This window comes from Cyprinus carpio, chromosome A17 (assembly GCF_018340385.1).
Source record: "Cyprinus carpio isolate SPL01 chromosome A17, ASM1834038v1, whole genome shotgun sequence".
In the NCBI taxonomy this organism is placed as follows: Eukaryota; Metazoa; Chordata; class Actinopteri; order Cypriniformes; family Cyprinidae; genus Cyprinus; species Cyprinus carpio.
This window is the reverse complement of record NC_056588.1, coordinates 25020855-25165033: the sequence shown is the minus strand read 5'-3', so window position 1 is coordinate 25165033 and position 144179 is coordinate 25020855. Positions and strand designations below refer to the sequence as shown.

Here is a 144179-nt window from a genome sequence, read left to right as displayed (position 1 = left end):
TCAAGATTTGTGGACAAGTGGAAATATTATAAATTATACTACCACATGACTTTGTTCCCTATGTCTGTCTCTCTTGCAGAGAGTTTCAAAGTAATACCAGACAGTCACAATAATAGTTTAGAGAAAAATATATACATCAAACCCATTCCTGAATATTTTCTCTTGGTCAGCCAGCATTGTAGTGCTGATGTGAAAGTCAGAAACAGAACAGTGTTTTGGTAGAACCAAAGCGTTAAAGGGATACTCCATCCCAAAATGAATTAATAAATAGTGTCAGAATACTCCATCTTTATTTCAGATCAAAGCTAAATACACATAGAAACAGCGCATCCTTGTGGCGCGGATGATACAGAAGAGCGTACGGTGATATGTAGAGACACAGAGGAGACCGTTGACAGAGGAATTATTGAATAAAGTCATTATTTTTGTTTTCTTCGCTTACAAAAAGTTTTCCCGTCGCTTCATATAACCCAGATTGCACGTCTGATGGCAGATGGAGTTTTCTGACGACGACTTTCATACCTTTCCTGGACCTTGACACTGTTATTTATTTGGCAGTCTATGGGACAGTCTCAAGCCTCCAGGTTTTCATCCAAAATATCTTAAATTGTGTTACGAGGACAAACAGAGCTTTTACGGGTTTGAGAAGACATGGGGGTAAGTGATTAATGACAAAATTGTCATTTTGGGGTGGAGTATCCCTTTAAGCCACGACCATATATGAGTAGAAAAAGCAGGATATGATGTCACTCTTTAGAGCTCAAAGTTCACCAAACTTGTTCTTTTGTATGCATTGTAAAAAATAAAAATAAAATTATGATCTACAGAATTCACGTGCATATGAAAGTCTAATGTGACCACCCAGATTTACAGATTTCAGTCAAATAAACCTGCAAATTAGCTTTGCGTGAAGCCAGCATGGGAGAATGTATATAAACATCGACACATTATTTGAAAGGAATGAAAATGGCATCAAACTGAAGTAATTTCATTCATCACCCTTCTACCCTTTTCTATGGTCTGCTTTCTATGCTACCTGTCACTGTGAAGCAATAGTTTAAAGAGAATCTTACTGAGCAAATATATAGTGTCAACATCCTAATTGCTGAGCTGAATAATAACCCGTCCAGTATAATGGCACACAAATCTGAAGGAAACTCTATCTCCCTCTTTGAGTTTTGACATTGTTGCTGCTACAATAATGTAAAAGCCGTGACAAAAGCCGGCATCAAAGAACTAGTTGCAGCAAAAGCTGACTGCGTTATCATCTCGTAGCGCCTCCATCTGGGCCATAAAGTTGCGTTACTGGGGTACTGGGGTTGAATGTGTTGTGTTTACATTGTCCTCTGTAGTACAGGGCATGGGGTTATGTGTTTATATCTTTGTTTCCTCTCTGCGTCTGCTCACACAAAGCAGCTGTCAGTGCTAATGTGTTTTGGACAGCAGAGAGGAGTCAGAGTCTATCCTGGGAACACAATGCACTCCACATTCACTTCTGCTTCCAGTTATGTACTTATAATCTTAGAAGCATGTTAAACGTGCTTTAAAACATTTGTGTGCTTTTAAGAATCACAGCGCTCACTGCATCTCTTTATTGTGTATTTGTAAGTGTATTATGTTTGTTAAAAAATGTACCATGGTAAACACAAATTCCTACTTTTAGTAGCCATAGCTGTTGTTACTGTACAATCTGTCATACTTTTCTGCAAAGCCGGAGTAAAAAAAAAAAATGTTGGTTCCGGTACAAAACATTCATCACATGGCCCTGGTGTGATGGTGTTGAGACCTGCATTGGAACTGGATTACAGGGGGCCCTTAAATTGCTTTCCAGGCCCCCAAACCCGGGACAAAAGGTCCAGTTTTCCCCCTTATCAGTGGCCCTGCTGGTCTGTAAATCTACCTGCCACAATATCAAGGAGTTCCCATGCAAATACTACAGTGATTTAGTGCATTGCTATATTGTTGTCAGGATGATCTGGGTGTTTGTTAAGTTATTGCTAACTGGTCCGAGTCAAAAGACCGGTGTTATTCTGGTGTTTAGATATGCATTTCCCCTCTTTTTGTTAACTTTAGTAACTATGGTATTTTGGTTTGAACTGTGGTCAGTATTTGTAGAAGGTGGGAAGTGTGTTGTGTTGAATTGAAGGCTTCTCCAGAAGTGTTTGGTGATGTCTAAAGTATCCACATGCTAGTACCGCGTGCAGCATGGGCCGCTCCCTGGTCCCTCTCCTGGTGATTGTGCTTCTCCCACTCTCCCCTCCGTCTGCAGCAAGGGACAGGAAGCGGACGAAGGATTTACTGTTAGGTCCTGACTTGCACAAATTCCTGGTGCTTTTTTTCTCCCCTCGGCCCCTTGGCCATACCAAAGGCCTCTAAAACAACAGCCTGTCAGGTTGTGACAGCTGGCTTCAAACAGCTCCTACTGCAGTCATATCTCAAGGTTCCCAGGCGCAGCGATTGGTGTTGCGTGTGTATCTTGGAGGTGCCTTTGAGTGATTGTCTCTGCGAGTAGATGTTAAGGTGTTTTATGTAAGCCTGTGGTGTTGCAGTGTTTGTTGAGATTAAATCTGTCCTGTGATAAAGGGATGTTAAACTCGTGTTTCTCTTTGACATTACACAGTGATTTTTGTGGTATGTGTCTCTCTCTCTTTATGTGCGGTGCATTGGTTAGGCGTGTTCTTAGCGCAGGTGGTCGGCTCTGCTTTCAAGTGCTGGCTGCTTCCCTGTGATTCCTTTTGCAATGATTCCTCTTTCCAGGTGTAGGAGGGCTGGCCTGTCTGAGAGAGGGTTTTGTCTGGGTGCTGTCAACCAAGAAGAGACTATTGATCTTTGCAGCCCACCTCCTGCACCCAGTACTGCCTTAGATGTAGAGGTACACCTCTTCACACTAATAGGATAATTGTTGGCAATCCAAATGAGGTCACGGCTCAAGTGTGGCTCCTTTGGAGTTGGGAGAGATTAGAATTCCACAGAGATTTGATAGACGTGGGAAATGTGCCTACATGTGCATGTATGTGGCTGGCAAAGAGAAGAAGAAGGAGAAAGCATTGTTAAATACACACAGATAGACTAGAAACAGACACCCGGGAGTGGAAACGGTCTGCTGCATTGCCTCTATGGTCTTGTTTACCTCCATCCTGGGTGATCTAATCAGATGGAGAGTGCTAAATATAAGTGGGTCTGCTTTGTAATCCACTCACTCAAGCCACTTTCTGAAGTGACAGAATTTTTATTTTATTTAATGGCTCACACTTTGTGTAGGTCCCCGGTGCTTCTAATGGGAACCAAACCATAGTGTTAATTTTATTAATAAAATATATGATGAAAAATGTTCATTGCCAAGCTTTTTTTCCCATGACTAAAATGAGACAATGACGAGATGACAATAAGGTCAATAAACAATCAATAAACAATAACTGTCACAATATCAACATGCAATATCGTTGGCGTTGACTATAAAAGACAAGACTAAAATGTATTTAAAAAAATAAAAACTACACAAAATCTCTTTTTATTTTCATCGAAAAAAAGGAGACAAAATATTACTGCAGACTGTTGTACACGCCTCTACTACACAAGCTTTCATGTGTCCTTTTTCCAGATATCAAGAGTTCAAATCCGCAAATCAGAGCTTCTCTGTTAAAAAGGATACATTTGCTGCCCGGTGTTTTGCTTAATTTTTGCAATCTGGCAATCATTCACACGCTCGCTCTTCATTACAGAAGTGCCGACGATGATCTGAAAACACCGACAAAGAAGTAAGCAAGGGCCCGTTCTTCGTACATGGATTACTCAGTTAGCTGGGGTTTATTGTTGGCAATTTGACATGGTCCAGGATTGTTGGGGTCTTCGAAGCTCATCCTGGAGTTGCTGTCATAGCAACAGGTTCGTTAGCCCAAACCTGCTCTGGAGCAGCTTATTTCATGTTAAAAGGACTAGTTTTTAAGTGAAGGTGATACTGAAACTCTGTCCTAACCACTGCTATTTTCTTACAAGAGCACCTTGTTAAACCAGGAAAAAAAATATATATATAAATAAAATAATAGTTAAAAAATTATTATAAAATTGTTGAAATGTTGTGCAATTTTATACAAATAGACATAATGGTTTCAGCTACTAACTGAGATATTTATTCGTGAAGGAATAATAAATTTTATTTCTGTCACACGCACATGTACAGTTTGTCTGAGCCGTGCATTAATCTTGACAATATTAAGCTTTTATGTGGGTGGCGAGACCACTTCTCCAATCTCAAAATGCTTTAATGACACATAATTAATATAAACGCTTTCATGTATAGCAAATCTGCTTCAAAATTAAGTGAACTGCTAATTACAATATCTTGACATTGAAAAAATGCTATATCTGCACATACACTCACTGGCCACTTTATTAGGTACACCTGGCTAGTACCGGGTTGGACCCCCTTTTGCCTTCAGAACTGCCTTAATTCTTTGTGTCATAGATTCAACAAGGTGTTGGAAACATTCCTCAGAGATTTTGGTCCATATTGACATGATAGCATCACGCAATTGCTGCAGATTTGTCGGCTGCACATCCATGATGTGAATCTCCCGTTCCACCACATCTCAAAGCTGCTCTATTGGATTGAGATCTGGTGACTGTGGAGTACATTTGAGTAAATGTTCAAGAAACCAGTCTGATATGATCTGAGCTTTGTGACAAGGTGCATTATCCTGCTGGAAGTAGCCATCAGAAGATGAGTACACTGTAGTCATAAAGGATGGACATGACCACCAACAATACTGAGGTAGGCTGTGGCATTTAAACGATGCTCAATTGGTACTAATGACCCTAAGTGTGCCAAGAAAATATCCCCCACACCATTGCACTACCACCAGCAGCCTGAACCGTTGAGACAAGGCAGGATGGAACCATGCTCTCATGTTCTTTACGCCAAATTCTGACTCTACCATCTGAATGTCACAGCAGAAATCCAGACTCATCAGACCAGGCAACATTTTTCCAATCTTCTATTGTCCAATTTTGGTGAGCCTGTGTGAATTTTAGCCTGTTTCCTGTTCTTAGCTGACAGGAGCGGCACCCGGTGTGGTCTTCTGCTGCTGTAGCCCATCTGCTTCAGGGTTCGATGTGTTGTGCGTTCAGAGATAGTATTCTGCATACCTTGGTTGTAACGAGTGGTTGTTTGAGTTACTGTTGCCTTTTTATCATCTCTAACCAGTCTGCCCATTCTCCTCTGACCTCTGACATCAAAAAGGTATTTTTGTCCACACAACTGCCGCTCACTGGATATTTTCTCTTTTTCAGACCATTCTCTGTAAACCCTAGAGATGGTTGTGTGTGAAAATCCCAGTAGATCAGCAGTTTTTGAAATACTCAGATCAGCCCGTCTGGCACCAACAACCATTCCACGTTCAAAGTCACTTTCTTCCGCATTCTGATGCTCAGTTTGAACTTCAGCAAGTTGTCTTCACCACATCTAGATGCCTAAATGCATTGAGTTGCTGCCATGTGATTGGCTGATTAGCAATTTGTGTTACCAAGCAATTGAACAGGTGTACCTAATAAAGTGGCTGGCGAGTGTACTAGAAATTATAAAAAAATAATTGGTAATGATTGGGTAATGATTCGGTTAAAAGTTTTGTTTATCTTTTTGTTTTTTTATGTCATTTTGCTCACTTGGTTGTTTCCTTGATCATAAATATATGATGTCATTACATTGCTGTTTTGCCACCAGCCAATCACTGCATTGCTGATCATGGTTTCAAGTATCATATATCTGCCCTTTCCAATGAACATGACAACACAGAGTAATCTCAAAACAACTTAATCCAGATGTTTTAATCTAATCCATTAACTTGTTTGAAGAAGCAAATTATCCAAAGATCATTTATCACGATTAAAGGATTGGGTGTCTTTTCATCTTAAATGAAAGTGTCCTTCAGCCAGTCTGTGTTCTGTTGTGAGATCTTGACTATTTTCTGCAGTTGTGGTTGCTGAATAAATGAACTTACTCAACTGCTGTTGTTTTAATAGAGAAACATTATTGCAATTTGGAATTATTGGAATTGCTTTTAGGAATTTTACTGTTAAAATATGTTTTGTTTGTTTTTACCAGTTTTTATAATGTAGACAGAGAGAGTGCATATTTAAGTCTTCGATATTAATTCATATACAGTATTAAATAGCCTATAATAAATCAGTACACTAGATGAGATCAAATAATCTATTCTATTGATTTGTGCTTATTGGTGGAAATGTAAGTCTAAGTGTACGTTTCTCGAATGACAACAATAATTGCGATTATAATTTTGTGCAAAAAATATGTATATATTTTTTATCAGTTCAACCATTATACAGCATGTCGAAAATATTTCATTGACTAAAACTAGACTAAAATGCTCAGACATTTAGTCGACTGAAATGTGACTTAACAAAATCAAGACTAGGTTGATTAGGTTTGATAATTATTATAATGTATATTTGGTACATTTGTAAGACTAATTTAAAAATGGCTGATAAAATTAACACTACCAGACTAAAAAAAAACTTATGTGCACCCTGTAGTACATGGAAACCTTTTGTTTCAATCTGAATAAAATATTGCTGGTTCTATTTATCAAATAGTAAAAATTAACCTTCCCATGCCCAAAACTTGGCATATGTGGATGAAAGTCCAAAGCAAAGCCTGGTGGGACAGCAGCTGTCCTGCACCACTTCACTGACAATGAATGGATGAAGAATATTAGAATGACATGACTGTCATTTAGCTCGTCATCACACTATCTCTGTCATTGCACATGTCCAGAACTTCCCAGTTCCAGTTCTCAAACCATTGTTTACATGGCCACAGAGCCCCGCACATGACATGCAAGAAAAAATAAATAAATCGTGTGCACAATTTACTAATTCCTTCCCTCGATTTATAAATTGTGTGCACGAATTAGCAAATAGAGGGAAGAATTAGTAAATCGTGCACACAATTTATAAATCGAGGGAAGGAAATAGTGATTCGTGCACACGATTTAGCCTACTAATTTTTTTTCCTGCATGCCATGAGTGGGGCTCCGTACATGTCCTGTCAAATGAATTAGAAAAGGTTTAATACAATCATTCCGATTGACATGGCTACATGTGACTTTTTTTAATCCTACTGTGCTACAAGTCTGATTACAAATGGATTATTAGGATCCATGTAAATACATCTACTGTTTCTAGTTAACAATGCAGCCAACAGGCAGATATATAGTTGCCAAAAGTTTTAGATCAAACCTTACACCACAGCATAATCACTATGAGATCAGCTATTTCATTGTAAGGATTTGTGAATCATTTTCTGAGATTTGAAAACTAAATTTAATCCCTGATGAAAGAAAAAAAAGGCAGTAACCTGTGGACAATACTTTGAGAAACTGTATTAATATTTCACAGAGACAATACAGTGCATTTGTGTTGTCTATAGGAACCTCTGAATGTACATCTATGTTTCTTGTTTTAAAACTTTCAGTGTTCTCTGTCTGTTATGTTAGTACACAGAAGAATTCAGTTAATATCTTGAATAGTGTTTGCATCTGATATTGTTCTAACATCAACACAGGAGATCACAGAACAGCACAGCAGAAAAAAAATGACTCTCAATGTCCTGCCAACTTTAGAGCATTGATATTTTCCCCCTTTAATATGTTTAATGTCAGAGTTGTTTTGTACTCAGCATGTGGGCTTCTTTTGAAGAAAGTTGTGTAGTTTTGAGACCGCATAAAAACTATTTCCTGTTGTTGTAATTATGCCATTCCATCACCAATTAGCTGCAGCTGGGAACAGGTATATCAGCCTCTACTGCAGGACACAGATATAACCATATAAATACAAAAGCTTTAGTGTACGGGAAATCTCTTTTACTATACAGGTCATTTAAAATGAGCAACTATACTGAATACTATTCTGTTGACTTTCACTTTGCTTGTAAAATGACATGGAGGTGCACGGTGTCTATATTGCACATAATCTGTACATCTCTATGCAAACATTTGAAGGGATTCTACCAATTCCAAGACAAATGTCAGGATTGGTTCAAACAAGTCTGGTCACTTTGGATGGGCTTGAACAAAGAGAGTATCAGAGCACTTTACAGCAATGTGGTGCTAAAGGTTAAGAGCTGAGAGAACAGGAGCTTTCTTCCCTCTGCCAGCCAGTTTAATCTACTTCCCTGAACTTACCACAGTGCTCAACAGGAGCATCCTGTGAATCAATTTCAGCATATCATGGCCAAGGCGTCTGGGTCCTTGAAATATAAAGGAATGCACATGAAGACAGATGGACAGAGAAATAGAGCGAAAGAGAGAGAGGGAGGATCAAAGTCAGTGCAAGAGTATATTTCATTAGATGTGATTAAATCAGGAGAGCGTTAGGCTGGAGCGTCCATATAAAATCAAATATGCATGTCTGGTTGACCTTGTAGGACCCAAAAGCATATCTGAATGAAGATAGGGTCACATGATGGCAATAATACCTGACAATTTTCCACTGTAAGTGGGAGTAAAAATAACAGTGTGGAAATGCTGTGGCTAGACTGGTGACTATAGTTAGCGGTTTGAGTACTGCTTCCGAATGCATTAACTTTAGAAACCTTTTAGGAAAATCTGAGGCATAAATGTTATGTGACATGACTGTAAATTAATCATAAGGATCCTGTTGATATGCTAAGATGTTTAATTTTCAAATGACCTGACTTCCTGCTGGTCATTCTTCTATAGTTAGGATGCTTAACCATCCTAATCTAACAATCAGAAGAAACCTTCTAGATTACAATGCCAGCTGCACAGACATGCCCTATAGTGACCATGCAAAAGACACTAGCTACAGCCTATAAATGCCCTAGCGGCAACCAGTAAGAATACCTTAACAATACCCTAGCAACCATACAGAACAACCTAGCAACCACCTAACCATGTCCTAGCAACCAGCCAGAACACACTAGTTTGTCTTACTAAACTCGTAGAGATGTTTGAATTTGTTGTGGATGGCCCTGCTGTGTATGAGTATGAATGCTTGCAATGGGCAGTACCTGCGCTTCTATAATTTAGTCTACAGAGTACCAGCAGTTTTTTCTTGTGTAACATTGTTTTTTAGAGTCTCTGTATGTATGTGTATAACAGCGACAATGACATTGCACTGTGACAGCACGTGACATCACTCTAGAGCAACCTTGAGTTCAAAAAGGCACCTAGAGTACACGTCATCAGCACTTTTGTCTGAAGGAGACATTACCAGGTATACCCAAAACATGGCAGCGAGACACAGCGTCTCGTTCCCCTTCTCAGGGAACCATGGTTACATGCCTAACCTGAGATGTTCCTTTATCGAATGGGAACTCTGTGTCCAAAGACTCTTTGAGGAATGAGTACCCACTACGCTATGCTGAGGGAATAACTGCCTAAGCAGTTAGACAAGCATAAAGAAGGCTCACTCAGGTCAACACAGAGCTGTCAGTGACACTATACCCTAAGGCCACAATCATACCTAGCCGAGGCAAGTGCTTGCCTCAAGGGCAGAGCCCAAGGTCCGGTAACACCAGTCTACCTGACAGGCATCACCTTAAAGGGAACATTGGCAAGGAGAAACCAGAGTTCCCTCACCATGTCACTACACTATAGGGGGTTAAGAATCAACCCCTGAGGACCCCAGGAGATCTGAAAGGCCTACTCAACCCTGCCCGACTCAAAGTCAGCAACACTGATCTACATTAGATCGGGCCCGAAGCGGGTCCAATCCAAGACAGTTTACCAAGGTGAACATCTGGTATCACCATCTCTGGCTGTAGCTCAGGTGAGTAAAGGCCTCAACAGAATGACTCTCTAAACTTGAGGAGATCAACCCTACTCAACCATGAAGACAGTTTATCAGGGCAGCCTGATAACAGCAGAATGACTCTCGAGAGAGAGGAGGCCAGACCTACTCAACAATACAGAGACTCTTATCAATGCGGCCTCACAGAGGGTCTCAGTGGAGCTCAGGCGAGCGGAGATGGGATAGGAAGGAGAAGGGATTTATTATTTTTTCCCTTTGGCGTGGGGCAGATTTGTGCTGCCCACACACTTGGCTTCAATAACCTCCCCCAAATCCTTCCTCTGCCTGTACTCCGCAGACCCAGATAGCCCAGGGTCCCCCAAGGTTTTGGGCGCAGACCCAGGACAGCACAGTATTAATTTCTGGTAAGCTGCAGACCGTGCCCTTGCCCCTCTGAATTTATTAACCAGTGCCTCAACTAATGTACCAATTAATTCAGAGGGTGAGAGTGGTCAAGAAGAAAGTGTTTCTCTTTCTCCCCAATATCAGCCAGACTGATCCACAGATGACTCTCTGTGGCCACCATTGCACAACCAATAGCGGCAATTGTTTGTTTAGTGGCTCAGAGAACAAGATCTGTGGTGCAGCACAGCTCAGTAACTGCCTCAGGGGACAGGCCATTGCCATCATCCAGGTCCTTAAGCAGATTGGCCTGGTAGGCCTGCAACACTGCCATCGTGTGCAGAGCACCACATGCCTGACCCGCAGCCACATACACCCTGCCATTCAATTTTGATGTCTTTCTAAAAGGTCTTGATGTCAGGGTTGAAATTTTCAACATCGATGTCTCTCCCATGCATATTCACTCTCTCATAATCTGTCCACATTCATGTAATTGGTGCAGTGGAAAAGATGAAATATGTATTCTTCCAAGACCTTTCCACCTCAGTTTGCAGGTCTGTTAGAAAGGGAAGACTCACTGGAATTGGGAGGTCGTGGCCAGACAAGAAATGTTCGTCTAATCTGCCACGAGCGGTCTGTGGCTTTTCACGCTTCCTGCTCTCTGTTGCATGGGCCATAACCTCCAACAATTCACTGTATGCGGGGCAGGCAGGCTGAGAAGGCTCCATTAATACATCTTCACCCTCAACAGACACATCCTGCTCCTTTTGGCTGGAAACCAAAAAAGCACAATCTGCTGGATCAGATGATCCTAAAGAAAGAACATCTGCATCCAGCAGATCACATGTGTCGACAGCAGAAGAAAGAGAAAGAGAGCATTTTCATTTAAAAGCTCTCGCAATCTGCACATTCCACTCCCTCTTGAACAGAATGCACATGGTCCTCTCAGAGACAAAAAACGCACATCTTATGTGTATCATCTAATGTCAAAAAAACGCAGACATGAGGGAACACACTTCCTGAAGTGCTTGTCAACGGATTCCATAGTAATCGCCTTCCCATGCTTCAAAACAAATGGTCTCCTGAAGACAAAAAAGCTGATGATGTGTACTCTAGATGCCCTTTTGTACTCATGGTCACTCTAGAGTGACGTCACAGGCTGTCGCAGGCCAATGTCACTGTCGCTGTTATACACATACATAGTTCCAATAAGGGAACTACATAGCCACTGTCTGGTTTCAGTTTTTCAACAATGAAATGGCTAAACAAAGCTGAACAATTACGAGTATAATTCTTTCCTGTATAAATGGACAGAAGAATTTGCATTTGGGGACAAATCTGGATCTGTGGTTTATGTCATTTTGTGTGCATTGTCAGATGTGAAGAAACTCACCTTGCTGGATTTGCCTCAAAAAATTATACAAGTAGTGTTTTACTTACACACTTTATTTTGTATTGATTCACCATTTCATTAAAGGAACAGTCCCCTTTTTTTTGGAAATAGACTCATTCTCCAACTCCCCAAGAGTTAATAAATTGAGTTTTACCGTTTTTGAATCCATTCAGCCGATCTCTGGGCCTGGGGATAGCACTTTTAGCATTGCTTAGCATATATCATTGAATCCTATTAGACCGGTACCATCGCGTTCAAAAATGACCAAAGAGTTTCGATATTTTTCTTATTTAAGACTTTGTGTACTAAGACCAGCGGAAAATGAAAAGTTGCGATTTCTAGGCAGATATGATTAGGAACTATACTTCAGTTCCAGCGTAATAATCAAGGGACTGTGCTGCCGTAACTATTTTCAGGCGAGTCAGGACGAGGACGTGGATTTAGTTGGTGATGACAAGGAAAGTGTGAGTACTGAGTCATCCCAGCCCACCAACCCCGCATATGGGGAGATGTTGGAGGTTATGGCCCATGCTGCTAAGAGATTGGAATTGGTTTGGGCGCGTGAGAAACAGAAGCCTGCCCGTAGTCTCTAGACGAGCGGTTTCTGTTGGGCCATGACCGCCCTTCCCCCAGGATCCTTCAATCTTCCCCGATGTTCATTCAGAGCTTGAGAGATCGTGGTGAGGACTGCATTCAGCTCAGCTTCACATCAAGATGACTATGCTAATGTTGATGGTCTAGCTGAGCATGGATATGTGAGGATGCCACCTGTGGAAGAAACGTTTGCTGGCTAGCTCTCCCAGTGTGAGTCATCCTCTTTGAAGGCTCCTGTCCTGCCATCCAGACTACTTTAAACAACTTCACAGTTGAATGGCAGGGCGTATGTGGCAGCAGGTCAGGCCAGGGGGGCTTTACATACTATGGCTGTGTTACAAGCCTACCAGGTGGACATGATGAAAGATCTAGATGAAGGTAAGGGTTTGTCCCCTGAGGCTGTGGAGGAGCTGCACTGCACCACGGATCTTGCTCCCTATGCCACCTAGCAAACCACTGCCGCCATTGGCAGGGTGATGGTGGCAATGGTGGCTACAGAGCGTCATCTGTGGTTAAATCTAGTGGACATTGGGAGGAAGGAGAAGAACTTTCTCCTTGATGCTCCGCTCTTTCCTTCTGGGCTTTTTTGCACATCCATTGAGGCGGTGGTTGAAAAGGTTTAGGTAGGTGAGGGCACAGTCTGCAGCCTTTAAGAGGTACATCCCTAGCCAAACTAGCTCATCTCCCAAAACCTCTGAGGGGGCTGGTCCATCTTGATCTGAGGATCGCAGACAGGACCAGCATGGCCACTTCTGCTACTCCCCCTTCCAGGAGTAGAGCACGTAGGAGGTGTGATGCTAAGGAGATTAGAGGGTATCTCTGAAAGGTGACTGAGAAGAAGCATGCTAGCCAGCGCTCTGTTACTAACTCCCCTTAGTGCTGGCTGTCGCCCCCTTCCTTCCTTTTTAGTGGGTTTTGTGTATCTCACGAACCACCTACTGATGGTCCAGTTCTCATAGTCAGTGTTGCTTCAGCTGGGTAAAAATAGTGAGCTTGACTCTTTCTCTCGAGTGGTTTAAGTTAAGCTCTTGCACGCTGCGGTTCGGTCCTGCAGTCACCTTTTTCAGTTGAGCTTGGGATTGTAGGGGGCATGGGAGATTAAAGTTTCTGATCAGTTATCTACAGATTGCAGCTAGATTCTCCTCCCCAATATTTTGAGTTTTAAGTAGGGTTCCTTTTTCCGTTCTCTGATCTAGGTTGGGCTGCCTCCCAGGCTCCCTATTTGGGAGTTTTTTGTCAAAGATGTACCAATTGAGGCTGTTTTTTTTTTTATAAGACACCCTCCCTTTTATTGTGAGCTTTCCTATCAATTTTTAATAGCAGGGTTGGGCTTCCTCCTTGTTTAGGGCTTTAAGTAGGCAGCCCCCCTGAGGTTCACTTTTTGCCTTGCATAGTGGTGCCTCCCCTGTATTAGAAAGTATTAAATAGGCTAATCATTTATAGCAGCCTTATCAGAGGTTAGTAGCTGTCTGAGAATAGTTCCCTTTGATGAGTTGTCCTTCCTATCCCTTGCTTGGGTTGTCTCCCCTGTTAGGGTTTAAAGTTGATGGCCCATTACCTGGGCATCATTGGCTGCCCCCTTAATCGGTGTATGTTTGCCACTATTTTTTGGTGCTGTCTCACCAGGTGGTCAGGCATGCACCAGGGCATGGCACAGTGGGTATTTCGATCCCCAAAGTGTCCCCTAAGGGAACATCTTCGGTGACACATGTAACCATGGTTCCCCAAGTGGGAATGAGACACTGCATGCCCTTGCTAATCAACCGATAGTTTTTAAAAATGTTTTTGCATTTTTAAACTAAGGCTACATCCACACGAAGCCAGAGCTTTACCTATCTGATCATTTTTTGCCTCGTTCTAAAAAAAATAAAAAATCTGTAAACACAGTGTTGTCTCAATAAATATCTGCATATACAAAAAACCACTAAAACCAACTCAAAAAGATGTAGTATACATGTCAGACCAGTATGTGTTGCTGTAATTCTGCCACAGAGATAAACTAAAAAACCTTGTGTGCTTGTTGTTTTTGCTGTTACTTGTTGTAGCGGGTGATAACATTATTGTTTCACAAAATATATGGATTGGCTGTACACATGAAATGCAAGATTGTCGTTTTCAGATTTATCCACTCTGAGACCCGATTTAAAAAAAATAGTGGTTTCAGGCTCCCAAAATGCTGTATCCGTCTGGACAAAACACCGATACAATACAACATTTTTACATATACAGCTAAATGTGTCTCTGTGTGTATGGGGCCTAAAATTAAAATAGTGCTTTACCAGTGCTTGAAGTGGAAAAAAAGAAAGGCCGGTACTCACCCAAAATTAATTAATTGATTAATTCATTCATTCATTCCTTAATTTAATTATTTATTTATATTAAATAAATAAGTACTTTTTAATAATTCACAGTGTATGTATGTATAGTGCCACAATCAATCAATAATTAAATAAAAGTTTTCAATACAAATTAGCACAAGTCAAGCTGCGATACCAAACAGGACCACAGGGAGATGCCAAAGACCACTAATCACCTGCCTTTACTACTATACGGATCTATTCAGAACTGCTAAATCTCTGACCACCGCATAATCAGCGTTCAGTATAAAACACTCTTGCTTTTAAGCCAAATACAAGCTGAAAATAATAATTTTACTGACATCTGGACATAAGTCACTATTCTCTTCTCTGACGTCTGAGGCTGAGACTACTATTCTCTCTGCAATTGCTAATGAAATCAGCCGTGTTTTATCTGCATTAGCGCTGTTTGGACTTACTGATTGAATTAGTTTACTGGATCCTTGGACCTTCAGGAGTTTAAAATAATGTGATCGCAAAAGCCTGCTTCTTTTCATTCTAAGATATTATTTTCATTAAAAGTACTGATTCAAATTAGCAATCAATAATTAATTATAATTCTGCTACTCTGCATGCCTCCCCCGACATGTTCTCGCACCCCACACACTCCGCTTGCATTCATTCACGTGATTGGTCGAGATGAGAGGTGATCCTGCCTGGGTAGTGGGATTTATATAGTGTCCTTTCTAATCATATATGGGATCATATAATCACCAAGACCCTAGCTCTTTTACTCTGAGCACAAAATAGTGCAGGTACTCTAAAGGCCAAAATATAAGTGCCGGTACTTTCTTACCAGTGCATACCGGCCCACTTCAAGCACTGTGCTTTACTATTAAAATAAAAACAGTACTGAACTTTGTAAATGAATAAAATTATTAAAATAAAATATTAAGCAACTTGTTGAAAAATTTAAATGAACACATTCTAGATGGCCACCTTTAAATATCTACACAGACCACAGCATTGAAATTACATATGGATAATGTATGTATACTCTCACACTTTAATCATTAGTAATGATTTGAAAACATGCACTATAGTATACTCTATACATACCATTTTTTTTTCTGTTTTAAATCAGCATCTGAAGTGTCCCGCTCTGTGCAGCATGCAGTGTCACTTGTCAAAACAAACAGCACATGGTTTCAGTGATAGCTGAATAGTTCAGCAGATAGTTCCAGCAATCAACTATAGGTGCCAATTGATCGGCAAAAATGATGCATCGCTCATACTCTACTTCCGGGTGCCCCAATAATGAGTCACGGGCTGTGTGGCCCAATGGGACTGGAGTGTTTTCACACGTGCTTCAGACACCAGTCATGCTGATGGCATTCCCCCAAAGAGTCCCCTACGGGATGCAGTGTCTCCTTCCCTCTTGGGGAACAATGGTTACATCATGCATAACCCGAGACGTTGTGCTGCTTCATATTTTTGTGTGGAAACTGTAATGCTTTAATGAATAGAAATCTTTCATAAAATTATAAATGTCTTTGCTGTCAGTTTTGACCAATTTATTGTGTCCTTGCTGAATGTTTTTTTTTTAAACTTGCCAATAAACTTTTGAATAGAAATCACAATTTTCACAAATATATTAAGCAGCAAAAACTGAAATTGCATTTTTTAAACCAATTATTTACGTGCTCCTATTTAAACATTTTACAAGCTGTTGAATGCCAGGGGTGCTTTTTTCCATGATGAAACCTGTCTTGTCAGTTTCAATTGGTAAAGGAGGAAGCTGATCATTGTCAGATGAGTGTGTGGTGATGAGAGATGGTAATGTCAGACGCATTGTAGTATACAGGGGTCAAAAGGGTCTCCAGACAGACCCCTGTCCTCACCTACCTCTCTCACAATGTTTTCAGAAGGTTACTTTTCAGACCTTGTATAGAAGTTTAGTGGGAAACCCAACCCAGCAATAACCATACACAAAGCCATCAGGGGACATGTGGTCACCAGACCTGCAGACCCCACACCCCTCCCCTCACCTCCCCTGAAAAAAAAGAGGAAATATACATGGATTCCTCTTAACTTGGACCCATGTGTGTGTGTGTGTGTGTGTGTATGTGAATGCTTGAAGAGGCCCAGGACAGCCATTGATGATCGTTCAAACTGTCTAGAAAACAGCATAAATTTATTTCATAGCAACATAACACTGGCTGTTGTATCCATAAGAGAAAGTGCCCCAGATGGAGATTACTGAGCAGAAACACAGCTCTGTTGCTGTTCTGTGTTGTGCATTATGATCCAAACTCTCTCGTACTGTGCTGCCCTCATGTGGTCAACCACAATGCTGCTGACCTAAAAAATAATAATAACTGGGCATTTTGAACATTTAGAGAACTTTCAGATGTAATATTTTCCTAATAGGAACATTAGCAAAAGATTCTAGAACATATTATTGTTAGCTTGGTGAATGAGATTTTCCAAGTATGAAAGAGGACTTGATCTGCTTCATGGGCTTATTACACACTAAGAAGGGCACGTTCACTGACCCACAGGTGCTGGAAGCAGAGAGGCAGTGGGGGAGCAACAGAGGCCAGATACAAAGGACACATCAAAGCTCACAGAAGCGGTGATTCCAGCATTCGCTGTAAGGACACTGTAGATGAGAAATTATAACAAAGTGATCAGTGAGATCGGCAAACACCTGCTTGTTTTGACTAGTCTCTCAAAAGGCCATTCACACAGAGAGAGAATGAACAAACCCTCACAGAATGACTCATGAGACATGAAGAGGGACTTATTGCTGAAATCTTTATTCTGTTAAACCCAGACCATATCTAGAGACCAGAATATCACAGAGCCATGATGGTGGACTTTTTTGACATGGACAAAAAGTAGAATGGCCGTCCGCCATCTAAAAAAAAAAAAACACATCCAGGACACCTTAGCAAACCAATGCCCAGCCAAACACCCACAATGGGGTTTGCACACCTTTGTGAAAAAGAAGTGTGCTTAAATAGACTGATATGCACTTGTAGTGTACTTTGAATCTTAAAGTGTATTTTTAAGAAACTGTACTTGAAGATGATATAATATTAATAAAACAACAGGCCAATTAAAAAGAGAAACTTTCATGACTCTTTCAAGTGTTTCTTAACACACTTAAAGGGATATTCCACCCCAAAATGAAAATGTTGTCATTAATCACTTACCCCCATGTCGTTCCAAACCCGTAAAGCTCCGTTCGTCTTCGGAAAACAATTTAAGATATTTTGGATGAAAACCTGGAGACTTGAGACTGTCCCATAGACTGCCAAATAAATAACAGCGACAAGGTCCATAAAAGATATGAAAGTCATGGTCAGAATACTCCATCTACCATCAGACGTGCAATCTGGGTTATATGAAGCAACGGGAACACTTTTTGTAAGTGAAGAAAACAAAAATAACGACTTTATTCAACAATTCCTTTGTCAACAGTCTCCTCTGTGTCTCTCCATATCACCGTATGCTCTTCTGTGTCATCCGCACCACAAGGATGCGCTGTTTTATTTCAAATCAAAGCTAAATACATGTAGAAACAGCACATCCTTGTGGCGCGAATGACATAGAAGAGCATACACAGCATACGTTATATGGAGAGACACAGAGGTACAAAAAGTGTTCCCGTCGCTTCATATAACCAAGATTGCATGTCTGATGGCAGATGGAGTATTCTGACCACAAATTTCATACCTTTTATGGACCTTCACACTGTCATTTAAATTTTAAATGATTATGTTTTAGTCTTAGTACATTTATTTTGATGTGTTGACTAACGTAATTACTTTAACTTGTAACTTAATTGCAAATGTATTTAAATATATAACATACAAGTTTCAGTAGAAATGCCATTATAGTATATTTTCAACCATAAATGCTTGTCAATACAGTGAAAGTCATACAGGTTTGTAACTTCATGAGGGTGAATGAATGATGACAGAATTTTTATTTCTCAGTGAATTATCCCTTTAAATTAATGGAACCTTAGTAAACTGTTGTTATTATTAGGGGCCGATTGTTCAGTTTATTATTATTATTATTATTATTATTATTATTATTCTCCAAAATGAATCGTGGTTTTAAGGCCCTTAACATGCTTAAAAACTCATGAAACTTTGCAGACATGCCAGAATTGACATGATATAGGTCTCAGAAGTGGGTGTGGCATAAATGGCTCGATAGTGCCACCTATAAACATTCAACGGAGTGTGCATCGAGCTATGTTTCATGTACATGTATGAAAATTGGTACACACATGCAACACAACAATACCTACGAAAAAGTCTCTTGGAGCAAAATCTGAAACCCAACAGCAAGTCCAGTATTTTTAATTTTCTCAGCAAATTTTGTGTCATTTTTCCATTTTCAGGTGTTGTATTTTAACTCATCTTAGAGATTTAATCAGATTAACACAAAATTTAATGTAATCTAATTCCCTTTACGATGTTAAATTGCGACGATCTAGTGTTTTCGTTAAAGGGTGTGTCCGTGGCGGCGTGACAAAGTTCAATGATTGCCATGATAATAGAAGCTGTTATAACTCAGCTAACAATGTCCAATCTGCAAACTTCACACATTCGATAAGAGTCCAGGCCTGAACACATCTAAAGGCCAATATTCAGTTATAATCATAGCGCCACCTGTTGGAAATAGGACACGTCATGCTTTATACTAACTCAAACATACCATGTTCAATCTGCACCAAACTTCATGTTTGATAAAAAAAGGACTGTTCTGAAGACATCTACATTCCAGTGTTTAGTTATAGACATAGCGCCACCAGCTGGCAGCAGGAAGTTTGGCACATATAAATTACTTTGACATATTTCTTCTATATTTGCCTCTTTAAATGCATATTGCTCTCCGTTCCCTGTTTCCTGAAGCCACCGGTTGGCGGTGAGCCCGGGTGCGAGGGCCCTTTCATCACTGCTTGCAGCTTTAATTATATCTTATTTTTCAACTGCAATTTTTGAAAAGGCACATTTCAAGTCACAACTATGTTAAACTATCATTTCCTGTTTATATTGTCTTTCATGAGTGGTGATGGCATTGATTTGGGAAAGTTTAGAGCTGCACACACTGCCTGGAACTTTTCAAATAATGTCTGACAAGCCCAACACCCACCCAAAACATGCTTCTCTTACAGTCTGTAGTGATGGGGCGTCCTGGTTGATGGGAAGTTTGAAAAAAATAATAATAATAATAAAAAATCTCATGCATGCTCTACACATGTCAGCAAAGTCTGATTAAGTAACTGTTTTATTTTACATATAAAAATATTTTATATAAAAAATAGTTAAATAACAAAAAATAATCGTTTATTAAATTAGTTAAAATAATTAATAATAATTAATACAAAATCTGTTTTTTTAAGTTATTTTGTATATCTATGAATATTTTTTTTATGTTTTAGTAAGGTCAGCAGCTCCCACCCTAAAAATAATTTCAAACTGCAGTGATGCAATCCATTTTTATTTCCATGATCATCATCTGCAATCTATATCTGTCAGCTTTTAATGCAGTATTTATTTTAAAGAATTTATAAGTTTTAAAAAGTTGTAACACTGCTGGAAAAAGTTCCACTGTGACGTGTCCTGTTCACACATGACCTCTAAATGGACAAATGGTGTTAAAGGGATAGTTCACCCTAAAATTTGCTGTTAATTTTCTCACTCTCAGACCATCCAAGATGTAGGTGACTTTTATCTTCAGTAGAATAGTAAATACTTGATCTGAAACCATGGTCCTTCCTGGTTCTTAAAATATCAATGAGAGTAAAAAACAAACAAAAAACATATCAGACAACAAATGAATACCCGTGGTTCCTGATGTCTTATGAAGAGAAAGGATTCGAATGTGCAAGAAACGGAACATGATTTACAACATTATTACCTGTAATCCAATATTAACTGTCCGGTTCCTGAACGAATCATTCATTTGAACCAGTTCATCAAATCTGACAGAAGCGTCTGATACAGTTCGTAGCTCGAGCAGCACAGACCTACAAGTTACTCAATCAAAACTCACGTTCAGACTCCTGACAGTCACTCAGACTGGAAATGAGCCGAAACAGTGGTGTATCTGATCCTGTGATGAATGAACTGATTCAGAGCTCCTGTTCCTTCAGCAGTCACTGAACTGAGGAAACAGCTTGACTCAGACCAACGAGCTGCTGCATGCATGAGCCGAGAGCTTGAAGGAAGGGACCAAATGAAAAATTCATGAAAAAGTCCTGCTGTATAAACATACTTACTCTAAACTTTTAATTACAAGCACTTAATATAAGGCATGACACCTGTGCATGTCACCCTCATGTTACAGATCATGTTTTCAGAATTTTCCAAAGCATACTGTATTATATAACAGCTTGGACCTTTCATGATGTGAACATCTGTAGCGCTCCACCCTGTTTACATTGTCTTTCATCGCGCAATGATGTTTTCTCTCATGAAACCCACTATTCACTTTTATTCAGTAGAGATCGACAGTTTTCTATGACAAGATTTTACTGTTAAAGGAAATACATACATAAAGTTAATTTTTGTTGTGTTTTTGTAACTTAAAAACAAAAAAAACAAAAACAAAATGGAATATATCAAAGTTATTAACAAATGTTTTTCCAGTAATGTAAATACAATGTTAGCACAAAAACTCTTTTTACACATCATTCATGGAATTTTTTTCTTCTAAAGCATTTTAGTATGACATTCATGCAACTTTTTATTTTATTTTAATGTTACTCCCTTTTGAAGAACATTCAAAAGTAACGTTCATTGTTTACAGAATGATCAAACGGAATGTTCTCTTAATATTCTTATAACCAACAAATTTTTTTTAAAAAAAACATTTTTAAAAATTTCATTTCTGAACATTCAGAAATAATGCTTTCATAATTTAGAAAAACATTGTTCGAGCATATTTTTGTTAGCTGGGTTAACTATTAACTACATTTACACAATGACGTATCAATTTTACAGACAGGAACGCAAGATATTTTGGCAACTTAATATCTGGAGCCCGAAGGGTTAAAATATCTGCTGGCATCTGTAACTGCATGAGGAGCTTGTAATAGAAGTGAGGACGAGCGAGTGCACACTAGAGAGGGGCAGACGGGCAGCGACTCCAAGCCAAGTGTTCACAACAGAACATTCGGGCTTTCCGTGCGGACTCAATGATGCTGTCCAGAGCGTGCTGCATTCCTGTGAAATATGAAATCCCCTGCTAGACCCCGAGCGCCGACAGACCACCTGCAAGCACAGCATGTGGAGAGCAGCAGATCCGATGTCAACACACATAAAATGGCACTTACATAAACACACTATGTATATTAAAGAGTTTTATTTCCTACGAGGCAAATGCTCTTGACACATGTCATAAACAGAAAGATTCTACATGAATTTCACATATTCACAAACGCTCCCTTCTTCCATTCGCAGACTCATACCAGATGTGCTCTAAAACACCAGACATTTATTGTAAATCAATTAGTGTAACCTAATGCAGCTTTTGGGGATTAAAATAAACAAAAGCAATGTGTTTAGCTTTATTTGACTCATCTATTAGCAGAAGCTGCCCCACTTTTGTTGCTGTAATAATAGTGTATGTGTATAAACATCGCAGGCAGTCTGATAACAGCTGTACATTTGTGGACAGTTGAACTCAAGTCAGTCTCACAGACCATGTAAACAGCAGAAGCAGACACATCTATTTTGTTCTCTGCATGGAAGCCACAAGATCCACAAGCCCTCCGGATTGTGGTGTGACAGAATACAAATCACAGCAGAGGACATACGAGCTGAAACCCACAGGCGTATCTTTAGCTTCCCTGGAAACAGGGCTGAAAGAACAATGGTGTTCAGGGGCCTGCTGGGGTTACACATCACAAGGGCCCCTTCACATTCCCACATGAGCCCGAGTTGTTAAAACGTGTTGCTGTTTTTGCAAAGTATGCTTCATGACAGCAGCACCCAAGGAACGAAACGGTCGAGAGCAGGGGCCCGATGCTGGAGAGACACTTCCACGTTAATACTGAGGCCCCAAAACATCCTCAGACAGGTTCAGACCTGGTCAGAGCAACTGAAAAAGACTAAAAAAGATCAAATACTTTTAATTAATGAAGGGTTTAAGGTCAGTAGCAAGACAGCAGCGGCATCTTGTGGACATTTTTGTAATTACCTCAGTAATGCAACATAAATCTGTGCCAATAATAATAATAATAATAACTAATTCTTTTTTTTTTTCTTTTCACCTGGAGACACTTATGTGACTGTATAAAGCACAGCATCCTCATGGTTTAAATAATGCATTGTTAATAAAATTCACATGTAGACATGAAAACACAAATTGAGAAGTTTTTTTTTTCTTGTTATGGAAAAAGCAGCCTATGGCTCATCAATTTTCATAGAAATTACAGGGTTAATATTTAAGGATCCTGCATGGCAAACCAAAAGTTTAAGGTTCAGCCACTATTAGATTTAAAAAAATAAATAAAAATAAATAAAATAAAATCACCCACATGTTGGAGAAACTTATTTAATTAGTCACTTATTGCACTTATTAATAACATATTATAAGCTCTAAATACAATTACACTAAATAAATGAATTATTTGAATTATTAATATTGATTTTTATTTATTTATTTTAATTATTAATATGCCATTATGTGGGATACTATCTATCTATCTATCTATCTATCTATCTATCTATCTATCTATCTATCTATCTATCTATCTATCTATCTATCTATCTATCTATCTATCTATTTTTTAAACTACAGTTCTTTGTATCTTAATACGAAATATATTTGTATTATTTTAGAATAAATGACATTTCACCAAAGACATTTCACTCCAAACCATCCAAATCCAGAGCGTGTTTAGCCTCATGAGCGTTCACGAGTACGTGCGCGCTCCAAACAGCTCACCTGGTTGCGTAACAAGCGCGCGCTGCGCTCACACGTGCCTGTTTACGCACCACGTTTCCTGTGATGTAAGGTCGTACATCCCGCACTTGTCAGTGTGCCAGCAGGTCAGTGTGTTTCCCAGCCGCCGTCAGACTGACTGGAATAGCGCACAGACTTATGTTTCTATTTGTGACACGGACTCGTTTATGGATAAACAGCGCGGAAGAGCGTGATTCGGTGAACGGACGCGCTCCGGTTCTTTTTCAAGGTACGGCAGACGGCAGGTTCGCTCAAGTAGTGCAGGAATCACGCAGCCATTGAAACCGGTTTACTCGTCTTTGCCTAGCTCAACAACAGCTGAATAACATGCCAAAAAGTCGTTTAATGTGCATTTAAAAGTGGTAAGTTGTGTTTGCGCTCGTCTTGTTGCGTTATGACGTCATACCAGCAGGTATAGGACTCCAGGCTGGTGTAACAGTGTAACAGAGGTGATAAATTACAGTGACAGGTTGAGGGTCGGGTCCGATTTGTTTTGATATGACGTCATGGCCCTTGTTGCATGACCTCACAGAGGTCAGTTCCGGGAGGAATGAGTTATGAGCAGTCTTACTAAGAAGACACTGTTTATTAACAATCCTGGCAATAAGCTGTCTTTTGGTAATAGAGATCTGAACGATGCCTTCATCAGCCTCTACGACGAGTCCATCAGGAGAGGGATGTACGCAGACACGGACAGACACCCGTCACCACGGGACAGAATGACACTGAGACTCGGGAACCATGAGGATCCTGCCTCGGACGTCCGTCTGGACCCGCGCACATCTCCTGTCACCGGCTACCTCCAAACCAGCAGAACAGAAGACCGCACAAACCCTGCCGCAGACGTCTACCACGGTACGGAGCGTCTGCTCGGCATCCGGAGAGCGCCCTGGTCCAGCGCTGCCAGACACCGATTCGAGCTGATCACCGAGCTGGGACCCGAGGAGGTCCGGTGGTTTTACAGAGAGGACAAAAAGACATGGAAGCCCTTCATGGGACACGACTCTCTCAGGATAGAGATCATGTATCGCAGGTTAAACCAGGAAAGGAGCCGCGGCGGAGAGGAGATCCCTGATGGTCTTGATGGAGGTCAGTCGCCGCTGGAGACCAGCGCTGACACCGCTGTAGAAGCAGTGTGTGTCCGAGGAGGACTCTATGAAGTGGATGTGAGGAATAAAGAGTGCTATCCAGTGTACTGGAATCGTAAGTATGGCTCACATTCATTCATGTAGTGCTTTATACAATACAGATTCTTTCAAAGCAGCTTGCAAATTCAATTTCAGCTGTAAAGCAGAAGAAGAGGCACAATTCAGTTCATTTTTTGTTCTCATCTGATAGTATCAGAGCAGTTGAATCAATAATATTACTGATTATTAATAGTTTTTAAAACCCAAGTCTTGACTTTTAGTCCTGATTCAACAAATTACTGAATAAAGCACCCCACAGTCTTTTATTTCTTTACTGAATTAGAGTCATCTGACAGGATGCGTTCAGTAATCTTGTGCTTAAGTCTTATTGCGTTCCTTGGGTTTACTGACGAAAGATCAGTTTTAGTTTGTTAAATTATGCAAACGTCCCAAAATCGGTTAACAGAACTGTGTTTTGTCTGATACTGCATCAACTGAGTCTTCTGTAAGCCTGGGAGGTTGAAAGAAGTGACGAAGTGATGATAAAAACTGGATAATCTCAGTTACGTGTGTTTCAGTGCTCAGACTTCATTTGAGCTTTATCCCTACTTCGCGTGGACTTCATCTCACCAGCAACATCGTCCAGTTACATCACAGACACTGGGATGGAGACGTTCTCTTATAAGACTGATATCTCTTGAAACCAAACAATCCAAAGACTGAACAACAATAAAAAGCACACAAGAACAAGAAACATAAATAAAATGATAAGAAATGTAATAAAAATTAATAAATGGTTAAATGATATATAATAAATTATTTTTTAATTAAATATCACATTTAAATGATTGTAAATTATTACAAAAAATAGTAATGAAATAATGAAATAAAACAGCACTGCTGTATGGTTGCTCTCTTGAAGCTATACTTTTACATTTACATTTATGCATTTTAGCAGACGCTTTTATCCAAAGCGACTTACAGTGCATTCAGGCTAACATTTCTTACCTATACACACAAGGGTTGCTGTTGAGAATCTTTAGATCCTTCCAAGCTTGTACGTAACATGCGCATCATTCCAAGAAAAGTACCTTCCCTGTCCACTGAATTATTAACGCTCTTTGGTGTCTGTGCCACTTGCAGTTTTGTTCACGTCAGGTTTAAAGTAAAACCTCTGTCTTTTTTTTCTAAACAACATTTTATTGGGAATTTTCAACATTGCAAACCATTTTATCCACATAAATAGAATAAATCATACCTGTATTTGCTCCACATCTGAAATATAGATTTAAACAACTCTATTTTATAACAAATAATAAAAAAAGAAAAATGTACATTTTATCTATTTTAAAATATCATGTTATTACGTAACTATATGCACTATATTAACTGAATGAAATAAATTAACTGGCTGAAATGAAATTGCCCAATTTTTTACAAGAGATATTCAGTGCATAATGTTTAGTTTTTTACATAATAATGAACTGTAATAGCATCTCCGGTGAATACGATGTCTCTTTGATTAGTTGAGCAGTGTGTAAAAGCTGGTACCTGAAACTAATCTGGATTTGGATTTACTCAGAAATTACTAGAAAAAAATTACTCATAAATAATTACAAAAAACAATTGTAATTAAGTGAATTAAACTTTAAATGTAGAAGTAGAAAGAGTTTTTTTCTTGCAAAGCATACTTCAATAATCTTTGTTTTATTTACAGCTTCAAAACTATTTTTTTTTGTTTGTTTTTTTGTTACAGTGTGTACAATTTATTCAAGTTTAATACATATGTTTCTTACACTTGATTGCTGAATGATTTAGGTCTTTCCTACTTTTATTCTGTGTTCTGTACTGTTCGATTAGCACTTTGTTTTGTGTTCTCTGTCTTGTAGAACAGGATCGTATCCCTGTCATGAGAGGCCAGTGGTTCATTGATGGCACATGGACGCCTGTAGAGGAGGATGAGAGCGACCTCATTGAGAAAGAACACCTGGCGTGTTTCCGAGGACAACAGATACAGGACGCTTTTGAGACTGACACGCTGGCCAAGACTGTGGACAGAAAAGATGGTGAGAGACTAGCACATCATTTGGTTGTTCTACACTGTAGGTTCATTGTAAAGAGAGAGTATTGCTCCTGTATGTGAGACTGTAGGTTAGTTTAGAAGTGTTGGGAAACAAATGACGAGTCCATCAGAAAAGGTGTTGTTCCTGACAAGGCCACACCTGCCCTCTTTGCTGATACCTGTTGAGAAATGGCTTTGTGTATGTCAGCGTGCACTTCTTGCGTGACTGAAATGCTATTCAATACATTTTTAAAACAACAATAACTTAATCTGGCAAGACTGACACAAATTAAGGCTAGAAAGCATAAAACTATAGTGCGTTTGTCACATTGTACAGTGGCAGTTGTTTAGCTCTAAAATCTTTCATGTAAAATAAAGTATTATTTAAAAAAATAAGCTAATTGATGAATTTATATTAATTATGCATTTTAAAAAAATCTGCCCATTGTTTCAAAAGCCACTTGTGATGGCATAAAGTCCTGAATCGGTTTATTTGAATGTTTTATAATGATGTCTATGACATCATCTATAGTGATGTATGTAAGATATTATGCATAAAATTCTGGGTTGAGCATTGACTAGATGGCAGTACACAGAAAACACTGATTTTTTGTTGTTGTTTTGAATTAACATTTTTGTAATTTTACTTGAAAATTGAATAAGAGCAGTGATGGAAACTAAAAACAGAGTTAAGTTAAATATGCAACCCATAAGTGAATGTTCATAATGGCAATTCAGAGCAACAGTTGAAAAATTTTGGGTCTTATTTTATATATATATATATATGCAATTTTATTTTAGGTTTTTTTTTTATAGGATAATGGAGTTTAGACAGTAAAACAGGGAGGAATGGAATCCGATCACCACCATGTCTTTATAGATTTTCAATGAAACTAAAGTCTAAAATAAAGGAGAATTTGCACAAACTGTATAGACTGCTGGAGACAGAAGGCCATGTCATGACAGCTGAAGAGAGGATTTTGATGCTGAGGATGTCCTCAGATTACGCTTTTACAAAAAGCAAAAATCTGTTAATGAGCCAATGAGCCAATGTGATTCATCTCACTTTGAGATGTTAAAACAGGGTCTATAGCTAAGTAAATTTCTCCTTGCTGTTAAACTACACTACGTTTTCACTCTGTTGTAGGGAACTTTGAGTCCTCTTAAGGTGCTGAATGTAGGTCAGACAAAATTACACCCAGTGTGTATTTAAACACTGAGTTACATGAATGCTGAATGAATATCTCCCACTGGGTTCTAACTTTTAATCACAAGTAAAGGTTCATTAGATCAAATATAACACTTTCTTGTGCAGAAAATCTTGTCTTATCTACTCTAGTCATTCAGTCCAAATCTTGTCATCTGCACTTTCTTAGTTTTTGTCCTATCATGATAGCAGATTCTATTGAATAAGCAATTCTGTTGAATAATTGACGATGGAGTCCCACAGGGTTCTGTACTGGGACCTACGTTTGTCTTAGTCTTAAATCATTCGGCTGTAGCTTCTTTTATTTTCAGAACATTTAAAAAGCAGTTTGATGCTGAGCATCATACTTTTCATTACACATGACAGATTTGAGTGTGGCTCAGTGTTCAAAAGAGTGAAAGTGTTTACAATCTTAAAGTCAGATATGCCAGTAGCTTACTTATAATTGACTTTGCATGTTAAACTGAGATGTGTTTAAAGAATTATGCAAAACATTTGTTATTATATGCTACAAATCATGTGTTTCAGATATTGTAGTGTAAACATTTATTTTACAAATGCAAACTTTTCCCCAATTAATATAATAAATGGGATAAAAAAGTTTTAAAGGTCTGCTGAAAACGGGGAATGAGTGCTTTGGTGTATTGAAAAGGGAGAGAAAAGTTCTGCATTGGTTTATGTGTAAGAAATAAAGGGAGAGAAGGAGAATAAATAATACAGCCTCACAAAGGAGCGATTGCTCTCTGTAAATTCCCTTGTGCAGGAGCTGTACAATATCAGCAATTTTTCTGCTGTTTTCTTATGGAAGTATTGGAGATATTCTCCTAGCCATTTATTGCACTGCATATTTAGCAGTTCTCTGCAGTTACTTGTTAAATCTTATTTATGCATAATGAACTAACAGTGCTTTGTCTTAATCTAGTTTTGGCAATGCACAATACGTACATAATCACAATATGATCAAATTTCATGTAATAAAGCAATATTCTTGTGCTTGTAAACATGGTCAGTGAATGATCAAAGCATCAAAACCACAGCTCCCTTAAACACTGGATTAATAAAAGACCAATTATATTATTTGGATTTAATGTATGAGTTTATTGTGATTTTAAATGGCAGAGTAATTATGTGTTTTCACTGTGTCTTTGCTATTGCAACATTATTGGTTAACACATGAAATAAGAAATGTGTCCTGGGTCTTATCATATGCTTTACATTGAAATCCTTAAAAAAGACCCTTATGAGCATGTGAGAAGCATTATTTTCATGTGTTACTTACACAGGTCTAGTAGATGTTATTGCCTTTTCTGCTTAAGTCTGCTGCTGAGATAACACATTTTAATGGCATTACTTGTATTTTGAGTAGAATGTTATAAAGTACAATGCAGTCTCATAATGCTGTGGGTTTTTATTAAAACTAAAGCTTCGTGTTACAGTGATATAGAGACATAGATAAGTGTCAATGCCAATAACGTGACCATACTGTTTTTTGGTTTGTTAGTTCTTTCCCATTTCCCCCCATTCTACCTCGCCTTTCTATTCAAATGGAGTGGATATCAGACGAGTGCTAAAAGTCACAAGCGAAAGCGATGCCAAGGTACTACAACCCTCCATTTTTATACTCCTTGTAGATGCAGATTCTGTTTTTCCGCCTTTGCTCATTAGAGCCCTCGCATTAGCTTTATACCCAGATTCACAAAAGTCTTAAGTGTTGTTCTTTTTGGCCCTCATGTTCCACTTAACCTTTTTTCCTGCTGTTTTTTCCTCATTAAGCTACTGTATTAAGAATCTGATGTATCCAAAAAGCCTAAAGCAGTGTTTCAGATACATGCATTGTGTCTCATGTTGAAGTTTATTTAATCACTGACCTGTTCTTTGAGTTGTGCCTAGTTGTGCACTGAAATTTGGTGTAGGATTGACTGATTGAAACCAATTTCACTTACTGTAGAAAGTTCATGTAAATTTCACAAATAATTACAAAAAACAGCAAGTGACACCTTGAATTGAATGTAAGACTGAAATTGTAATTATGTGTCTTGCTGGAAGTACGGAGCAGACACGGGATACTCTAGAATAGTCTTTATTGACAAAACGCAGGGGGAAATCCAACATGGGAACTAAACACCAAATAGTAGACCGGACGAAGAACTAAGGAACAGACAGGAACTAATATAAACAGGATAATTAAACACAGGTGAGCGTTTAGTAATCAATTAACTAAACAAGGACAGGAAAATGACCAAATATGGAAAACCAGGAACTAAAACAGGGGTAAAACAAGTCCAAAACACTGACAGAAATAGTATTTTCTTGTAGAATGCTTTATTTACAACTTAAAGTAAGTATTTTATGTTATTTCTAACTGATAAAAGCCAAGGCCAATAGTTCACAAACGTAGTCATCTTTTAATCAAAATATGATCGAAACTTTGTTATATGCCTTATTTTTACTAGACACTATTAATTACTAAGATAATTTGTAGACTGTTGCTAGTGTAACAGGATACGGCCATAAATTTAATGCATTATGGTATTACTGGCTCATATTCTAATATCTGGTGTATATTCTGTTTCTTCTAATAATCTATATATATGCTCATATTTTAAATTTTAACATTCGTACAGAAATATATTTTGTGTAAAATTTCCTATATTCAGTAATTTGCTACTTCTGGATAAATTGATGATAAACATTACAGACGTCCAGCAACATGTTAATTTACAGACATGCATCCTAACATGCCGTCATTTTAGAGCAAGATATAAACTGTCAGTCATGGGTGCTCTCTATGTCGTCGTCTTCTTTTTTTTTAAAGCAAATAAATAATTTGATGTGAATCAAAAGTCATGTGACTGAAAATGTGTCACCAAAATGATACGCTACAGTAACCTCTCAACTGCCTGATACGCTGTCCTTCCCAAACACGAGGGATCTGCTGCTACTTTTGTGCAGACATGAGATTCGTAAAAGTGTTTTGTTTGCGTGATCTAAGCTGCGAGTCGTTTATTACATTGAACAGAAGAGCCACGGTAGCTTCCTTTGTGCCTGCAACTTCCATTTCCATGGTATTGTGCACGTTTCTCTGAAAATGACTATTTTGTTCTCTTGACAAATGCTGCTTTATCCACAAATAGTTTTTGAGATATTCTGTTAAATTCACAGCCATGGCTAGAGTGAGGCATATCCTTCAAAATACATCCAGAAAACCAAGTGCCTGTTGCCACTCAAAAATCCTGACAGGCTGTTTTCTGACACAAGTCCTGTTATCCTCAGTCGGCCTCGTAATCCCTCCAGATTAAGTTGGTCCTGCTCTAATACTCCACTACTCCATTTATGATAAACATGTAATGCAACATATTCTGTTTTGAGGTTGCTTATCTATCAAATATCATCCATTCTACAGATTCACGAGGCCCTCGATAGCCATTTAAGAATATCCTGTCATTTATTGGGGCCCCTGAGTACCTTTAGTTTGGCTCCTAGCACCGTAATGGGCTTAGGTTTTGTATGTAGGTCAATAGAGTAGTGCTGAGTTTTCTCTGAGAAACAGTGAGTTTTCAAACTCAAATACTCTTGTACTAGTGTCATGCAACGCCCAGTGAGTAAACCAATTATTAGATCAATCTTTGGCCATTTTTAGATTTTCATTATACACATTGCTTTTGCCCATTGTTTGCATTTATAAAACAGCCTTGTTCTCTCCAATCAATAAGATGGTGCTAGGATGGTTAATATTTTGATGTTAAGTTCAAAAATTGATCTTTTGTCACCTTGTTATTGTAGATTACGAAATACAATCTTGAAGATCCTATTTAGAGCTGGGATTGGAGGATTGATAATTGTGTCTATCAGATTTTATCACCCCGCTGTCCTCTGAATGTCCTCACTTACACAGATAAGACTTGACACTGGACTGTAGAAATCACTGCAGTTAAAGAGAACAGAACCTGTCAGTCATCAGTCTGTTCTTATCCAGATCCATCACTGCACGGGACTTTCCGTCAGTGTTTGAGTTCTGTGATTTGGCATGATGCTCTAGGCCTGCGGTCCATTTGTTTGCTTTTCTATGGTGAGCTGCCTTAGACACCTGTGAAAAAGAGCAGCTCTGAGTACAGACAAGCCTTATTTTGAATTATTCACCCATCATAGTGCACACATCTTAAAACCGGATGAATTTAGAAATGTGCAAAATTACCAGTAAATCACTAAGTTTATGGTCTTAAACTTACAATTGAAGTCTAAGGAGAAAAGCATTGCAGTGTTAAAATACACACATTTTTGTAAGTATAGCTACAAGAGGGTCATTCAGTGTTAACTCAACCAAAATTTGAAAGAAAGCCAACATATTAAATTACATGAGGATCACACTTCAGTTTAGGGACAGATTCTCACTATTAACTAACTATTAACTACGACTTATTTGTTGCTTATTAATAGTCAGTAAGGTAGTTATTATTAAGTTTAGGTATGGGGTAGAGATTAAGGGATCTAAAATATGATCATTAATAATATGTGCTTAATAATTACTAATAAATGCCAATATGCTAGCTAATAAACAACTAGTTAATAGTGAGATGAAGTGTTACTGACACGAGTAATGATGGAGTAATCAAAATGAGATTTAGGGTGACTTTAGGAAGATGGCAACATCCTTTTTTTCTTTTTACACAGAGATTGGTTGGTGTATTTTAAAAAACGGTTGACTATAGAAATCCTTGTTGCATTATATGCCGATGGTGAGTTAAAAAATGGGAAAAAGCACTTTCTGCATTCTTTTCAAGTCTGTAACTCAAAAAAATATTAAAGACATCTTAATATCCAGAGATGTGGAGATCTCATTGTGGCTCCGTGAGTAAATCGTTCAGTTGTAAACATATTCAAATGTGGGTCACTTTGCATACAGCTAATATATATTTTTTTGTTTGTTGTTTTTTTTTTTTTTTTTTTTTTTCATTTTAAAGATGAATGTCTGAGGACAATTGCATAAATATTATTTTTTCAGAGTTTGCATATGTATCAGCTGTAGGCAAAGTGACCAACATTTGGTTTTCGACCATTGACAATGGGTAAAATTCCACAATGAGTTACAGGAACATAATGCAAAGCTGTAGGGAAAGTGACCCAAATTTGGTTTTTGACCACTGAAAACTATTTACACATGAAGCCACAGTGAGATCCCCATTATCAGAACTGAATCACATAGGGCCTTACAAATAATAAAAAAATGACAAAAGAAAGGGTTGTTAAGAACCACATTTTCAATGGATTTTAAGATATCTTGTAATACTTCTTCAATTACAGGTAAGAAAACATTTGGGGAAAAATGCAAAAAGGGCCACCAGTGGAATATAATGCAACAATGATTGCTAAAGTCAACAGATTTTACTAACAAACCTATCAGTCTCTGCCTAAGAATAAAATAATGTCAAACAAGAATGCTGGAATTTTTAATGCTGTTAAAGTCATTTATTTCCCCTCTCTGTAATTTGACTCCAAGTAATTTAATTGCAATTTATACCAAATAATTAATATAAGCATTTTAACAAAAATACAAGTGTACATTTAAACCATCCATAATTTATTTTTATAAGCGAAGTGAACTATCAAACAAATAGAAGGATGATTTTTTGTAATCAATAGAAACTTCATACATACATACATACACATATATATACGTATATATATACAGTACAGGTCAAAAGTTTGGAAACATTACTATTTTTAATGTTTTTGAAAGTTTCTTCTGCTCATCAAGCCTGCATTTATTTGATCAAAAATACAGAAAAAACAGTAATATTGTGAAATATTATTACAACTTAAAATAATAGTTTTTCTATTTGAATATACTTTAAAAAATAATTTATTCCTGTGATGCAAAGCTGAATTTTCAGCATCATTACTCCAGCTTTCAGTGTCATATGTAACATCCAGTCTATCACATGATCATTTAGAAATCATTCTAATATTCTGATTTATTATGAGTGTTGGAAACAGTTCTGCTGTCTAATATATTTGATGAATAAAAGGTTCATAAAAAAGAACTGCATTTATTCAAAATAATAAAAACAAATTCTAATAATATATATTCTAATAATATATTTTCTTTACTATCACTTTTTATCAATTTTAACACATCCTTGCTGAATAAAAGTATTGATTTTATTTAAAAAAAAAAAGAAAAAAAAAACCCCAAATTACTGACCAGTAGTGTATATTGTTATTACAAAATATTTATATTTTAAAAACATAGCTTCTTTTTTTTCTTTTTTTTTTTTTTTCTTTTTATTCATCAAAGTATCCTAAAAAAAGTATCACATGTTCTGAAAAAATATTAAGCAGCAGAACTGTTTCCAACTTTGATAATGAATCATCATATTAGAATGATTTCTAAAGGATCATGTGATAATGATCCTAAAAATTCAGCTTTGCATCACAGAAATAAATGATAATTTAAAGTATAATAAAATTTAAAAACAATTATTTTAAATTGTAATAATATATCACAATATTACTGTTTTTTTCTGTATTTTTGATCAAATAAATGCAGGCTTGATGAGCAGAAGAAACTTCTTTCAAAAACATTAAAAATAGTAATGTTTCTAAACTTTTGACCTGTGCTGTATATATATAATATACTTGGAGTGGACACTGCTATTGATATTCTGTGCATGTGTGGGACGCAGGGCTGCTCTTAACATCAGGTGAATATTTGCTGATTTGATCCTCTAGTCAGATTCATTTCTCTGTTCATATCTCTGTGTAAGAGAGAATAACAGATGGCTTTTCAGTGTGCTCTCTTTATGGGATACTTTACTGCCTAATCACTGTCATTCACTGATTAAAAAACAGACGCGACTGTGCACTGAAAAGACACTTTCTGCTTCCTGTAGTTTCATGGCTTCCTATAGTAACGTGAAAAGTGATGTGTGTTAATGCATAGCCATGTCTGTGAATGAAATGAGTGTTGTCTGCTTTCCTAAATGTTGTCCACATATCACCGTCCAGCCCTTCACAGTCTGCAGCTGAGCCGCAATCATGTGGACTGGTACAGCGTGGATGAGGTGTATCTGTATAGTGACGCCACCACGTCTAAGATCGCACGCACTGTCACGCAGAAGCTGGGCTTCTCTAAAGGTGAGTGGAGGTCTTTTTGTCTTCAGTCGCAGAGAAATTAAGTTTTTTTTTTGAAGGAAACATTCCAGGACTTTTCCAGCTGGATTACGCACTGCATGAAGTCCAGCGAGTGCAATTTGTGGTTAAAAAGTATATACATTTTTATTTTTTCATTTTTTTATTAAAACGACCAATCGTTTCGCTAGATAAGACCCTTAGTTTTCAGCTGGGATTGTGCAGAGGCCTTTGAAGATGCACTTAAACGGCAATTTGGACATTCAGCCCATTGGTCCTCATTGAAGTCCATTATATGGAGAAAAGTCCTGGAATGTTTTTCTCAATAACCTTTCTTTGCAACTGAAGACAGAAAGACATAAACATCTTGGATGACATATTCTGGAACTGAACGAATCCTTCAGTTTTATTTTAGTTATATTTATAGTAGTGGTAACACTTTAGTTTAGGGACCAGATCTCACTATTAACTAGCTGCTTATTAACATGCATATTACTAGTATACTGTCTGTTTATTAGTATTTCTGAAGCACATATTAATGTCTTATTCTGCATGATCATATTTTGGATCCATTAATCTCTACCCCATCCCTAAACTTAACTACTGCTTTACTAACTATTAATAAGCATCAAAGTAGGAGTTTATTGAGACAAAGTCATAGTTAACAGTTAGTTCACAGTGAGAATTGGTCCCTAAACTAAAGTGTGACCAAAAAAGTTTTATATTTACATTTTTTTTACCCTTTTTTTTCAAGTAACACAAGTAACAATGTTTATGGTTTTAGTTAACTAGAATAACTCCGTTAATCCTCTACAGTATTAGTTAACATTAGTGATGCATTAACTAACAACGAGCAAAGCTTTTGTTACAGTATTTGTAAATGTTTGGTAAATGTACAACATTTGATTTGAACAATATAGTAGTAAATGTTTAAATTAACATCAACTAAGATCAATAAAAAACTTTAGAAGTGTTTTTAATCAAGTGTTTTAAAACGGTAAGTTCATGTTAACAAGATGAACCTGCAAATGTAGCCAAGGTAGGATGTTTTTGTGTCTGTAATATTTTTATAGTGTTGCAATCTTTTCATAAAAAGCAGTAGAGGTACAAGAGCCCATGTTATATTATGAATATGGTCACAGCTGCGGAGGTCTGTATTAGGACTGTATTAATGAAACCGCTGTGGTTGTGCTCAGCCTCCAGCAGTGGCACCAGACTGCACCGCGGCTTCGTGGAAGAGGCCTCGCTGGACGATAAACCCCCTCAGACCACACACATTGTGTTTGTGGTCCACGGCATTGGACAGAAGATGGACAAGGATCGTATCATCAAAAACACTGGCATGTGAGTCCTCAGGAGTGCTGTTAGTGCTAATGCTTATTATTATTATTATTATGCAAGTAAAGAATGTGTTACGTGTGCCAAATACAGAATCCCATGGACCAAACATATAACATAAAAGTAAGAAACACAGGCGAAGTAAAGAAAGTGGCAATATTTAAATGTTCCAAATGTGTTGGTGCTGATGCTCATGCAAATTAAGAATGTATTTAGATGAATCACTCATGTCTCATGTTCGGGATGCTCTCAAACTGATTTTCATTTTCATCTACTGGAGAAGATCTGAAAGGGTGCTTGTGGTGTTGAAAAATCATGTTTTTATTCAGCACATCGTGTTCTGATGTTTGTATCAGAATCAGAAAGAGCTTTATTGCCAAGTGTGTTCACACACACAGGGAATTCGTCTTGGTGTCAGGAGCTTCCAGTACAGAAAGTACAAACATAGCGCAGACATACATATAGTTTAAGGTAATAAAACACTAATAATAAAGAGAATAGACAATAAGTTATAATTAACAATATAGTAATAAAATATAGAGAAAAAGGAAATGTCAGAAATGTGAATGTGCATATGAGTTGTTTACAGATGTACAGTCGTGAGGTGTGTTATGTGTTGTTCAGGTGGGATAAGGTCTGGGGAAAAGCTGTTCTTGTGTCTGGACGTTTTGGCGCGCAGTGCTCTGTAGCGCTGGCGAGAGGTCAGAAGATCACAGAGGGAGTGTGCTGGGTGTGAGGGGTCCGTAGTGATTTAACCAGCTCTTTTCCTCACTCTGGAGATGTAAAGTTCTTGAAGGGTGGGCAGGGGGCACCAATACTCCTCTCCGCAGTCCTGACTGTCTGCTGTAGTCTCTTGATGTCTGATTTGGTAGCTGAACCAAACCAAACAGTTATAGATGAACACAGGACAGACTCGATGATGGCGGAGTAGAACTGTTTCAGCAGCTCCTGTGTCAGGTTGAACTTCCTCAGCTGGCGAAGGAAGTACAGCCACTGCTGGGCCTTTTTCAAAATAGCTACTTTTTAGTTGTTAAAAAAAAGGTGCACTTGTTCAAAACAGTTGCGTTCGATCCTTTGCTGGCTGTGCTGATTTAAATCTAGCGGTTCTGTTGTGTCTCGTGTTGCAAGTTCAGTGCCGCAGGTAGTGATGATTCTCTCCGGCCAATCCGTGGTCAGCAGAGTTTGCACGTCACGTTTTGGAAACGGTACGGTTCACTTGAAACCTCAACCGAGGTGGTACTAAAAAAAGTACCAGGTGCTGTACCCAGTGGAAAACCCCCCAAAAGTGAACCGTACTGAACCGTACCATGCAGTGGAAAAGCGCCAAATGTGAATGTCCCACTTCAGGTCCTGAGAGATTGCGGTGCCCAGGAACCTGTATGACAGGTCAGGCATGATGGTATTGAAGGCCGAACCGAAATCCACAAATAGGATCCTTGCGTAATTCCCAGGTCTGTCGAGGTGTTGCAGGACGCAAATTGTAGAGGATCCAGCAAGGGTCCAGTGATGTCCTTCAGGTAGGCCAGGACCAGTCTTTCACATGACTTGACGACAGGTCTGTAGTCATTAAGTCCAGTGATTTTTGGTTGTTTTGGGAACGGGATGATTGTGGAGCGTTTGAAGCAGCAGGGAACTTCACACAGCTCCGGTGATCTGTTGAGGATCGGTGTACAGTTGGTCAGCGCAGAGCTTTAGACAGACAGGTGAAACACCATCTGGGCCTGAAGCTGTCTTAGTCTTCTGCAAAGGAAATGCGTTGTCTGGGAAATGAACCCGGGTCAGCTGCTCGGAAGGCAGCTCTGCTCACCGCTGTCCCACCGACGCAGGCGGTTATTTCTAGCTACTATTAAGACTTATTTAAAATGTGAATAAAATATTAGAATCCAATCAAATATGAAAGTGCGCACATCTAGCCGGCCAAAAGCTCAATGTAAGTGCTCAACCACAAAAATATTTAAAACAGCAAAATCAAAGTTGGCATACCACAGCTCCAAAAGTAGAAAAATATTTAATTATGTTCTCTCCACAGGTGACGCTTCGAGCCTAACGTTGTCTGATGAACGGCTTTTAGGCTCAAAGTGTCACCTGTGGAGAGAACATAATAAACATTTTTCTACTTTTGGAGCTGTGGTGTGCCAACTTCAGTGATTTTCCTGAATACAATTTTACTAAAAATCTGAAGCATATAACATTTACATTACATTTAACATATCATTTTGTGACAGAAAATATAAGCAAGTAATTATTAAAATTCCCAAACAGACTAAAATCATTATTTCTTTGTTTGTTTTTATTTATTTATTTTTTAAACAACCTCTACTTTCTGTATGGACAATATTTTTTTTTTAGTGTTGCTTTAAAGGATAAATATTTATATTTCTGTTTTTCCTGAAGTTTAATATATAAATATATATATACTGAACTTTCAGGAAAGAGAGAAATGAAGCATTATAAAATGTCAGTTTTTATAGAATAAAGAAAAAATTCTTTTTAAGCAATAAAAATGGTACATCTGTGTTAGAGACATTCAAGTGATCATCTCTGACTAATATCAAAGAGGAAAAGTGGCTATTAAATATGTATATAAAAAAAAAATAAACAAAACCAAATGGCATGTGTGTCTCATGAACTAGTGAGGTATCTGTATCAGCAAGTACCAGAAAAGAAAGTATCATTATTTATGGTCTCCAGATTGTATGCATCCCAATTTACAGTCACAGGCACAATAGACTAATAATGCATCTTTATTGATCTCACTTTGAAAAGAAACTGTGACATTAACTTTAACTATTAGGATAATAGCATCCTCAAATAATCTTTATACCAGAAAAATCATATTTCAGTTTTATTTTAGAATGATGTACTATTATTGTATGAATTAGTTATTTTGAAAATAATATTAGGGTTTTTTTATATATATATTTTCAATTTTAATTTTTGTTGTAGTAATTGTATGTGCTTTTATCTTTACTTTTTTATTGCTTTTTATTAATCATAAAAAACATAACATCTAAATAGCAGGGAAATTGAAGGAAATGCACAAAAACATTTTTTTTAATTAGTTTTCATTTTAATATTTCTGCCTAGCTTTAATTTATTTTTTATTGCAGTTTAGTAATTTATATGATTTATAACGTACGTCATTCCACTTCATCTCCGAGGCAATTTCAAATTTGTGTTTGTTTTTAAGTTTAAGTCTTTCATCTAACATTTCTGTTCTATTTTACTTCAGCTCTAATTCTAATGAACTAAAATGGTTTGAATCATTTTTGTTTTAGTGAACAGTAACATCAGTTATTAAATAATACTGAAAGTGTGCACATTGTGAAGGGTGTTGTGATTTTCTGTCGTGTGTTCAGGCTGCGGGAAGCTGTGAGGAAGATGGAGGAGAAGCACTTTGCTGAGCAGACAGAGGAACATGTGGAGTTCCTGCCGGTCGAGTGGCGCTCTAAACTGGCTTTAGACGGCGGTAAGAGTTCACTCTCCAAACAGCTGCTCTTATCACACACTCTATGCTTTTACCTTTTGTTCACAAGCACACACATGCTGTTTTAGCGGAGAGCATGGCAGGAGAATATAACACAGGCCATGCACTCATTCATCATCTTTCATCCCTCTATCAGCTGTGCAAACCAAACCACACACAGGCATTAACATTAATGATGAAACGATGATTGAAGAAATACACGAGCTGTTTAATCAGACTGTGAATGCATATTTTGAGAGCGGTGTCCTCTTCGCATGCAGACACAGTGGAGTCAATCACACCGGATAAAGTGAGAGGCCTGAGAGATTTACTCAACAGCAGCGCCATGGACATCATGTACTACACCAGCCCTCTCTACAGAGACGAGGTGACCCATGTTCATTATCAACTTTGTGTCAGTATTTCCTCACCCTCACGTCGTTCCAGTCTTGTATGGAAATTCAGAATTATGCTCATGCTGTTCTTTTCCACACAATTAAGGCATTTACAGTAGTAACTAGAGGTTGTCAAGCACTATTAAGTTGCTCACATAAAGCTATGAAACTTTTAAGGTGCACTTATGGTATTTTTTGGAGCTTGACAGCCTCTGGTTACTGTATACTTTTATTGTACGGAAAAGAGCAGCGTCAGCATGTTGCAAACCATCTCCTTTTGTGTTTTGCTGAAGAACGAAAGTCACATTAGTTTGGAACGACCTGTAGTTGATTTTTAATGACAGCATGTTTATTTTGGGGGGAATTAAACTAACATTCTTTAAAAAAAAAAAAAACATTTTTTAAAAGACATCTTTTATGCCCACCAAGGCTGTGTTTATTTAATAAAAAATACAGTAAAATCAGCAATATAGTAAAATATTATTTTAGTTTAAAAAAACTGTTTTCTATGTGAATATATATTAAACTGTAATTTATTTCTGTGATGCGCAGCTGTATTTTCAGCATCATTACTCCAGTCTTCAGTGTCACATGATCTTCAGAAATCATTCTAATATGATGATTTGCTGCTCAAGAAACAATTCTGATTATTATCAGTGTTGAAAACAGTTGTGCTGCACAATATTTTTGTGGAGACTGTGATGCATTTTATTTTTCAGGATACTTTGATGTTTAAAATGTACAAAAGAATAACATTTGTTTGATTTTGAAATCTTTTGTAACATTATAAAAGCCTTTACCATCACTTTTAATCAATTTAATGCTTAAAGCAAGCATTGATTTTAATCTTACTGACTCCAGACTTTCAAACAGTGCTATATATCTACCTATAAAGCTGACGAATGAAGTATTTAGTTTAAATATACTCTGTTGTTCATCCTTCCAGATCACTAAAGGTTTGACGCAGGAGCTGAACCGCCTCTATTCTCTCTTCTGCTCACGAAACCCTCAGTTTGAGAGCAGCGGCGGCAAAGTGTCCATCATCTCCCACTCGCTGGGCTGCGTGATCACCTTTGATATCATGACAGGCTGGGATCCTGTGCGCTTCTGTCTGCAAGAACACCAGGATCAGCTGGAGGGAGAAGATTTGCACTGGACCACTAATGACGAGCGCCACCTGCTGGAGGACGTGCAACTAGCCAGACGGAGGTAAGCAGCTGCGTAGTAATGTCTGAGCACTGGCACAGCGAGTTTAGCATTCAACAAGCACCACTCATTCTTCAGAAAAAACATAAATCTTGTATCTTGTAATGAATCTGTGACAGGTTACGAGATCTGCAAGATCAGCTTCAGGGCCTGAAGGCATCAAAACCTGCACCCTTCCCTACATTACAGTTTAAGGTGATGTAGTGACATGAGAGGAATAGTTCACCCAAAAAAGCTGAAAATGTGTTCACCCTTAGGCCATTCAAGATTAGGATGAGTTTGTTTCTTCATCAGGTTTGTAGAAATGTAGCACTGCATCAGTGTCTCAGCAATGGATGCTCTGTAGTGAATGGGTGCCGTCAGAATGAGAGTCCAAACAGCTGATAAAAACATCACAATAATCCACAAGTAATCCACAGCACTCCAGTGCATCAGTTAACATCTGGAGAAGACAAAAGCTGAAACACATCCAGCATTAAGATGTTTTTAAATATAAACCATTGCTCCGGGCTAAAATACGAGTTCATAATCCACAATTACACTTCTTCCAGTGAAAAGGTAATCTGGTCTGAATCAGGAGAGAAATCTGAACAGATCAAGCAGCGTTTACAAGCAAAAACAGTTCAAAACAAATATGTGTGTGGATTTTGAAGTGAGAGACAACGGGAGATGGGTTTTTTCACTGAAGGAAGCATTATTGTGGATTATGAACTCATATTTTAGCCATAAGCCACGGTTTGAATTTAAAAACATCTTAATGCTGGATTTGTTTCATCTTTTGTCTTCTCCAGATGTTAACTGATGGACTGGAGTGCTGTGTATTACTTGTGGATTATTGTGATGTTTTTATCAGCTGTTTGGACTCTCATTCTGACGGCACCCATTCACTGCAGAGCATCCATTGATGAGACATTGATGCAATGTTACATTTCTCCAACTCTGATGAAGAAACAAACTCATCTTCTTCTCATATGACCTGAGGCTGAGGAGATTTCAGCAAATTTTCATTTTTGGGTCAACTATTCCTTTTAATGCTGTGATCAACTCTCTCATACAAATAACACATCTGTATCTCCATATAATAAAGCTGACTAATTGAACTGCAGGTGGAGAACTTCTTCTGCATGGGTTCTCCTCTGGCTGTGTTTCTGGCTTTGAGAGGCATCCGGCCCGGAAACACCGGCGACCAGGACCACATCATGCCCAAATCCATCTGCCGGCGCCTCTTCAACATCTTCCACCCGACAGATCCCGTGGTAAGACCACGTCACCGCATCTCAGTCTGTCCCCTTCTAGTGCATTTTTTGTAATATGCATTTCATTGTCTGACAGGCCTATCGACTGGAGCCTCTCGTTTTAAAGCACTACAGCAATATCGCACCTGTGCAAATACACTGGTGAGTCTTGATATGTTATTGTACAGTACTAATCAGAAACATTCATTTGCATGCTTCCCTGGTTGAGAATCATTGCTTTAAAGGATACAGTGGCCAGAATGTGAATTTCAATGAATTGTTTTGAAGGTGTAACACCATCAGCCCCACCCCGTACGATGAGATCAGACCCACATATCTGAACACGAGTAAGAGCGCAGCGTCCGACACGGAGAACGGCTCCAGCCCCTGCAGCTCACCTGTACTGACCAGGACACACTACGGAGAGTCCATCACCAGCCTGGGCAAGGCCAGCATTCTGGGTACAGCGGACTCAATATTATACTATAAAAACATACTGTAACTTTCAGAACTCATAAGAACTTCTCCAGCCCATAAAGAGCTTTTAATGGTCAGATTGCTGTCTGCTAATCTGTAACCTCGTGTTTGCGCAGGCGCCGCTAGTATCGGGAAGGGCATCGGCGGGATTTTATTCTCTCATTTCTCTCGATCGCCCAGCCTGCCGTCAGCCGTGGATTCTGGGATGGGTGACAGTGAGGACAGCCAAAGCACTTTTACATTTTCAGCCATGTCTCCATCCTCTTCCTCCTCTTTATTCGATGCAGCAGGTGTGTACAACCAGCACTTGTGTTCTCTTAAAGCTGTGAAATGAACTCGTTTTATTCATTAAGGCTGATCCCGATTGACAGTATAGACATTTATAATCTTACAAAAATGCTGTTCTTCTGAACTTCCTGTTCATCAAAGAATCCTGAAGAATAAAACGCATCACGGTTTCCACAGAAATATTGTGCAGCACAACTGTTTTCATCATTCATAATAATCAGAAATGTTTCTTGAGCAGCAAGTCATCATATTAGAATGATTTCAGAAGATCATGTGACACTGAAGACTGGAGTAATGATGCTGAAAATACAGCTGCGCATCACAGAAATAAATTACAGTTTAATGTAGATTCACACAGAAAACAGCTGTTTTACAATTGCAATAATATTTCACAATATTACTGCATTTTTGATTAAATAAATGATTTGTTATTTTTTTTTGTAAAATTAATTCAAAATATTAATTAAATTTTGTTTTATATTTAGTTGTTTAATTCATGTTAGTTTTTATTTATTTTTGTTTATTTAATTGTGATTGGCTGTTGTGTGTGACACAGTTGAGATGGAGCACCGCATCGACTACGAGCTTCGGGAGGGTTTGGTGGAGAGCCGCTATTGGTCAGCTGTGACCTCACACACGGCCTACTGGACGTCCCATGACGTCGCCCTGTTCCTCCTGACCTTCATATACAAGCAACAGAGCACAGTCCAGACAGAAAACACCAGTCCCATGTAGCACAGACAGCACTTTCCACAATCAAGACTGTTGTCGTCCTGTCCGCTCTGGGTCTCTAGGACACTTCAAAGAACACTTGATGCCTCTGAGTTTCCTAAGCCTTCCCAGACGGACAGAGACTATGCAAAACCTGCAGCTCCCAACCTCATTATTGAGAAAACCTAATATTTTTGATATACTGTAAGAAGTCCAAAGAATGCACCTGAGAATATGCAGCAGACATGCACAGTTTAGGACCATGCAGAGCTAAGGGTCAAATAGAGTTCTTTATTTAGTCAGCAGCACATAATTATGGAGGATTGTTTCCACCATGGAATAAAAAATGAGGTAATTCCGGGTTTTTATCTCACAATTGTGAGTTTAATGTATACAGTATATCACTAATGCAAGTTATAAACTTTTACATCTTTACAGTTTACATCTCACGATTCCGATTTGTTTTTTTTTTGCGAGTTGTGAGATGTAAATTCAGAATTGCAATAAAGTCACAATTACCTTTTTTATTTTTATTCTGTGGTGGAAACACGCTTTCATAGACAATAAACCCCTGATAACGGCTGGCACTTGTTTAAATATGTGCGTGAGAGATTGTTTTTGAAATTTTTGTTTTGACTTGAAGGAACAATGTCTGTTTAATGCAATAAGAAGCACAACTAATTGTATATTGTTCAAAAAAAGAAAAAAAAATGTTTATGCGGAAGGGTACTTGAGGGTTCTTTGTTATGCCCTCACAACTACATTGTGATGTGGTTTGACCTTATTTATTTATGTTACTGATGCAGCACACATGATTATGAATCATGATGGACAGATAATAAAACTTGCTGAAGCCAGAGTTTATAGCCAAACCCGTCCCAGAGTTTGTGAGCAGGTTGGTGTTGATTACAGAGAATCTTATTAAACCTGCTCAGACCATGTCAAAGTCACATTTCACCACCCAAACATTTTTTTTTTTTTTTTACATAATTTTCATGATTGCATATTCTTTAATCCTTCCAGACGGATTTTTTATAATGAGAATATGGAATAAATGCTTACTTTTCATGAAACTAATCTCCCAATGCAATTAATAAACAAACAAAGCAAATGAGAATTTTGATCTTATGAATTAATAAACAAACAAAGCTTTTGATATTTTTTGTCTTATGTGACTTTCTTGCTGGGTAGATGAGGGTTTTGTTATTTTTTGTTTTTATTGTATAGATGAATTTATTTTTTTTGAGCAATTTTTTCTTTGTTATTTCTTTTGTTTTGTTTTGTTGCTTGGATGTGTTCTGGACATGTTCTTGACAGATTTTTGCAAGATTCACTTCACTACAGTTGTAGCATTTATATGTGCCACGAATAACAACACTAATAAACGTAGAGGTCAGCTGACGGGAAATCTGATATTTAGGCTAGAATAGGTTCAGATGTGACCGGCTCAAGACTGTTGTGTCATGTATTTTGATGTTCCTGTTCCTTCAGCCACTACTTCTTGACACGCAGCGCTGTTGATTGAAGATTTATATGTCCTTGTACTGTAGGTCACGTTTACTGAAATGTGTCGATGCTACTAATACTGATGTTCAAGTCATCTGGTCACCTTCTGAAACTTAAATTGGTTGTCTGATTAGATTCATTTAGAATGAGTTCTCATGTATATGTATTGTATTTTTTTTTTTACCCATTACTCTAGACCCGTTTCCCAACTTTTTTGTCTTGTATATCCCGCAGGCCCATCAGTAAAGCTTTATCAACACAAATGTTTCCCTGTTAACTCATGATACACTGGATCTCAGTTAGCTCTACTGTTAATACATTAAACTGCATTGATTCTCTTAACGAGTCACCCGAGTGTGTTTGTCTATTACACACAGTGCACGAGGCGATCAGAGAGAACCTTCCTCAGAATAAAGACTCCATGTGTTTATTTATAAATCAAATACGGGGTGTTCAACAAGGTTTGCAGTCTTGTGTGGGGCAGAAAAACGGGTTTCAGTGAGAATTGGACATTGGAGAGCTGTCAGTGTTTAAAGTCAACAACATTCACACAAACACAAGCTCTTTGTTTCTGTTTAGAGGTTTATCAGCAAACGAATAACAGCAAAGTCTTGCCAGGTTCCTCAAATAGCATTATAATAACCTATAATTATCTATATATTTATTATGTTTATCTAGACAAGCAAACATATAGATGATTTCATTAAAGGGGAGGAAGCGTTATTATGGATTATGGACTCAAATTTTGATCAGAAGCAATTGTTTGAGGTTAAAAATATCTTCACGAGACATTAACTGATGGATTGAAGTGCTGTGGATTATTGTGATGTTTTATCAGCTGTTTGGACTCTCATTCTGACGGCACCCATTCACTGCAAGAAACAAACTCATCTGCATCTTGGATGTCCTGAGGGTGAGAACCTTTTCAGCAGATTTTCATTTTTGGGTGAACTGATCCTTTAAGGGTTTGTAAATCAAAGAAATCAATATCTTTAAACCTGAAGTGCAAACACAGTTTGTCTGTTTTGGGTACAAAGTTTATTCACTTATTAGTTCATAGCGTGAGCAACATTGTTCTGTGTTTGAACCTCACGGCTCTTTTCAGTGGTCTAATATAAAAATACAGTGGGTTAATGTCAAAAAATATGTGGAATAAGAACAAATACAGATCACTTGGAAATAATCTCAATGCAATGCTGGTGAATAATGAGTTGAAACACACATGAGCTTAGGTGTATATTCTGCTGCAGTACATGCTATATTATATCCCATATGACTGTGTTTAATAACAACATTCATCTAACTCCTGCATAATTGTCTTATATGCAGTTTTAGAGCTCATTGTTTGAGAGACATGTGAGTTTGGCCACCAGATGGCAACCCTCATCTGACCGTTCCCATGCTCCAGATGTGTCCACACAGCTACCAGGAGATCTGCATTGACTTTGCATAAGCTTAGAGGGAGTACATTAGACAATATTTGTTCTGTTTATGTCTTGAGATACAATCATTGTTATATTTCAACGACTAAAAAAAAAAAAAAAAAAAAAAAAAAAGTGCATTTCATATAAAAGGAAAAGATATTTTTTTTGTTTTTTTTTTGGTTAGTTAGATGGATCTTTGATAAATAATGTTCTCGGCATTACAAGAGCACACTTAAGGAACAGTTTCAGAGTAAAAGTGACTCATTTATGTTCTCATGTGTGTAACAGTTCCCGTCACAGCTCACACATATACAGAAGCTCCTCTTCTCGTGAAGCTCTTCTCATCCGCTTCATTCCCCTGCTCTGCATCACGGCCTGTTGTTTACACGGTAATTAAAACACGGCCTAAAAAGGCAATGCCTCCCCGGCCAGACACAGAGGAGGAGGTCAGAGAGAGAGAGAGAGAGAGAGAGAGAGGTTATAAATTCTTGTGATGCAATCCACGACTCGAGCACAAATTCCTGCTCCGGAGTTCACGAGAAGCTGGATTTGAGCTCTGTTTGAAATATTCAAATGCATTTTATAGAAGAGTCATCCATATATATATATATATATATATATATATATATTTCACATCCAAAAGCATGTAGGTTTTATGTCAGATAAACAGCTGCAAAATACCTTATAATATCACATCATATTAACTGACTTCACATATGATAGTGAAGAATAAATAAATAAATAAAACCTGTAGTAAACCTGAAATCAAAAGAGCAGGGAAGGCTAGATAGATGGCTACTAGAAAGTGTATATTTAACTCATAAAAGAACTTATAGTCAGCCATACAGGTAACTAACTCATAACACTGTATTACCATAAAAGGCAGCTGCTACAGTAATATTCCAGATGGCCTGCTAACTCTTGGATTTACTCCCACTGAAATGCTTTGAAACACTAATTCGACAATTGTGTGTTGTGTTTATTACTGTTAAATGATGGTTATCAGTGATCACAATCGTTTAGACACAATTAACCCATTCAGAACAACTGTTTGGTGATTTCAGAGAAAAGTTAACTGATGTTAGTATTCACGAGAAACACTTCACAAACGAGAAAGTGAACTGATGACGAGAAAAAGCAGAATACTTTACAAAAATAGAAGGAATAATGAATTTAATTTTATAATTTCAAACATTATGGGAACGTTAAACATTCTGCAACAAGTAGTGACGTTTAAAAATGTTTGGTGGACGTCCAATTAAAACGTTTCAGAAAAAAAAAAAAAAACATGTAAAAATAATGTTTTTTGTGCTTTTAAGAACGAACACCATTGAAGACCATCACTGGAACGACGTTTGTGCGTGATGTTTTTATTTACTTTAATTTGCATTTTATTTGTTAGAATTTCAGACATTTATATTATAATGTTCTCGACGATACAGGAGCACTTTCTAAAACAGAAAGAAAAATAAACAAAGTGTTTTCGGGGGTACTTTATAAATTTGTAAGAAAGATAGAAAAATTGTGTTTTTGTGTTTAAAGATTTAATAGTTAAATATTTAAAAATACCTTACGGTATCGGAGGGGGGAGGAGAGGAGAGAGAAGCGCGAGAGACCTTACGTTGAGTATTGATAAGAGAGACACGTCATGAGAGAGTAGAGAGTGAGAATGCTGGAGAGTGATGATAGGACGGGGAGCGAGCAAGAGCGCGAGGGACGAGATCTGAGAGGCGAGAGAGAGAGAGAGAGAGAGAGAGAGAGAGAGACGGAGGGACGTTATCTGAGGGCGGGAGGAGAGAGAGAGAGAGAGACACAGACACACACACACACACACACAGAGAGAGAGAGACACACAGAGCGGCCGCTGGTGGACTCCATTAACGCAAACCCCTTCAGGAGCTCCGCCGCTGGACTTTGGCGATTTTTCCTCGTTCGGGAACCTTCCTCATGATAGGATTAAATACGCGGTCGAAGGACAGAGAACGCGTCGCCTGTTGAAGTTCTGGGGACTGAAGTCGTGTTTCGCGGATTTGTTTGGCCGTGTTAGTGAAGGTTAGTGAACGCTATGATTTCAGGATTGATCTGGCGTACGTTACCCCGCCACTCTGAATAAAAAACCTCACTGTTGCGCTCTTCAAACCCGACTGCTTACTTCAACTCGAAAGCCTACGCTCCTATTCGAGCGGAAAGCCAGCAAACCGTAACTTTCTCAGTGTTTTCGAGGTCTTTTCTCTCATTCTGTCTGTGTTCAGTTGGAGCGGCGCTGCTGACGTCACCGGAGCCCTAGCTCGAGTCTGACCGTTAGTTGCTGGAGCTAACGTTACAGGTTTAATTTCACTAAACTAAAACCATTATAACCTCCAGTGTGACGTTTTATTATACGATTCATTAAATCAGGCGGCTGGTGCGATTTAACTAACGTTACTTAAGCATTTAGTTCAGCACAGACTTCTGGAAATAATATAAACTCCATTCAGTTTAAATGCGCTTTATTGGCATTTACCGTTTTTAATGTATAATATCTCATATTTAATAACTCTAATGCAATTTTCCCAGTCCTAAAGAGTTTGTGTTTTGTTGCACATCTACTTGCACATTTTTTTTTTTTCTTTCATTGATAAAGTGTTGTGTCTGTGTACACTGCCATTGGCTCAGAAAGTAGTGTGCTGTAGGGTGCATCATAAGTGCTCACTGCAAAATGTTGTCTAGGTGGAAAGCTAACTAGATTTTGAGATCCAGCACTCTTAAGAGCATTTGGTGTGAGCTAAGTTAGTTGGTGCATATTTGATAGTCTTGTATTTTAGTGTTTGTCATGTTTTTTGCTGTCTTAGTTCTGGTTGGTTCTGTTTTATATGTTGTTCCATTGGAAAGCACTTTGGTCAACATGAGTTGTTTTTAAATGTGCTGTACAAATAAACAAACACACACATCTGTGTCTCAGTCTGAAGAGCTTTGATTGAGGCTGTAGGCCACTAGTTGCTGAAGTTGACCGATCTTAATGGTCTTTGACGCTGTTTCTATAGGATGGCGTTGGACGGGATCCGGATGCCGGATGGCTGCTATGCGGATGGGACCTGGGAGCTGAAGATGCATGTCACGGACCTCAACAGGGACGTGTCTCTCAGAGTCACCGGGGAAATCCACATCGGCGGTGTGATGCTCAAACTCGTGGAGAAGCTCGGTGCGTGTGTACAGTTCCACCCTTCAGGATGAGTTTGTGGTTTCATTGACTCACGGTCGGCTTACACACGACTGTTCGCTGGAAACTGAATTATAATACAGATTCGACTATAATTCATCATACACTGAATTCAGAATTAGTGATTCCTGCTGCTCTGTAGCAGGTATTCTTACATTAATAATAATAATAATAATAATAATAAACCAGTAGACCACAGTTTAATTGGTTTACATTTGCTAAATTTGAGAGCATAAGCATTGACTGAGTCATAATAGCAAAAGTGGTCAAACCTAACCAACAGACTTACCAATGACCAGTGCTTATTTTTTGTAACATTGTGAATTTTCCATAAATATTGCAGTGGTTAGTCATCATTAAAGTGTATCGTTAAGGCGCATTCACACCGAGGATGTTAACTGCAACTTCAGTGTTATAATATTTGTTCTGGTTCTGTGGAAATAGTGGAGTTGACGCAGTTTTTTGACACACTCTAGAAACATTGTCAGCCAATCGGAAACCTCCCGACTTTAAAGAGCTCCAACATTTGAACCGTTAAAACTTCATCTTGCACATATAGGCTAATAAACACAACATAAGTTGATGTGGATGCTAAAATAGTTATTTTCTCGGTGTGAACAGGCCATCATCAGTTGGTTTTATCAGCCGGTTAATGCAATGGTTGATTGATAATTATTCCCTTGCATTTTCAAATGAGTGTTTCTGTGTCAGAGATTGAGACCAATTTATTGTGGTTAGAAAACGATGGTTTGGGATGATATTAAATGTAGCATAGTCTGCTTCCTCGCTGTTTCCTCACAGTTCATCCTTGTTGTTTAGAGCTACAGAACAAATCAGCCTTTGTTTCCGTGCTCGTCCCACTCCATGAAGATGGGGTCATATGAAAGAAGAAGATGGAGAACACATGTGTTCTGATTCTCGCTTGTGAAGGGCTTGCTGTACTGTATTAGCAGCTACAGTTTTCTGGATGTGTTTGGTTTAGCACTTAATCAGCTCTGGCACCTGTTGTTTTCTTCTTTGCTGGTGAATGTGGCACACCAGGACCTCCTGCGGCTCTACCTTCATCTTAGTGCAACAATGTAAAAAAAAAAAAACAGCTTTGTTTGAGGGTAGATGTGTGTGAGAAAACTCATTCAGGATCTAGTTACCCGTGATCATGCATTAACCCTGTAAACTCTTCAGGAATGTGTAGTGGTGCTATGGGAGAGAGCTTGTGCTAGTTTAAAGCACATGTTAGCTATTAACCCCTCAGAGAGAGAGACTTTCAAACAGCATTTCTTCATGAACGCTGCTGGAGGAGTCCTGTGTGGAGCAAAACAAAAATGTTGTCGTACTCCCCTGTGCTTCGTTACTGTCTTTTGGTGTTTAGAAATATCGTGTATTGGCTCATTAAACAAACAGCGGCACAGCTCTCGCAATGCCTAATACTAAATATAGATAATATGCATTATAAGACACATTAAAAGATATATACAAAACCAGTCCCAGAACCAGAGTTCGCTGTGCTGTTGGTCATCAGAATCTTCTTTGTACTATGATTAGGCCCACATGAAATCTGTGCAGTACATAGAATTAGAAAAGCTATGATTCACAAATTCCTACTCATCCTTCACCCCCCGTGTGTTTCTTTATTATATATTTCGCCTTCAGCTGCCATTAGGAGTACTGTACTCTTTGCTCTGTTTACCTCTCTGCTCGCTTTTGACTCTTTTCAAAATGGGTTTCAGACTCCATTTCATATTTGATTCTCTGAATTAAACATTTGCATTTTGCATTTACATTTATTCATTTAGCAGACTCTTGTATGTGACTTACAATTGAGGAATACAACAAGCGATTCATCTTAGAGGCAGATAAACACAGGAAGTGCTCGTAATACAACATTTCAGACATCGTTCAGATTAGTTCAAGATCGAACAGGAAGGGATTAAGGAAAGAGTAAGGGAAAAAAATTATGATGCAACTAAATATTGAGCTGTCGCTTGAAAATTGTCAGGGATTCAGCATTCCGGAGGGGGGTGGGAAGATCGTTCCACCAGCCGGGAACGGTGAACGAGAATGTTCTGGAAAGTGATTGTGTGCCTCTCTGTGATGGTACCATGAGACGTCGCTCAGTTGTACATCTCAGGCTTCTGGAGATTTATAAGTGTGCGTGGAAGTAGGATGTGCTGAGCCTGTGGCTATTCTATATGCAAGCATCAATGACTTGAACTTTATGCAAGCCACAACCGCTAGCCACTGCAGGGAGATAAAGAGAGGTGTGACGTGGGCCCTTTTGGGCTCGATGCAGCCAAGTTGTGATGCTGCATTCTGAATCATTTTTAGAGGTTTGATTGTTGCAACAGTCCAGCCTAGAAATGACAAGGGCCTGGGCGAGAAGTTGTGCAGTGTGCTCCGTTAGGAAGGGCCTGATCTTTCTGATGTTGTGCAATGCAAACCTGCATGATTGTGTGGTTTTTGCAATGTGGTCTTTGAAAGTTGGTCATCAAAGATCACACCAAGATTTCTGAACATATATGCAAAGTAAAGGTTCAGTAAAAATTTTTTTTTTTTTTTTTTTTTTTTTTTTTTCTGACTTTTATTTCACAAGTCAGGCTTTAAGTCCACATGAAATCAAAATGAATTTATTATTTTTTTTTAGTGTTAGTATCAATATGTTATCTATAAGGCACTGTGCTCCAAACCAGTGACAAAATTCGCATTCAGAAGATACAAGCATTCAAAGCTTGCAGTTCAGCAAAAAAACGGCTCAGGGTTTTTTTTTTTTTTTTTTTTTGACGTCACATCATACTTCATCATCAAATCTTCTGACCAATTAAATGCTCTCTAGAATCTGAAGAGCCTGCCAACTGCAACAATAAATGGACTCTGAAGCTGTGGTGAGAAAAAAAATTGAGACGTCAAAAAATCGTTGAGGCGTTTTGCCGAACTGAAGCTCACGTCAAAAAATCCTTCTGAATGCGAATTTTGTCACTGTTTTGGAGCACAGTGCCTTATAGATAACCTTAAGACTAACATATTGATACTAACACTAAAAAGAAATCTTGTTGTGATCTTTGATGACTAACTGACTTACAAAGACCACATTGCAAAAACCGCTCTTGTAGTATTTCCTGTATAGCGAATGGCTCGTAGTGCACAATGTAGGCGACAGGGAACGATTCAGACAGTGTAAATAAGGTTTCGATTGGTGCAAATAAGATCTGGGTTCACATTGTTTCACGCAAACCGCAGCAGAGGTTTGAGAGACCAGAGACGCAATCGCACGGAGCAGATCATATGCGTGAGTCGGCATATATTACAAACTTTTACAACTACACAGCCTCTGCATGATTATGACCACTATTTTGTTTTACTAAGAGTTTCATATTGAATCTAGGGGGTAATCTGTTAGACTGTGGCTGTCAAATGCGGCTTTACCGTGTAGCTCAGCGGCTCTGGTCCGAGCAGATATAAATAAAACGCTATTGGCTATTTTTAAAAGGGGCGGGGCTGCTAGATATGTCCCGCCCTCTCTTCCTGTTTCAGTTGAAATTACGTCACCATATAGAATAATGCTGCATGTTTCAAGGCACTTCAGGGGACCTCTAACAGGGTTAAACAGATCAGCGGTACCCCAGGTTCTTGGATGCTCTGAGCTCTCTGGATGCCAAATACCATACAGATAATGTGCACATGTTCATTTTCTCTTTTGACATACTGTGGGATCTAAGTAACGGATAGTGTGAAACCACCATCATGTTGTGGGAGTTGTTACATGACATGGTGTTAACAGACTCAATAAGACTATTGCAATTTAAAATGAGCTGTGTGTTTTTCTCTTGAGCTGTTTGTCACAAATCTTATATGAATCTATCCCTTCATCCTGCTGTAATGTGGTGCATATTTAAGAACAGGCGCTTCTAAATTGTTCTCAAGTGACCACCGTCACATGTTATCATGAGCTCTGTGATTGGTGGAAGGGGGTCAAATTACTCTTCTTTTGTGACTTTCATTTTGCTCTTGTGATCACTGTGAGCTCGACCTGTCTGTCCTGCTTTATGAAGACAAAGATGCCATACACCTCTGGTGTGCATGACCTTTCTGTTTCATGAAATCCATTCTGTTCCCTTGACATGATATGCCTGTCCTCCTTTATAAAGTACTGAATTCTGTTGTTTGGTCTTTGCTGTACTTTGGAACTAAGAGTGTATATGTGATCCTCAGTCGAACCATCTCTCATACTGGCCTTTGAAATGAAATGTTGCTGTTTAGTAATAGCAACACGTTCTTTTTAAAGTAACACAATTGATTATATTTTGTAGAACAAAATTCCACTCTGTCCAGTTCATTTGTGCAGCTTTTCAGACTCTCCAAATGTACTCCGATCATCTCCGGATCGCTTATGTGCAACAAATTCACTTCTTAATAACCCTAGGTGTTCATTTCAAACAAGTTAACTGAACTTCCTTGATGATTTTGACGCCAAAATAAGCCGATAATTAAGAGTCCTGAGCACAGCTTGACCAACTAACATTTTGTCATTTTTCGTCTTACGGTGGTATTTTATTATTTTTTTTTTTGTTTTTCTAATATTTTAGGGAAAGTAAACCAAGCTAGCACCATATCTTTCTTGGTAAATCTAAACAATAGTGAGCAGAGACTCGTAATAAAAGACTGACTTCTCTTATGTTCACACTGGGCTTTGATTCAGTAAACTCTTAAAAATAAAGGTTCTTCATCATTGGCATCGATGGTTCCATGAAGAAACTTTAACATCCATGGAACCTTTCAATTCCACAAAAGGTTCTTTAGATGATTAAAATGTTCAATATATTCACTCATGTTCATTTCGTTTCCGTCCTGTACGTCGAAAGGCTTTGGATGTTCTAATGGAATAAATCGAAATGCCAGGAAAGCACTCTCTTATTGATTATAACACTCATTTCCTAAAGCAGCAATTCAGCAAATTCTGTTTAATAATTGATGATCAGGGGCCTTGACGGCTTTTATATTTGCCACTGACCCAAAATCTTATACCTCACTTTGAAGTTGATTTGATTCCGCTGGGACTGTACCTGTTGCTCTGCCTCCTTTTAACTCCATGTGTGCTACAGATAAGAGAGTTGAGTGTCATTATTGAGTCTGATAACTGCATGTCTGTTGTTATTCTTTAATGTTTATTTTAGCTTTCAAGGTTTAAAACAGTATTTTTACTGTTTTAGGTAGTTCTCATAACAACACTAAGGATTTTTTTTCCTACTGGCCCGGTTGGGCTAGTGGTTAATTTTTACTTGCCCTGCCAATATTTTTACCGGTTCTGCCACAAAAATAAATAAATTCGCTCATCGTGAATAGTTAGTTTGCTCTGCCTGCTACAGTATTTTCTCTTCTTTGTGTCCATCTTCAGTGTCTCTGGCCTCCGTTAACCGATGTTAACACACTGTAATATTACCACACAAATGATATTTTGAAAAACGATTGCAGTGCAATTTGTGTGCAAGTCCAGAACAGAAATCAGTTACAGGTGTCATGACATTTTTCCCTTGATCTTTTGACATAGAGGAGGTCTTTGTATGCTTTATGCATCCTGCAAGTTTCATAACATAAAATGTCCTCATCCAGGGCTCCAGACTAACATTTGAGAGCAGTGGCACCAGCGCCACTCGGCTGCGTTGTTCGCCAGTAACGGTAAACCACTGGGGGGTATTCAGTATGGCAAAATAAAGATCATTTAATCATAAAATTAGTATTGTTTTGCATTAATAAGTGCAGTTACTAATAACACTTCATGTTCATTTCTTATTTATTGTTTATACAGATTTGACAGTAAAGCACCAAGCTTGAGTTAAGATGCATACAAAATTAACTTTTATTAACAACAGTAATGACACGACACAGACAACAGTAACAGGTGCAAAATCTACTTTTTATATACAGAAAATGTATATATTCATTTATTGTTAAATTTTTTTTTATTTTTTAATATATTTTTTGTATTTTGTATTTATCTGTAATTGGTTAAAAATCTACTTTTTATATGTAAATATTTAAAATATTTTTTAGTGTTTATGTTTAACATTCCTTAAAAGTAAAAAAAAAAAAAAATTTTGAGAGTTTATGCTTAAACGATAATAAATTTGTATTTGTTGTTTGTAATTAACATAAAATAATAAAATGTATAAAATGTCAAAAAAAAATTACTAAATTATTGACTAAAATTGTGTAAATGTGTACAAATGAATACACATAAATAAATTTAAAATTAGTTAAAATTAGAAAAAATTATAATAGTATCTCGTAATAGTACATTGTGTGCGCTCTAGGCATTTAGAGAATGCAAAGTCATGTTTGAGAGACTGAATATAGTACAGTCCCCTCCTCAAAAGGCAGGGCCTTCATTCCTTTCCCTTTCGCAGCACTGTTTAAATCATTATATTTCTAGTAAGTGGAGACATTATAAATGAAGCAGGGCACATTTTGTACAGACTCTGTGGCAAACGCTGCGAGTCTATAACAGTGTAAGAATCTGCGGTGTGTCATAATGTGAGTGCTGGCCAAGAGAAACCCTGCCCTCTTAAGGCAGTGAAGAAACACACACGCGCTCCCTCACTACTGGCGAAGGGAGCGTGTATTATTAGAATGTGAAACAGAAACCCTAAAAAGTAAGCCAGCTCAAAGTGACATCACTGGGAAGGTCAAGAACAGACTTTTATGTGAGGCCTCTTGACCAAACCGTCATTTGTTCCAGACGCTTGGTTCGTCATGAAGGGGGAAAATGATGATCCGGACTCTCCGCTGTAGGTGGGGTTTAATGCACGTCGAGCCCAGTTTTGTGACGTGGGGGTCTTCTGGCAAACAGGAAATGACATACAACGATTGGCTTGTTCCCTGGATGTTGCCGTCTTCCTGATAGTTTCTGCTGCTGCTTACAGATTCTTTTACAGTTTTCATACTTAATTGTTTTGTCATAAATTACTTTTACTTTCTTTTTTAAAAAAAATCAGGCATTTATTATTATTCAGGGAGCATTAACTGACTACAATTCAGTATGAAGTAGTAAAGTTTTATTTTTTTCCTTGCTGTGAGTAAAATCTAGCTAAAAGATAATTATTGTAAAGTAAACAATTCTTCTGTCCTGTCCTGTCCTAATATAATCAGCTACAGCGAGAGGAATGTGGAGACTGCAAGGAAATGCTCATGATTTATCAGAGGATGCTTCGTTTCCTCTGTCATTTTCTCCCCTTTCCTTCCTCGAGTCAAGAGATTTGTGGATGCTTTGGCCTGCTCTCCTACGACCGCGCAGATTTCTGAAAACATTCTGTGCTGACGAGAATCCTGAAATTGTCAAACAAATAATCACAATTAGCTTGTCTAAAAAAGAAGAAGAAGAAAAAAGAATATAAAGGGGTCCACATAAGTCATGCGCAACCAAAATAAAAAATCTGTTCAGATCGCTCTTTTGGTCTTGTCACTCAGCCCTGTTGCCAACTTTGATCCATTATAGTGAATTTTAGCAAATGACGATGATGTTAATGTTAAAGGAACTGGCAGATTCATTTATTTACGTGATTATTTTTCTTGTTTGTTTAAGCTGAGTACAGCGTTTGTATTTGCACAGCTCTGCTGGTCTTCAAGGCTCTGTAATTGTCTAATCTATGATACAGGAAGTAGTTACTCTAAGAAGCAGCCCTACCCAGCACAGAGCTTTCCTGTTGCTTGATCAAATCTAGCTGTGATTTAGCGTTTTAGACTGGCTTGCTTACACTGAAGCCTTCTGGGAAGGCAAACGCCTTTACGTCTGCTTTCAAGAAGCTTGATAATCAAAAGATTTCAGCGTCACGTATGGAAATATACATTATTTATGGGGCTTTTAGTATTCTACAAATAATATTTGTCAAAGGCTGCTTTAAGTAAGTGGCTTAATTATTTGTGATTTTTAATTATGCAGGAGAAATAGGATTGCTGGCAGTCATTATTAGTGTATGTGAATATTTCTAATGAATGTTGATGTAATAATATGGAGCATTTTTCTTGATTCTTACTTTGCTTCTACTGTTCTGCACTTGTGCTGAACTGAAGTGATTGACAGGTTCAGTGATTTAAACAGGAAGTGCCCGTTAATTGCTTTCTGTGTGTTGCGAAACTCTGCAAAGAAGGGAGATGTACTGACGTTTATGAAAGAAACACAAAGCACTTTGCTGTACACTATCTGGATATGTAATTTACATTAAAATATGACAAGCAGTCGCCCCTCCCATAAAGTATTTTAATGTAAAATGTTAATGAACATTAAAAATCAAGGGAAACAAAAGATTTGATGTAGTTAGTCATGCAGCCCTAATTGAAACCAAAATAAATTACGTTTTTTGTTTTTTTTTATTACTGTTTTAGACTATTTGCTTTTAAATATCAATAAAATTATCATTGCGTACCATTATAGTTGTTATGCCTTGAAAACCTAACCTTTTTTTGTCCTGATGTTAGCAATCTCTGCTGAATTTTAAGTAGGGTAGCATTATCTTGCTGATAAATAAGGTGTTTTTTTTTTTTTTTTACTCAAAATAATTATTTTTTTTTTTTTTTGTGATCATTTCAGTAAAACTGTTTATAAAATTTGTAGCATTTACATTTATAGCTGTGAATAGCACATTACACATTTTATATATATATATATATATATATATATATATAGGCAAAGCAAGTAGAAATCTGACACACATACTGGCTCTTCATGACCAGCACAAAAGCCCTTACTGTTGAGTCCTGCTTCACAGTATTTTACATTCAAAGAGAGCACTCACTGTTGATTCAATTGTAGTGTATTGTGCCGTTCACAAATGCAGTTTAATGTCATTAATGAAAAAAAGAAACAGTGTGACACCGTTATTGATTAGCACAGGACGTGCATTTGAGATTTGCTGGGCGTTTTCTTCTTCTTTCTGGTCCAGCCTCACACGTGTCTGTGTGTTCATGGGTCTCTCTGCAGTACTGGAGGTCTCCGGCTCTGTTGAATGCGTCCTATTACTCAGCATGGATTCGTTTTGTTCCAGCATTACGTCATCCGCTGGCAGGCTGTGTTTTTAGCCAAGAATTGCAATTGGCTGGCAACTAATTAAATTACAGCGCTCTGTTTAGGCTGTTTGATGGATGGTCAATGAACGGCCGTTCTTCCAGCGCTCCATCTGATGGCGGGGCGGGACTGGGGCGGGACGGCCAATGACAGTCCAGCTGAGGAGCCAATTCTCTGGGGATCCTCTGGAAAGAGAGACACACTGTGTGTCTATGAGCGTGTTTATTCCATAGCTCGGGCACGGTGTTTTAATGACTCGTGTGGATGTCGGTCAAAGATGAAATCATACTATTCCTAAAAATGGACTGGCATTATTTAATTTAAATTCATCCGGGATGTTTGGCACAAGCGTGGCCGGATGCTGTTTAGGGCGAGTCCACACGCTGCTGACAAATGTCAAGAACAAAATCACTCGCTGACTGCTCCACCCATAAAGAGATCCATCTGCATCTGCCTTTATTCTCTTTCCAACACAGGAAGGAAGGACTAAGAACAGTATTTAACACATTTAATATATATATATAGATTTTACGAGCAGTAGCAAAAATCTATGTATTGCCTTTATTTAAACACATTTAAACACAAACTCCTAGTAATAAAATGACACACAAACCAATTTCATTGAATGTATATGTACTGAATAAACTTGAATCTGAAATACTGGATTTTTTGATCTGTATGGGTTTGTTCCGTAAGGACATACAGTATTTTATTTACGCAGGTCTTCAAAAAGATCTTAAAGTTTTAACTTTGAAAATTCAGCAGATACCTGTTATTGTGGCTTATTTTGTAAATTGAGGCTACTGTCTTGAATAAAATGGTTATGTGCATTTAAAAAACAAACAAAAACAAAACTTGACATTACGCAGTTTCATATGTTTGTCCTTTGAACTAGTAATTTACATGAAAAATAGTTGTCTGAAAAGTTTTTTTTTGTGTGTGTAAATGGTTTATTTAGAAGCGATATTAAAAAGTGTTTATCAGCGTGTAACACCTTAATGATTCCACTTAAATTAGCATTGAAACACAGTGATGATTAAAAAGTTTATTTTTTGCCAATCAAAGGGAAATTAAAATGAAATCATGGAAGAATTATTGTGTGACTACACCTTAAAGTTTTAATGATTTTAGTAGCATTACGTATGTTCTATTGAACATTGTATTAGATTTCTTGCACAATGTGTTAAAGTTAAACCAAACTTTTATTTTGACGGGTTTAAATGGATACTTGTAAATTTCTGTGTGTATATGATATGACGGTAGTTTTACTCAAATTAAATGGTAAAATGATCATGAAGTACTCTCAGAGCAGTTCTGGACATGTTGTTCATGTATTTATGTCCTCATTTATTTTTATCTTCACTCACTTTGGCCTAAATATCTTCCATTGTTTTGTATTTTGTTAGCTTGTAAGGCTTTTATTTTTTTAAATGGGGAAGTTAGTTTGGCTGCACTGCTCAGACAACTTGCAAAACAGTAAAACTCAACAAGATAAAGAATCGTGATAAAATCATGAATCGTGATTTTCCTGAAAGAAAGCAAAAAAAATCACCCATAGTTCAGATCATGGAAAAAAGTAAGATGCATGCATATAGTTAATGAAAGTGAAATATTTGCATCTGTTTGAGTTTTATAGGAATCGTTTTTTTGTGTCGTGTTTTTTATTTTATTATTATTATTTGACATTTTCAGTCAGTGGAGAATGCAAGAAAAACATGTCCTTGACAGAATTCATACAGTATTCTCAGAAACAACTCTACTACTTATGAACTTGTATGTTTGTGAATTAATTCAATCAACAGTTTTATTTTTGAACATTAGGTGTGCATTATTATTATTAATATAATTGAATCCTATGCCATATTCTCCCAGAATAATATAAAAACGATAGAAAATTTGGATTACATGAGAGCATTTAGAGTTGTAGACAAGTTTTCTAATGCATGGATTAGTGTGCTTGAGTCAGTGTTGTGTGACCACATTATTAAAAATGGCTAAATATAAATATTTAAAATGTATTACTTTGAAACTCTGCAAACTAATTATAATAATAATAATAAAAAAAAGTTTATTTATCTGTACATTTATAACGTTCCTTTTTACGGAGCCCTCCACATTAAATCTGAGGGAGAAAAGTTTTATGAATTAGGAAATCGTTGAGCACATTTTATTAATTTGTTTCTTAGCGTTAGAATAAAGGCATGTTTTACTAATTCTTTCCCATCTATAATTTGGGGAGAACTGGGAAAGTCAATATCTGTTTTGTTTTTTTGTTGTTGTTTTTTTGTTGTTTTTTTTGGAAAGAGTTTGCAACAGTTTGTAATCTGGATGATCTGGATTCAGTGAAGTGTTGAACAGTTTTTTTATTTTTTATAGGCGGTTTATTCCATCTGGTGAGGTGGTGAAAGTTTATTTAATTTTTAAAGGTGGAGTAAGTGATTTCTGGTACCCAATGTTGATATTTCAAATCACCAAAAACACGCCCCTACCCCAAAAGGGTCTCGCCCCTATTTTGATAGCTCCGCCCCACACATCCGTACGCAACGATTATGGCGGAATCTGCTGTATTAAACACATTATCTTACTTTTCGGACACACTTTGGGAGCTGACGCTTGAAACAGACAGTGGAAGAGGTTTAGACGCTCCGGGCTTATAGTGTCTTTATCATAGCTGAAGGGAACAACAATACGATTGCAGAAGAACAAACAAGTGAACATGGCACACGAGCATAATCAAGCAAAAGCCAGCATACATTAGTTCTGTGAAGCAAAGCCAATGCTACTCACCTATCCAGAAGAAAAAAAAAGACATACCCCATCTTTAAAGTGCACGTTTTCTGCTCCATGCACCTTACTGGCTTCCAGGCCTCTTTCTGTGGATCTATGATGCATCCTCAGGATTCATCTACAAAGTTCTTGAAGGCTGTTGGCTTGTAAATATTGTCGTGGTTCGTCAGAGATGTTTGTAGACTGTCAGTGTTGTGTTTTATATTGTGTTATGTTGTGATGGAGATGGTTGGCTAGTGAACGAGACGCGGTGATTGATATGGGATCAGTGTGTCTTTTTGTTGGATATGGAGGAGAAAAACTGAGTCAGTGCGTCTTTGTCTGTAGATAAATGGTCACGACAATGACATACGTGGAGTCCCAGAGAAGATCGGAGGGATGTTTTGAGAACTTTTTGCAGGGAAGAATGTTTCCTAGTGTTTAATCCCAAAGCTTAAAATCCCTCAGAAGATGAAAGTCCTGGACCTACAGAAAACATGGTCGTATAAAACCGTACCAAGAGTTCAAACCAGTTCTTTCTTGTAGAGTTTGGTTGGGAAGAGAGATTGAGGTGACCCACTTTCACAGTCACACACATATAATGCGGGGAAACTGGATAGTGGTCTGCTGAGGGGGAAGCGGTTTCCTTTGTCTGCTCACATGCATACCTGTGTCCTGACATCAGTGATGGAGAGACGCCACTGGTCCAGCTCACATTCATTCAAGCCCCAGGATAGTTTGATTGGTTCATTATTCATGTCACAAACTCAATGAAAAAGTGAAGCCAGTCGAGAGCGACACACTCCTCAGTCACTTCTCACGTCAGCTTTTCATGCTGCTTGTCAGAGTATGACGAGGCTGGTGAGTGGCCACAGCGGCTGGTATTAGTGTCTTTTAGTGTTGTCAAAAATATGATTTTTTGATGCATAATGATACTGCAATGTTTGTGCTCTCATAGTCTCTCTTCTTTCTGACAGCAAGTTCACACACACACACACACACCCCACTGTGCATGTATTGTAATTATATAAGTATATAGTCTGTTGTTCTGCGTGTTTCAGAGTGAAGCGTGTCATTGGATTCTTGCACGCAGGCAGCTTGTGTTTTCAGAGTGGCCCGGTTCACAGAAAATAAAAGTATCTCAATGACACTTATTTAACACTGGTTTCTATGATAGCAGGTTTACTGTTATTTAGTATGAATTTGATAATAATTTTCTAGTTTTAAAGTTTTAGTAATGTTGTTTTTGTCACTTTTATTTTTGTGTGTGTGTGTCCATATAAGCCTAGCTTTTATTAAATTTAATTTCAGTTTTTGTTATTTTAGTACTTCAATGTAAAAAAGCAAACAAACAAAAAAAATCTTTCCTGGGCAACTAGATGGATAAAAAAAGTTTTTTTTTGTTTTTATATTTTGATTTAGATAGTGTTTTTTTTTTTTTTTTTTTTTTTTTTTTAGTTAAGTTTATTATAGTAACCCTGATAGTAACTTTGAGCTTCCCTGCAAATTTTCCACCAACGGGGTTTTGAGAGATTAACTCTTTCAACTGAAGAAATGAAGTCATATTTATTGTAATTCTTCTCTAAAGTAAAATAATATAGTTGTAAAATATATATATGTATTTTTTTACAGTGGAGTTATATTAAAATAGTAGTATATTTCTGATTTATAATAATAATAATGTGATTATTATTATTATTATTATTATCATCATTATTATTATTTATATACTGTTAAAATTTTACCCCATGGTATTGAAAATCCATATTTTTCAAGGTATTGTATCAAAGTTAGAAATTCCAGTTCCACTGGACTTTCATTATTATTTTTATCATTTTTATTGGACTTTCACACATACAGAGCCCAGTATATCTCCTGGTTATTATGAATTGCCGTCCACATCCTGTGTTGTTTGTGTGCAGCTGCTAGAGGAAAAGCAGGTTTAGAGTATCAGACTCAGGTTACAGTGTGGATGTGGAACAAAGAGCGAGGCTTGACCCTGACCTCCTTACTCACACATAAAAAACACTTCTCAGCGTTTACCTCCAACCGCTCCTATTTTCGGCCCGTGTGCTCGAGCCTCCCGATGAATGCTTGGCCTCTTGCTTTCATCCAGACCAGAACGCAGCCCTCCAGTTTGGCAAGATTGTCTTTCACACACACAGACACATTGTGTTTCCCTCCAGCTGACCTTGTTTTCAGCTCCATCGCAGCCAAATTAGACGCCAGCTTTAGCTCGGTTCAGTCGGTTGCTTTTCATCCCTCCCTTTCCCAGTGTTTGTCGATGTGATTCCTAACCTTGTCGTATGTGTCTTCATGCAGATGTGAAGAAGGACTGGTCAGATCACGCGCTGTGGTGGGAGAAGAAGAAGACCTGGCTGCTAAAGACGCACTGGACGCTGGATAAATACGGCATTCAGGCCGACGCCAGGCTGCTCTTCACGCCGCAGCACAAGCTGTTACGCCTGCAGCTGCCCAACATGAAGCACATGAGGGTGAAGGTCAACTTCTCTGACCGCGTCTTCAAGGCCGTGTCTGACATCTGCAAAACCTTCAGTGAGTGCTGCTGCCTTCCCTAAAATATTGCTCCGCTTTTACATAACTCCATTAGCCTAACTCGATCTCCCCGCTGGTCGTGAAGAACAATAAGTCAGGATAATTGTGTTATTTTGCTATACATTAGAGTGCATTCAGCCTTCAGTGCTGAGAACAGATGTAGGCTTTGGTAGAGAGATGGTGCTAAATCAGAATACAGCGACCGTTTAAAGGCCCCCTTAAAATAGACTGAAAAAAACACAATTGTTTTCATGTGCTGATGTATTTCATATTGACCAATCCAAGGGCACATGCTTTTTAAAAAGCCAATAGCCTTTAGTTTTGTCACACCCCAGCTAATGCAAGCCTATTAAAAACTATATATTGTATTTTTTTTTGAAGCCAATAGCCTTTAGTTTTGTCAAGCTAATGCTAGTGTATTAATATTAAAAACTATATATATATATAAAAAAAATGCATTATGCATTGATAAACATTTAAAGCACTAGTGTGCCATGTTGTAGTAACTAGTGGTCATTTCATATGTGTTTTTAATGGCTGATGTGGATAATCTAAGAGTCGGATGATTGATATAATGCCACTATATATGATTTCAGGCAGTTTAACGCTAATAAAAACAACATTGCTGCAATATACTTAGTACTTAGTTTCACATAATATTTATTTAAATCACTTTAAATTATTTTGAAAATTAAACATTTTGGTAAAAAAAAAATATTTAAACTTGATATATACTTGATATATATTCACACAGGGTTCGTACGGTCATGAAAAACCTGGAAAAGTCATGGAAATTTAAAACAGCATTTTCCAGGCCTGGAAAAGTTTTGGAAAAAATAAACCCAGAAGGTTTTGGGAAAGTCATGGGAATCTATTTCTCAAATCTCTGTATAATAGAATTGAGTTTAATCAGGTCCTGAATTTCAATGCAGGATTGCGCATATATTGCATACTTTGCGTAATATTACTCATTCCCGCAGCTTTCAGGTTTAAAACGAGGGGAATTCCTGCACACATTTATTCAGTATAGCATGTAGGTTAGATGAGTAAATAAATCCACACAAGCTGTTAGATTAAATCAGTCATATGAAAACAGCATGAGTGATTCAGCTGTACCTCGTCTTCTCTCTTTCACTCAAAGTGGCTTCACATCTCGTCTGCACTACCAGAGCTGCTGCACGCTGCGATACGAGACTTTCACTCACGTTTCGGGACAGTTGACAGAACTGTCACGTGCCTAATCAGGTTTCCAAAGCGAAATTCTGAGTTTCTGAGGTTCTGAGTTTAACTGATAATATTGTTTATATAAATGACAATATTCAGTGATGTGATATGTTCTCTGGAGTAACGTCTGTCGCAGTTGTAGCTTGCATTTATTATTAAAACAAATAGAAAACAAACAAATAGCATTAATAGTCATTTATTATCATGCTATGATAAATTTGAACAGATTTTTATTCTTATCATAAAATAATAGAACATTAGGTCATGAATATTGTCTTAAAAGTCATGAAAATGTATTGGTGTACGAACCCTGTATGTGTGTAGTTTTATTAGTAGTGATGATGTTTTGGTGTACGAACAGTCGAATCAGTCCAAAAATACGTCATGACGAGGAAAAAAAACATATATAAGTCGCACTGGACTATAAGTCGCACTTATTTAGAACCAGGAACCGAGAGAAAATATTACCGTCTACAGCCGCGAGAGGGCGCTCTATGCTCCTCAGTGCTCCTGTCACCTATCAGATCGGAGCATATTTTACCATATTCTACAGTTTGTAATCTGCAGAACAGGATTTTCTTTTTGGGGGCATTTTGTTTGCATTCAGTCTTTCTCAGTTGTCTTTAAGTTAATATTTCAGTTAACAGTTTTCAGTTGTTTTCAGTTAATGTTTTCAGGGGTATGCTACAGGAGCACTGAGCAGCATAGAGCACCCTCTCACGGCTGTAGACGGTAATGTTTTATCTTGGTTCATTTCTCTTGGTTCATGTCCAATTAATTTTGATAAATAAGTCGCACCTGACTATAAGTCACAGGACCAGCCAAAACTATGAAAAAAAAGTGCGACTTATAGTCCGGAAAATACGATAGAACATTAGGTCATGAATATTGTCTTAAAAGTCATGAAAATGTATTGGTGTACGAACCCTGTATGTGATTCAATTTGATTCAATATTGAATAATTTGGATACATATCAGGTACAGTACATGCCAAAATTTCTTTAAGGGGAAAAAAAAATATCTCAACTAATGCTGTAAAATATACGTGAGAGTCATCTGGTAGCTACTACATTATAATATTAAAGGCTAAAATTGACTGATTTGTAGTACAGCTGTTAAAATTAGGGTTACGGTTAAAATTTATTATTTAAATTAATAAAGTTACAATTACACAATATTTCTACTTCATTTTTTATTTTTTAAATAAACATTTAAATGGTGGCTGTCATAAACTTTTGATAGATTTATTCAAACAAATATTACACATTGAAGAACAGTAAAAATTATAATGTAGCCTATATGTTATATGGTGCATATATTTAGCAAAATGCCCCTCTCTACAGTTTATATTTCTGGCTGATTAATGAGTTTTTTTCTGAGGTAGATGTGACGTTGTGTGACATTGTTTACAATATATATATATATATATATATTATATATATATATATATTATATATATATATATATATATATATATATATATATATATATATATATATATATATATATATATATATACACATACATATCTATGGTTTACAATAGGGGTGGAAGAAAAAAATTTATCCATCGATGCATCGCGATTCTGAGAATTTCAGAATCTATTCTGAGCTTCAAGGCTTAAAGTTCTCCGGCACCGTGCCAGATCTCTGGTGTGCAGCGTTTGGCTGCAGAAAAAAAGAATCCTACAATTAAAACAAAAAAAAATTGTTGATATCCTTTTGAGTTTGCCTGCCAATGGTATAAGAGAAGCACATCTACTAACATTACACAACAACTAATGGCACTTTTCCACTGCATGGTACGGTTCAGTACGGTTCACTTTTGGGGGGGTTTCCACTGGGTACAAGACCTGGTACTTTTTTTTAGTACCACCTCGGTTGAGGTTCCAAGCGAGCCGTACCGTTAGCAAACCGTAAGGTGTAAATTCTGCTGATCACGGATTGGCCGGAGAGAATCGTCACTACCTGCGGCACTGAACTTGTGACACAAAAACAACAGAACCGCTAGATTTAAATCAGCACAGCTACCGAAGGATCGAATGCAACTGTTTTGAACCGGCACACCTTTTTTTTTAACAACCAAAAAGTAGCTGTTTCGTTGTTGAAGTACATATGTTCCTCTCGTTGATAGCCGAGAAGTGGATCCAGCGAGAGCTTGATGGGGTGACACGGAATGAAAAAGTTTTTCAGGAGTCGCGGCAGTAGAGGCGGTGCAACTATTACGACATGTGAATAATCCCACCCACTCTAAGGCGATATTAAACTGCAGAGGAAATGCAAACCGAGCCATACTGAGCCGTGCCGAGCCGAGTCGTACCACGCAGTGGAAAAGTGCCATAACATTACTAGTCAATCAGAATGTTTTGCTCTTATAAACACGAGACCCGCTTAATAGTATCGCAGCCCTGATGAATGGAGAGACATGTTGAAAAAGTTGCAAGACGAAACGGTCAAAGATGTCCATCTAGCGCATATTTACATAGAAAAACTAATTAAAACCGGTGGAGCTTTGTAAACAGCTCAGAGTAATCATGTCATCTCCATAAGAACGATATGATTGCCAGAACATATTTACCGGGATTTTTGAAAAGGTCCTGTTCACACATGATCTCTTAATGATAACTTACCGGTAATTTGTGAAAGGCGCTAAACTCTTCCTCTGCATATGCTGTGAATTTGAAATGCTTAACGTTCATCTGGGAAAACAGTGCGCATTATCTCACTAGATATGTGACGTAAATGGTTTAGAAAACTTTGCCAACACAGCAGAATACACCAACCTATTTCTAAATATTCCATTTATTGTACATCACGATTTCAAAATAAAAGTTTCTGAGTTTTCATGTGGGCCAAATATTAATATTTAATGGATTTGAACATTGTTTAATCACACCCCTAGTGTCGATAAGCGGGTGATATAGCTCATAATTTTCCAAGTGTATGATACAGCTTTCATTCTTCAGGTCAACCATGCATTCATGAAAAAGAAAATCAGTTTGAATAAGGAAGGCAGTAACTTTGCAATAGTATCCATTCAAAAATTGAAAGTTGTCACAGTCATTGCATGCTTTGCATGTGCTGCCCACCATGGAAGAGCTGCTTTTGCGGTTTGCTGTTTAACATATATTAAGGGGCAATCCGTCTGCTCTGTTTTTGATTGTTGGTCTGTGTACACATGCATCAGATGGATATCGTTTTTTTGCTGTTACCTCTTGTTTTATTTACAGCATCTCCAGCCATGCAATTCTCTTCATAAGATGCACACAAGTTGTCGGTTTCATTTCTGTTGTGCTCTTGCGTTATCTGTGCATGGACCTAATGCAGAATTTGGCTCAAATAGTACATAATGGTACATGATGATGCCAATGATATTTACTACTGTGCATCATTGTACTGCCATCTGAAAAATGTTGTGGCACTGCTGTTATTTTTAGGATCAGGGATGGTGATGAAACCGTAAACCCGGTATACAGGTAACTAATAACTGAGTTTTTTAAAGGTGCACTTGACCACATTTCTTGCTTTTTGGTCTTTTTGACTGCTCTTTATTATTTAAGCACACTGATCTGTATTTCGTAGCATAGATAAGACCCAGCATGCCCTTGAACTGCTCCAAATCCTGTTTCATAAACAGTTCTTATCGGTGTAACTGGCTGATGGTAACTTTTGTTGTGTCCATATATAGAAAACAAGGCCTTATGAGCACTTACAGGTTGAATCCTCTCCCTGTCAATATCTGCAAAAAAGTCTTTCAACCAAAAAAGATGACCTCCTCTCTCAAATTGATTTGAATTGATCCTGACTCTCTCTCTAACTCACAAACACAAAAATAGCATGAAATGTTGGTGTTTGCATTTATTATTTATGTGAATACTTCAGTTGGTCTATAGGATTTAGTTTTGAACGTGACCAATAATTGTGGCCCTCCTGTTTTCATTCACTTTAGACACGACTAGGGCTGTGTTCAGTGCATTGATACGACGATGTATCAGCACAAACTACTTGATGATATGGGTATCGATACTGCAACATGCACAGCAGTTGGACCGCGCTGAATTTGAATACAAGAACAGCGTTTAAAACGGAGTGGAAAAGTGCAAGTTTTCTAAAAAATAATGAATAGAGTGTTATATATATATATATATATAGGCTACGGCAATTAATCTGGCCGCAGAGGAACACAACCTGGGTTGCCTGATATAAAGAGACCGAAAATCCCCCGAAACAGAATGCTTCTAATTTAGATTTGTTAAACGTAGAGAGTGTATTAATTTGGGAAATGATAACCTACCAGTAGGAATCTAACGATTACCCGTGAGCTGGTTGAAAATCGATTTAAATGTGAGACGATTCAAATCGGTTGAGATGCTAAACAAATCGCGATTCAGTTAGGGGTAGTTTATATGAATGTATGTCCGAGGGGAGTTTACTGTCTTTAGAAACGTTAGAAGGTATTTTTTCTTTTCATCTTGCCTCTTTATAATGCATATTAAAGTTCATAAGTGTAGCGCTGCTTTGTTTACACCTGAAAACAAGGAAGCGCTTTAAGCGCCACCTGCTGGCAGAGAGTGAATCTGCGTCTCGTTCAGCTCGTCTGCCGTTTCTGTTACATGCTGATATTTTTTTTTTATGTATAGTTTCACAAAACTATAAAAGTCAAACCATTCTGTTTTTGCTTCATATTTTGAAATTATACAATGCAATTTAGATATAAAAAAACTGCTCATGTTGCATGTATGCAGCATCTCTGTTTGGATCATGATTAAAATGCAGTGGTTGCCTCTAATTTTAAATGGAAAAAGCACAGACAAAGCCTTATTTTGTTTATGTGAAGTGATTTATTTATTCGTGTTACTTATTTATTTGATTTGGGGCTTGTTTTAAAATTTCAATTTAGTTTTATTATTTACGTTAAATTTTAATTTTGTCATTTAGCAGACACTTTTATCCAAAGAGACTTGCAAATGAGGACAATAGAAGCAATAAAAACCAACAAAAGAGCAATAATATGCAAGTGCTATATTAGTATATTATTATTATAGTGTTATATTTCAATTTCGCCAAGAAACATGCAGCATTTTTATTCCAAGCAATAATAAAAGGACACATTTAATTTATAATTTGTCTTAAATCTAATTTTGTTAAAAAAAAAATCGTGAATCGAATCGAGGAATTTTTATTCCAAGCAATAATAAAAGGACACATTTCTACCTACCAGCAATGTAAAGATGATTGTGCAACGCGTGCATTATTATTTATGGGCTGAAAAACACAAGATGCAAACCATCAGAATATTGTACCCTGTGCTATTTTCTATACTGTGGTACAGTTATTGAGGCCCTTCATAATGCAGAGGTCGACTGCCTGCTCTGCCTAAAGTTAGCAATGGGCCCTATTGTATGCAGTGTTTAATAAACAGCTGTTTAACTAAATTCTTCTGAGGTGAAATTTAGTGCTGTCCCGTATCATGGCATCTCTTTTGAGATGCGTATCGTATCGTGACTTTGCTGGCGATACAAGCAAAATCATAATACGATTCTGAAGTGAAATAAAGTAGCGCTGTAAGATAATATTTATATGAATGAATTTGAATGAATTAACGAGAGAGAGAAGCAGAGAGAATTGGCGAGCGGGTATCTTAATAATAAAGCTTATCACCTCATAGCTGATAAATTCAGTGTAGCTTTTAGTAACGAAGCTGTTGTATTTATAAAATTCACGGGGCAAATTTGTCTTAAATATAATTTTGTTAAAAAAAAAATCGTGAATCGGGCACATTCATACCCATTAAAGTGTAAATCTTTATGGGAAAACGTGTCGACCCTTGCATTGTGGTGGTGGCTTGGAGTTCTGAGGGGAATCGGATGTGTGTGTTTAGACGTAGAGCAGATGTCTAGATATTAGGTATGTGTCTGATTAAATAACACATTTAGAAGTGGCTCAGATCTCGTGCAGATTTCTGTGTTTACACGTGTGCACCAAATTCTGATCTGTCAGATTTGTGCCAGTTTAAATGCAGCCATAATGAAGTTAGTTCTGAGAAAAGCTCCAGCGTCATTTGTTTGCAGTTGACACTTGATTTTGATGTTTTGTTATCAGATATTTTTAAGTGTCCAGATACTTTCGGGGACCGCTGTATGTCTTGTAGAGCGTGCAGAGTAGTTTGAGGAAGGGATGAGAGACAGGAAGTTTACAACAGTCCAACTGGCAGCAGCTGCAGACAGCCTGTGAGACAATGATTATCCAGCTCACATATGCTGTCTCTCAACGTCTCAGCTGCCGGAGAAATTGGGAGTTTCTTCTTCATTAGCTGAAATCACATGGACATGGTCATGCAGCCAGAGTTTGCCAGACATTATTCCTCCACAGAAGAGGCCATGTGCTCAGGAATTCCACTTTTAAATGAATCCCAATCACAGATGAACAGAAATGATTAATGTGTGGAGCCCACATGATATTAACATGCCTTATTAAGATATACCGGTTTATTGGTCCTTTTTTGATTTGGAGTGACTGTCAGGTGTCTGAAAGTGAGTTTTGATTGAGTAACTTGTAGATCTGTGCTGCTTGAGCCACAAACTATTTCAGACGCTTCTGTCTGATTTGGTGAACTGGTTCATTCAGTAAAAGAACGATTCGTTCAAACTGGACATCACTCTGGACCAGGCTCTGGATTACAGGTAATAATGTTGTAAGTAATGTTCAGTTTCTTGCACAGACCAATCTTTTCGTTTTATAATACCTTAATATGTCATCAGGAGCTACAGATATTAATTTTGTGTTGCCTGATATGCTTTTTTTGACTCTCAAAGTGACGGTAGCCAATGACTTGCATTCTATGAATCACCAAGGACCACGACTCTCAAAGTGACGGTAGCCAATGACTTGCATTCTATGGAAGAGAACAAAATTGCCTACATCTTGGATGATCTGAGGACGAGTAAATTAACAGCAAATACTCATTTCTCTGTGAACTATTTGTTAAAGTATCCATTGATGCAATAGTAAGTCTTGGCAGCCTACATTCATCATGACCAGGGTGAACATTTGGAGAATCCAGTTATAGAAATTTTTTGGTGTTTTGTGAATAGTGTTTGCCATGAAGTAGTCACCATCCACCAGGTGAAAAAATGGGGGAAAAAACTAACAATAATACTGATAGGATGATGATGATAGAAAATAATGATAATAATACGAATTCCAATAATAAGAACAGTTCTTGTAAAGTGTCCATAAATATTATTATATTTTGCTATGTGCGTCATTTTAAATAACGTGTAGGGTTAAGCCTGTGTTATACTTTCCGCATGAGCAATCCGGACACGTGCATGTGAACAAAACAATTGCCCAGAATTATTGCACTTCTGGCTGTCTTTATATTGTTTTATCAATGGATTGTACAGGTTCGAGTAGCAACAAGCTTCTACACACAGCCTGCACCTGTGGCAATTGGTGCATTCTATGAATCACCAAGGACCACATCAAGCACCGCAGTCACAAAAAAATGGGAGGCACGCGGATGTCCACTCAAGGCCTCTGCACCCACTCTCCGATGACGATTTTTACATCACGCATACAATGGGGACACTAGCGGACACGTGGACGCGGAAAGTACAACACAGGCTTAAGGATTAATGAGATGCTGGAATCATGAATATTAATCAGGTTATGTGTGTTCGCTCAAACTGATTCGCTGAAATCAATACAGGGACGTTAATAGGTGAGCACCAGCCAATGAGATTGTCGTTTGCACATTAGTTCCTCCCACTACTGGAAAACCTGGCAGTTCTTAAAAGCTGAAAAAAATCAAAAGGAACGCTGTTTGACAAGTAAGAGAGAATATTGTTTACATGTAGCGTGTCAATTCTGCATATATGACTCTCTCGCCCTCTTTGCTCTCATCAAAGTGACGGTAAGTCGTGCACCCTTAAACTAGAGTTCACGGTACGTCAAAGCTGCACTGCGCATCTATTGAGATGAACTGAAAAATTGCACACATGGCTCGATGGAGAGAGAAACTCTGAAGAGCTGAATGTTCGATGAGTGAAAATATATCTTTACTAAACTTACACTTAGCCTCCAACTCACACACTGGCAAGTAAAATCTGAGAATTTATTTGTCATTGGCTAATATTAGACATCATTAAGTCGCCCAGAATGAAGATTTAGTCGCATAAGCGAGTGATTTACTCACAATGTAGAGGGTTGCCTAGAGCGAGTGGACTGCGTTTCTCCAGAGCACTTTGCCTAACATAAGAACTGCCCATCAAAGAAGTAAAATGAGAAATGTGTGGTTTCTCAGTCAGAGCGTTCTCTACGAGTTTCTTGTGAGTTACGGCTGATTGATTTGGGAGCGTTTGCTCAAACATCTTCTGTTTGTTGATTGGAATTTCAGAGGAGGTACTCGCTCACTCCCAGCACTCCAGTGACCTGCTACAGTTCGCTCACATATGGCTGTAAAAGGGCAGACTCGGAGAGAGAGAGAACTGCCATCTGGTAGTTCTTAAAACCTCTGGAATGCTTTTGCTTTAGTAACACAACTAAACAAGCCATTCCTGCCAAGCCATGAAGCCCCTCCCCAACACACTCCGTCACACTCGTTTCCTCCAGGGCTGTGGAAAATCCAGGGAGTGCGAGTCGTCCAGCCATAATCCTTTAAGTAGTGCAGAATCAAACTGCAAGAAATTCAATAAAAAGTCATTTAATGCCAAAACTGTCAAAAACAATTACTGGCAGTTATTTTAAAATATGCTTTATTCTGGATGCAAAGTCTCTCTTTTTTCAAGTCTGTCTTTCATCATGTACTTATTGGACTTGTCTTCTCAAGGGTTCTTTAGATCGCTGGTCTGCTTTAGACATCTGATGTCACTGTTTAGGGCCCTCTGATTTCCAAAATGTGGAAATCTAGTCATAAAAATGGAATTTACAGTAGAACATGCTTTGTCATTGAATTCAACTCATGCGAAAAGAAAAGAAATGCTTAGGCTACATTTTCAATTATGCATTAATTTCACTGTTTTTGATAATACATTTGTATTAAAGGGATACTCCATCACAAAATGAAAATGTTGTCATTATTCACTTACCCCCATGTCGTTCCAAACCCGTAAAAGCTTAGTTCGTCTTCATAACACAATTTAAGATATTTTGGATGAAAACCGGTAGGCTTGAGACTGTCCCATAGACTGCCAAATAAATAACAGTGTCAAGCTCCAGGAAAGTATGAAAAGCATCGTCAGAATAGTCCATCTGCCATCAGTGATTCAACCGTAACATTATGAAGCCACGAGAATACTCTTTGTACATGAAGAAAACAAAAATAACGACTTTATTCAACAATTCCTCTCCTCTATGTCTCTCCAAAGCAGCATAGAGCCATTTTGACACATCTGTGTATTTACGCTTTGGTTTGAATGAAAACAGCGCATCGGCACAGCGCTGCTGGCACAGAAGAACGTATGACGCTTGCGTACAGCTCAGATTTGCCAAAATGGCGCTACGCTGATTTAGTCGTTATTTTTGTTTTCTTCGTGTACAAAAAGTATTGTCGTGGCAGAAATGTACGGTAACATTCAGTTAATGACGTAATCAAAAAGTCGATGAACCCTATTACCAGCAGTGATTATATGTTGCAATCAAACTTGTAGCAAAATTTGGAAGTTTATTTTGTTGGTCCTCTGAGGGGTTTGCATCATCTCTTCTCAGGTGTTCGGTCATCTCAGGTCTTTGTAAGGGTTGGATCCAGACTCAAACTTGTGTAATTCCTAGTTACCATGGGATTTCAATCTTGGGCAGAAACAGAGAAACAAATAGAGACATAATTAGCGCAGCTGCTTCCAACCAAAGCAAAAATGATTTGTTCAACCCAAGCTAAGGAATATTAATGTGCATTTGATCAGATGTAACTGCAGTACAAGAATATGAGATACATTATTTGAATGCTTGGCCAACCCCGAACGTTATCAGGAAGGCTATTCCAGAGTTTGGGAGCCAAATGCAAAAAGCATTCTACATTCATTCTACCTCCTTTAGTGGACTTTGCTATCCTAGATACTACCAAAATCCAGAGTTTTGTGACCTTAGGAAGCATGATGGATTGTAGCTTGGTAAAAGACTAGTTAGGTACGCAGGAGCTAACCCATTAAGGGCCTTGTAGGTGAGTATTAATATTTTGTAACTGATACCGAACTTAATAGGTAGCCAGTGCGGAGACTGTAAAATTGGGGTAATATGATCATATTTTCTCGACCTGGTAAGGACTCTAGCCGCTGCATTTTGGACTACCTGTAACTTGTTTATTGAGGATGCAGGACAACCACCTAGCAGTGCATTACAATAGTCCAGTCTAGAGGTCATGAATGCATGAACTAGCTTTTCTGCATCAGAAACAAGTAATGTTTCGTAGCTTGGCAATGTTTCTAAGATGGAAGAATGTTGTTTTTGTAACATGGGAAATATGATTTTCAAAAGACAAGTTGCAGTCTAATATAACACTCTGATTTTTGACTGTAGAGGAAGTAACAGTGCGTCCGTCTAGTTGCAAATTGTAATCCAAGAGATTCTGTGTACTGCTTTTTGGTCCAATAAGTAATATCTCTGTCTTATCCGAATTCAATAGGAAAAAATTATTGGTCATCCAATCTTTTACATGTTTTAAAGTGCCCCTATTATGGGTAATGAAAGGTTCATATTTTGGTTTTGGGAGTCCCCAACAACAGGTTGACATGCATGCAAGGTCAAAAAACACTTTCATATAACGCAACTTATATAATGAAACTATCTGTAATTTTCATAAATAAATAAATAAATAAATATAAAAAATATATATATACTTTTTGCTCGTCTTGTCTAGCACTGCGATGTGCACTTATACTCTGTGTACAACAGTTCAAGACAGGGTGTCTTAAAACTCCCAACACTTTCTCCTCCAACTTCAAAATCGTCCTACATCGTTGTTTAAATTTATTTGTTTTTTTGGAAAGAGTGTTTGACCATCCTTGCAAGTTCACTTTGTAAACACTGGGTCGGTTCTTCTGCAGCGATTTCGGATGGTTTTGGAGTTGGAGGAGAAAATGAGTTGGGAGTTTTTGGACATACCCTAACTGTACCCTAACGGATTTCCCCTCACAGTGCAGAGCACAGTGTTGTCTCCACAGGAATCCGCTACTGTGTTTGAGGCAGGAGAGGTTCCAGTTTTCCTGGGTCTGCGTGCACAAGAAGTGGGCGGGCATAAATATGCTAATGTTTCAGTTTGACGTCCCCTTGAAACAGCTAAAGAGTCATTTTAAAAACGACTCATTTTCATGACTCGGAGTCGACTCTTTCTTTTGAAAGATAATAACTTTATACACGGTGCACTTTTAGATTTAAAACTTTGCAGGATGTTTTCATTCACTTAGAGCTGTGTTACACACTGCATGAAAGGTAATTTTCAAAAATACATAATAGATGCACTTTAAACACTCTGTTATCTTAGATAATTTAGAAGTTTCATCTGGTCTTGTTGAGATATATTGTTGAGTATCATTATCATAACAATGGAAACTAATTCTGTATTTTCTAATTATATTACCAAGGGGTAACATGTATATTGGAAATAGGAGAGGACCTAGGACAGATCCTTGTGGCACTCCATACTTTACTGGTGATAATTGAGATTAAATAAACAAAGTGGTAGCGATCAGACAGGAAGGATCTAAACCTTCATAAAGCCTGTCCTTGAATACCTATATAGTTTTGTATTCGATCTATGAGTATATCATGATCTATAGTGTTGAACGCAGCACTAAGATTAAGATAAATTTTCTCACAGTTATATTTATTTATTTTTAACAAAATAAGATAAGACCAATTGTAAATGAAAAGATGACCTTTTAGTATTGCTTGGACAAAATGCTGAACATTTATTTGTGAAATTGAAATATGAAATTAAAAAAAAAAAAACAAATCAAATAACACATAAATAACACAAATAAAATAAATATTTCCATTCAGTTAGAGGCAACTACTGGATCATTTAATCATGATCCAAACAAAGATGCTACATACATGCTGCACAAGCAGTTTTTAATCTAAATTAGATAGTATAATTTCGAAATTCGAAATCAAAAACATAATGGTCTTTGTGAAATTATGGTACATAAAACATCTGAACGAGACAAAAACAGCAGATGGGCTGAATGAGATGCAGATTTACTCTCTGACAGCAGGTGGCGCTTCTGGAGCAGTAGCGATACAGCATTTCCTTGGTTACCGCTGTAAACAAAGCAGCGCTGCACTTGACCCTATTGATAAATGCTGCTTTAATATAAAGAGGGAAGATGAAATTAAAATATCATCTAAACTTTTCTAAAGGCAGTCAGTTGCCCTCAGACATACATTCATTATAAACTCCTACTCCCAACTATATCGTGATTCATTTAATATCTCAACCGATTTTAATGGTCACATATTTGCATCGATTTTCAACCGGCTTGCGGTGAATTGTTACATCCCTAGTGCTTGCACATGCAGAACTTTTAAATTTTTGAATTAATACTATGTGGAACATGTCCTCTAGTAGCGAAACATGGGATCTCAGATATCCTGATATGAGTCTAAAGAATGAACGTGCTCAGCCCTGTAAGCATGAAATAATGGCCACTATTGGGGGAATTATTGCTGATTGCAAGCATTCAGAAAAGAGAATAAATCAGATGATTAAGCCAGCTTGTTTTAAAAATATACAGTAGATATGTATGAATTATAATGTGCCCATTTTCAATAAGGCTTATTGAGACTTGCATGTGTGTCTGTTTCTAAGTCTTGTGAAGAGACGTCTTGTGATGATCCTGACCAGTAATTCCCTCTTTTTTTACAGACATCCGGCATCCTGAGGAGCTCTCCTTACTCCGCAAGCCCCGCGACCCCAAGAAGAAGAAGAAAAAGCTGGAGGAGGCAGAGGAGGAGGCGCTGGAGCTGGAAGGACCTCTGCTCACTCCTGGATCAGGTACGTCTCCGATCACCGTGTGTCTATGACTGTAAAGAAGTGCTCTGAGAATGCACTGGTCTCTCTGTCACGTCATTAAATACTCAAACTATCTATAAGGTCCACTTTATGAAATGGTAGTTTTGATCAAAAACCTAGTGAGCTGCATACATGAGTCATGGAACATAAGTCATTGGTTTTCAGTCCTGGTCCTGAGGTCCAGCTGCACTGCACATGTTCTGTGTCTCCCTTATTTAACACACCAGATTCAGATCATTATATTGTTTGGAAAGAGCTCCATGAACTGCACTTTATGGAAGCCTGTTTCCGCCACTGAATAAATATTTTTTTTTTAAAAAGGTTATTGAGGCTCCTTATCTCACAATTCTGACTTTTTTTCTCACAATTGTGGGATAAAAGCTTTCAGTTCTAAAAAAAAAAAAAAAAAAAAAAAACTCGCAATTGAGAGAAAAAAGTCAGAATTGGGAGTTTATATCTCGCAGTTCTGACTTTATTTCTCAGAATTGCAAGTTTACATCTCACAATTCTGAGAAAAAAAGTCAGAATTGTGAGATAAAAAGTCGCAATTACCTTTTTTTTTCTGACTTTATTTTTATCAGTTGAAGTCAAACGATCACTCGAAACAGTTTAAATCCCAGTGCATTTTGAATCACACTGGGAGAATTGTGAGATAAAAAGTCGCAATTACCTTTTTTTAATTTTTTTTTATTCAGTGGCGGAAACGGGCCTCCATTGAAATAAGTGTCTGATTTTTTATTCCTTATTAAATCATAAATCCACTATTTCAGTCATAAATTCTGAGTGTCAGTCCTTATTTTCCACATTGCTGTTATCATGTGGCACTAAAGATGTGCTAATGTAAAATGTCCAGTGCTCTGGGTCCACTAGACAGGATTGAAAAAGTTATAAGTGCCCAAGCAACTCAACCCAATTGATTTTAATAGAGTTTGACATAACGTAATAGTACTCCTCTCTTCAACAAACTTGAGGAATCATTCATATCCATCACACAAATCATGCAGGTAGGGTTAAACGATGTTAGTTCGAATCACAAACCCAAGTATGAGCAGTAGTGATGGGTGACTTGCACAACTTTGATTGTCGTGCCACATCGCGTTGCTTATTTGCAACGTAGACTGTGTTTGATGGTTTGGAATCCAAAATGGTACGCGTGTGGTTGAAGAGCAGGAAAACAAAAGGCTTGTTATGTTGAAACAGTGCTGAAATGAGAAATGTGTGGGTTGAGAGCAGCGTCTCATTTGCAGTAGGAGCATGAATGGTTCAGATTCCTCACATATTTGGTCACGCTGCCATTTTGAAACAGAGCGACCGAAACATCACCGAGCGCCCCCACACATGATGCGCTAAAATCCACTTAAGATGCACAGAGGACAGACTCCATCTCCTCAGGTCGACGTGAATAGGGTCTATTGTCCCAGGGCCCCTGTGCGATGCGTCCCCCATGCAAACTCAACACGCAGGCCAAAACACTGGTGCAGCATGATTGAGTCTGGGATCTGTTCTCAACTTGTTCCTTCATCACGACCATTTAACCTCATGATGACCCTCATTAAAATAGGGCAGGACTCCCGATGTTTAGTGGCCATAAAGACATGGTTTTTACTGCACAAAGGCTCTTTTAGGAAGGAGAATTTGGAACGGGAGCCGCCATGAGCCGCTTTGGCCCACAACGGGAAATGAGCCGAAGACCTGCCGCTTGATCCCCTCTCAGAAGGATTTCAGTTCGAGTCGCCGTGATAAGAATCGCTTTGATAGCAACATGAGCCCCACCCATAAGTACTGTTGTTCCTTTCCCTTCCTCTACAGATCTTCAAACAAATCAATCTGCTCTGGAAGTAGAGCTCTTTCCTCCTCTGTTCTGTTTCTGGACTTTCAAATGCACATTTAAGCATTTAGCAGATGCTTTTATCCAAAGCAACTTGCAGGAAAGGAACAAAAGCAATATTTGTAATAGATAAGGCCTTGTTTATTAGACAGCTAGACTAGGAAGTAAACTAGAAAAGAGAAGAAACACAATTTATTAACATTTTATGTATGTATTTATTTAATGTTAAGTCAACAGATTTTGATCTTGACATTTCAAATAGAAAATAAATGTATTTACTTTAAGGTGGGTGAACTAAATTTTCTAGAGGTTATCTGCCTCCTTTCACAGACAAAAAAAGGAAAAGGGGTTTTCTGCCTCATTTAAAAGAAAAAAAAAGTTTATTTTATGTGTGATTTAGTGATTTAGACTAATTTTTGTTTTTTTTTTGTATGTTTATCTGTGGGTAAAAAAAAAAAAAAAAAAGTTTATTTTATGTGGTTTATGTGGTTAATTAAGGATATGTATGAACGTCCTGTGTCTGTCTACCTTGTCAAGGGAACTTGTCCTTTTTTGATATATTATTATCTTTTTGAAACTGTGGTTACTTCTGAGGTCTTGTCTCATTTTGCATGTTAACGCTTTCCTTTTCTTCCAAGCTGTTAATCTCTTTAATCTATCCTTTCATTCCCCATCTTTCTCTCTGTTTTTTCTTTTCTACATTTCCTCCCATTCCTCAGCCTCTGAGATACTATACATTGGACCAGTAAAAGGTAAGGCTCACTGTTTTTCTGGCTTTCTGCATTGCTTCCTTCATCTCCTCTCGCCGCAGCTGGAGCAGTCACCTGACCACTGCTGACCCTGAGCTATCCCTGGCTCTGGTCACCTGACTCTCTGCTTCAGCTGATGAGGGTCACAAGATGAGCTTTGCCCAAACACTGCATTCCCTTACATTCCCTTATCAGTTGTTTTGCTTTGTCCTGAAATCAGTATAAGATTAGAGACTGAAAGGTCATGTCAAGGAGCTACCCAGCAAATACTGATTATAATTATTATGTTTTTGGAGCTCATCATAACTGGTTATACAAACAAGCAGGCTTACAAAAAAATATTATTAATATTAAGATGCATATGCACATGATGGAGGGCATTTCTGTGCACAAAAAAAATGAGTTACTTTACTTTGGTATGTGACATATAAAAGACCTTGAACTTTTAATGCAGTTTGATCAGGAGTATTCCTACTACAAGCACAAAAGTCTTATTTCATTGGTTCAGTTGGAAGGAAGAAAGAAAAACCAGTGCTTGCAATGCAGGAAAAGAGTAGCGGTGAAGTCAAATAATAGCCAAATAAACAGAGAGACCAATAACCAATGTCAAATGCAGAATGCAAATAAATGCAGGAAAAAACTCTCAGTATGGAAATCAGAAATAGATGCACACCTAAGCCTAATATTAATACCCCTGCAGCCGTTTTCATTGCTGCTGAATCTCTAATGACACAGAAAAGAAATTATATTTTATCTGAGTTGTGAGCTTGCAATCTGAATCGAATGTGACAAATTTAATTGCCATCAAATAATGGCAAAATGTCTGTTTTGTCCTGCGGGCTGCACACAAAAACAAGCATACAGAGTGATCAGTGTAGTCCGATCTACAAGCAAATTACTATAATTATGCATTTATTATTTTTATTTATATTTAACTCATTCGTTTAATGAATTATTCCAAAAATCTGTCAAATTTAAGGAATTCCAGTCTTTTGCCAGCTCAGCCGGGTGAATCTGGGAGGTTATCTGGCCTGTTTCCACAAACATACGAGCATTCTTTGTACATTCAGCTAAAGCCAACAGATATATTGAGTGTTTAGACTCACTTTAAATCCTTTTAGTCCCCCCCCCCCCCCCAATTAAAGCTTTCTGACTTTTAGGTTTTAGGGTCAGATTGTAACTAGTATTTTTGGCTGCCATATCTATGGTGAATGAGAGTGACGGGTGAGCACCAGACTAGCAACCAGCACAGGAACCATGTAGGTGGGAAAACAGGCATTAATGCTTTGCTGAATCGTTCAGAACAGTTACTGTATCAACATCTGACTCACTCCTGAAATCAGGCCAGGTTTAAGAAGCAACAATCACGGAGTTTTAGTGCAACAAACTTTAAAGGGATAGCTTCCGTCCTTTTATTGAAAGTCCGTTCCACCGAAACATTGATGCTTAAAAAAGTGAATTACAAAATGTAAAAGTAATCCATATAAATTAAACTGTTAATCCAAGTCTTCTGAGGACATAATGATTGCTTTGCTTGATGAACAGATTTAACGAGCGCACATTTGCTTGGCGTACGAGAACATACCTCATTGGTGCTTGCAGAAGTTCAGAAGACTTGGGTTAAACCATTCTATCCATAAGGATTTCTTTTAGAAAGTCTTCGACATTTTTAAAACATCAAAGGTTTGGTTGTGTGGACTTTTAATGGAGGGTCAGAAATCTCTAAAGTTTCAGTAATATCTTCATTTGTGTTTCAAAGATGAACGAATGCTTATGGGTTTGGAATGACTTAAAGTTGAAGAAATTATGACAGAATTAAAATTTTTGAGTGAAGTAACCCTTTAACATTTAAATATTTTAAGTTTAAAGTTTATAAAAGCAAAAATAGCATCCGTAGGGTTGAAATGATCTACAAAACAGTCTGAATAGAGTAAGTTTGAGACAAATTAATTACTGAAAATTAAAAAATAAGAGGCCTTGTAAGCATTGTCATTGTTTAATCGATTAGTAAAACAGTGAACACTCACACCACACTCACTATCAATTATTTTATGCGTGCCTCCAGACACGAGTCTGAGCTGAAGCGTCAGTGTGATGTGTGTTTGTGGATTAGGATTCATCTGAACATTCCCGAGTCGAGTAAACATCCAAACGCAGTTCCCTGATGGGAGTGGAAACCCCTCTGAGTTTCTGAGAAGGGCTGCGAGTCTTTTCTCATGACCTCTGCCACCCCACAAGCACTTCCTGTCCCTCTACATGACTGAGGCCTCACACTGCCACATGAGTGGTTTTGCTTCTGTGTTTTACTCACTCTGTGATTGGTTTGCTTGAGTGGTTAGAGAAGAATGTGTAGTGTAACTGTGATTTGTCTGATTTATGACAGTAGATAAACAAGTTTAAGCAGTTGCCAGATGATAGTTGCATATTTGCACAGCTAGCAGAAGTTTATTTCTGCATTGCATTATTGCTCACTCAGCCTGGTTTTAGTGGTAATGTTTAAGGAAGGGCATTTTGAGAGGGCTATTTGGAATATATCTTAAAGGGTTAGTTGGGACGGAGATTTAAGTTATGTCGTTATTGTTTTAACCTTTTTTCGTTCCAAACCCGTAAGACCTCCGTTCATTTTCAGAACACAGTTTAAGATATTTTAGATTTAGTCCGAGAGCTTTCTGTCCCTCCATTGAGAATGTATGTACGGTATACTGTCCACGTCCAGAAAGGTAATAAAAACATCTTCAAAGTAGTCCATGTGACATCAGAGGGTCAGTTAGAATTTTTTGAAGCATCGAAAATACATTTTGGTCCAAAAATCGCAAAAACTACGACTTTATTCAGCATTGATTTCTCTCCCGGGTCTGTTATGAGCGCGTTCACAACACTTGATCCACAGCACATCCGGTTCGCGAACGAATCACTCGATGTAACCGGATCTTCTTGAACCAGTTCACCAAATCGAACTGAATCGTTTGAAATGGTTGGCGTCTACAATAAGCATTAATACACAAATGACTGTTAACTTTTTTAACATGGCTGACACTCCCTCTGAGTTCAAATAAACCAGTATCCCGGAGTAATTCATTTACTCAAACAGTACACTGACTGAACCGAGCCAGATAACGAACGAAACATTGACTCGTTCTCGAGTCAAGAACCGGTTGCATCGGTTTTCGGATCACCGGTAGTGATGGGAAGTTCTGTTCTTTTCTGCGAACCGGTTCTTTCGGACAGTTCGATTCAATAAACCGGTTGAAGAAAACGGTTCACCAGTTCTTTGCGCTCGACGTAATGACTTCATTGGCGATGATTGCCCTTGATTCAAGCCTTCGGTTTACCCGCGCTCATAACATTAGCACAGAATCAGTTCAGAATCAATCACCAAAAGAACCAGTTCAGTTCAGACGCGCTGTGTGTCGGTCTGAATCACGCATGCGCAGTATCATCAGCTCCTCGGTTCTTGAACCGGACGCGTCCGACAGAAACGGTTCTTGACTCGAGAAGGAGTCAATGTTTCGTTCGTTATCTGGCTCGGCTCGTGTTCATCTTCAGTTCTCTCTTCACAGCAGTTCAGTCAGTGTACTGTTTGAGTAAATGAATTACTCCGGGATATTGGTTTATTTGAACTCAGAGGGAGTGTCAGCCATGTTAAAAAAGTTAACAGTCATTTGTGGATTAATGCTTATTGTAGACGCCAACCGTTTCAAACGATTCAGTTCGATTTGGTGAACTGGTTCAAGAAGATCCGGTTACATCGAGTGATTCGTTCGTGAACCGGATATCACTAAACTGCAGTGCTGTGAACGCGCTCACAACAGACCCGGAAGAGAAGAGAACGCTGAATAAAGTCGTAGTTTTTGATATTTTTGGACCAAAATGTATTTTCGATGCTTCAAAAAATTCTAACTGATCCTCTGATGTCACATGGACTACTTTGATGATATTTTTTTATTACCTTTCTGGACGTGGACAGTATACCGTACATACATTCTCAATGGAGGGACTGAAAGCTCTCGGACTAAATCTAAAATATCTTAAACTGTGTTCTGAAGATGAACGGAGGTCTCACGGGTTTGGAACGACATGAGGGTGAGTCATTAATGACATAATTTTAATATTTGGGTGAACTAACCCTTTAAATATAACATTTTTCACTTCAAGTTCTTCACTTTTTTTATGCAATGCATTCTTTTATTTTTTTAAGAAATACAGATGTTTTACTAAGGTTTACAGCTTAGATGGCAATTTTGCTGTCTTTGGTGATTTAACTTTGATATTCCAAGTATTTTGTAATATTTACAAACTTTTTCTTGCATATTTTTAATGATCATGTGCACTAAAAAATGGTATTAACAGTTTTCACTCAGAAATTGCAAGTAAATTTCACAATTAATTATAAGGAAACGTAACATTGAGTTACACATGAAAGTAGGAAACCTGATGTAGTATTTTTTGTAGAACATACTCCAGCAGTCTTTGTCTCGTTTACAGCTAAGAAAAATGTGTACTTATATAAAGTGTACTTCGATTATATGTAGACTGATAAATATTATACAGTAAGTTACTAGAGGCTTAAGTGTGACTGCTTTAGCTGTGATTATATTCACAATATAGCACAGCCTCTCATAACTATTATAAAAGTTTGCTAACTTTATAAGCATATATTAAAGACACTTACACTCATCAAAGCTTTCTTTTATTGATCTAGTTCATTAAATGTCATCCTTTCACTAGATCTAGTCGTCTAAATGAAGGTTATAGTTGGTCTCTGTGGGTGTTGTGCCATGACAAACTGGAGAACAGCTGATACTGTAACTGTACAGTATTAATTAACATCTAGGTGTCTCCATTTAATAATAATCAAATGGACCTGTGCAATTTGAGGTCCGTATGCGGATGGGGATAATTGCTGCAGTTGTCCTGTAGGCATTGACTGGAGTGTTTAAAGAATGACGCTGCACTAATGGACTGAATGTGTTAATGGTGAGTGATGATAACAGCTGTAGCGCTCCTGATTCACCGGGTTCATAGAGTTCATGCTGCTGTTTGTGCTCTTGCAGAGTTGAAGTCTGTGTTTTCTGCATGCTGCCTCCATCAGAAATGTGCAGTCATGTGAATGAGTGATTGTGTGAACCGCAGTCTCGTGTGATTTTCAGTCCCTGGGTTTGGTGCACACTACACATATCTGGCTAGGAGTGGGCGGCATGACAAAATCTTGTCACCTTGTTAACAAGTTGTTTTTGCAGATCATTTAGCCAAATTCAAATAATTTGTTAAAAAAAAAAATGTAGAAAACATCTGTTTATTCTTGTGTAATATTATAATCTTACATTTTGTATCTTTTTATTTAGAATTTAATGGAATTAAATACGATTATTAATGGAAAAAATACGATTATTCATATTTTATTATACATCAGTGCACAGACATTATAAAGCACAACACTCAAAACAACTATAAGTATAGCTGCACAACTGACTGTTATTAATTTATAAATTGACCTTTTTTATATAATATACATTTGATGTTTTGTCTTGAATTATCTTGGAATAAATTACATTACATTAAATTACATTAAAACATTAACGTTGCTATATGAGTGTTTGTATTACAAAGGCATATTTGACATATTTCTCTTCAGACCAACATAATCTCAATACCCCCCAATCTCTTTTGTAAAGTCATAGAAACAATATTGTGGATTTATTTATTTATTTATTTATTGCTATTGGAGCAAATTGGGAATGCAGAAATTATGAAAAATGATTTTATTCCAGAAGTTCACCAAACTGTGACGAATTCAGTTTCTAAAAACCGCTGAAATTTGATAAAGGTCTAAAGTTATTTTGGAAAATTTCATATTTTCATAATATTTTTATTTAAAAAAAACAATAATATTTTATTATATATATATATATATATATATATATATATATATATATATATATATATATATATATATATATTATTGTTTTTTTTATAGTTTAATTGAAGAAAACCAAAAAATATGACATTATAATGAACCTAAATTGAAAAAATTTTTTTTTAAATAGAATTCAAAATGGCAAGCTGCTGTTAACAGTACAGTATATGCATACGTCTGACTGTTGATTTCTTTATAAATACGCCAGTTTGCTCTTTTGCTTGATTAGCACAGACACCCTACAGTTACACCGTGTCAGTCTCTACTGGACGAAACATTAAATAACCGTCGTTCCGCCCAGTCCTCCATCAGGCTTGTCGTGTGAAGGGGTTTGACGGCTGTTTTGGGTGGTTACTGACGGATGTCTCTCATTTCAGGAAGCATCTACTCTAGTCCTGGACTTTACAGCAAGACCATGACACCTACCTATGACTCTCGGGACGGCAGCCCCCTGTCCCCCACCTCAGCGTGGTTTGGAGACAGTCCTCTGTCAGAAGGCAATCCCAGCATCCTCGCTGTCAGCCAGCCCATCACCTCACCAGACATTCTGGTCAAGATGTACAAGCCACAGTCCCTCCTGGACAAGGCCAAGATCAACCAGGGGTAAGCTGGGACAGATCTGCTGTGTGAAGACTCTGTGATTCACGAAGGCTTGCGCTTATATTCCTCTGAATGTCTTTGTGAGTGGCTGGACTCCTCCAGATCTCTGATGGAGCAGGATGTGAAGGAGAACGAGGTTCTTCTGCTCCGGTTCAAGTACCACAGCTTCTTTGACCTCAACCCAAAGGTCCGTGTGTTTTGCACCTCAGCACTTATAATCATATATACATGATGCCGAATAGGATATTTCACAATCAATGATTATGATTAATATTATGAAAGAGTCAAACCCAAATCCATTTCAGAGCGTTTATTTTAAAGAACATAGGCTAGGTTTTTAAATTGCTTTTAATAATATTTTAACATATTACTCACCATGAAAATAGGCAAGAAAACTGGCCTGGCATTAAAACGCCAACTAACCAACTTTAGCACGTATGCACTGCCATTCAAAAGTTTGGGATCAGTGTTTTTAAAGAAGTCTGCATTTATTTGATCAAAAATACAGAAGGAAAAAAACAGTAATATTGTGAAATATTATTGCAATTTAAAATAAAGGTTTTCTATTTTAATAAACTTTAAAATATCATTTATTTCTGTGATTATTCCAGTTTTCAGTGTCACATGATCCTTCAGAAATCATTCTGATATGCTGATTTATTATCAGTGTTGTTTTGCTACTTAATATTTTTGAAACCTGCAATAGTTTTTTTTTTTTTGGGGGGGGGGGTTCTTTGATGAATAAAAAGTTAAAAAGAACAGTGTCTATTCAAAATATAAATATTTTCTAATAAACACTTTACTATCACTTTTTATTAATTTATCACATCCTTGCTGTATAAAAGTATTAATTTCTTTCAAAAAAAAAAAAAACTTTTGAATGGTAGTGTATATTGTTACAAAAGATGTCTATTTTAAATAAATGCTGTTCTTTTTAACTTTTTATTCATCAAATAATCCTGAAAAAAGTTTATTGAAGTCTCACAGTGACACGCCCCTCAGAGCAAAGCGTTCAAATCAGAGGCTAAATTCAGGGTAGAAAATAACCATTTATATCTACATTATGACCATTTTAATGGAAAAAAAAAAAAAAAACATACTAAGATTATAAGTGCACTTTAAGAAACATTATAAAATATAGCATTTCATGACGCATTTAATGTTGTTAGTTATATATAATCAGGTTTCGATGTGTGATTATAGTGGGATCTACACACTCATTTTGTCAGGCCGGTGTGATGAAAGTGGTGTCGTGGTGTCATGTTTTTAACCCTCTCCTGACCCCTGCAGTATGATGCCATCAGGGTGAACCAGCTGTATGAGCAGGCCAAGTGGGCCATCCTGCTGGAGGAGATCGAATGCACCGAGGAGGAGATGATGATGTTCGCCGCCCTGCAGGTACGTGCGCGTCCCAACCACGGCAGCATTTATGTGAGCACTCGGTCTGTTAGGATTGCTGTGTAAGCCCGTCGTTTGACAGTGTGCAGTCTTCACTCGGGTCCTCTGACCCTGTTAATGAATTGGATGGGCTCCGTGCCTGACTGCGTAGCATCTGCAGCATGCAAACGTTTGACTGCGGTGTTTGTTTTCACTGGACCTTTGGCCAGCGATGACCCTGCTATTTCAGACCCTCATAAATGTTGAGTGACAACACCTCAGGACGCCTCACTGTCTTCACATCATGTAAATATAGAGCGGCGTCTGTTCGAGGGAGGTGGGACATGGGAGACCACCCGGAGTCTCAGCCTGAGGAGGTGTGGGTTGCTCCAGCAGGGATTTGTGGAGGTGTATCAGTGGTGTCGACTTTCTCTGTTTACGTACAGCGAGTTTAAATTAGTCAGGTCTGTCCCTCCCCATCCGTCCGCGCCGCGTTCAGTCAGAGGATATGAGTCTGGCTCTGAACGTGTCTCTGGGTAGAAGAGCTCAGCGCCCTCAAACATCAGCAGCTCTAAGTTTAGCCAGCATTATAGCGAAGCTGTTAACCACTGAGAGAAATCAGTGTCATTCACCTACTAACTCCTCTGAGCAGAGAGATGGTGACATGAGAAAGCGGAGCTGTAATCAGCGTACAGTTAAATATGCTTCTGTAGTCCAGCTGTTCACTGTAGCACCACGGGGATCGCTTGACAGCTCATTTTAATTAGTAGAATGAGGACACAGGTTTCAAACTCATACATAAACAGTATTATAGTTAATTAAAACCATACTTTACAAAAATAAATAAATTGCTAGTATCATTTAAATAAATGTTATAGGGAACATTTCTCCTTTTTTGGTGTACTACAATAATTTGATGTCTTGAAAGAACTAAAACTGAAATATAAAATGAATTTATAAATATATATATATATATATATATGTGTGTGTGTGTGTGTGTGTGTGTGTAGAGAATAATCATTTAATAATAATAATAAAAATGACAAATCAAACAGCAAAATAACTAAAAAGTTTAACTGAAATTAAAATGAAATTAAAAATATTTTATTTTGAATTAAAAACCCATTAAAAAAAAAAAAAAATACTATAGTAGTTTTTCAGTGATGCTAAAATAGCACTGATACAGAAAATGATCTTAAAATGGTGTTTGTTCATCCCGGGAGGTCAAAGTAAATATTGCATTAGCTTTTTAATTTTTCCTTTATTTTGTAAGATTTTTGCATTTTTTTTACTGCATGTGTAAATACCATTTAAAGCCAATTACAAAGGTTAAATAATTGTTAAATTTCACAAATGCATAAAAGTTTAAAACCTAAAAGCCACATTTAACATGATCATTTGCATTTACCAATTCAGTTTTATTTAACTGGGAAAATCATCTAGTAACAGTGTAGCTTGCAAAATGTGGAGCAGTACCGCGTATTTGTCCATCTCAGGAGGTCAAAGTAAATATTTGATTAGTTTTGTAAGAGTTTTGCAGCCCTGAAATTTAGGACATGGGTGAAAGGCTAAATAAATGTTACGTTTCACAAATACAAACAAGTTCTACAAACACTTAGTGACATTTACAAATTCAGCTAGATGTTGGTAAGGGTTAAGTATTACAATAAGTAATTTACGATATTAATATGATGAATTAATAAATGGCAACGCCGTGTTTATTGTGATTGTGTTTATTTGCAGTACCACATCAACAAGCTGTCCATCATGTCTTCAGAGAATCACATGAACAACAGTGAGAAGGAGATCGATGAGGTCGATGCGGCTCTGTCAGATCTGGAGATCACTCTGGAGGGAGGAAAGACCTCCAACACGCTGGTACTGCAACACATGCAATAATAATTCTTACTACTTCCTGTCCAGCTACACACACCTGTAGGCCTTTAACACACTCTGCATTCAGAAAGCGGATGCTTCATATATTAGCATGAAATAACTTCCTCTGTAGCCTGTGTCAGTGCAGTGCCTATAGCATGGGATGGTTATGATTTATTGACATACAGTTCATCACTTCAGATACTTCATCTGAACACACGACCAGGTATGATGAAACAAATGTTATTCTGATGCATAATTCATCATTCATGCCTGCTGTATGTGTATGTGCAGTACTTGAGTCTGTTTTTTTTTTTTTTTATTAAAATGCAAGGATGTAATACAAACAACATCATATTAAAGAGCATAAGAATTAGACAACATTATGCATCACATAAAACATTGTTTAAATTAAAAATATTATTCACATTGCTTGCATGCACTTACTTTAATTTTCACTAAATCTCAAGTTAAGTATTACAAATTGAAGTCATTCAAATAGAATTATTATTCAGAAATACCTGTTTTGATTATTTTAAATAATTGCAATGATCTGATAGCATCACATTGCGGGCAAAATTGGATATTAATCATAATAAACATGCTACAGTTAAAATGAAAATCATATAATAAAAATGAAATCAAAACTGATTTTCTGAGTCTTCTTCTGGCTGTAATCATGAGCAGTGTGCAGCTGTTATGCAGACTGTGACAGTAAAGACATCATTATACCAAAAGCTGTGTAACTTTATTAATACGCTTTGTGTTCTCAGGGTGACATCACATCCATTCCTGAACTGGCCGACTATGTGAAAGTCTTCAAGTGAGTTGAAGGATTGAAATATTATGTTGAGCCTTAATTAGTGTAAGGCAAATAAATAAATAAAACAAAGCTAAAACATATATATATATATGTTGTGTGCCATCTATATATGTGTGTATATATATATAATATCTATATATATATATATATATTAGGGCTGTCAATTTAACACTTAAATCAATTGGTTATGAAAAAATGACACGATTAAAATATTTGATCGCAATTAACGCACCTGCCCCACACTCACCCCAGACTAATGAAGGTCATCTGATATTTCACAAAGGTGATGAACATGATGCAGGACAATAACTCACAGTGTTATGTAGCCTTTAGAATTCAGTTATTAGCCCCAAAAATTCAAGATGAATTTGCCCCCGTTTGAGTTTTTGTCCCATATTTATAGCATGTGATACTGATTTTATACAACAGTTCAGTAGTTAACTTAATATTGTGTTATATTTTAGACAAAAAATCTCTCTTTTGATAATTTTGCCAACAGAAATATTACCTATAAAGCCACATCAGAACTGTTTTGCGTCTCCGAGCAACACAGCAGTTTTATTTCTGAATGAATTTGTTTCGAAGGAATTGGTGAACCAATGATTCAGTGGCCTGTTCATAAAGAGAGCCATTTAGTTCATTCCTGAACGAATCAGCTGTTTGAATGAATCGAATGAATGACTCAAAGACTTACTCCATGAAGACATCTACTGCCACCTACTGACAGATTCTTATTTAGAGAAAAAATATTTCCATATTAATCAAAAATATTAAAATAGTTATTTTAGTGATAGCTTATTAAAATAATTGGATGTGTTAACATTTATTTATAAGTGTAATTTTTTATTGTTTGTTTTATTTTTTTATAGTTTGTTTGGTTATTTTCTTTTTAGTATCTTTTGGGGGTAATTTCTTAGCCAAATTTGATGTGTGAATAATTTGCGATTAATCTCATTGTGTAATTAATTAGATTCAGAATTTTAATGACTTGCCTGCCCTAATATATATGTATATAGACTGTCTGTATATTAGTCTATTTAAAGTGTAAATGTTTTCATTTCCACAACACTAGTGACAGCAAAATTTATTTAAAATCAAATCAATTTAATGTAATTAATTGGCTCAGCCAGTGGTGATAATTCTTGCCTGAGGTTTCAGTAGGAAGTGGTAGAAGTGCTAGTTGTACAGTAATTACACACTGCAACTTATTATAATGTGCTTGTATTCTGCTGTATTGAATATTGAAAGAGTGGACGTCACAGAGCTGATCAGCAGCAGAGAGTCATGTCCCTTTGATGTTGTCTAACTTTCACTTGCACCTCAGACCAAAGAAACTCACTCTGAAGGGATACAAGCAGTACTGGTGCACGTTCAAGGACATCACAATCTCCTGCTACAAGAGCCGCGAGGAGGCCCACCTCATGCCGGCGCACCAGATGAACCTGAGAGGTGACCGCTCGCCACAGACACTGTTTGTTTACCACATCAGCGCTGCATCTCATCTGCTGTTTCTCCACAGGCTGTGAAGTCACACCAGATGTGAACATTTCCGGTCAGAAATTCAACATCAAGTTGCTAATTCCTGTAGCAGATGGTATGAATGAGATCTGGCTGCGGTGTGATACTGTGAGTGAGCAATAAATCAACTCACGTCTTCATTTGTCTTTACATGTTACTTGATTTGCAACTTCGAAAGTAATTATACAAACTCATCAGAGTTAAATAAAACTGAAACTATTAAAGAAACTGCATCTCAGTGATAGTAAATGAACACTGGCACTCAGAGGGTCAAACTCTTTCCCTGTCCTTCAGGAGAAGCAGTACGCTCAGTGGATGGCAGCTTGCCGCTTGGCCTCCAAAGGGAAGACGATGGCAGACAGCTCCTACAGCTTAGAGGTCCAGAACATCCTGTCCTTCCTGAAGATGCAGCACATGAATCCTGATCCTCAGATCATAGAGCCCATCACCACCGACATCAACCCTGAGTGTCTGGTGTCTCCACGATACCTGAAGAAGTACAAGAACAAGCAGGTAAACGAGAATACACACTGACGCCAGAGAGCTGCAGACAGCCAGGGAGAGACCTATGCAGCAATACATAGTCATAAACAGCAATATTTTACATGTTTTTTGTTTTGTTTTCTACTAATACATGTGTAAGCATATACAGTACTCAATAAGTAAAGTCAAGAAATTGTTAAAGCAGAGTCATGGGGGGAAGAGATTTGTGGAAATCAAAACATTATTGCTGTTTTTGCTACAGATGTTTAAATCAGGTTTAGATATCTCTCGTTATGCTGAAACTGACCTACTTGGTCTTTAGCTTCATTGGCGAATAAAAAGCACATTAAAATTATAATGTTCTTGATGCTAAATTTATATTGAGGAAAAAATATTTTTAAATATACATGATCTATTTTTATATGGATTTCTGTACGTTTCAACCATGAATCGCTTAAATCCATGTAAAAATACACTGCATTTTCAAATAAAATGCAGTTAAAATACATGTATTTCATGCATGGATTGCTTGTAACAGCACTGCATGGCACCACCGCGGCCCTTTGTGTCTCAGCCAGGGGCCGAAATTAACACACATGTGAGTGAAACTCTCTGTCGTGCAGTTGCTTTCTAAGTGAAGCGCAGCACTGTGTTCATTTACACGAGAGCTGCTCACGATCTGATGTGTTCAGCATCTCAAAGCGGCTCGTTTCACAGTAAAGGCTGCTCCACGTGAGCTCCATCTTTGCATTCGCTGTAAGTTTGGTTTGCTTTTAATTATAAAATTATTTGGTTTGCCAAAAACACTTCCAGATTTGTAGCGAAAATTGTTTATAAATATATAATTTTATTATTGTAACGTCACTCATGTGTATTATTATTATTATTATTATTATTAATTTCAGTTTGCTGTACAATAGCAATAACAATGTTTTTTATTGATTAAAAAATTCTTTATTTATATATATATATATATATATATATATATATATATATATATATATTATTATTATTATTATTATTATTATTATTATTATTATTATTATTATAATTTTTTATGTTTTTAATAATAGTTATATTGAAGGGCAAAAAAATGGTTTTCCTTTATTTCCTTAGCTGATCACATGCCTACATACTAAATAAAGATCAAATATTAAATACATATCACATTTTAAATAGTCACCAAGTCCTGCTCGGTTAATGGAAATAGTAAGAAAAAAACATTTACAAAAATGTGAAAAACTAAATCATCTTTTTCTAGCACTAAGACACTCATCATGTTAAGGATATGCAGAGTGTCCAGTGAAATATCTGAGAACAGTGTAGTTTTTGATTGAAAACGAGAGTAAAGTGAAAGTATGAAGGGAGGGCGAGTGTGTGGGAGTGGACAGACGGCTCCTGTGTGCTGCTGCTGCTGCTGCTGGTGTCGTCTTACAGTGACCCTGGACTCAGTCCAGCTCCTGTGATGCTGGGGGATGGTGGGCTTCCTGTCCTCACGTCTCACTCGCTCCCCCAGCAGCTTATCCCTGGGACAGACTTTGAGGAATTGGGGTGGGGTCTTCAGAAATAGGCGGGAAAAAATACAGGAAACAAGCCGTGCCTGTGAATGTGGAGAGGCAGTCCGGGAAGAAGACAACAGTTTGTTTGTGAGAGCGATCAGAGTTCAGATGATTTCTGAACGTGTTCATCCCTGTGTTACAAGCTCAATTTAATTTCTTCAGAGGCTTCCTTAGGGATTTTATTCCCAGAGGACGTGGGTCAGAAAGCACTGAACTTGTGAAACCAGGATAGATGACCTTCTCACTTAACTTCCAGACTGGACGGGATCAGGAAGGCGGATGTTGTCATCCAAATGATGGGGAATTTCAGAGCTCTCTAGTGTTGTTGGGTTTTAAGTGTGTGTGGCGCCACCTTGTGGAGTCAAGGGTGTATAGTTAGGAGTGTGATGATAAACTACAGCTTAGCCATGAACTTTGAAACCATGTTATATGTTTAAAATCCTACACTTTCTAGAAATGTACTGATTTGTGCTCAGTACAAAAGATGACATTAAAGAGTATTTCTTATTTATTTTATTTGGAGCTTAATGGACAAACCATGAGATATAAAAATATAAAAAACAGCTAGATGACCGCAGATTTGGATGTTGTTTGACCAAGCCTTGTCTGAAAGTTTATAATAATTTTTGAAAGCTTCAAGTTTAAAAGTCAAAGACAGACAGACCAATAAAAACTACTTCAGACCCCATTAAAGTCCTCTACTGGTAGTTGATTGCCATTGTTAACATGTTGCTGGCATGTTAGATTTTGTTAGCATGCATTAAAATATTTTTGTGTTGCATAGTTTTAAGCATTGCTTGCATGTTTTACACATTTTAGCTTGTTTCCAACAGGTTTCAGCACTTGGCTGGCATGATTTATGTTGCATATTTATTTTTTGCATATTTAGCATATATGATTTAACATGTTCCTAGCATGTTTTAGCACATTTTTGACAAGTTTTAGCATGATTTAGCAAGCTTTTACAATAATAGCATACAATAACTCTTTTCTATAAGAGGTATTGTATGAAGGTTTTAACCCCTCATTGAAAGTTAATGGAAATGTGGACCGGTTTGGAAGTCTGATACTGGAATTCTGAAAGTCAGATCCGTTAGAAAAGATAGAGAATACAGAGTAGGAACATCCTGAAGGTCTGTGCCAAGTTTGGGGCTCATCGCTTAAAAACTGTAGGATTAGTGAGAAATTTAGTCTCAGAAGAATAATAAGGTTAGTAGGCTGGCTGTTAGGTGTTTTAAATGAGTCAGTCTGACTTCGGTGCTGAAGCAGCTTCCACTGGATTGTGACCCCAGTGCAGCGTGTTCCTCCGATCTGTCCTGTCCAGCTGATCCTCGCGGTCCTCCCCTGCTGTGTACTCACACACGCACCCTGCCCTTTTCTCTCACTGTACATTAACGGTTGTTTTGATTATGTTATTCTGCCTGTTTGCTGCTTTATTCATTTATTTGCTTTTCCCTTGTTTCCTCTCCGTGTTCCTCTCGCTGTTTCCACCCTCCTCAGCCAGGCTTTGTCAGGGACTTGGTAAGTCACTCGTTTGAGAGCTGGTTAATGTCCGTGACTCACTAACACTGGTGCTGTGTCTTACTCCAGAGATCCTCCCATTAACCACTTCACCATTTATAGCTGTAGCTCACATATCAACTGATTAAACATTTAAGATCATGTGTTGAGTCACTGGGGTCTCCTCCAGGACAGCTATCTGCTGAATAATGTTAAAAGTCAAATTATGTGTAAGTTCTCATGTGGTGGATAATTTTAGAAATATCCAAATGAATATAGAAGGAGCTCGTAGTCTCATGACCTTGAGGCTTTTAATGTCATTTTAAACTGTAAATCTGTCAGCCCAGTCATTTTTATAAGCATGATGATATTATTATCATTTACAATTTTTTTTATTTTTTTTTTTATAATAATTTAGATGAGACAATGCAGTTTTCTGCCGAGCCCCTAAAAGGACATGGTGATGATAGAAAATTTTTTTGTGTTCTCTCACAAAACTTTGACGTTCCCCTGTGAAATTTTGAATTTGTTTGCAAACTTTAGGCACTCCCCAGATGAACTTTGTGTTCGCCTGAAAAACTTTTGTGGTGGAAAAAATGAGGAGTGAAATAAAACTATTTCATTGCAAAGGTGAATGGAATAGCTAGAGTTTACTAGAGAGCGGCACTACGAGAGAACATAAAGTTTCTTGGGGCGAATGCAACAGTTTTGTACGAGTACGCAAATGTTTTTTGAGAGAACGTAAAGTTTCTTGTGCAAATGCAATAATTTTTTAAGGGAATGCACAGTAGTTTGCGAAACAACTCAAAGTTTCTCAGGAGGACGCAGTACTTTTGTGAGCAAATGCTAAAGCATTAAAACATTTGTTTTCCATTGATATGTCCTCTTAGGGGCTCTGTAGTTTCTACTATAATCAACACATGTGTCTAATAGGATGTTAAAATCTTATGGAAACCGTTTCTTTGATAAACGGCGTGTGTTTCATTGGCTGACCCTTTCAGGAAGTTTATAGCGTGTCACCCGATCCGCTCTGTAGGAGACTCCAGTGACGTCACTCGTTTTCTTCTGGCGTGAAATGTTTCATGTTCTGGGGAACGGGGACTAAACGACGGTAGCTGCCATCGCAGTGGCTTCTGTCAGTGTATGTTATGCCGCATGTGTAACGGATCGTAAGGGATGCTTGAGCGAGAGCAGCGTCTCGTGTGTTCACTGTGATATTTGTGGTGATTGAATACAGCATATCATGTTGATGTTTCTGGTGTCACGTTCTTCTCTGGGGTCGTTTCCTGATGACATTCATCCATGTGTCTTCTGCTTAAGTTATGATGGCTTACAGCACTTGTGTATTAATGTTCACATATGCATTGTTCTCAGATTTCGGCTCGTATTCTGGAAGCCCATCAGAACGTGGCACAGATGAGCCTCATTGAGGCCAAGATGCGCTTCATACAGGCCTGGCAGTCCTTGCCAGAGTTTGGAATGACCCATTTTCTTGCCAAGTGAGTGTCTAAACCTGACGTTTCTGTCTCTCTGATATCTTGATTAAATGTTTGTGTGCCAATAAAACACTTGTGCTTTTTACAGTTCACAGTTCATTCCTGTTTTAACATCATTTCAGGGTTCCTACGGGGTTTGGAAAAGTATGGAATTTGACCCTCAATTTGAAACTAACAAATTGATTTTTTTTAATTTAATTTTTTTTTTTTTTTTACAGTACCAGTATTTCTTATAAACCCTTGAACTTGGCAAATTTTATGCCATCGGCCCATTTCGTGTCATGGTTTTTGTGCCGCCACAGAGGATGTGTTAAATTGTACATTAGGCCTTGATATTAGAGGTACTACCATAAGAAAAGACAAATTTTGAGCAAGTAGATTTCTATTAATTCATCTGCATCCATGCTCTCGTTTTATTCATAGTAAGATGGTAGTGATGCACAAAGGAAATAGGTTATATAAAACTAGAAATTGTCATGTGTAAGCATGCAAAAAATTCCCTTGCAAAAAAACTTTATTATTATTATTTTTTTTGTATGTTAATGTCACTTACAGAAAACTAATGCACTGCAAAAAATTATTTCCTCTGTATTTTTGTCTTGTTTTCTAGTATAAATATCTAAACATATTTGAATCAAGATGCATTTACCTGACAAGTAAAATGATTTAAGACATTAAGTCTTGTTTTCTAAAAGAAAAATGTAAAAATTTGGTTAGTTTTTGCTTAAAACAAGCAAAAATATCTGCCAATGGGTAAGAAAAATCATCTTAATTCAGAGGCTAAACAAGATTATTTTTCTTGCTCCATTGGCAGATATTTTTGCTTCTTTTAAGGAAAAACTAACAAAATTCATCTTGATTCAAGAATGTTTAGATATTTATACTAGAAAACAAGACAAAAACACTAAGTATCACTTTTTGCAGTGTGGAAATAAAAAACCCTGAGAAAATTAAAATATTTACAGACAACTGTACTATATACCACATACAATGCTGAAAATAATGCTCTGTGAACCATTTATGTTAAATATGGTCTGAAAATCACACTGTTATGTTGTTCCAAACCCATACGACTTTGTTTCTTCTGTGGTGTCATTATTATTACCCTCCGAGTGAGCTGTTAATTGCAGAAACATCAAGTCAGTGAGTTAAACTCAAGAACCAGATCAAGCAATTCTTTGTAAATTTGTTCACAATTCTCATGCACTTGCCAAGTAGAGTTAGGTCAAGATGTTCACTGAATAACAACTTTGGAAGGTTTATCAAGAATTTAAGTGCAAAAGTCATATGGGCTACATTATTTACACTGGCTACATAATTTGTCGTGTTGTGCACCATGAAAGAAATTCATACAAGTTTGTAACGACACGAGGGAGAGTAAATGACATCATTTACATGTCAGGGTGAACTGTCCCTTTAAGAAGTCATTTCCTCTCATTGCACTCGGATAAACTCCGAGCCTGTCTGTTTCTGTCCTTCTGTTGGTAATTGTTACATTTCTTCAACTAGGTTCCAGGGGGGCAAGAAAGACGAGCTGATTGGCATCACCTACAACAGACTGATCCGTATGGACGCCGGCACAGGAGACGCCATCAAGACCTGGCGCTTCAGCAACATGAAGCAGTGGAACGTCAACTGGGAGATCAAGATGGTGAGATGCTCTGTTTTTTTGGATGTTGTTGATTGTTGCTATGAACGAGGCTCCATGTTAACAGTTTCATCAGTTAAATGGCCTGGGAACATAATTAAGGCCATGTGTAACTATGGCTTACGCTTGTTCTGATTGCAGAAGCTCAAATAATACTGTGTTTACATAAGCACCACAGTAATACAGAGAGCCACATGATGAATCTGAGTTCATCGTAAGTGGTCTGTCCACAGGGTCATAAACACAAAACACCATCAGGATAGCACAAGATAATACAATAATGCACTTCACAGAAAATATAGAGATAGACAGAATCAAGATTATTTAAATAAAATGTGATAATCATAACATAAAATATTCATGTGATGAGTTGAGTTGTCATGTCATAAGAAAGGGAGAAAAATAAGGATAAAAAAAAATAATAATATAGTTGGATATAATTCTACTTTGAGCACACGGCCCTCACTCAAGTTTGAATTTTGGCGTTTTATAATTAATGTTTGGGCCACTTCTGCTATTAAGTGAAAAAAATCCCTTATGGATTATTGGCCTGATATATGAAATGATAGTCTGCGTTTTTGAAATATATGTATGTATTTTTTTCTGTTAAATATCATATTTGATACATTAGGATTTATGCCACATATAGTCTGATACAGTGAGAATATGAAGGAAAAAACTGCTCAATTTTATTCAGAGATTCAAACTGAGCAAAAATATGCAATTTAGTGCAGATGCTGATATATTAATATAATGAAATTCTGCTTCTAGCTATATAACAGTAGAGCAGATACTCACATAAAGTGATCTAAATATCAGTCTGTGCTCTATATCTGCAGTAATGTGTCTCAGTAAGATGAGATGTAAATGATCCAAACATATAATGCAGTGATTGAGAGATGAAGAAATAAAGGCTCCTCAGAAGATGTGAGATGTTCTGGAGGCTTGTGAAGATCATTCCTCCGCTGAGGAACAGTGAAAGTAAAGCTTCTGGAAACAAACGCTCCTCAAAAGATCCTGATGATCAGATTTGAGACTCTAAAACCATGATTGATGGAGAATCAAGTAAAGTCCAGTAAGAGTTCATCTGGAGATATTACTGCAGTTATTCTGACCTTTACTTGATCAAAATCAGTCAAGATCTGACACCAGAAGCAGCAGCTGAAGCAATTACACTAAAATAGCTTTTACTGGATAAAAAACTCTAAACTATCAGAGACAGAAGACACGGAGCAGACTGAGTGTGAAACAGGTTTAACAGCAGAGTGTGATCCTGTTGTTGATCATTTAGAGGCGTGTAGACTTTATAGGTTTAATATCTAAAGATCAACACACATCTCCTCGAGCTCTCTTCAGCATCTGCTCTGCTCTCACGGCAGGTGACGGTGGAGTTCGCGGACGAGCCCAGTCTGGCCTTCATCTGTGCCGAGGTGGACTGCAAAGTGGTGCACGAGTTCATCGGCGGCTACATCTTCCTGTCCACGCGCGCCAAGGACCAGAACGAGTCTCTAGACGAGGAGATGTTCTACAAGCTGACCAGCGGCTGGATCTGAGCGCCGCAGCACTCACTCTGATTCTGTCACACTTCTTCTTCTTCTTCTTTATCTCTTTTTAACCACTCCATCGTGGCCGCATCATAATTGTTTGAAAATATATTTTTTTTAATTCTGTTTCTGCGCATGAACGCGTTCATAACACTAGCAGAAGTGCCGACCGAGGACATTCTCTGCTTCCCTCCAGAAGCGTTTTGAGAGTTTGAGATGAAGCACTAGTAGCTGACCGCTATATATGACCTGTATCTATGACCTTTGACCCCTCAATAGAAATACGCCAGCTTGTGCACCGCAGAAATGCCAGTTATTTATTTGTCACTAATTTACGTCTCGTCTCTCCGGGTAGCTGTCGAATGTGCGGTGCTCGTTTGTGCCTGTTAATCTAATGATAACTGTCACATTAAAGTGACGTGATAGAGACGCTAGAAGGAAATGTTACACTAGCTTTAACGCTGCTGCTTCTGAACGTTATAGTAGATGACGCTACCCTTCAGCTCGGCCGTCTTTGGTCAAAAGCCCAGTCAGTTTGGTCCTTTCTAAGCACTTGGAAGATAAGCTGTCGCTTGAAGGTTCGTGTCTGTTCAAGTCAACACTACATATTTTTGTACACTATGAAGGAAGAGTCGTCCACTTTTTTTGTAGCAACATAGAAGAACGTTTATGAATCTGTGGCTCCACAGTCTGCTTTCCCATTGTAGGAAGTTTCTTTTTATTATGAAGTCTGTTATTTTATTCATATCATGCTTTATTGTGAACCAGTATAGTATTATTCAAAAGCGTGTCTTTAATACGCACTAGCGATGGGTCACAAACCATGCAACTTCCCCTTTTATTCTTTCCAAAATGAAGGATCGCTAAATGAAGTATTAGACTTTTTTTGTATCTAATGTAAAAAAAAAAACAGGTTTAAAAAAAAAAAAAAAAACAACCTTGTACATTATTTTGTTGCTGCTTTTTTCTGTCATTTTTTGGAAGTTTATTTTTTCCAGAAGAGAGGGGAAAAAAGCCATTTTTTTGACATGTATGGATCGGTGCCTGACGATCTTAAGGACTTTTAGAAATATATACAAGTGCATATGAAGAAGTCTGGAGCTGCCGGCTGGAATAAAATCATGTAGATTATGGCATTCGTTATATCTCTGATGAGAAGGAGCTTCTGGTGGTTTTATTTAGTTTTTGCTGCCTTAACTGATGAATATTCACACTCGTTTGATTGTGCTGCAGGAGCGTGTGTCATACACAGCAGAAGCACTCTTTCTGTGCATCACTTCTCGTCAGTATTGTCTCCTGATCTCTCTCCATATGAAGGTGGTTTCGGAGCCAGAAATGAAGATTATTATTTTTGTTTTCTCAGATGCCAGCAGTGCGTTGCATGGCCTGCTGTTTTAAGATTGTAAAAATGCCATTTACCTGACAAATAAATAAATAAATAAAATCATTTTTATTTAACGTCACTGTTCAGCATGCCTTTATTTCGTGTGGTTTTCTCATCATTCAGGCTGTAGTGTCCCGCCTCCTCCACAAGAGAGCAGTCTTCAACAAAGTTTGCAATCAGCTTAAAACTCAAATAAGTGTCTTAACTCAAATTTGGAGCAGGTTTACTGTCAGCAGTAGCTTGCACTTGCAGATGCAACAGTAGCTACGTTGTAAATGAAAACATATCTGCTTCACAAATCTGGGTTTTGAACTATTATTAAGACCGTTTGGTAACAGCATATTAAATGAATAGAAAATAAAACGGCTCATCAAATATTTAGTTTGATTTACTACAGTAGAAAAGCAACATGCTCTTGGTGTGCTAGCTGTTTAATCATTTATTTGAGAGTTTTAATTGCTGTTTTTGGCAGTCACTGGGTGTTTTCTCTAACACCTGTCTTATCATATTGTGGGTGTGGATGGTTTCTGTATGACTTAAGGTTATAGAAAACTATAAGTGTGCTTCAACAAGCCATCATCAGCTCCGCAGCTATTGTTTGACTGATGTCTCAGATGATTGTCATTTTAATTTGGTGTGTGATAATTTTACTCTGTTTTTGAATGACTATAAATATGGCAAAACAAACAAGTTCATCGTCTTGGTCTTCTGTGACAGAGCTTCGGCCAAAGAGCTCGTCTGATCTGGAGATACTTGTGTATTTCAAGAAAAAAAAAAAAAGGTAAAATCTATAAAAAGCCTGTATATAATAATTATAATATACAATAAATGTACAGTAAGGAAAACAACTTCAGAATTGTCTTTTTTTTTTAAATAGTATTGTAAAGAAATTCATAGATTCATAGCTACCATTTATATTCATCTACAAAATGAAAATGATTGCATCTGTTTTACTCTGTAGCTGGTTTATGTCACAATGTGGAGGAAATGTGTGTTATGTATAACGCTGCGTCTGTGTTTATGGATCTATTGATACCGTATGGTTCATTAAGGATTATAGCAGGTGTTAAAATCTATAAACCATGAAAAAGGCATAAACACTTTTAGCTGGGTATTACTCTAGCCATGATCTCACACATCTGCTTCCACGTGTAGACAATTAATAAAAGACACAAGTGATCAATTGAACATTATTTATCAGTAATGTCAGTATTGCTGAATCAGGAGTTTATTGCTGTATGAATGCAGGCAGATTTCAAGTGTTATTAAAAGGAAATATTTGCTATACAATGAAGATTATTTAATAAACCATAAATATTACTGCATTAAATATTAATATGGACCATTTGAGATTGATTAAACCCACACACCAAAAGCCCACACAGTCGATGTCAGCCATTAAGTCAAACTCAAACGTACATCATAATGAAATCCTGAAAACAAAAAAGAAATACAGCAGAATATGTAAAGGGCTTGTGGAGGTAGCCTAAATAAACTGAAATCACAGTAAAGATTACAGTGGGGCTCGAAAGTTTGGGCACCCCTTGCAGAATCTGTGAACGTGAATAATTTTCAAAAAATTGAAAAATTACATCCCTTGTTTGTTCTGAACAGTTAAACTGAGAACTGTTCTTCAGAAAAATCTTTAAGGTCCTGCAGATTCTTCAGTTTTCCAGCATCTTTGCATATTTGAACCCTTTCCAGCAGTGACTGTATGATTTTGAGATACATCTTTTCACACTTAGGACAACTGAGGCACTCAAACACAACTATTATAAAAGGTTCAAACATTCACTGATGCTCCAGAAGGAAACAAGATACATTAAGAGCCGGGGTGTGAAAACTTTTGAACACGATGAAGATGGCCACACACAGTATTAAGAACCAAGGGTTCCCAAACTTTTGAATGGGGTTTATTACAGTCACTGCTGGAAAGATCAAATTTCAGAATAGGACGAATTTTTTTTTGTCTTGTGGACTAAATGTAAACATCTTTTATGTACAATATCTTACTCAGGAGAGTACTAAATAAAAAAAATAACATGCATTTAGTATGATCTCTCTTATTTTTTGAAAATTATTCACATTTTCACAGATTCTGCAAGGGGTGCCCAAACTTTTGAGCCCAACTGTAGCTAGTTCTAGAAAGAAAAATACTTGATAATTTTTCTTCCAGTAGCTTTGATAAAATGGAAGAATGGTTGATGTGAGAGAATAGAAAGTGAGCAAAATAGAATGCCATTATTTTACTTTTACTGTTTGCTGTTATGCTAGGTCTGTTGTCAAGACAGACTTTTGCCCCAGTTTCACAGACAAGGCTTAAACTTAGTCCCAGACTAAACTGTAAGTCTGAGCTGTTTCATCTGAAGGAAACTTGCACTGATTGATCTTTAAATATATCAGTGCCCTAGTTTTGTCTCAAGATGCACACCAGTAATGCTTTTTCTAAGGAACATTTATAAAAGATACTTTTATAAAAGGTCCTGATTGAACTATGACCTAAACCTGGCTTAGTCTGTGAAACCAGGCCTTCATGTTTGACACGACTCATGTTATTTATATAACATATCTGACTTACTAAAAAAAAAAAAGTACAATTTCCATTACTTTTCCTTGCATGGAAATTAACATTTCCACATAACACTCTTGGTTTTCCATGATAGTTTTCTCCCCAAACGTCTTTACTTTTCGTGGAAATGCCACTACTGTGAGCTTTTAAGGAAGTAAAGTGTGTGTGTGTGTGTGTGTGTGTGTTTAATGCCAGTCCAGTAAGAACTGCAGCGTCTGATCCACGTCACTCACACACACTCGCAGTCCAGCAGCTGGTGTGTGCTGTCGAGGCAGTGCGCACTACAGAGTGAACACTGATCAGCGCGGATACAGAGTGACAGCAGAAGCGCGCGGGCTCAAGCTTTGTCCGTGTGCAGATGGAAAGAGCCGCAGCTCGGACGCGCGAGAGAGAATAACGCTGAACACACAGTGAAAGGTAAGAACAGCAGACCTGCTAGTGATGTATTTGATCTGTAGTGAGGGGGAGGAACACTTGTAAGTCTTGTGAAGATCTTCTGAAACTCTAAGTAGCAAGTAAGTTTTATTTTTTCCTCTGTGAGTGTTCATTGTGACCGAACGCGAACTCGTTCAGTTGAAACGAACACGAGGCGCTTTATTGTGTGTCTGGCGACAAACACCGAGCGACGCTCTTCCAGTTAGTTTCTCTTGAAAGAACCGAGACTGGAGCGATACTACTGATACTAGCAGCTGTTAACCAGCACTCACACTCTGCTACTGAGATAAACACCGCAGAAGAGTGTTTGCAGAGAAACAACAAACTTCTCATCAAACACTGACTTGGGCTTCGTTTCGAAATCTTGTCAGCTGTCTTTCTAGACAGCATCACTGGAGAAGCAGAACCTCAGGAAGCAGAACACGTTTTCACAACATCGTGACTTAGATGCGGTTAGATTACATCACAAGATTGAAAACTAGAAACCATACTTATAATAATAATAATAATTTAACCCCAAAATAAATAAAATAAAATAAAACAATGAAATGCAATTTACATTTTTACAAAATTTTAGACTAATTAATTTATATTACTTATAAAATGAAGTTTTTTTTTCTTTTCTTTTTTTAACTCATGCAATGAATAGTGCATTTGAAATGTTTCAAATAATGCTTACTGAATCTTAGTAGCCTCACATGACCAGTCAAATGCTTCTCACTTACTCTTGTTATTGACCACATTTGCTTGTGGAAGGAGTTCATCATTGCTGACTGTGAATAAATAACAGAAGACATTTAGCACCACGCTGCATTAACGGTGCTAAGTGTCAGTGTAGGACGACTGTCATGTACCATATAGCCAGCGCTACTTAAACCATAAAGTACTGAGCAACAACAATTGACAACAATTTTACTGACCAATTCTAAGGACAACGTGTTTTTTTTTAATTACAGATGCATCCTCAAAATTATAAAATGTTTAAGTTTTTATCCACAAAATATATTAGAAAAAGTGACTTGAGGGAGAGTTGTGTCTGTATTATAATCCTCAAGTCTCTGCAAAAAAGTTTATCGTAACCCTTTGATGCAAAATCAGTTTGTGTGACGTGAAATAATGATCAAGTTCTGTTTCTGACTGAAAATCACTGTAGTGTCACCATCAGTCAAATTAAGCTGGAATCATAGTTTGGTTTGTCAGAATGAAAACTGAGGTGTAACTGTGCAGTTATCTGGCAGCTCAAACGTACGTGCATGGTGCACCATAACAAACTTCATTGTGCATCAAACCAACACAGCTTCTATTGACCATAACAGATACACTTTATGTGCGTTAATCAATGTAAATTAAAGGAATAGTTGACCCAAAAATTTGCCCACCCTCAGGCCATCCAAGATTAGGATGAGTTTGTTTCTTCATCAGGTTTGGAGAAATGTAGCACTGCATCAGTGTCTCATCAATGGATGCTCAGCAGTGAATGGGTGCCGTCAGAATGAGAGTCCAAACAGCTGATAAAAACATAACAATAATCCACAAGTAATCCACAGCACTCCAGTCCATCAGTTAACATCTGGAGAAGACAAAAGATGAAACAAATCCAGCATTGAGATGTTTATTATTTTATTTTATTTTATTTTATTTTTTTAACTAAAATACGTCCATGATCCATAACAACGCTTCCTCCAGTGAAAAGGTCATCTAGTCAGAATCAGGAGAGAAATCTGCACAGATCAAGCACCGTTTACAAGCCAAAGCAAATATATGGTTGGATTTTGATGAGAGAGACGACAGGAGATGCACTTTTTCACTGGAGGAAGTGTTATTATGGATTATAAACTCATATTTTAGATAAAATCATCTTAATGCTGGATGTGTTTCAGCTATTGTCTTCTCCAGATGTTAACTGATGGACTGGAGTGCTGTGGATTACTTGTGGATTATTGTGATGTTTTTATCAGCTGTTTAGACTCTCATTCTGACGGCACCCATTCACTGCTGAGCATCCATTGCTGAGACACTGATGCAGTGCTACATTTCTCCAAATCTGTTCCATTGAACAAACAAACTTATTTACATCTTGGGTGGCCTGAGAATGAGTACATCTTCTGCATATTTTCGTTTTTTTGAATGATTCCTTTAAATCCGTTCCGCACATAAAGTGATTGTGTCTCTTTGAAAATCTTGGATTAAACCACTAGATTCATACTTTTTGACGCACGTAAATAATTTTTTGATATGTTCACTGCAAATATACTTCTCCATAATCCACCACCCATGTCATACACTCTCTTCATTTTTAAATTAAAATAGAGCATAAATTCTCCCCTGTGTAGCATTATGTTTTGATATTTTAAGGTCAGAATAAGTCAAGTCATTATCAAAGAAGAAATACAGTATGTTATTTCATATTTGTTTACATTACATTGTAAAGTAAAGAGGTAAGGCATGATAAAAACAAGTTTGCATGTACTGTATATAGAAAGGAAGTCTAATCCCGGTCTGTTACAGTTTGATTAAAACTGCTTGAGTTGGCTTTTTCTATCTTTCGCATGGCTCCTCGTGCATCTTGTGTGATTTAGGGTTTATGAGGGGATTGTTCAGGAACTCTGGTCTGAATAGAAATGGAGTGAAGTCCACATCAGGCTTCTTGAATCATGGCTGTCCGTTGGGCTCTTGGTAATAATTCTCACTTACTGCTGAATCATCACACCAAATGGACAGCGCTTGTATTTATGTACCATCCCTGCCTGTGTTAAGCTTTTATATTCCTCTCAGTTTATCCTGCTGTACCACATAAGTATAGCGTGTCACTCACTGCAGAACATTAGTGTGTTATAATATAGCAGAAATTATATGAGCATAAATTTAGCTGCTTGACTTAATGTGACATTTATGTGGTATTTCCAATAAGTCTTTAGAGAATGATTCAGTAGTTGAGAGGTCTATCAGATCTTCATCTGTAGTAAATAAATCATTTTAAATAAATAATTTCTTTGGAGGGGGGTGGGGGGGGTTATGATTACTCATGCATTTTGACTCCGTTGTTTGGTTTTGGTTGTTAAGGGTTTAGTGTAGTCAGTCACAGGGCTTCAGCTTCATGTGTCTCCCTCCTTTCCTCTGGATTCTGAGCTGCTGCTCATATTTTCCGCTCTGTGGTGTGAAATCCTCACAGCCCCCAGTTGGCTGATGGGAGACAAACAGCGCTTTAACTTCACTGTCCAGTGCTTCTGTCTCTCATGTGTTCGTTGCATGTCAGAGGACAAACTAACTTGTTAGTCCTGTTCTTAGTTTTAAGGAATTGAGTAAATGCGTTCTGTAAATGTGTTTTTCCTTCATCCTTTTTCAGTAGCTGACTCATATTTCCTGGAGTGTCTTCAGTTTTCTCTTGGTTTATTGTGTTTAGTTTTGAAATGCGTGGTTTCTAGGTCCAGTGGTTGGTCCAGCTTCAGCGTTCCTCTGATTTTACTGTCTTGATTTGGTGACTAACTGGTAATAGACAGCCTGTTGGTCTTCACCTACTCCTGCCACTTTATTTTGCCCTTTATTTTACATGTATGCATTTGGAAGATGATTTTAGTAGAGATGCGGCCAGTTATTGGTATCGGCAGATGAAAGCAATTATATGCACTATTGTTTATTGGCCAATTGCAGCCAATGATCAAGGCATGTTCAAAAAGGGGTGAAAAAAATGTCAGACAGCAACATGTGTGTAAATGTCTCTTGTGTTGAATTTAGGGCTGTTGAAGTTAATGCAAAAATAACGCATGAATGTAATCTCACTTCAAAACTTAAAAAAAAAAAAAAAAATGACTTTATGAATCACCTGTAGCCTAAGCCAGGGTTGCCAAGTCCACAGTTTTTCCGTTCACATTATTTTTGCAACATTATTTGTAATGCACCTCCCATCCAGTAATCGCAAAGAACTTTGTAGTTTGTTACTTTTGGTAAGAAACTAAGCCTCCACTTTTAAATCCTGTACATTTTATCACCAAATTCAAACAATAAATGCCATTTTGATGCTCCTAAAGCCTGGGATGCAACAGCAACAGTTTGGAGCGCAAGTCTCTTCCACTTTAAAACAAGATACAGAGCGAAATAAACATGCATGAACATCAGAAGGTATGTTGAAAGACACAGTACAACTTACTAAAATCTATGAACATAAGAGGGTTCTTTGTGTATTTGCAGCATTAGTTGGGAGAGAATTTTTTTTTTTGCAGTTCCTGCATTCGCTGGAAATCAAACCCATGACCTCATAGGACCTATAACAAACTGTATGAAATTAATCTTTCTGTGGTTAAAATCCACAGCTTTATTTTCAATAATTGCTGGGATCATATACACACACAGTGTTGACTAGCACAGACCCACTTTTATGCTCATCATGCCAGAGTCCAGTATTTCCTAAACCGATTTTATTAAATTGTGCTGGTCTATGTTGTCCGAAGACATTATATTACTCTGCAAATACATTCAAATAAATTTTTAATAGTCAACCCTGAATTCATTTTAGTGTTTTCTTCTAAAGCAAATCTTATATGGGGTTTTAAATTGCTCTTTTGGTATTTAACTTGTTACTTGCGTGAAAATAGACAAGGCATGGTTTTAAAACGCTAACCAACCATCATCAGAACCAGCTTGCGATGACATAAAGACGCTGAGTCACTAGGATTCTAGGATTTCAGTCTTGAGCATAAGTTTATGTGGAACAAGTCAAGAGGACAAACACACTTCAGATGTTACTATTTACTAAAGACTGTGATAAATTGGTGGTGAAAAGGTGTGGAGAGTTATTTTTGTGGCTGATCTTATTGCATATGCATTTGTAGGAGTATCCCTTTCAGACACAAAATTTATGGGAGGAGAGTATTAAAATGAATCACGCAGCATGATTTACTTGGCTTGCTGTAGTCAGTTTACTGCTATTCACGCCGTTATTTAATGCCCAAGAATAGCACCTGTGTTAGAAGATCACACACACATGATTATCATTGATGATTGATTATGGAAATGATCTGTGTCTGTGTTCTTTAATTTGCTCATTGATCAGCGTCTCCCCGCAGAACTCTCTGGCCCTATATAGTCTGACAGAGTGTTTGCTGGATAGTAATGCATGTGTATTGAGGGTGTGCAGGGAGCGGAGCTGTTTGACATCAAGTGGAAAAACAGCAAATTGGATTTCTGAAAGCCATTTGTCTCTCATTTAGGTGAGACAGCAGCGTGCCAAGAAGACAACAGCAGCACTGCCCTTTTGATGCCAAATAAAGCATGGCCTCCAGGCCTGATGTTTGCTAACAGCAGCTTTGTGCCACCTCTTAGACATTGTGACTGTAACTATGGCTCTTTGTTGTGTGTTACACAAGTGAACATGAATTGGTGCAGCCTCCCATATGCCAGTCCACAATGACTGTCGACAGGCTGAATTCGTCTGGATGCCGTTTGTATTTCTGTGTCCTCAGGCTTTGGCGTGAGTCTGTGAATTGGTCTGGGTTTGATTCTTGAAGGATTTAAAGATAGCGGTCTGTCTTAACTCCTTGTTTTTGTAATATTATGTCTTTATTCAGAACGTGATTTTGCTCCAATTTTATATAATATCATAATGTTTTCTTTCAAAACAAAAACAGTGTAATTTATAATGTATTCTATGCTCATACATTATGAATGCAAGAACAGCAACAGTTGCAGCATGCAGCTTTTGTTTGTCTTCTCACTTCTCCAGTAGTAACTGTTTTAAATGAACTTGAGTTTGGTCTGACTCTAAATTTTGCTCATCTCTCGGTAGACCAGAAAAAAATGGAAAAATAGGGAAGCTACTGCTGTTTTGGCCATTGCTTTATATTGATGAAATATCCAACTCGGTGATCCACTGAAGAGCCGTTATCAGGTTTACTGGCTCATGTACGCACACCTCCCATTGATCTGAATGACTGAAGTATGATGGCTGATGAGCTCTGTCCTAAACGCAGAGAGCCCCTTGCTGTCTGCTGATTTAGGTGGCTTCCTTCTGTTTAGAAATGTTCTTCATCTCATTTAGAGCTCCTCATAAGTCTCAACTGACAGCAGTACCTTATTGTTTTGCCACACACATTTCAGAAGAGCATTTGTGTCCTAAATGCGCCTATGTAAGCCACAGCAGTTCTCAGGACTTACCTATAGTCTTCTATTGACTGTTAAACCTGTTTTCCTGCAGGTGTTCAGGTAAAAGAAGGAAGTTCGTTGAACTTATTTGAAACAAACACCCAAGAACATTTGGAACTGCACAAATGAAAAGTAAGGTGAACCAGTGGCTCTTTTGTGTTCTTAATGCACATTTTAAGTGTACTGCACTGTGGTCTGAACCTGAAATAATTTGGTTTACATTTGGAGAATTCAGATATAAGAATGCATGTACTAGCACTAAAAAAAAAACAGCTATTCTTTCATCTGATTCCCAAAATATAATCATGTTACATGCTTCTGTTACTGCCACTGAGCATTTCATGTCAGAGGCAGTGGCTGGTGGTCAAGATGCATTTGAGAAGCATCACAAAATCGTGTTTACATTTTGAACTTCACCGAAAACTGGGGGAGAAGATATTATATGGTTGGGGTCCTCAACTCTGGACCCCACATTGTAAGCTTCACTCTTAAAAATCAAGGTTCTTTATTGGCATTGATGGTTCAATGAAGAATCTTTAACATCTAAGAAATATTTGTATTAGTTTTAGATTATTAAAATATTCTTCATACTTAAAAAATGGTTATTTTAAGAAATTATTACTGAAAGGTTCTTTTGGAAACCAAAAGTGTTTCTTCTATGGCATTGCTGTGGAAAAAAACAAAACACAAACTTTTGGAACCTTATTTTTTAAGTGTTGCTCATTATACAGTTGTGGGTTTTGAATCTATTGCATCGTTTGTCATCAATAAGCCATTGTTTATTTAAACCATAACTCTTGAGTCTCAAACTGTAATAATAGTATGACCTGAGCCTCATGGGAGGTAAATGTCACAACACATCTGCCAGAATCTATGTGGATGTGGTGGAGCCATGTGATGCCATCTGTGAGATATGAACAACTGCCTTTTGAGACTCAGATGCACTGTTTACACTTGCGATTAAGACCAAATTAAATACAAGTGTAAATAGGGTCTAAAAGTTTGTCTTAAAATGGGGTTTTAAACTTGTCTGCTTTTGACCGCTTCCAGAGGTTGTAGACGCTCATGTGGTCAAATGTGTTTAAATGGCGACCAAAGACCACCTACTCATGATCATTAATCATTAGGAGGGATGTTGTTTTAAGCAAGTGTAACAACACCTCGATTCAAACCTCTCTATGTTGTGCCAAAATACAGATTATGATCATCTTATTTAATTCAGTTTTTTTATTTATTTAATTATTAAGGGTACTATATGGTTTGGAACAAATGGATGATTTGATAGTTTTATGTACAGACAATCAAAGTATTGGTGTTAGTGTCAACATGTTCTCAACTGCTGTTCACACTTTAATGACCTAGATACATTGTGCAACAAGCTGCAGAGTCCACAATCTCTCAATGTCAATAAGGTAAAAAAGATAACTGTTGACTACTGGACATTCCTGCTGCTGTCTGCTGTCAACCGGTGTGTGTGAAAATGCTCAGAAACATCACGATTCGGGAGTTTAGCCTGTCACGGAAAATCTCTCCCAGAATTTAGAAATACCCTTCTTGATGAAGAAGACTCAACAACATCGCTTAAATGGATAGCTCACCCAAAAATGAAAGTTTACTTTTTTTCTTCTTCAGTAGATTAGTAAAGAAGATTATTAGTTGAAACCGTGGTCCTTCGTGATTCATAAAATGCAAATCATTGGCTACCAACATTTTGAGAGTCAAAAAGCATATCAGGCAACACAAAATGAAAACCCATGGCCCTTGACGATATATTGAGGTCTTATGAAGAGAAACGATCAGTCTGTGCAAGAATCTGAACATTATTCACTACATTATTACTTGTAATCCACAGCAAACAGGGAGATCCGATTATTTTCTATATACTGTACCAGTCCTTTCGGACAGTTCATTTCAGTAAACTGGTTTGATTTACTAGTTTTTTTTTTACATAATCATGCAATGAAGTAATGTATATGCAATTATGTTATTAACGCACCCAATAATAATGTGAAATGTTGATGTTTTACATGTCTAAAGCATATAAAGTGAATAAAGAAGTCTTAAATCAACTCACCTTTTTACATGAACAATGAGAAACCATAAAAACAGTTAAAAAGAATGATTTGTTCACGAACCTGACTTCACTCTGGACCGTTTTCCTGAGGCTCTGGATTACAGGTAATAATGTAGTAAGTGATGTTCAGATTCTTGCACAGACTGATCGTTTTGCTTCATAAGACCTCAATACATCGTCAGGAGCCACAGGGATTCATTTTGTGTTCCTTGATATGATTTTTCTTTTTTTTTAATCTTTTTTTCTTCTTTTTTTTTTTTTTTTTGCTGACCTGCATTTTATGAATGTTTCAACAAAAAAAATACATCTTGGATGGCCCGAGAGTGAGAAAATTAACAGCAAGTTTTCATTTTTGGGTAAACTATCCCTTTAACACATGTGAAGTCGCACTGCACTGCATTGAAACCAGTCACTTTCAGATCTGCTTCCGTTCTACTGTATAACACACACTTTCTACAGTCCAATCAGCAACTGATGGATAAAATCAAGTCCCAGACAATGTTTTTTGTTTGAAAAGCCATTTCACTTAGAAATGTGTCACAAATCATAGGAAAGTCAGTCACAACTTTGCAACTAATGCTACTTTTAAACAAAACGTATTGTGAAAAGCGCTATACAAGAAAAAAGGTCACACAGAGTATAAAGAGGTCCTGTTAGATGTTGACTGTCTCAATGTCTCTCTCGTCAGAGTCAAGAGCCCCCTGCTGTCACCCAGCCTGTGCCATCAGCTACAATGAGTGCCAAATCAGCCCTCAACAAGGCAATCTTTATCCCCAACGATGAGAGGCTGCTGGCAGCCGTGCAGGTGAAGAGGAGGACGAAGAAGAAGATCCCATTTTTAGCTACAGGAGGCCCTGGTGACTACACAACGTTCATTTGCTTATCAGGTAACGTCTTCCCTCATTAGTGCTGTTACACCATCACTGCTGCTCATGTTTAGGGTTAGTGATTTGATCAAATTCCCAGCACTAAATATTCAGCTGTGGCATGTAAGCTCTCCAACACCTTTGAGATACAGGCCTGAATAATTCCTCAAATGATGTTTAATCATAATTGGTACTTCAAACTTGAATTAAGGGTTGCATGGGGTTTTTATTTATTTAGTCCCTTAACCGATTCGGCCGTCAGGGAGACAAGAGGAAAGTAGCAGACAATGCCCTTCACTGATCTCTGTCTTGAGCTTAATTAGTAGGGTTTTAATATAATGGAGATACTTTCAATTTTGTATTAATATTTTGTATTAGTTTTTGTATTTAGATTTTCTGTTATTATTTTAGTTCTAGTTTTAGTTATTTTGTTGTGTGTCTTTTTTATTTTTTTAGTAGTTTTATATAGTTTTTAATTTTTATTTAGCAATTTTAGTTATTTTAGTACTGTACATTGGGTTAAACTATATGAAAATGAGAAATCTTGCCTTGGCAACTGGACAGTGTTTTTATTTAAATATTTTGTTTGATCTCAGTTTCTCAAGTGTCATGTTTCTTTTCATTTTATTACAATTATAATATTCAAAGCTTTTTTTATTATAAGTTTTATTTTCTTTCATTTTAATTTATGTTTATATATTTATATATTAATATTTACATATTTCATATAAAAATTGATTGTGATTTTAAAAAAATTACAGTGTTATGTTTGTAGGGCTGCACAATTTGGCAAAAAAATTATGATTATATATTTAATATGATTATGATTATGATTATTATTATTGTTAAATATAAAAATTGCTAAATTAAAAACAAAAAAAGTTATATTACTCTTGGAGTATTTAAAATATAATATTTCTTATATAATATAAGAAATACAATAAATCATAAGAAATACAAAATATAATAAAAATAATAACAATAATAATAATTATAATAATAATAACAATAATAATAATAATAATAATAATTTTTGCATTAAAACTGTAATATTACAATACTAATATTTATGGCTTAATTTCTTCATTTTCATTTTTTTATTTATTTTTATTTTTTTTCATTTGTTGATAAGCGCTTCTCATTACAAGTTTGGGAAGATGGTTGGTTCATGTTGCGTTTCCAAATGCATTTTAAAGTGACTCAAACTCAGAAGCGAATGCAGAGGTGGAGATCATTTTGGTTTTATTTCGACTGATTGTGCAGCTCTACTTGAATTTCACAGAAATGTGGATTAAAAGTCTATAGTCTACTCCCATGTTTCACTATTTTCTTCTTGCGTTTTCTGTGTAGTCCTGAACTATGACATTAACCGAGTTGTTCACGCTGGTCTTTTATTGTGTTATTATCGATTTCACATTTACTTTTACATTACATTACATTATTACTTTAAATGCATTTACATCACAAAATTGCAAATGCATAAATAATTTGAGAAGATTAATGTTTTAAATAATTTTTGTACATACAAATAAGAAATGTTGGAAAAAATGCAATGATAATTTTAAATGTGAAACCAAACCACCAGTAGGTGGCGGCAAATTACCGTTTTGATAAGTGAGTCATTTAGTCATTCACACGGCTGATTCATTCAGTAGCGAGGCAAGTGTCTTTATGAATGACTCACTGAATCATTGATTCACTTGATTCATTCAAAAACGTGGATTCATTCAGTAACGCAACGCCGCTGTGTTGCTTGGAGACGCACAACAGTTCTGCTGTGGTTTTGACTGGAACTATTTTCATTTGTGAACTATTTTCACACTGTGTCTAAAAAAGTAACTTAATTTTAACTTCTTGTTTATCAAACTACTATTGTATAAAATCAGTGTCACACTGCAATCGTGCTGATATTCGGGGAAACATCTTGGTTGTGGAATGTTGCTTATCTATATCATATATCATGAATATCATTTTCTTTCTACCGCAGTATGCATCTATAACTTTCTGTGTGTGCTGTTGCACTCATGTGTTTTGATTTCTGCTTGAGTCTCTCTCTCACTGCTGCTGCTCAAGCTTCATCTGGCACGATATAAATACATTATCAGTCTCCATTTACACTCAATGTCATAAAATCAGAATCCTTTTTGCGCAGAAAGTTTTGGTGGCCAAATTTCAGTGCTTCCCTAGTTATTTGTGTTATTGACGCTTTAATCAAAACGGACCGGCTCGGATTCAGGAGACTGGTCACCGTTCTGGGCTGATCATGCAGAAAATCTGCTAATTCCAGTCAATCAGTGCATCTCTATTCATAAGCATTATTTATGTTTGTCAGTCAGACGCTTTCTTTAGTGGGCGCTTCTTGTCTAGAATGAGCTGCTAAGTGGACCAGACTTTATGGCTATAATCAGAAGTGTGGTTCTGCGAGACTGTGCTAGACCTGCCTGCTTGTGATTGATAACACCTGTGTTCCTGAACTCTCTATGATCCACATGAGGAAACCACTGCTCTCCAAAAACTATTACTACGATGAGTGTGAGGCAACCGTGAGTCAAGTGGAGGCGTTTCCTCCCTGCCGGTCTCCTTCCAACTGTGAATCATGGTGGAGGGAACAGATCTAGTCGGTGTGCTGGAGTGCCTCAGGGCCTCTACTGCTCACCGTCACTGCTGACTAATGAATTCCAAACCGCATCAGGAAACTGCTGCAGAACGAGAGTGTGTGTGTGTTTCTGTGAACTCCGATTCAAAGGAAGTTGAGTAAGTCCAAAAACATCTGAAGACAGTCCTGACCTCACTACCACTGAAATGTAGCACTGATATCAGGTGAAGGCAAGGAGACGAGACTTCTTGAGATTATGGGATATCAAAATCATTAATACAATTATTTCTCTACGGTTTATTGCGTTTTTGAAATGGCAGCAACATCAGTGTAATTAAAGAAATTCAAAAAATGGTCAATAAATGGAATTTATTAATAATAATTGGAATAAACAGTAGTATTATAGTTAAGCAGATTGTAAAAAATGATAAAAAATGTAAATGAAGATTGTTTGAGTAGGTTTTACAAGTTAAAATTGTAAGTATATATCTTGCTTTTCTGACTTTTTTTTTCTTTCTCAGAATTGCGTGATTATAAATTTTCAGTTGCGGGTTATAAGGTCAGAATTGCAAGATATTGTTGCAATTGCAAGAAAAAAAGTCAAAACTCCAAGTTTATATCTTGCAATTCTGAGAAGAAAATAAAAATCTGAAATGCGAGATGTAAACTCACTATTGTGAGAAAAAAAAGTCAAAATTACAAGTTTATATCACAGTGTTGGGAAAAAGTCAGAATTGCAAGATTTAATTTATTATTATTACTATTATTATTATTATTGCAATTTGTCTGTTACTGTAGCTAAATGACTGATCCAAAATATGGCAAACCCTCATTACTGGCCAATCCTATTAAAATAACACTTCTGTACTACTGAAGAACAAGAACATTTAAACCAGTCCACATTTTCACAGACAGGCTGAGAACATCAATCAAACACAATTAAATAAACATCACAAGCTGTGGAGCACATGATTTCCTCTAGTGTCAGATGGTGCTCAAGATCCTGAGACGGTTCCTTGACTTCCTTGTTTAATCACTTTGACTAATCTAGCTGATAACCAGGTGTTTGAGCAAGTCACGTTTTCTACATAGAAAGCCTGTAGGGCAACTCTAGTTATTGCTAGTATTGAAGAAGCTCTGAGAGGAAAGGTCAGTTTAATTGGCAGAAATGCAGTAAAGAATGAGTTCCACCTTCATTTGCGATCAGCTGCTTGTGAGTGATTGTTTGATTTGTGAATCACCAGGGATTTTCTAGTTTTGCCTGGACTGCACTAAAATGCTAAACTTCTCTGCAAAAACTGAACGTGTGATATCAGCTGCCGCCATCACATGAGTTTGGCTTTTATCATCCAATAGGCTCGTGTCTCCAGGAGGAAGTGCTGCTTTTTCAGAGTTTCTGAGTGTCGTGTGGTTCTTCACCACATGTACATCACGTCTCAGTCATCAGCTCACACTCGCCGTTTCTGTGTTTCTGTCATTTTTTCTTAGTAATGCTGTGACCTACACTGTAAAAAATGAAACTGCTCATTTTCCAGTTTACGAAACCTTTTGACTCTCAAATACTAAAAAATGCTTTTTTCTTGAAACTACATAAAAATCCTTGTCAGACCAACAAAATGACCCCGAATGTTGCCCCAACTAGTCAAACACCGTTGCCTGAACAAAGAATTTCATATTGTTGAAATGTTAAGGCTTTGTGAGTTCCCAGCATGCATTGCAGCATGAATAAATTATGCAGTTACTGTTATAGCATTGTTTTTTGCTGTTACCTGACTTCATTTCAACTTTTTTGTTATTGTTTTATCATTATTGTTAGTTATTTGTTATACTGTGATGTAAAGAGCTGATCTTTTTAAAATTTGTTGGTTCTTGAGGCTTGTGTGTCTGGTTTTGGGACCTAGAGTAAGTTCAATCACTTATGTCCATTTCCTGGATATCTTAGTCTTGTAAGTTGTCTTACAAACAAAGACAATGTTGTCTGCTTATTAGTAGGGATGGGCGATACCACTTATTTTGTTTTCAATATGATACCGATATTTTTCAAGGCAGTATCGCCGATATCCATACCGATATGATACTTCTGAACGAAACTTTTAAATGATTTAAAGATGTATTAAATTATTAATTACTAAGAGTAAAATGGGTAATGATAACCACTTAACTTTGTTTAAAACGCATTTTATCATTCAGTTCACCTTTATTGTAATTTATTAGGTTATATTTTTGTTTACATATGATTCGAATGTGTTTTTTGTATAAACATGATTTAAAAACTACAGATACTACAGTTGAACTATGGTCACTTTGGTTCATTATCACAAGGGACCACCTGTTTACAAATGACAAACGTGAAAGGCTAAGTTAGTCTAATAAGTAGGGATGGGGGTATCGATCCTAAGTATCGATATATCGATACTGACGCGAGTATCGAAAGTATCGATACTCGAACAAAAAATCAATACTAAGATGTGTTTTATTTACCAGTGATTTTGTTTATTTTATTTAAAAAATAAATAAATAAATATAATAAAGCATACAAATGCATTGAATTGGACGGATAACTTTTGTTCGCAAGTAATTGTGTAGGATAGAACTATTTTCCTGCTCATCTGAACACACGCAAATGTTGCAAGACAGAACCAATCCATCACAGAGAGCGTTCACTCACTTCTGACAGTGCATTCAAACAGGGCTGCGTTTTTTTTAACAGGCTGTTGCTTGCATAAAATGCAACCATTTTGTTCTGACAGTGTATGATTTCTATTAACATTACAGAATAGAACATGATCTGTATTATCTTTCAACATTCAATTTAAATAAATATAATTGCACAAACCATGTATGCTACGATTTCAATTGTTTATTGTGAACATCAAACACGTGTTTTTTTTATTAATAAATCTCTAAGCATTGTTCTAGGCTGCCGTTCCCTACTTTTGGGAAATGCAGCCCTGTTTGAATGCACTGTCAGAAGTGAGTGAACGCTCTCTGTGATGGATTGGTTCTGTCTTGCAACATTTGCGTGTGTTCAGATGAGCAGGAAAATAGTTCTATCCTACACAATTACTTGCGAACAAAAGTTATCCGTCCAATTCAATGCATTTGTACGCTTTATTATTATTATTTTTTTTAAATAAAATAAACAAAATCACTGGTAAATAAAACACATCTTAGTATCGATTGTTTGAGTATCAATACTTTCGATACTCGCGTCAGTATCGATATATCGATACTTAGGATCGATACGCCCATCCCTACTTATTTGTATGAGTATGAGTATGAGTTTTATTTATTGGTATGTTTGTTTATACGTGGGAGGTTTTTTTTTTTGTCAGAAGCTCCACAGTGCAACAGAATGACAGCGACAGAACAAAAAACACACAATAAAAGAATAAAAAATACAAAACATACAAATAAGTAGGTAGGAATGAGAATATACAAATTGACAATTGTATGGCAGGTATATTACAATGAGCAGTTGTGTATGTACAGGTATATTATGTGCAAAAAAAATAATTTAAGTGTACACTAAGTATGTGTGTTAGATAAATAAGTGTATGTGTCTGTAAATATAAATAGTGTAGTGTGTTCCACAGTTATTATCAAGTGTTCATTAGATGGATTGCCTGAGGGAAGAAACTGGCCGTGTCTGGCCGTTCTGGTGCTCAGGGCCCTGTAGCGTCGACCAGATGGCAACAGTTCAAAGAGGAAGTGTGCTGGATGTGAGGGGTCCAGAGTGATTTTTCCAGCCCTTTTGCTCACTCTGGATAAGTACAGTTCTTTAATAGACGGGAGGGTTGTACCAATGATTCGTTCAGCAGTCCGGACTACCCTTTGTAGTCTTCTGAGGTCAGATTAAGAAGCTGAGCTGAACCAGACAGTTACTGAAGTGCAGAGGATGGATTCAATGATTTATTAGTAGAACTGTTTCAGCAGCTCCTGTTTTTTTGTTAAACTTCCTCAGCTGGCAAAGCAAGTACAACCTCTGCTGGGCCTTTTTCACAATGGAGTCAATGTGAATGTCCCACTTCAGGTCCTGGGAGATAGTGGTGCCCAGGAACCTGAATGACTCCACTGCAGTCACAGTGCTGTTCATGATGGTGAGTGGGGGGAGAACAGGGGGGTTTCTCCTGTAGTCCTCTCTGAATGACCCAAGTTTCAAGAGCTTGATGCTGAACAGAAACATTTCTAAGAAATGAAAATATGCAATTACTTCTAGTATTTTTGTGCAGATGTGAGAGTTTAAGAGTAGATTTAGACTCTGTTCATCATGACACCAGAGTGAGATTATCTCATGCATCTGGTGGTATAATGTCAAAAGCAAGCTCTCACACTCCTAAACCTTCACTTTTCCTTATTTAACACCTACTGTACGTAATACTTGAGATCTGACTCCGTGTTTCCATCTGTGAAACATCCAGTCAACCCTGAGCAAGTGCACCTCAGTTTTGTCCACTATAGTTAGGTCTGTCATAATGTTTATTTTGAACAGTTTGAGTCTATTATAATTTTATGAAAATGTCACAATGGAGCAGATAAAAACTGTATCGGACCCAACAGAAAACCAGCAGCTTGTGATAGCAAAAGATGTTTACATGGATCTCTAAAAGGCACATCAGCGAAAATCAGGTCATAAACTGACACATGATACTTTTTCCTGTTTATTATTGTGAATCTGCTTTCAAACGATCGGAATTGTACAAAGCACTATAGAAATAAAAAAAGAAAACATCTTAATTGTAACTGGATAAATTATATTTTGACTGTCTTTGACCCAAATAAAATAAAGTAAAAAATAAAATAAATAATTTTATGTGTAATTACAATGTAAAAAATTTATTAATTATATATAAAAAAAGTAATGCATCCCTTTAAGAAGGCATAATGAAATCCTCTGATAACTGATCCTCGACCATCAATCTACAATTTTTGTGACCTGTTTTGTGCATTCTGGTGATTCTTTGTTGATGCTAGGTATTACACTACTGCAAGGAAACAAGAACGAGCTGCATAGTTCAAACAGCAGAGAGTCTGTGTGCTTCATGACTGACGCCTGTGCTAATTGTACTGATGAAAGTGTCCACAAGCAGCTGGACTAACACACACACACACACACACACACACGGCAGGAGCAGTGTAGTTTAGACGTCTGCCCACCAGGACCGTGGAACTGACGTATGCTACAGTCTCACTTCACACCTCACTGCTGAATGGCAAGGGCCTGCTCTAATACACTTGCTGTATACAGTAATTATGAATAGATTATTAAGTCATTTAAAATATTTAATTTCAGTTCATCTCATCTTTCTGTAATTACTGTAATGCTTTCAGGTCTTTTAAAGGAAGGAATTGGACGACTTTAACAGTGAAATATATGTGCAGCTGTGTATAAATACACTGAAAGGAGCAGTGCACTTCATTCAGTGAATGGAGGTTATCACACTAAAATAAGTGCTTTTGAATTTTTTACACACATACACACACTTTTTTACTCGTTTACTTATATAATAAAAAAGTTAACGTGAAAGAGAGAGATATTCTTTTTTTAAATTAGTGATTAATTTGCTTAGAATAATTAAGGTTAAGTCTCTTCAGCTCACCGAGGCTGCATTTATTTGATGAAAAACACAGTAAAATCAGTAATATTATGAAATATTATTATAATATAAAATAACTGTTATCTATGGGAATATATTGTAAAATGTAATTTATTGCTGTGTTCAAAGCTGAATTTTCTGCATCGTTACTCCAGTCTTCAGTGTCATATGATTATTATCATATTTTTTCATATCATATTTCTTGCAACATTGTTGACACTACTGGAGAACTGAGCTGAGCTGGACGATGACGTCACTGAATCAACAATGAACTGACTTTAACTGATAAACGGACTGTTTTCTATTGTCCTCTTGCATTATCAGCATGTTATTCCTGTTTGGCACTGTAAAGCTGCTTTGATAAAATCAGTATTGTGTAAAGTGCTATAGAAATAAAGGTGACTTGACCAATGTGTCCCTGCTGAATATAAGTGTTCATTTCTTTTCACTTACCCCAGACCTTTAAATGGTAATGTATCACGGTTTCCACTAAAACATTAAGCAGCACAACTGTGTTCAACATTGATAATAATCAGAAATGTTTCTTGAGCAGCAAATCATCATATTAGAATGATTTCTGAAGATCATGTGACACTGAAGACTGGAGTAATGATGCTGAAAATACAGCTGCAGCATAGATTCACATCACAGCAATTGTAAACATTACTGTATTTTAACAGATTTCAGAACAGATAGAAAACATTCTTTTAAAATTGACCTTCAAATGCAACCTGAAAACATTCTTTTAAATTGTAATAAAATTTTATGTATTTTTATTGTTGTGAATGCAGCCTATGTTGATGTTGTTTAGAGATTTAAAATATAAAAAAAAAAATGCCCTTGAACATAAAAAAAAAAAAATGCCCTTGATTCTTCAGTTCAGCAGTGAGTCACTGGCTTCATCCGCTGCTTCGGTCCTGGCGGGTGAGATACCCGCGTGTGTCAGCTTGATTTGTCAGACAAAGATTTGAATTAATCACTTTTAGTGAAATAAAAGGGCTCCAGCATGCATCTGTTCTTTATAAGTTGTTGAGTTGTTAGGGCACAGCGCCTCAAATGCGGTGGACATCACTCCAGTTGTGTGATGCATTTATGTATGCACAGTTATTTAAGAGGCAACATTTTTGCTTTTTGCAGTATGTGTATTTCCATGCAAGGAAATGCTTAGCTGGAGTGCAAGAAAAACTTATTTTGTTAAAATTCAGTTCACATCCAAAGATAAGTTGCTTGAATTGCTGGCTTTAGATCATGCTAATATCTAGAAGAAGTAGAATTTAAATAATTATTTTCACTTATATTTTCACATTGTGAAAGTTACTTGAAATAAAATAAACGTATGCATTATATTAATTCAGCAAATAAGATAATATGATGCATTATTCGGTGCAATACAAGGTATAATTAATGCATTAAAAATACTTTTATAATGCACAATGTATGTACTGTATATGCTGCAAATAAAGTGTTGCCACAAACTTAAAATAATTTTATTTCAGCTTAAAATATTTCAAACAGTTTAACTTGATGTACTTTAGTAACAAAATAAAACTGAAATAAAAATTAATAAAAAACTACATAGACATAATAATAAAAAATTAAGACCAAATTGACTAAAAGTTCAATCAAAATTAAAATAAAAGCAAAAAATATAAAAGTAAAAATTAAATCAAAATATTAATAAAAACTTTAATTGTATCTCAATGATATTAAAATAACACTTTGAGTCCCAGTTTGTGGTTCTCCTCTCTCCTCCCTCATTGCTTTCTGTCTGTCTCCTTCACTGCACTATTAAAAAGGTGCAAAAAAAACACATGCTTAGAAGAATATATCGGGAATATTCTTTAAGGGCCACAAAACTGTAAAAAACACAGGAGGAAATGTGAGGTTCTGGGGTTGGTTGCATTGGGTTTCATTTCTGAATGAGACGTGCTCTGCCTCCCGTCACACTATTAGATGTAAAAGCCAAACTGGTGTTATGAAACAGATGGTTGGCTGTGAACGTGTGCTAACACCACCATCTGAGCAGAGGAGCTGTTGGTCCCTGTGGATTTAGAGGAATGATTAACATGCCAAATACCTCTACACACACAGACCTGACAGACACAACACAGATTTTTGCCAGGTCTAATATGTTATACACATGTTAACATTACATTTTGCAGATAACAACTAATAGTTTCAAATTTCTTTTCCCGTCTTTGTGCATGTCAGACAGAGTTTCAAAACTCCAGTTTCAGATACTCAGACCAAATCTCTATTTTGGTGTGAAAAGCTTTGTCTACTTTAATGTGAAAATATGAGTGAAATAATGTTCCATTGTCATTCAGTGCAACAGATATATTTATGTAAAAATGAAACAACATATTTATTCTGACCTATACTACCTAAAATATATAAAAGGGGGGAAAAAGTGATCATACGAAATTGCATTTTCTGCTGACAAATGGATAAAACCTAGTAGTTTGACGTATAGTGGCAAAGATTGGTGAAGATTTCAAATTACAATTAATTAGTATTTTGGATGCTGCACTGATGCTTAAATAGAGTCTTTTAATAATGACCAGAAAATATATTTTGGTATATGAACTATTGTTACACTGAATGACATTCTAGTGGGTGTCTTCTGTAAATCATGGTAAAAATGTATGATAAAAATCTAATTAAACAAGACGCTGTAATGGTTATGGACTTTTAGTTGTGTTTTCCCTGTTCCTGTTCTCCTGCCTTGTTTTGTTCCTTTGCCCTAGTTTCCCATGTGTCTTGATACGCTCATTCGTTTCTGTTTATTAATTACCTCGTTTGTCACTGTTCATTTAAGCCCTGTGTTCTCCTCGTCCTGTGTTGGTTATGTTAGATGCTGGTTGTGTTGCAGATTCACTGTGTTTCTAGTGTTTTCTCTTTAGTGGATAAATTAAAAAGACCTTTTGTTATCTACTTCTTCATTGTGTGCTCCTTACAGCACCAACGTGTTACAGACGCATTCTAATGTACAAAAAAAAAAAAAAAAAAGTCATTCAGAGATGCCATGAAGCTTGCAAACTTCCAGTATTTTTATTTATTTTTTCTCTGAATTGTTCACTGAAAGCATAAGAACTTCTAAAGAACTTAAGATAACACAAACTTGAAACTCACTGTACAATGTGCATGAGACTACGAGACTAAAGCACATGACTTCAGACCTTAAAGCATTTATGATGCATTTGTCTCCAATATTTATTTAATGGAATTGACTCTGATAACAGTGTGTATATATTTATAATACTGAGTCATGGGTTTTGGTACAGCAGTGTTGTTCAAGTATTTCAGGACAGGAAGGAGGACACAGGAACGCTGATGTCAGGATAATTCACTGCTGCACAGTCTTGTCTTTTGGTCTCTTTTCTCACTCATTCTCCTGAATTTGTCCCTTGTCCAAGATTTCTTTGTCACAAAGCTTATCGACGAGCTCTTTTGTGCTGCTTACCTGAACAGACTCTCTATGCTGAAGCGCTTCTGGCTTTTATTAAGGCCGTACTCGGAGAGCAGCAGAGGAACTAAACTTGAGCTCATCTTCCTGTCTGAGTGGACCGCATGCTGGCTCTGTGCTGTCTGCCCGTGAACCTTCATGTTGTAATTAATGTGGATAAAATCCTGTGTGTTACATTCTCTTTAAACTTAAAAAAAAACAAAAAAAAAACAGTGCGAATATTCAGTGTGGTCTATTAAAAAAGTTTATAAAGTGCAGTGATGTTTTGAGAGAAAGCTTCTATAGAGGACAAGAAGTGTGTGCACCTTCTCTTCTTCCATCACCGTCTCAAATATGATAACCAGGCTTTTAAGGAATGTTTGTTCATCTCTGTTATCATTAATGATGTATCAAATGATATTCAACAGAAAACACATGTGCAAACTTTTTATCTTTTTAGCATGCAGGGTTTTTCTAGCTTGCTGGGTTCGCATGTGTTTCCAAATGCATTTCAATGCAAAAAAAGAAAAAGAAAAGCATATTATTATTGCCAGGTGTAAATGGTCTTTGTTAGAGCATGAGTTGTGTTTGACGTGGTATATTTTTCTTTAAGCCCAAACTTGTTTTAAAACAAATGAGACAGAGTGCGTAATTTAGATCTATTTTACAAGATTCTTTCTTTAGTTTGCTAGCAAGTCGTCAGATGAGTCTAATAACATCTTGGTGTGACAGTTCAGGAGATCAGTCGCTGTGCTGTTTAAATGCCCACAAATAATGTGCATGTGCTGCAGGAAGTTGTTTATTAGTCTCAGCCGAACGGTGCCTGAGGTCTTGGTGGGTTAATGGTTTGGTTGGATCTGTTCCACAGACTCATTTGTGCAGATGCATTTGGCTGGTCTGTTTGATCCTGCCTCATCTGGATTCTGCGGAGCAACTATTAGGAGTTCCAATTCATCAGACTGAGTCTTGAACTCTTGCTGAGCTCTGCTCTGTATATATATCCATCTTAGTGCATTTTCTTAAGATCTCCTCCAGGCATGAGAGAATCTCATCATCCTCAATGGTGCAGTGACACAATGCTCAATTAAAGGGTCATGAACTGCATTTTTCAAATTTTATGTTTCCTGAGGTGCACTTATAATGTTAGTAGGATTTTTACATCAAAAAAATCAAATTTTACAAATAAAAAGCAGTTTTCTACCTTGATTTCACCCCTCTGATTTAAACACTGTTTAAAGGGACATCTCCTTTAAGACTTCAGTGTAAAAAAATAAAAAATAAAAATAAAAGATCTATCCCCATGATGGACAGATCGTTACCGGCTGGTCCTTGTGGTACTTACAGTATTTCGTCAGGAAATCCAAACATTCTCCTATCATTCACCGCCCTCAAATATGACTTATCATTTGAAACTGAAACAAGCAAGTAGTAGCAACTTTACACGGCCCCTCGCTCTAGTGTTAACCTAGATAAATGTGTGCTGTTAAACTCATATCAAAGTGTGTGTGTGGAGTGTGGAAGTTATTAGTGCATTTATTGCATAACGCGGAGGAGCCGGTGCCATCACTGGCATTTTTTCCTGATAAAACTGGAAACAAAGTGTGCCGTCATTTTTACTTATACAGATAAGAGTAATGCACCATTTGACATGCAACTGTCAAGGGTCTTCTTTTATTTGTGTACACTCACAATATCAACAAAACATTGTGTTTTTGTAAAATAAAGAAAACAAACAGGATGCTCTTCTGCCATCTCGGTTTTCGTGAACTGGAATACATAAAAAAAAAAAAAAAAAATAACCGAAACTCAGCCTCACAGACATGAGAGATACAGTTAGGTTCATATATATTTGGACACAGGCACATTTTTTTTATTATTATTATTTTAGCTGTTGACCAAAACATATTCAAATTACAGTTATATAATGAATATAAGCTTAAAGTGCAAACTCCGAGCTTTAATTTGAGGGTATTCTCATCAAAATCGGAGGAAAGGCTAAGGAATTACAGCTCTTTAATATGTACATCCCTCCTTTTCAAGAGACCAGAAGTAATTGGACAATTGACTCAAAGCCATTTCATGGACAGATGTGGGCTATTCCTTCATTATTTCTACATTAATTAAGCAGGTAAAAAGTCTGGAGTTGATTCTAAGGCTACGTTCACACTGCGAGCCTTAGTGCTTTAGTGCCTTAATTTGCTCAGATTCGATTTTTTAGCTTTGTATGGTGATATGTGAACAGCTTTATTTAGCTGTTCACATTGTTGTTTTAAATGTGGCCAATATCAGATCATGGTATGTGTGTGTGTATATATATATATATATACCATGATCTGATATTGGCCACATTTAAAACAGAGAAATGCAGTCTACAGTTTTCCCACAGAACAACTTTTTTTTGGGCAACTTTTTCATCATTGCCCAAAAAAAAGTTGTTCTGTGGGAAAACTGTAGACATGGCAACAGAAACACAGCACAAAGTCATATGGAAGTAAACATAGAGGACATAAATTAAGCAATTATGCGTTTATTTATAGTGTGATCTGTCGTGGAAGACAGATTGCACAGGCAATATCAAGAATGAAGACAAGGATGTGACCGAAGAGAGCATAGTTTTGAAACTTTTATGATACAAGCCCTTATGTTTTGCTTGTATATAGAGTTGTCACTACAACACTTATGAGTTCTGACACATCAGTGTACTTCCACTGACTACCTTTCACAACTGTCTTGATAGCTTTGGGTATGTAAAATCTTTGAAGTGACTCCCATTTGTGCTGACTAACTTTGTATGTTGATCTAGAGTGATGTAAAAGTCGCATGAATTCCGATATGACTTTTCACACTGCGGTCGCATTCCAAAACATCTGACCTGTATCGGATCTAGTACCACATATGGAAGTGCCACAAATTGGAATTGAAAAGATCAGATTCCATGTGGTTTGTGCTGTTCACACTGTTATGAGAAAAACAGATCAGAGTCACATGTGAGCAAAAAAAAAAAAAAAATCGGATTTGTCCCACATTTGCCTGCAGTGTGAACGTAGCATAAGTGTGGTATTTGCATTTGGAAGCTGTTCCTGTGAACCCACATCAGTAATCAAATGAGCTCTCCATGCAAGTGAAACAGACAAATCCACCAGAGAGATAGCAGGGACATTAGGAGCGGCAAAATCAACAGTTTGGTACATTCTGAGAAAAAATGAAAGCACTGTTGAACTCAGGAACACACAAAGGCCTGGACGTCCATGGATGACAACATGCTGGATGATTGGAGGTTCCTCTCCATGGTAAAGATATAAAATAATATATTATACAAAATTATTATACAAAATATTAAAAATGAACATTTTATTTATGATTATATTTATATGTCCAATTACATTTGAGCCCCTGAAAATGTGGGGACTGTGAATAAAAATGTGTGTAATTCCTAAGCATTTAATGTTAGATTTTTGTTCAACCCATTGACTTAAAGTTTAAAGTCTGCACTTTAATTTCATCTTGATTGTTTCATTTTGATTCTATTCTGGTGGCATACAGAGCCAAAGTTATGAAAATTGTGTCAGTGTCCAAATATATATGGATTTAACTGTATATCTATAGAAAGCTTGAAATGACTACTTTTAAAGGAACCAATTCAATATGATCCATATGAAAGGTGCATTTCTCTGTGGAAACAAATCTTTAGTCGGGGGCAGCCCTAGTCCTCACATATCAAAACAATCACTGATCAAAGATTAGACATTGGAATTAACATGCTTACATGTTGCTGCAATCATGTCAAGTGCATAACTTTAAAAAAAAAAAGTCTGTTCACAGAGCCTGTCAAATTGTGACTGGTTTACCAAAGAAACAACAAACAAATAATGCTCCACTGAGACATTCACATAGCTTCAAATACACACAGAGCTTTGTTGATACTGATTTCATTTGATAACAGTATATAGTGTCTTATTATAATTGCATTTAATAAAAAGATGCATGGATTTACATGAAAGGGGGTGCATGCAAAAGTTGCCCTTCTAAATATAAAAATGCCCCAGAAATCACTTTAAGGGGGCAAATATCACCCTGTAGCGGAAAAGTTCATTTCTGTCGCTCTTTGAAAGTATTTTAGTTTTTATCCTGGATTCATTGAATCTTGCAAAGTCTACTTTTCGGCAGCACTAAGTCTAATGACTCAAAACTGGGGAAAATCCCACAGTGTGTATTCAGCTTTACTCTGTATGTTTGTTCGCTTTACATTCCATTTCAGCAGTTTTTAGTGGATTAGATCTGTTTATATTAATTGATTATATCATCACGCCAAAGCCACATTCACTTCACCTCCGCCCTAAAAATGCTTTATAACTTGCTTTATAACTTTTAAACATGCTTTTTCTTAGAGGATATTGAACATTTACTCTCCAGCTACTATGCAAATATTCTGTTATAGTGAGCTGAGTTTATGTGGTATGTTAAGTATAACTGTGGTTAGCCAATCATAATATCTCCAGAAAATAAGACCCGTCACCAGGAGCCCCAGCGTGGCCTTTCTGTTTCCGTTCAGAGCGAGTGTAAAACACACCCAGAACATCAGTCCAAGCCCACAGACAGCAGTGAGTCTGCTCGATACTGCGGCGCTCAGCGTGCACGATCACATGGCTCTAGGTATCAGAAGAGCCCTGGGGAGTTTTTAAAACACATTTTTGGATTCGTTGAGGGGGAAACCCACTGAAAAGCGTTTAATAGTAGCCTTCTGGAAAGCATCTTCTGCTGAGCTTCAGTACAATGTTTTGATTTCTAAAGGCCTGTTGACACCAAGAATTAAATGCATCACAAATTAAAGATCTGTTCACTAAGAGAGAAGTGAAAAGTGCATTGTTTCTGTACAAACACTCTCTTACTTTAACATTTCACTTACTTTAACAGTGGTGCATGACATCTTGAACATCAGCTGATATTTTGACTGCAGTGTTATTTTTATAAAATGAAGGGGAAAACCTCATTCTTTTTAATTGAACAATATCATCTCATTTGTTTTTTCTTTGCCTATGCAAACTGCTGTACATATTTGCTGCCACTTTTGTTCAGTTTATCTATTTAAAGCAAACGTTCACCCAAAAAAGGAAAGTCTGTCATCATACTGTATATTCATCATCATGGTTTTATTCTCTCTGTGAATATGCATAAGCAAATGCATACGCATGTTAAATCTGTGTAGAGGTGGATTAATCAATCATATTTACAAAAGGTGTTGGACATCATATGCAGTAGTTAACATCTCATTGCATTTGTGTCCAGTGATTGTGATGAAATGTGTTTGTAGAATCACCTCTGCACTTGTGTTTTTGAGTTTCATGTTAGTTAGTATGGACATAATTAACTTGAACGGACTCGTTTTCGTTTTCTTGTTTTCTAGGGATGTGCCACTATGATACTTCAGTCACGATATGATGCATTATTGCAATTTATATTGTGCATACATTGCCAGGGTTTTTGTTCATTTTTTCATTTTTTTTTTTGTTCAACATATCTTAACAAATAGGGCACTTTGTATTAGTGAATATGTTATAGTGTAAGTGTGTTTTTTTTAAAAGAGCGATTTTTTTTGGAGTTTTAATTATTGCACAGTCGATTATTGGAGATATTGAGTGCATCCAGATATTTCTACTGACACACACCCCGGGACTACTGTGCAGTGTTGAGTTTCATAAAGAAGAGGCTGACACGTTGGAGGTGAAAGCAGGCCCCTGACTCCAGTAACCTCACAGATGGAGGGAAAGGGAGTGTTGCACACAGAGGCCTGAACAAACAGCCGAGGATCAGACATTCCTCAAACAGTGCGCCGTGGGCCGGATGTTCTCGCTCCAGCAGAGCCGGGTGTGGTGGGATCTGTAAACACTGCTCTTTGATACGGGCTGGAGAACTAGCTGATAGAGCTCCATAGAACAATACCACCACTCCACTGTAATCCAGATCTCTGAGTAGTGTTTGTTTCTGTATTATGTGGAAAAATGTGTTTACAGACTACTGGTCAAACGTTTTTAATAAATGGGATTTTTTTTTTTTTTTAATGTTTTTGGGAAAAAATTGTTTATGCTTACCAAGGTTGTATTTGTTTGATGAAAAATACAGTTAAAACAGTAATATTGTGAAATATCATTACAATTTCAAATAACTGTTTTGTATATGAATATGTTGTAAAACATAATTTATTTTTATGATGCAAATCTGTATTTTCAGCATCATTACTCCAGTCTTCAGTGTCACATGATCTTCAGAAATCATTCTAATATGCTGAAGCTCAGTTATTGTCAATTATTAGTGCTCACTTATTAACAATGGTTCTTATTGTTTTCATTGTTAAAAACATTATACATGTCTTTACTCTCACATTTAATCAAACTGATGTGTCCTTGCTGAATAAAAATATGAATTTATTATATTTAAAAAAAGAATTGTACCTACCGCAAACGTTTAAATGATATTATATCATTTCTTCAACAAAAATATTAAACAGCACACATTGCTTATAATGAGATGTTTTTTGAGCAGCAAATCAGGATATTAGAATGATTTCTGAAGATCATGTGACACTGGAGACTGGAGTAATGATGCTGAAAATTCAGCTTTGCAACATAAAAATAAATGACCTTTTATAACATATTCATATAGAAAACAGTTATTTGAAATTGTAATGATATTTCACAATATTACTGTTTTTACTGTATTTTTGTTCAAATAAATGCAGCCTTGGTGAGAAGAAGAGTCTAATTTTTTGTTATTTTCTTTCAAAATCGTAATTATTTCAAACCAGTCTTTTAAACATATTTTCCTTTTCGTTTCAGCGACCAATAAGAAACCAGCACAGGTTTTCCTCACCAAAGTGAAGAAGTTTGAAGGCTCCTCGTCTTTCGTCAGGAGATCACAGTGGACCATCAGTCAGCTGCAGCAGGTCAACGGCATCGACTCCGTCCGAGTGAGTAGATGGCTCTTCTCCTGCAGATGCTGTTTTCTGTTTGGTGGCATTATTCTTTGACTGCTTCTCGTCATCCTTAAATGTTCAGGATTGCCCAGAGTTTGACTTGATATTTGAGAACGGATCTGACCAGTGGACTGCGGGTTCAGCTGGAGAGAAGTGCATGTTTGTCCAGATCCTGCATCACACGTGTCAGCGGTTCATCCCCGAAAGAAAACCGGAGTTCATCAACTGCCCCTCCAAACTGCTGGGAGGTGAGACGTCCCGTTCAAATTAACCGTGCACACTCTCTTTAACTATACACCTTTTTTTTTTAATAATGGGGCACAAAACGTTTTGGAGTAAGAAGGATTAAATTATTGTTGTCAAAGACTTTATATGTGCAATTTACTTTGTAGTATATTTTTGATAATGCATAAATAAATATATATATATATATGTATATACACTACCGTTCAAAAGTTTGGGATCTGTAAGACTTGTAATGTTTTTAAAGAAGTCTCTTCTGCTCATCAAGGCTGCATTTATTTGATCAAAAATGAAAAAAAAAAAATGTAATCTTGCAAAATGTTATTAGAATATAAAATAATGGTTTCTATTTAAATATCCTTTAAAATATAATTTATTTCTGTGATGCAAAGCTGAATTTCCAGCATCATGACTCCAGTATAAAAGTGTCACATGATCCTTCAGAAATCATTCTAATATGCTGATTTATTATTAGAATTATCAATGTTGGCAACATTTGTACAGCCAAATATTTTTTGGAAGCTGTGATACTTTTTTTCAGGATTCTTTGATGAATAAAAAGTTAAAAAGAACAGCATTTATTTAAAATAGAAATCTATTTTAACAATATACACTACTGTTCAAAAGCTTGGGGGTCAGTAAATTTTTATTCTTTCCTTTTTTGGAAGAAATTAAACCTTTCATTCAACAAGGATGTGTTAAATTGATAAGAAGTGATAGAAAACATTTATATTGTTAGAAAAGATTTCTATTTTTGAATAAATGCTGTTCTTTTTAACTTTTTATTCATCAAAGAATCCTGAAAAAAGTATCGCGGTTTCCAAAAAAATATTTGGCAGCACAACTGTTTCCAACATTGATAAATCTAATATTGTAATTGTATTGTAATAATCAGCATATTGGAATGATTTCTGAAGGATGATGTGACACTTTTATACTGGAGTCATAATGCTATATATATATATATATATATATATATATATATATATATATATATATATATATATATATATATATACATACATACATATAAAACGAACGAAAATAAACAAATGAATGACTGAAGGTCTATTATATGCATTTGGCCAATAATTTTATAAAGTGGCTTTTGAAACTATTGTACTATTATTACACTACTATTCTAGTAACAAAACATAACTTTTTAAAACTTTACTTTCTGTTTTCTTGTTTTGATGTTTGATTATTGCTAGAAAATAATGTAATCATATAAATCTGGTTTTCAAGCTTTGTTAAAGCTTTATTTAACTTTGGTTACATATTGCAAAATAAAACCACTCATATAATATTTTTTGCGAGTAAAGTTCTTTATTGTTCCACTGTGCTGTCTGCAGTACAGCAAATCTGTGTAGCTCTGCTAGTCATGAAAAGTTTGTTACTTTTAGTTTTCTGTGTCTTAGATGTTTATAGCTTATAAGAACATGATTAATGGAGGCTTTTCTTTTACTGTAATTACCCTCATACTCACTTTATTTCAGATTCTTTTCTCTTTGTTGACATATTACTGGATGTAATTTAGAGGCGTAACAATACATTTATTTTCTCAATGCAACCCTGCTTATGCAACTACATTAATCTTGACATGTGACTTTTCAATAATCAGTTGTGTTAGTAATCAATTTAAAATGCCAAGAGATTCTCATTTTAGGTAGCTTACAGTAATATATTTTGAAATAAATTACATTAAGTACTATACAGGATTGCACCATTTTTTTTCTCTTTGTTTCCTTGTCTTACATTTTTTAAGGCACAGGCATTGATGTGAGTTATATCTGTAGATTATTCACATGTTTGTTTAATCAGAACATGTTCTGCATTGCAGCAGCACCAATGCGAGCGCAGACCGTTCACGTTTGTGTGCTACAGTTAAAGTGTTGGTGTGTCGAGGAAGGTGCTGATGCTATTTTAACTGTATCCTGGGGGAAGAAGCTCCCTCCTTCTCTTCCCGGCTGCCACTTATTCCTCCCACTTAATAAATAACAGCTTTTAGTGTTGCTTCTTGTCTTTATTCTTTTAGTGGCACTCTGACTCAGCGACAGGATTGGTGTTATTGTGGGAAGTAGAGTCGTGGTTCCTGAGGGTCAGATGCCTGGCAGGACTCCGTGAAGCTGAGCAAACATCAATACACCTGATTGTGAGCTTAAAGAGATATAATGGTTAAAATGCTATACAGTCTAGCTCATATTTTCAATCATTTCTTACAAGGATTTTATTTCCTAATCTTTAACATCCATGGAACTTTTCCACTGAACTTTTTTCCATTGTTCTTTATAGTGGGACAACTTTCTTTAGATTATTAAAATATTCTTTACACTAAGAAGCAAAAGTAACTATTTTATGAACGGATCGTTGAAAGGCTCTTTGGGGAAACAAAAATGTCTATAGTTTTAGAGTTTTTATTATTTATTATTTTTTATAAGTTAGTTTAGTACTTCAACTTGTGGAAAAAATGAGAAATGTTGCCTTGACGACTAGCTGAAATAAAATGTTGAATTTTTTAAGTTAATGTTTATATTATTTCAAGTAATGAACATGTTTTTATGTTTTATGAAGTCATTTCAAAGTTGAAATTGAACACTTTAAATGATCAGTCACATGATCCTACAAAATATGAATGCATGGGCATATGGCAGCAGTTTTAGCATGTGTCAGCACTCGTCGCTCTGTAGTTAATGATAAGGTTAATAAGGTTGTGAAAGCGAGGAGATCACTCATGTGCGGCTGAAGAAGTCCCTCCGGTCTAAGTCTCACACCAGTGCAAAACAAATAGCATGAAGCTGCTCAGGTGTGGGACGCGAACCGTGGGGATCCCTGTCACCGCTGGAACAGCTTCTTTCTCAAAACACCATGGACAGACGCGGGATGGAATAAATGACATCTTGTGCTCTAACGGGCATTTGAACAGTTCAGCACCTCCTCGTGACACCATGTTGTTTCCACCGTTAGGATGTGGTTTTCAGGATCATTTCTGTCTGCGTGATTTTTAGCTTGCCATTGTGCTGTAGCTCTCTTGAAAGCTCTCAAGATTGATATTTTGTCAGTAAAAGTGACTGCATTTGTCAGTGAAAATGCACCGGTTTGTGTCTATCCCAGTCACTTTACCCTGGAAGTGCACTTGTACAGTACTTAAAATCTAAAATGTGTGTGTGTATATATATATATATATATATATATATATATATATATATATAATATATATATATATATACGGTTTTTGCAGGTATTAAAGATTTCATAATATCAATGAAATAAAAGGCCACTTAAGCTTTAAAGTATTTACAGAGAGACCATGACTGTTTCTTAACACACTTAAGTAACACACTTAAGTACAATTTTTAAAAAGTACACTTTGTCTTAATGCCACATTAAAGGTTTTACTTTAAAGTACATTTTAAGCCATGTTTAATCAGTGTTGATTAACATATACACTTTAGCTAAAGTGTGTTATTCTGTATTGCTTTTAAAGCTAATATATTTTAAATGTACTAAAGTGTCAACTTCAAAAGCTATTTTGTGTAATTATGAATATGTTTAAATACATGACATAATGGTTTCAATAGAAATGCCATTAAATTATATTTTAGTTAGCCATAAATGCTTGTCAGTTCATTCAGCAGTAATTTTAACCATATTTCAAAGGCAATGGATGTAATTATGAAATATTAAAGTCCTACTTAAGTGGGTCAAAAAGCACTCTAAAGTTCAACTCGGTACATTTAATATACATCTAAACTATAATACGTTTTCATTTAATTGTAAATAACATGCAGTTAAGTCTCCAAAAACATTGCTCTCAGTTCACACTAAAGTAAATTTCCGTAATAATAAGTGTATTTCTTTTTCACAAGGCATTGTGTGGAGGTGTTTTCCTCACGCGGTCTCTCTTTGTGTGTGTGTGTGTGTGTGTGTGTGTGTGTGTGTGTGTGTGTGTGTGTGTGTAGGTAACAGTATCCTGACCGAGGCAGCAGACAGTGTGAGCAGCGCGGTGCAGAAGGCCAGTCAGGCGCTGAACGAGCGCGGCGAGAGACTGGGACGAGTCGAGGAGAAGACGGGTGAGATGATGAACAGCGCCCAGCATTTTGCCGACACTGCACACAAGGTATGTCTGTCTTTTCTCTTTTGGCCAGTGTCTGCAGATTCCACTCCAGTGAAAAAGCTTCTGTGTTGCTCTGCTGCCTTCATGTGGCGACTGCATGAAAGAGACACAGCTACAGTAACAGTACTGTTCAACAGTAAAGTCTCTTCTGCTCTCCAAGGCTGTATTTATTTGCTCATAAATACAGTAAAAACAGTAATATTGTGAAATGGTTCGAAATAACTTTTCTATGTGAATCTATATTAAAATGTAATTTATTTCTGTGATTGCATTCTATTTCTTCAAAGCTGTATTTTCAGCATCATTACTCCAGTCTTCAGTGTCACATGATCTACAGAAATCATTCTAATATGCTGATTTGCTGCTCAAGAAACATTTCTGATTATTATCAATGTTGAAAACAGTGCTGATTAATATTTTTGTGAAAACCTTGATCTGTTTTTTTTTTTTTCTCAGGACATTATAAATTATATAACATTGAAAGCATAACATTATAATGTTTTAATTTTAATGTAATGTTAACATTAATATGTTTAACCGCCACTTTTGATCAATTAAATGCATCCTTGTTGAATAAAAATATTGAAAAGTATTAAAAGTATTTTATAAAATACTTTTGAAAGTATTAAACTAGCATACAAGGAGACAGGAGATTATGTAGCCATGTTTTTTAACATTTTGTGCTGTGTTTGTTCAGTAGATTTGCAGTTGGATGATTAACAGACTCTCTCTCTCTCTCTCTCTCTCTCTCTCTCTCTCTTTAGCTTGCCATGAAACACAAGTGTTAAGCCTTTGCCACCTTTGCCGTATTTTTGGAGAATCTGGTACAAATTCCTCACCCCTGCTCAACCTCTGCTATCAGAGAGCGTCACGGGACGTGCATGAAGTATCATATGAAGGACAGTGTGTATCAACATGAAAAGATCACGCCTCCTCTACACTCGGATGGTACTTGTGGTCATTGTAAGCTTAAACAAAGCTTTATTTCTGTGTCCTCGCTCTATGACAGACCTGTATTATCATTTTAAATTCCTAAAGAATGTTTTTAAATAGTTTGATGGTTCAAAAGCCTGCTGATAGATTCTTGATTGTTTTAACCTAATGAGTGTTTGATAAGTGCCATCATAAAATAACTTCAGTGAAATTTTAAAGGGTTTTGTAAAAAAAAAAAAAAAAATATATATATATATATATATATATATATATATATATATATATATATATATATATATAATTTTTTTTTTTTTATATATATATTTTTTTTTTTTTATATCATTTTGTTTCTTCATGGAACCATGTGCAATTTCTTTTTTTTTTTTACTAAAATAAAGTTCTAAAAGGCTCATTTAATGGCGCAGTGACCCACATTTTAAATAATGTAGTTTATGGTAAATTTTACTGATGCGTAGAAAAATCTACGGACCTGCCCTGAGAAAAGACGAGATTCAGATGCTGCACATCACACCATGAGATGTGTCACGCTGCAGTTCAGGAAGGGTTGTGCATTAACTGGATGAGAGGAGACGGTGAGGAGACGCAGCGATCCGGTCAGCAGTGGACCAGTCTCAGAAAACATCATGCGGCTGTGCTTAAACTAGTCTGCAAGTGTAGCTTTCATTTTTAAATCCACTAACTTCAGCATACCTTCAAGTACCTAATGTCTCTGCAACAGTTTAATAGCTATTCAAATTATTTTTTCTTTTTCTTAATTTTCCCGTACAGCTCTGGAACAAGCCAGAGCCATGCACTCACTGCAAATAAGTTTAACATATAAACTGACAGTGTTTTGTCTATTAGGGAATATTGTAGGTCTCTGAGGAGCATACAAAATTAGCTCATTTTTCAGTTTTCATTTTTTATTATTTTTTCTCCAAACTTTAGTCAAAATAAATGCAGCAATTAAAATAACTTTAATTTCTGCCTTGAATTTTTCTTGCATTTTCATCTATCAGCTTTTATAAACATATTTGGTGTAACATGAATGTTTACATAATGTATGAATGTGCATAATGTAACACATAATGTATTGAAGTAATTTAAAGTATTACAATTTTTAGAAATGTAATCTGGTCAAGTTAATATCTGAAGCATTTTAAACAGATAAAAAGATTTTGTCTGAGGAACCTCTGACAAAAAAAAAAAAAAAAGCATATCACTTATACTTCTTTGTTGTATATTGCAATGTTACTTTCCCATTCGATTGTTTGTGAATAGAGTATGTGACCAAAGACCAAAGTCTGTATAGTGCTCAGTTTTGTTTTGCATTTAATAATCAAATCATTTAGAATCATTCACAATAATTTTACATAATCATATCTGTGCATAGAACCGTGTCTTAAAATTGCATTCAGAACACTGCTTTACTTCAGTCATTTGTGGCATGATTTATAGCTTCTTTCTGTTAAGTGGCATCTGCAGTCATATGGTTTGTTTTATGGATGTTGAGAACAGCTGATGTACTGATGTCTGACTCGTAAGGCTGGGGAATACTGCCAGAGACTGTGGTCATCGTCAGAGAAAAACAGATGAATTATGAAACTGTCATGTGCATCCCAGGCCTGGATGTTCATGTTTTTCATGTTACGCTTTCATGATGAAAAACAATCCGTTTGCAGTGATCTAACCACATTTTTGAGAATGTAGAATAGTGTTATCCTTGTCACTCAGTTGTAAGTCACTTTTTTATTCAAAGGGAATATTGATATTGTTTATCTTTTAATACAATGTGCCTTTGCTACTATGTGGTAAATGTAACAATGAATGATAATAAATGACGTCATCACATCTCTTTGCTCATTTTGATGCAAGAAGGCATATTTGGGATTATGTGACATCAAAATGTGCTGTCTTTTTCCCAGCAGATCCTTTCTTTCTTTCTTTTTTGCACTAACAAACCAGAATTTCAGTTAGCTACATTAGGGGTCCTCAGCTCTGGATTAGGGTTGGAGCTAAACTCCGCAGGAGAGTATAGACCTTGAGGTCCAGAGTTGAGGACCCCTGGGCTACATTATCCCTCAAAAGACTGATAAAATCAACTGAAATTGGCATGTGTTCACACAAACTCCAGACACCAGTCACGCTGGAGACGTTCCCATTGCGTAAACGCCAGAATGCAGCATCTCGTTCCCTAGGCAGCCATGTTATATCTGTAACACTGAGACGTTTCTTGGGAGAATGTAATTAATTGAATTGCACAATGCAGCATCATCCTGGATCTGCTTTATCAGATCGCAACAATTTAGAATAATAGATGTATTGCAAGAAATATTGGTCTTTAATGTTCTTGCATGATTGATCTGTGTGCTTTTGTGACACAAAGGTTTTTCCCCATATTATTAAAAGTGTGCTGTAAGAGATTGTTCACGTGTGTATCGAGGACGGCCGTGCTGAAGTCACCTTTGAGCTCTACCCAGAGTGATTTGGCAGATGTTAGATGTGACACAGCAGTGAGCAGCTGCCATCTCTATATCTGGCTCAGGACCCTGCTCATGCCTTTGGCTTCCTGTTGAGTGCAAAGTCAGCCGTGCTGGAGTAATCATTAACCCACTGCACACACCACACTGCTTTGTGTCTGCTGCAAACACAATAACTGTGTGTGTGAGACAGAGAAAAGTAGGAATTTTGAGATGACAAAACCAAACACATACAATCCGGTTTAGATCAGGTTCAGTTGGTTCACAAAGCTCTTTATAACCATTCACAACTCAGTGTTTGAATAATTATAATAATATGAAAAATGGATAGAGTCCGTGTTTTTCACTTCAGCAGTTTTCTGAAAAATTTCTGTTATGCTTTGTTCTTTATATAGAAGATAATGATAATGGGCCATGCCTTGGCTAATAAACATATAGACAGTGTTCCTCACACAAACCCTGAACACCATCAAAGTAGAACACATAACACTGAAATAATGCTCTAAACATCACATGATACATCACAAAAACCTGAACGTGCAGAACTAATGACAGATAAGAAGAAACAATACTGTTAAAGTCAAATGTGAAGCATCATTCACCTAGTCTTATCTATGGTAATTCATCCTTTCAACTTCAGTTTTATGTCTCATCATTTTTCTTTTTTCTTTTTTTTTTTTGTATTACAATTTGTATTATTGTTTAGGAGATTTCATATTCAAGGCAGTGAGAGTGGGTACAAAAATTTAAATATTACCTGATTTAACCATATTTATATTATAACATAAAATACAGCACAATAAGACAGCTGATTGTAAAATGTTATATTTTATGCAAATTATATCTAACTTAATATGCATGATTTGCATACATTTCTAGAACATAAACCTGAACATTGGATGAAGCCATGTTTATTTGACATGTTAGATTTTATTTATTTATTTTTTATTAAGAAATGACTGTCATCAGCCAGAAAATAAATAAATTTTCAGCTTGGTATACAGAGGTGTATGAATCAGCTGAATGATGAACAAATCCCTCAATAAAAACCAGAGTATAGATAGGAATAAAACAAAGTTTAGTGTATGTATAGTAACTGCTGCTGAAGTGAAGATTACAGACCCAGTGCAGGAGGGAAAATAATGTATCTCTCCAGTGACAGTGACGGATGGACACAGTGACTGGTGTGGAGCAGCAGTGCTGGATGTGTGGTCAGCTGCTCAGTAACAGATTTCTCCTGTATGCGAGGCCATGTGGACAGACTGTATATCAGCCCTACTGACTATTAAACATGATTGATCACAATGATCTAACTGTTCCTCTGTAGATGCAGGAGATGCACTTAACCTTGGACTAAACCTTACTGGTGGACTATAAGCATCTTTACTCTCAGGGCTGTTTGGCAAAGTCACCTTTATTTATATAGTGCTTTTAACAATACAGATTGTGTCAAAGCACTTTACAGTATTGATTAGGAAAAAAGTGTGTCAATAATGCAAAATAACAATAGTAAACATTCAATTTTCAGTTAAAGGCAGTTCATCATTGAATTCAGTGATGTCATCATGCAGCTCAGTTCTGTTTAAAAAGTATCTGTGCAATCATTTGCAATCAAGTCAACGATATCGCTGTAAATGAAGTGTCCCCAACTAAGCAAGCCAGAGGCGACAGCAGCAAGGAACCAAAACTCCATCAGTGACAGAATGGAGAACAAAAACCTTGGGAGAAACCAGGCTCATTTCTCCTCTGGCCAGATGAAACCAGCAGTTCAATTCCAGGCTGCAGCAAAGTCAGATTGTGCAGAAGAATCATCTGTTTCCTGTGGTCTTGTCCCGGTGGTCGTCTGAGACAAGGTCTTTACAGGGGATCTGGGGCTCATCTAGTTGTCCTGGTCTCCGCTGTCTTTCAGGGCTGTAGAGATCCTTTCTAGGTGCTGATCCACCATCTGGTCTGGATACGTACTGGATCTTGTGACTGCAGTGACCATCTGATCTGGAGACAGACTGGATCTGGTGGCTACGGTGACCTCGAAATAAGAGAGAAACACTAATATTAGCGTAGATGCCATTCTTCTAATGATGTAGAAAGTACATCGGGTGTTATTGGAAATGTTTCCAGTTCCGGTTGTCCTAATTAATGCAGCCTAAAAATCCTTTAATGGATTTGAATATTAGAAATGTGTCAGTGTGTTATGTGTAAGCCAGGTTAAGAGATGGGTCTTTAATCTAGATTTAAACTGACAGAGTGTGTCTGCCTCCTGAACAATGTTAGGTAGGTTATTCCAGAGTTAAGGCGCTAAATAGGAAAAGAATCTGCCGCCTGCAGTTGATTTTGATATTCTAGGTATTATCAAATTGTCAGAGTTTTGGCTAAATAGGACGTTCAGAGGTGCTAAACACACGCTTTAAGGCAGAAACTATACCACCCCAATAAAGCAGTGTTGACAGAATAATATCTAACCTTAAGAACTCTTGCTGCATTTTGGCAGTTTGTTTATTACATTGAGAATTACAATAATCTAACCTTTAGTTTCTGCATTTGACAATGAGAGCTTAGGTCATAATTTAGGTATATTTAAATATTTATATTGCAGTTTTG

At 37.0% G+C, this 144179-nt stretch overlaps 3 protein-coding genes across 9 annotated transcripts; all 3 read left to right on the top strand.

Moving 5' to 3' along the window:
* The first annotated feature begins 23509 nt into the window (after window positions 1-23509).
* LOC109107056 (phospholipase DDHD1-like) lies at window positions 23510-44957 on the top strand. 3 transcript variants are annotated; one of them, XM_042774506.1, is made up of 15 exons: window positions 23525-23674; window positions 24071-24648; window positions 26462-26638; window positions 29343-29438; window positions 34847-34975; window positions 36166-36313; window positions 39667-39776; window positions 40055-40161; window positions 41115-41377; window positions 41494-41569; window positions 42481-42630; window positions 42707-42771; window positions 42898-43070; window positions 43203-43376; window positions 43931-44957. In XM_042774506.1, the coding sequence occupies exons 2-15, from the start codon at window positions 24123-24125 to the stop codon at window positions 44107-44109; spliced, it is 2373 nt and encodes a 790-aa protein (XP_042630440.1). In that variant the 5' UTR covers window positions 23525-23674; window positions 24071-24122; the 3' UTR covers window positions 44110-44957. The 3 variants fall into 3 exon arrangements, with proteins under 3 accessions (XP_018975869.1, XP_018975870.1, XP_042630440.1); XM_019120324.2 differs by having other exon boundaries at window positions 23510-24648; XM_019120325.2 differs by lacking the exon at window positions 29343-29438 and having other exon boundaries at window positions 23510-24648.
* Window positions 44958-48847: 3890 nt separating this feature from the next.
* On the top strand, window positions 48848-103195 carry LOC109073123 (fermitin family homolog 2). Of its 4 annotated transcripts, XM_042774502.1 has the most exons (17): window positions 48848-49067; window positions 50039-50196; window positions 64355-64588; window positions 78674-78802; window positions 81368-81400; window positions 87692-87917; window positions 87999-88101; window positions 89205-89312; window positions 91035-91169; window positions 91940-91989; window positions 93314-93438; window positions 93509-93615; window positions 93802-94020; window positions 97050-97070; window positions 98424-98548; window positions 100055-100196; window positions 101573-103195. In XM_042774502.1, exons 2-17 carry the CDS (start codon window positions 50040-50042, stop codon window positions 101744-101746), a joined length of 2088 nt encoding a protein of 695 aa, XP_042630436.1. In that variant the 5' UTR covers window positions 48848-49067; window position 50039; the 3' UTR covers window positions 101747-103195. The 4 variants fall into 4 exon arrangements, with proteins under 4 accessions (XP_042630436.1, XP_042630438.1, XP_042630437.1 ...); XM_042774504.1 differs by lacking the exon at window positions 81368-81400; XM_042774503.1 differs by lacking the exon at window positions 97050-97070.
* A 2682-nt stretch (window positions 103196-105877) lies between these two features.
* LOC109086015 (syntaxin-binding protein 6-like) lies at window positions 105878-139129 on the top strand. 2 transcript variants are annotated; one of them, XM_042774500.1, is made up of 6 exons: window positions 105878-106107; window positions 115026-115224; window positions 133675-133805; window positions 133894-134059; window positions 138014-138171; window positions 138933-139129. In XM_042774500.1, the coding sequence occupies exons 2-6, from the start codon at window positions 115071-115073 to the stop codon at window positions 138954-138956; spliced, it is 633 nt and encodes a 210-aa protein (XP_042630434.1). In that variant the 5' UTR covers window positions 105878-106107; window positions 115026-115070; the 3' UTR covers window positions 138957-139129. The 2 variants fall into 2 exon arrangements, with proteins under 2 accessions (XP_042630434.1, XP_042630435.1); XM_042774501.1 differs by lacking the exon at window positions 105878-106107 and adding an exon at window positions 106122-106205.
* Window positions 139130-144179: the final 5050 nt, after the last annotated feature.

Bases quoted from the DNA above. Each gene is read 5' to 3' on its own strand.
- LOC109107056 (XM_019120324.2), top strand. From the start codon at position 24,003: ATGAGCAGTCTTACTAAGAAGACACTGTTTATTAACAATCCTGGCAAT. The intron at 26,639-29,342 runs GTGAGAGACTAG...TTGGTTTGTTAG, and splicing joins GACTGTGGACAGAAAAGATG to TTCTTTCCCATTTCCCCCCA. The intron at 34,976-36,165 runs GTGAGTGGAGGT...GGTTGTGCTCAG, and splicing joins GAAGCTGGGCTTCTCTAAAG to CCTCCAGCAGTGGCACCAGA.
- LOC109073123 (XM_042774502.1), top strand. From the start codon at position 50,040: ATGGCGTTGGACGGGATCCGGATGCCGGATGGCTGCTATGCGGATGGG. The intron at 87,918-87,998 runs GTAAGCTGGGAC...ATGTCTTTGTGA, and splicing joins AAGGCCAAGATCAACCAGGG to GTGGCTGGACTCCTCCAGAT. The intron at 88,102-89,204 runs GTCCGTGTGTTT...TGACCCCTGCAG, and splicing joins TCTTTGACCTCAACCCAAAG to TATGATGCCATCAGGGTGAA.
- LOC109086015 (XM_042774500.1), top strand. From the start codon at position 115,071: ATGAGTGCCAAATCAGCCCTCAACAAGGCAATCTTTATCCCCAACGAT. The intron at 133,806-133,893 runs GTGAGTAGATGG...TTAAATGTTCAG, and splicing joins ACGGCATCGACTCCGTCCGA to GATTGCCCAGAGTTTGACTT. The intron at 138,172-138,932 runs GTATGTCTGTCT...CTCTCTCTTTAG, and splicing joins TTGCCGACACTGCACACAAG to CTTGCCATGAAACACAAGTG.